General features: G+C 38.6%; 2 protein-coding genes and 1 non-coding gene across 4 annotated transcripts in view; 2 read left to right on the top strand and 1 right to left on the bottom strand.

The window, feature by feature from the left end:
- The window catches only part of NDUFA5 (NADH:ubiquinone oxidoreductase subunit A5), a 15426-nt gene extending 3121 nt beyond the window's left edge, over positions 1-12305 (top strand). For both annotated transcript variants that reach the window (XM_068973104.1, XM_068973105.1), the window contains 3 exons: positions 48-164; positions 7096-7161; positions 11493-12305. In XM_068973104.1, coding sequence (XP_068829205.1) covers positions 48-164; positions 7096-7161; positions 11493-11594 — 285 coding nt within the window. In that variant the 3' untranslated portion in view covers positions 11595-12305. The remainder of the gene's footprint in view (positions 1-47; positions 165-7095; positions 7162-11492) is intronic.
- Positions 12306-25734: 13429 nt separating this feature from the next.
- On the top strand, positions 25735-98438 carry IQUB (IQ motif and ubiquitin domain containing). Its single transcript, XM_068973455.1, has 12 exons — positions 25735-26134; positions 28409-28543; positions 32870-33031; positions 33118-33290; positions 33493-33648; positions 47186-47396; positions 65225-65400; positions 78803-78973; positions 83695-83871; positions 90713-90961; positions 92232-92417; positions 98256-98438. The coding sequence occupies exons 1-12, from the start codon at positions 25735-25737 to the stop codon at positions 98436-98438; spliced, it is 2379 nt and encodes a 792-aa protein (XP_068829556.1).
- On the bottom strand, positions 44216-44278 carry LOC138080531 (U7 small nuclear RNA). The gene has a single exon (XR_011144988.1). It is a non-coding gene; the product is annotated as a U7 small nuclear RNA (small nuclear RNA).
- Positions 98439-144179: the final 45741 nt, after the last annotated feature.

Below are 144179 nucleotides of genomic sequence, written 5' to 3'. Positions count from 1 at the left end.
ATCTTTGGTGATATTTTAAACTGGAAATATGTATGTTGTCTTTTCAGAGGCTAAAAATATTGTATACAAAAATTCTTGATGTTCTTGGACACATCCCTAAAAATGCAGCGTATAGAAAGTATACAGAACAGATTACAAATGAGAAGCTGAGTATTGTTAAAGCGGTAAGTAGCTAACTTGGTTTGTCTTTCTAGGATTTTTGGTATGCAGTGCAACATTTAACAAAGCAAATTAACTTGATTAGTTTTTGCATATTCTGGACACTTTCCTCTCTCATTTCTATTCTCCTTCCTTTCATGTGTTTCTTCCATTGTTTCTCCCTTTCATTCATCAGACTCCTGTCTATCTGAATACTTTTTATATCACAAGCGCTACTAAACACAGGATTGAAAGAATAAGATCGAGTCCCTTCCTTACATTAACATTATAACTTTCTTTTACCTCTGTTACCTGTCGAGTCCTTTATTGATCTTTACCTCTTATCTATCGATACGTCAATCTTTATTTCATTTTTTTAGTTTTAGAGTAGAGAAGAATGAAAGCAAAACGGAAAAAAAATATGTATGTTGTGTTTAACACCTGTCAAGACTAGCTATTTTAAAAAGGGCTTCGTTACCAAAAAAAAAAGGACCAAGTTAGTTTCTTAACTGCTAGAAATTATATTGAGCATTGTTATGGACTGAGTATGTCCTCCCAGATTCATATTTTGAAACCCCAACCACCAGTGCGGAGTAACTAAGATTAACGAGAGCATAAGAGTGGTACCTGATCCAATAGGATTAGTGTCCTTATAAGAAGAGACACCAGAGTTGGCATTCTTTGCCATGTAAGGACACAGCAAGAAGGTCAATGTGTATAAGCCAGGAAGAGAGCTCCCACCAGAAACTGACTCTCTTGTACCTTGGCCTTGGACTCCAGTCTCCAGAATTGTGAGAAAATAAATCTTCTCGTTTGAGCCATCCAGTCTGTGTGTGGTATTTTGTTATGGCAGCCCAGGTAGACTAATAGAAACATTTTGTAGCTTCTGAATCATAGACCCTAGACAGGCACACAATAGACTGCTGCCACTTCTTTTATACCAAACTGTATTGCACTCTTGGTAAATTTCCACACTAGCAGTTATTTCATGGACTTTTGTTATTATCCCAAGTAGTGTCCATAAACCCCCAAAGTAATTTACATGCATATAGTAAGTGGCCCTAATAAAGTTTTCTTATTATTAGATCACCAACCTCTGTAGTCCAGAGGAAATTCTTATATTTTCTGCAGGTATATGGCAAAACGGTGGAATTTGATTTGGAATTTCTGTTCTTATCTTGGCAGATCTGGAAGTAATTTGCAGATTTTATATATCTAAGGGAGATATTAACATTTCTTTTCAATTCTTTTTAAGGAAAATGGGCTGATGTATTTTCTTCCATCTCTAAATAAGAAATTTCACTTTTTTATTTCATGAGGTGAACCTCTTCATCTGTGTATTCTCCTCTTTCTTTGCCTTTCCTTCTTGATAACCTTCAGTTCAGTTGCTCAGTCGTGTCTGACTCTTTGCGACCCTATGACCTGCAGCACGTCAGGCCTCCCTGTCAATCACCAACTTCCGGAATTTACTCAAACTCATGTTCATTGAGTTGCTGATGCCATCCAACCATCTCATCCTCTGTCTCCCCCTCTCTTCCCACCTTCAGTCTTTCCCATCATCAGGGTCTTTTTCAATGAGTCAGTTCTTTGCATCAGGTGGCAAAGTATTGGAGTTTCAGCTTCAGCATCAGTCCTTCCAATGAGTATTCAGGACTGATTTCCTTCAGAATGGACTGGTTGGATTATCTTGCAGTCCAAGTGATTCTCAAGAGTCTTCTCCAACACCACAGTTCAAAAGCATAAATTCTTGGCCCTCAGCTTTCTTTATGGTCCAACTCTCACATCTGTACATGACTACTGGAAAAACCATACCTTTGGCTAGATGGACCTTTGCTGGCAAAGTAATGTCTCTGCTTTTTAATATGCTGTCTAGGTTAGTCATAGCTTTTCTTCCAAGGAGCAAGCATCTTTTAATTTCATGGCTGCAGTCATCATCTGCAGTGATTTTGGAGCCAATAAAAATAAAGTCAGTCACTTTTTCCATTGTTTGCCCATCTGTTTGCCATGAAGTGATGGGACCAGATGCCAAGATCTTAGTTTTCTGAATGTTGACTTTTAAGCCAACTTTTTCATTCTCCTCTTTCACTTTCATTGAGAAGCTCTTTAGTTCTTCTTTGCTTTCTGCTATAAGAGTGGTGTCATATCTGAGGTTACTGTTATTTCTCCCAGCAGTCTTGATTCCAACTTGTGCTTCCTCCAGCCCAGCATTTCTCATGATGTACTCTGCATATAAGTTAAGTAAACAGGGTGACCGTATACAGCCTTGACATACTCCTTTTTCTGTTTGGAACCAGTCTATTGTTCCATGTCCAGTTCTAACTATTGCTTCTTGACCTGCATATAGATTTTTCAGGAGGCAGGTAAGGTGGCCTGGTATTCCCTTCTCTTTCAGAATTTTCCACAGTTTATTGTGATCCACAAAGTCAAAGGCTTTGGCATAGTCAATAAAGCAGAAGTAGATGTTTTTCTGGAACTCTCTTGCTTTTTCCATGATCCAACGGATGTTGACAATTTGATCTCTGGTTCCTCTGCCTTTTCTAAATCCAGCTTGAACATCTGGGAAGTTCACGGTTCACGTACTGTTGAAGCCTGGCTTGGATAATTTTGAGCATTACTTTGGTAGCATATGAGATGATGTAATTGTGCGGTAGTTAGCATTCTTTGGCATTGCCTTTCTCTGGGATTGGAATGGAAACTGACCTTTTCCAGTCCTATGGCCACTGCTGAGTTTTCCAAATTTGCTGGCGATTGAGTGCAGCACTTTCACAGCATCATCTTTCAGGATTTGAATAGCTCAACTGGAATTTCATCATGTCCACTAGCTTTGTTCGTAGTGATACTTCCTAAGGCCCACTTGACTTGGTATTCCAGGATGTCTGGTTCTAGGTGAGTGATCACACCATCGTGATTATCTGGGTCATGAAGATCTTTTTTGTATAGTTCTTCTGTATATTCTTGCCACCTCTTCTTAATACCTTCTGCTTCTATTAGGTCCATACCATTTCTGTCCTTTATTGAGCCCATCTTTGCATGAAATATTCCCTTGTATCTCTAATTTTCTTAAAGAGATCTCTAGTCTTTCCCATTCTATTGTTTTCCTCTATTTCTTTGCATTGATTGCTGAGGAAGGCTTTCTTATCTCTCCTTGCTATTCTCTCGAACTCTACATTCAGATGAGTATATCTTTCTTTTTCTCCTTTGCCTTTCACTTCTCTTCTTTTCTCAGCTATTTGTAAGGCCTCCTCAAACAACCATTTTGCCTTTTTGCATTTCTTTTTCTTGGGGATGGTTTTGATCACTGCTTCCTGTACAGTGTCAGAAACCTCCATCCATAGTTCTTCAGGCACTCTGTCTATCAGATCTGATCCCTTGAATCTATTTGTCATTTCCACTGTATAATCATAAGGGGTTTGACTTAGGTCATACCTGAATGGTCTAGTGGTTTTCCTGACTTTCTTCAATTTCAGTCTGAATTTGGCAATAAGGAGTTCATGATCTGAGCCACAGTCAACTCACAGTCTTGTTTTTGCTGACTGTACAGAGCTTCTCCATCTTTGGCTGCAAAGAATATAATCGATCTGATTTCGGTATTGACCATCTGGTGACATCCATGTGTAGAGTCTTCTCTTTTGTTCTTCTCTGTAACGTTTTTCCCCTTTAATTATTTCTTTGTTTTTCTTTTAGTCTCCCATTTTATCATTATCTTTCAATTAACCTCAAAATGTATTTAGCTTTTTCTTACCTTAGAGAAAACCTATCCTTATGTTTTCTTTACTTTTGCCAATGTTAGGCAAAGAATAGTTCAGTGTTACTGCTTTCACTTAGTTCTAAAATTCTTTTCTCTGACCTGTTGTCTTATTTCAGTTGTCTTACAACTAAATTGACTGTGTATAGTTCCATCATATTTTATTTTGGTTTACTCTGGTTTCCTGTTTGGTGTTTTCTCAAAGGCTGAGTTTAAGAATTTATGCTTGGCTGGTTTAACCATCCAGCTACCTTTATCTGCATGATGTTGCTGTACAGCCAGGTTTGGGAACCAATGGCGTAGAGGATAAAGCCCTTATCATCATTTGGAAGCCCCCTAAGATCTGGCTCTCAGTTATCTTCTCAGTCTTACTTTGTCATTTCCTGTTTTGTACACTATGCTTCACTAACACAAGACTGTTGACCGTTACATGAATTCCATTGATTTTATCTTTGTATTTTCTGTTCCTCTTTCCTGTAATACCCTTACTTTCTCTGCCAGGCAGTTCTTACTCAGCTCTCCAGATCTGTCGCTTCCTCTGGGAATCCTTTATAACGTCTCTAGTAGTCTGTAAGGTACTTGTAGATTGCATTTTTCTTTTTATCTCAAAAATCTAGTTTAGTGCCTGACATTTAATAAGTTCCTTAGAAATGTTTGTTTATCCAAAGTGCCTATTACAAATAGTTTTTAAGAACATCAAGCACTGTGTATTAATAATATCTGTATTGCTGAATCCTGTTTGATAAAATCAGCGCAGATTTTACACTCTCCCAATAGAGCCATAGAATCTTCACTGACTTGTTGTAATGTTGATAAAGTTTATATTTACTAAATTTAAAATGGAAATTACAATAATTTTTTTTCCCCCAGATTTTACTAGGGAGATAGTAATAGCATAGTGGTGAAAAGGTTTGTGGCCTTTGCAAAATTTTCATCTCAGGTCTAATACTTACTTGTTGAGTTGGCATATGGCCCATTTTCTGTCTCAATTTCATCTATAACGTGTGTAATAATACCTTCATTCATCAGTTGTTAGCACTGAATGGGTCATACATGTACAGTTGCTTAACACAGTTGCAAGCATATAGGGAGCATTCAGTCCATGTTACCTTATTAAGCTTGATGGCATTACACTGTTAGTAAATAAAAATCACAGTATTGACTCAAGTAAGACAAATTTTGAATTGTTTTTCCAACACAGGTTTTTCCTGAGTTGAAAATAATGTTGAATATTCCTTGCCTTCTTTATATTCTTCCCTTTAGATCTTTACAATAATGACCAGCTTCCCTGTTTAGGATTCATAGCTCAGTCATTTTGAGTTAAACAGTCTATCAAATCTATTCATCTGCTTTCTTTTTCCGTTTCTATTTTGTATGTATTCAGGAGACACTTACTGCATGTCTGTCATATACCACATATGGTTCTGGGCATGGAAGCTAGTGCCTACATGGCAATGAACAAAACATAAAAATTCCTGCCTTGGAGATTATACACTAATGATGGGAGGCAAATAAATAAATAAAAAGTGAACAAAGAACTGCATTGCATCGTATGTTAGAATATAGTATAAAGCGAAGGAAATTAAAGAAGGAAGAATAATGTATAGGAGGTACTCGGGTGATGAGGGATGTTACAGTATGTATTAGTTTCCTATGACTGCTATAACAAATTACAACAACCTTGGTGAGTTAAAACAACAGAAATTTATTGTCTGGAAACCAGAAGTCTAAAATGAGTAATATCGGGGCCCAAGTCAAGGTGTCAGCAGGCCTGCACTCCCTTTCGAGGTTCTAGGATAGAATTCATTCCTTGCCTCTTTAAGGAATGGTGGACTTTTGGTTCCTTGGCTTATGACGAAGTCATTCCAGTCTTTGCCTTTGTGGCTACAGTACTTTCTTCTCTGCCTCTATCTTACAAGGACACATATGATTGTATTCATATTTAGGGCCCACTCAGATAATCTAGGATAATCTCCCTATTCCAAGATCTGTACTCACATCTGCAAAGTATTTGCCATATAAGGTAACATTCACAGATTCCAGGGACTAGTTCATGTGCATTTTGTGTGGCATTGTTCCAGCCTACCACTGTATACATTATCAGAGTACTCCCCATAAGAAGATGTATGAGTGAAGACTTTGATGAAAGTGGAGGAACATGGCATACAGATACCTTGGGTCAGCCAGCAGATGCCCTAATACAGATGCCAATCCTATAGAAAATAACTTTTTTTCCCCTCCCTCTTTTCATTCTATTTATTAAGCCAAGAAAATAGCGTGTTTACATTTGCACATGTATATATAGGACGTGGTTTCTGACTCTCAAAAGTGTAGTCTACTAGAAAATAAATATATGTTATTGGATGTTCTAGTTACTATATTAACATCTCTCTTTACAAAACCTTTTATTGAATAATATACAGAAATAAATGTGCAGAAGTCATAAGTATAGAACTTGATGTATTTTCACAAAGCAATTCATGTATCAACACCAAATCAAAAAAGAGAACAATTCCAGAATGCCCAAACCCCCTCTTTCCCCTCAAGGTTATTACCCTCCTAAAGATAGCTACTCTTCTTACCTCTGATACCACAGATTCATTTTGCCTGGTTTGAACTTTTTATTAGTGGAATCATCAATATGTATTTGGTTTCTTTTGCTTAATATTATGTTTGAGAGAATTATCTGTGTTGTGTAGTTTTAGTTTGTTCCTCCTCATTGCTCTATGGTATTATATTCAAATATTATAATTCTATTATTTATGGTCATTTGGATTGTTTTTAGTTTGGAGCTGTTATTTGTGCTACTTTGAACATTCTTGAACCTGTCATTTGGTTAACGTACTATGCATTTCTGTTTGATATCTATCTAGGAGTAGAATTCTGGGTCATAGGGTAGCATTTATTTGTAGCTAATGTTTAAAGGATAGGAAATACTCAGAGAATAAAGCATTATTTAAAATCTGTATTTCAGAAAAACTGAATTAACATCATATTCTTACCCTTGATAAGCATATCATTAAATGCTTAACCTTTTTAATATTAAGACAGAAAAGCAATAAAATAGTAGAGAGACAAAATGGCTCTTCACCAGATATTTGGTAAAAAGTAGCAGCAGTACAGTGAAAGAAAAGTTAATTACGTCTGTCACATTAATTGCTTTTGTGCTGCTTTGTTTAAATATGTTTTTCTCTTTTCTCCTTAAATTATAGGAACCAGATGTTAAAAAACTAGAAGAGCAACTGCAGGGTGGCCAAATAGAAGAGGTGATTCTTCAGGTAAAGAAAAAATTGAGCGTTCAGATATTTGGCTTCAAGTGTTCAAAGGCACAATATATAGAGGTATAAAACTGACTTTCCAGAAAGAAAGGAAACCTAAAATTTTTAATTTATATCAACTCATCAAATATAAGACTAGTCACACAAGAAAATACATACTTCTGACATGCTTGTCAGTTAAATATTTATTATCATTTTATCTCTTGAAGGTTAAATTTTTATAGCACATTGTCTTTCTTTTGTATTTCATATTTTGTAAATTATATCTTTAATGTTTTTACTGTGTTTCTCTTTATGTTTTCTTTTTGAGTTTTTTTTGACTGTGTTGCATGGCATGAAGGTATCTTAATTCCCCAACCAGGGATCACACCTGCACCCCATGCAGTGTCTGTCTTTGCCTTTTGACTTCAGTTGAATATTTTCGCCCATATGTAGAGATTTTTAAATTTTTTATTTGGTAAAATCACCTTCCCCTTTCTCACCTCCCCTACAATCTGCCCTCCTTCCCAATATTATAGGTTTAGAATGTCTTCCCCTTATAAGAATCTAATAAACATTCAACTATGTTTCATTAAATTTTTTTTATATTAAAAAAAAACTGTAACCATTTCTTATTTTTTCTTCCTTTGTATCAAAGTGTATTACCAATGATATACAATCATATATAATTGTACAGTGATATACAGTGATATACCAATGATACACAAATTCAAAAGAATTGTTGGAGGTGGCTCCTAAAAGAGGAATGGAGCATTCAGATAGTTTTCTATGAATGTAGACTGTTTCAGTCACTCAAAAGCCTGTTTTCTTGGCCTTTCTGTTCCTTTGCTGGGTGGGATATGGTACTCTAGATATAGTATTGTGGGAACTTGCTGCACGCTTATTATTTTCCTCCTATTCCTCTTTTATACCTGATTTCACTTGGATCTTGACTTTAGTTGATACATTAATTTATCATGCAATTAAAGTCTTAGGGTACACTAAATATTTTTAAGTTAGCTGTGTAATTCTCACATCTTCATGGGCATTATTAGGGTCAAATTAATTTTAATAATGTTTTATTTAATCTAAGAGATCTAAAATATTGAAACATATCAGCAATCTAGAAAGTAAGACACTGAAAAACGTTTTTTGAATACTAAGTGTTTAAAATCTGGGGTGTATTTTATACTCTCAGCCCATCTGAATTTGAACTAGCTTTATTTTTAGTGCTCTCTCAATAGTCATAGGTAGGAAGTGGCTACGTTATTGGACAGCCCATTTCTAGAGGGACAGTATGAGAGAAATAAGGAAAGGATGGTGTGTTGAAGGCTGGAGAAGAGGGAGGGAGTAGAGCTCCATGTAGCTGAGTTGAGCTCTGTGAGATAGGGCTGACCTCAGTGATGTTCAAGGATATGGACTTTCCCCAGCCTGGGCTTCCCAGGTGGCTCAGTGGCAAAGAAACCACTTGCCAATGTAGGAAACAGAGATTCGATCCCTGGCTTGGAAAGGTCCCCTGAAGAAGGAAATGGCAACCCACTCCATATTCTTGCTTGGAAAATCCCATGGACAGAGGAGCATGGTGGGCCACAGCTCGTGGGGTTGCAAAAGAATTGGAGACAACTTCTCTACTAAACAACAACAACCCTTTGCAGCCTGCTGTCACTTGGGGAAATAGAGAAAGATGAGTGTTTGAGAGAAACAGGCCACAGGGCAGTCAGAAAAAGAGTACTCCTTAGGGATATCTTTAATCAATATTTTCCCAATTTCAGCAATAAATACCTCTGACCCCAGATAACTCTGGAGTTCTATGAAGACCTATAAGACTTTCTAGAACTAATACCCAAAAAAAGATGTCCTTTTCATCATAGGGGACTGGAATGCAGAAGGAGGAACTCAAGAGATACCTGGAGTAATGGACACATTTGGCCTTGGAATACAAAATAAAGCAGGGCAAAGGCTAACAGAGTTTTGCCAAGAGAACGCACTGGTCATAGCAAACACCCTTTTCCAACAACACAAGAGAAAACTACACATGAACATCACCAGATGGTTAATACCCAAATCAGATTGATTATGGTCTTTGTGGCCAAAGATGGAGAAACTCTATACAGTCAGCAAAAACAAGACTGAGCTGACTGTGGCTCAGATCATGAACTCCTTATTGCCAAATTCAGACTGAAATTGAAGAAAGTCAGGAAAACCACTAGACCATTCAGGTATGACCTAAATCAAACCCCTTATGATTATACAGTGGAAATGACAAATAGATTCAAGGGATCAGATCTGATAGACAGAGTGCCTGAAGAACTATGGATGGAGGTTTCTGACACTGTACAGGAAGCAGTGATCAAAACCATCCCCAAGAAAAAGAAATGCAAAAAGGCAAAATGGTTGTTTGAGGAGGCCTTACAAATAGCTGAGAAAAGAAGAGAAGTGAAAGGCAAAGGAGAAAAGGAAAGTTATACCCATTTGAATGTAGAGTTCGAGAGAATAGCAAGGAGAGATAAGAAAGCCTTCCTCAGCAATCAATGCAAAGAAATAGAGGAAAACAATAGAATGGGAAAGACTAGAGATCTCTTCAAGAAAATCAGAGATACTAAGGAAACATCTTGAGAAACCTATATGCAGATCAGGAAGCAACAGTTAGAACCGGACATGGAATAACAGACTGGTTCCAAATAGGAAAAGGAGTACCTCAAGGCTGTATATTGTCACCCTGGTTATTTAACTTATATGCAGAGTACATCATGTGTAATGTCGGGCTGGATGAAGTGCAAGCTGGAATCAAGATTGCCAGGAGAAATATCAATAACCTCAGATATGCAGATAATACCACTCTTATGGCAGAAAGTGAAGAGGAACTAAAGAGCCTCTTGAAAGTGAAAGAGGGGAGTGAAAAAGCTGGCTTAAAACTCAACATTCAAAAAAAAAGATAATTGCATCCAGTCCCATTACTTCTTGGAAAATAGAGGGGAAACAATGGAAACAGTGAGAGAATTTATTTTTTTGCTGGGGGAGGCGCTCCAAAATCACACAGATGGTGACTGCAGTCATGAAATTAAAAGATGCTTGCTCCTTGGAAGAAAAGCTATGACAAACCTAGACTGTATATTAAAAAGCAGAGACGTTACCTTGCCAAGAAAGGTCTGTCTAGTCAAAGCTATGATTTTTCCACCAGTCTTGTATGGATATGAGAGTTGGACTATAAAGAAAGCTGAGCGCTGAAGAATTGATGCATTTGAACTTTGGTATTGGGGAAGACTCCTTGGACTCCAAGGAGATTCAACTATCCATCCTAAAGGAAATCAATCCCTGAATATTCATTGGAAGGACTGATGCTGAAGCTGAAACTCCAGTACTTTGGCCACCTGATGCAAAGAGCTGACTCATTTGAAAAGACCCTGATGCTGGGAAAGATTGAAGGCAGGAGGAGAAGGGGATGATAGAGGATGAGATGGTTGGATGGCATCACCGACTTGATGGACATGAGTTTGAGTAAACCTTGGGAGTTGGTGATGGACAGGGAGGGCTGGCGTGCTGCACCCCATGGGGTCGCAAAGATTCAGACACGACTGAGTGACTGAGCTGAACTGATTCTTTAACTCATTGTTTGTATACATTTTAGACTGTTACCACTAAATGTATTTGCCTGTTCTGCATCACTGACATAGAAACTAAGCACTCGTTCTGTGTTTGAATTCCTTCTCTGATGTTCTGACAAATGCTCAGCAGTGTTCTTCTAGTGGCCAGAGTTGTCATAGGTTTTTTGCTATAGAAAATAATGCGAAGCAAAAAGATAGCTAAAATATATTTGTTAAATATGTTATAAATTGTGTTTAAAAGGACAATAAATGTAGCATAATCTGATTAAGGAAACTGATTCAATTGATCAATAAAAATATACCTGTTGTATTCTATTATTATATTCCGTAGATCTCTGCTTTACAAATTGTTGGTCTAAAGTTATTATGGATCATGAAATCAATTAGGTAGACTGTGACTAGTTTTTCTTTTTTAACATTCATCAGAAAATTGAGTATGACAGCTAGTAAAGGTAATGATATTTTTAGTTTTGTTTTAGTTATATGTGTATGTCATGAATCCTTTATTCACCAACTAAATTTTGAACACTAAAAGCAAATTTTAGTCAAATAGAAAAATCAAAAGCCATCCTTTCTCACTCATGATGATGAAGGTAATTTGTTTAAGTATGTTCCACATTTGATGATGAAACAGCTTATCAGGTATTAACATGTATGAAGTAGTTCTAATAGTTATATTTTAGTTATTCGCTATGATAAATACCTACTAAACAATCAAATGATCTTTTAAAAATCTTTTATTAACAGGCTGAAAACGAACTAAGTCTGGCAAGAAAAATGATCCAGTGGAAACCATGGGAGCCTTTAGTGGAAGAGCCTCCAGCCAGCCAATGGAAATGGCCAATATAAACAGCATTAACTAACTTATCCGTTGATAGGAGACTGATGTAATTAAATATTCTGTTATATATTAAAAAATGTTTCCATATTATCTATCATCAAGAAAACTGATACAGAACACATTTAAGCGACTTGTTAAAGTTGATGATGATGGTAATTTGTGAATTCAGTTTTTGATTTGTAGAGCATTCATTCAAATTATTTCAAAGGTAATTTACAAAAAAAGGTTGTGGGAAGATTGAAACTTAATTGGAAAAATTCCTATAGATCTTCAGTGTAGGGGCCATATTCGAAAGGTGAAGTATTTTTAGTAGTATCTTCAACAGATGATTTAATTTTTTTATTCTGGTAAAACAGAAAAGATAATTATTATTGTTTAAACAAATTAATAGGTCACTGTTTAAAGTGAAGTAGTAAGGAAAAAACCATCAAATTAGAATTGATCATGCACTTGGAAAAATTGATTTGGTATTTGAAAGAAAGGTTATATTTATAGTAGTAGTTGGAAAATCTGTTCCTTTTGTCTCATTTAAGGAAATTAGTTTTCTGGCCCTTAGTCCTTAGCTTTTTTGATAACCAAAGTATATCAGGATAGAGAGAGAATTTCTGTAAAAGAAGAGACACTAAGAGTTCCTAACGTTTATCTGACATACAGATAGGCTTATATTCAGAACATCTTAGTTGTATGCTTATAACTTCAAAGTGGAATCGTTAAATAGTTTTCACTAATTTTCAGTATAAGTGCAGTTGGATATCAAACAAGATAACTGCTGTTCAAAGAAAGAAGCAGTTTGGTAAGTTTAAGGTTAAACAAAAATAAAATTACTTTTCATTTGTCCTCACCTTTTGTTTTTGCTAATAGCTGCCTCTCATGTCTAATACTTAAATTTGGTAGTTCTTACTTCAAAGGTAGTATTTTTATTTTTTTCACCATCGAAGGCAACTAACATTATTCTGTGATGCTGGTGGGGCCAAGAGTGAGCAACCTGTTGGCCTCCATGTCTGAGCTGGCTTCCCTGAGGGCTCCCTGGTCCATATTTGCAAAGCGGGGCACAAGCGGGTCAACAAGAAGTTGACTGTCTTCTCTGTGGTCAACCCAGCTGTGGGCCTGCCTCTCACTTGCTCCAGGCTGCTCCCTCAGGTCCACCTTGGTCTTGTCACCAGATTCTTCCCGTAGCAGATCTGGGGACCTATACTATAACGGGAAGACTTGTTAGGTTGCCTTCAGATGTTAAGTTCCTTTACCTGATGCTTCAGCAGGCTTTTCAAATGAGCCTTCCCACAGGACCAGCTCTTCTAATGCCTTCTGACAAGCAAGATGGTATTCTGGAGAGTCTGTGTCCTGTTTCATAAAGTTCTCTTCCATAAATTGAAAATCATTTTCATTATTCTCAAGAAGCCAAAATCTTTAGGTCTTACAGGACTTAATGTTTAACTGCAGAAAGAGGACTTTAGATCTTGAACCCTTGACAATTCTCCAGTTATCTATTAATATATCAGATCTCAATCACTGGAAGGTAGTTGCTAATTTTTTTTTTTTTTCTTCTTCTTCTAAGGGAGAAAATCAACACTGCTCCATAGAAGAAAATTCCCACATGTAGGCTAATTAGGCTGATATTAATCAGCCTTTTCTTTTTCTTCCAGCTTCTATGGTTATATCAACAAATAGAAGTTAAAGAAACCACCAGTGCAAGCGTGTTCTGGGGTCTAGGGTAGAACAGCAAATCATTGAACATACCATGAGTATTTTGCATTTGAGGGCAGAATTTCCTTTGAAGCTCATTACTTAGTGGGATTACAGCCTAAAATACAATTACAGTAATTTTATGAGACAAAAGTAAATTGAGAAGGTAAGAGTTGGTTTAAAGGAGGATGAAGAGTGTTTATTTTAAATAGAAGTCACAAATTGTAGAGGAGTAAAACATGCTGCCCCACTAAGTCTCTTTGGTATGCTGATTATTTTTGAGCTGAAAACAAGGCATAAAGACTCAAGAAGAAATTTTGAAGGAGGCTCTCCCCATACATAACTGTAATACGAACTAGGTGTGCAGACAGGGAGGAACCTAGCAAAGTCTTAAAATTCCGGTGTCCTACTCTGCATGGCCTAACAAACATTTCCCAAACATTTGTTTTTCTATATACTTGTGCAATGCTTTCTTCCCCATGAAGTCCCAACCCACACCTTCAGTATCCTCTTTGTCTTTCAGTTCAGTTCAGTTGCTCAGTTGTGTCCAACGCTTTGCAATCCCATGAATCGCAGCACGCCAGGCCTCCCTGTCTATCACCAACTACTGGAGTTCACTCAAACTCAGTTCCATTGAGTTGGTGATGCCATCCAGCCATCACATCCTCTGTCGTCCCCTTCTCCTCCTGCCCCCAATCCCTCCCAGCATCAGAGTCTTTTCCAATGAGTCAACTCTTCGCATGAGGTGGCCAAAGTAATGGAGTTTCAGCTTTAGTATCATTCCTTCAAAAGAACAGCCAGGGCTGATCTTTAGAATGGACTGATTTGATCTCTTTGCAGTCCAAGGGACTCAAAAGTCTTCTCCAACACCACAGTTCAAAAGCGTCAATTCTTCAGTGCTCAGCTTTCTTCACAGTCCAACTCACATCCATACATGACCACTGGAAAACCATAGCCTTGACTAGACAGACCTTTGTTGGCAAAGTAATGTCTCTGCTTTTGAATATGCTATTTAGGTTGGTCATAACTTTCCTTCCAAGGAGTAAGTGGTGAAGATGGTATGCAATGTGAAGTTTTTAGCCATTTTGGTTGAGTTACTTGGGTGTTTCTGGGTCACTCCCATGAATACATATTAAAATGTGTCTGATTTTTCTCTTGTGTCTTCAGTCAGTTCAGTAGCTCAGTTATGTCTGACTCTTTGCAAGCCCATGGACTGCAGCAGGCCAGGCTTCCCTGTCCATCACCAACTCCCAGAGCCTGCTCAGACTCATGTCCATTGAGTCAGTGATGCCGTCCGACCATCTCACCCTCTGTTGTCCCTTTCTTCTCCTGCCTTCAATCTTTCCCAGCATCAGGGTCTTTTCCAGTGAGTCAGTTCTTTGCATCAGTTGGCCAAAGTATTGGAGCTTCATTTTCAGCATCAGTCCTTCCAATGAATATTCAGGACTGATTTCCTTTGGGATTGACTGGTTTGATCTTGCTGTCTAAGGGACTCTGAAGAGTATTCTCCAACACCACAGTTCAAAAGCATCAATTCTTTGGCACTCAGCTTTCTTTATAGTCCAGCTCTCACATCCATACATGACTACTGGAAAAACCATAGCTTTGACTAGATGGACCTTTGTTGGCAAAGTAATGTCTCTGCTTTTTAATATGCTGTCTGGGTTTGTCATAGCTTTTCTTCCAAGGAGCAAGCATCTTTTAATTTCATGGCTGCAGTTACCATCTGCAGTTATTTTGGAGCCCAAGAAAATAAAGTCTGACACTGCTTCCATTGCTTTCCCATCTATTTGCCGTGAAGTGATAGGACTGGATTCCGTGATCTTTGTTTTTTGAATGTTTTAAGCCAGCCATGTTCCCGTTCTCCTGCCTCTGTTTATAAAAGCACGTGTTGAAATGTCACTGTTTTCAGCCTGAATCCCTTGTGTGTGTCTTGAGCACTGCCACCCCATAAGAAAACAAACTTGTATTAAGACAGTTAGGATTTAAGGAAAGCCTATTCCAATTCACTATTTTTCTCATAATTTCCTTCACTAAGAAGTGGCTGCTGCTGCTGCTGCTAAGTCGCTTCAGTAGTGTCCGACTCTGTGTGACCCCCTAGATGACAGCCCACCAGGCTCCCCCTGTCCCTGGGATTCTCCAGGCAAGAACACTGGAGTGGGTTGCCATTTCCTTCTCCAATAAGAAGTGGCTAATAACTTCTAAATAAAAACATACAAATAAATTTCTCCAGTCCCCATCAATAATTCCTGTTTTACATTCCCACTTTGACTTTGTCAAGGAGGAAGACATTTTCCTCTAGTCTTCTAGGTTCTTCTGACTGGTCTAAGACTTAAAATGACATGACATGGAATGGTAGTGCTCAAGAGTCACACAAGGGACCAGGCTGAAAATAAGGACATTTCAACACATGCTTTTTATAAACACAGAGGGAGGGGAATGGGAATATGCAAAGCACATATAGAAACATGAAACAGAAAAGCAAAATTAAAAAAATTTGGTATATACTATAAAGCTCAAATTTAGCTTGCTATGTACTGCTAATGAATTTTCCAAATGGTCTTTAAGCTTACATTAGCTGCTCAACTATTGTGGTGTGCTTACATGAAATGTATAGTGGATTAGCTTCCTTCTATACATAACTAGCTGAAAAGTATCCTAGGGATTTCTCATAATCTTCGAATATGTTGGTTTCTTTTTCAAGTGAATATTTTAGCCATTTTTAAAGATAAGAATTACTGTTTTATGATAGAATATTTCACTTCTTCAAAAAGAAAAGGAGGCTTAATTCATTTTCTTAGAGTAAATTCCCTATCTAAATTATAAACTTCAAAAAATTTTTAAAAATGGAAAGTTTTTTCATAACTCATTTGCAAGTAAAACCTGATTGCATTGATATGAGGCTGTTTATGGTCTTTATCCCACTTTAATGTGATTATGAATATATTTTGCCACGGAAGTATTAATATATTTGATTCTGGGGTATTTCCCCAGACCCACTGAATGTTTTACAGAACATACAGTATATATCCGTGTGTGTTTTAGTCACTCAGTCGTGTCTGATTCTTTGCTACCCTGTGGACTGTAGCCTGCCACCAGGCTCCTCTGCCCATGAAATATTTCAGTCAAGAATACTGGAGTGTGTTGCCATTCCCTTCTCCAGAGGATCTTCCCGACCCAGGGATCGAATCTGGGTATCCTGCATGGCAGGCAGATTCTTTTCAATCTGAGCCACCAGGGAAGCCCAGTATATATTCATATTGCCATTCAAAATAGTGTAGGAAATGGAACCCCACTCCAGTATTCTTGCCTGGAAAATTCCATTGGCAGAGGAGCCTGGCGGGCTGCAGTCCATAGGGCCCCAAAGAATCAGACACAACTGAGCACACCAAAAAATCTGAAAGAACCTAGATTTCAAACACATCTGTCCCTTATGGTTTCAGAAAAGGGACTATGTATTTCTAGCCTCTTAAGCTCATAAAGGTATTATGATCCAAATTCAGTTCATATGAAAATTTCCAAAGAAGAATTTTCAGGTCCTTGGCTTAAATTCTTCTAATGCTTTTTTTCTCTCATTCAATCATTTACATCAAAATATATTTTAGCCTGAGGTAACAATGGGAATATTTTGAAATGCTTGATTTCATAAAGCCACTAGATGGCATCTTTATAAAAATAAATGTTCATTGAATAAATAAAGGCTGAGATAAAAGTGGATTCCTATTTCATGAGAAACAGTGGTAAGTTATTTTGGGCAATAAATCCTGAGAAAACTGCATTGATTTATTGTGAAAAGTAAAATGGAAAATGGTATTTTGAATTACCTTTCCATCTCCAGACTTGAGGGTCTGATTGGTTGTTTTCAGCTGGCATTTACATCTATTTTGTATAACCAAACAATCATATACTTGTGTATGTATGTATGTGTGTATATATACATGTGAAAGTGAAGTTGCTCAGTCATGTTCGACTCTTTGTGATCCCATGGACTGTAGCCTACCAGGCTCCTCAGTCCATGGAATTTTCTAGGCAAGAGTACTGGAGTGGGTTGCCATTTCCTTCTTCAGGGGATCTTCCCAACCCAGGGATCAAACCCGGGTGTATGTGTGTGATTTTGATGTGCTTTGCAACCTAAGTAGACACCAATTAAGTTAAGGCTTATATTGTAAAACTGAGTTGTATAACATTGCCTCCATCAGTTCAGTTCAGATGCTCAGTCATGTCCGACTCTTTGTGACCCCATGAACCACAGCTCGCCAGGCCCCCCTGTCCATCACAAACTCCCGGAGTCCATCCAAACCCATGTCCATTGAGTCGGTGATGCCATCCAATCATCTCATCCTCTGTCGTCCACTTCTCCTCCTGCCCTCAATTCCTCCCAGAATCAGGGTCTTTTCAAATGAGTTAGATCTTCACATCAGGCGGCCAAAGTACTGGAATTTCAGCTTCAACATCAGTCCTTCCAAATAACACCCAGGACTGATCTCCTTTAGCATGGACTGGTTGGATTTCCTTGCAGTCCAAGAGACTCTCAAGAGTCTTCTCCAACACCACAGTTCAAAAGCATCAATTCTTTGGTGCTCACCTTTCTTCACAGTCCAACTCTCACATCCATACATGACCACTGAAAAAACCATAGCCTTGACTAGATGGATCTTTGTTGGCAAAGAAATGTCTCTGCCTTTTAATATTCTGTCTAGGTTGGTCATAACTTTCTTTCCAAGGAGTAAGCATCTTTTAATTTCATGGCTGCAATCAACCATCTGCAGTGATTTTGGAGCCCAGAAAAATAAAGTCAGCCACTGTTTCCTGTTTATTTGGCATGAAGTGATGGGACCAGATGCCATGACCTTAGTTTTCTGAATGTTGAGTTTTAAGCCAACTTTTTCACTCTCCTCTTTCACTTTCATTAAGAGGCTCTTTAGTTCTTCTTTTTCTGCCATAAGGGTGGTGTCATCTGCATATCTGAGGTTATTGATATTTCTCCTGGCAATCTTGATTCCAGCTTGTGTTTCATCCAACCCAGCATTTCTCATGATGTACTCTGCATATAAATTAAATAAGCAGGGTAACAATATACAGCCTTGATGTACTCCTTTTTCTATTTGGAACCAGTCTGTTGTTCCATGTTCAGTTCTAACTGTTGCTTCCTGACCTGCATACAGGTTTCTCAAGAGGCAGATCAGGTGGTGTGGTATTCCCATCTCTTTCAGAATTTTCCACAGTTTATTGTGATCCACAGTCAAAAGCTTTAGCATAGTCAATAAACCAGAAATAGATGTTTTTCTGGAACTCTCTTGCCTTTTCCATGATCCATTGGATGTTGTCAATTTGATCTCTGGTTCCTCTGCCTTTTCTAAAACCAGCTTGAACGTCTGAAAGTTCACGGTTCATGTATTGCTGAAGCCTGGCTTGGAGAATTTTAAACATGATTTTACTAGGGTGTGAGATGAGTGCAATTGTGCGGTAGTTTAAGCATTCTTTGGCATTGCCTTTCTTTGGGATTGGAATGAAAACTGACCTTTTCCAATCCTGTGGTCACTGCTGATGTTCCAAATTTGCTGGCATATTGAATGCAGCACTTTCACAGCATCATCATTTAGGATTTGAAACAGCTCAACTGGAATTCCATCACCTCCACTAGCTTTGTTCGTAGTGATGCTTCCTAAGGCCCACTTGACTTCACAAACCAAGATGTCTGGCTCTGGGTGAGTGATCACACCATTGTGATTATCTGGGTCGCATGTAATCTTACATCCTTTTAAAATATCAAACAGTGTTAGGTCAAAGGCAGCATAGAATAGTGGTTTAAAATGGAGGATGTGCTGTCAGACTGCTTGGGTTTATTTCTGGCTTCCCTACCAAACATGTCTGGGTTTCAGTTTCCTTCTTAGAAAAAGGAAGCTGATCACAGTTCTTCCTTAGTAAAATCTTTGTAAAAATTAAATTAGAAGTATAGGTAAAGTTCTTAGCAACAAATAACACAATAAATGCTACCTATTATGAAGCACATGAGGTATTTTTTGCTAAATTTACATTAGAAATAAAATTGATCTTTTCCCTCAATGATATGTGCTTCTTTAAAAATCTATAAATTCAATTGAAGGAATTTATAGTGATAGAGAATAATTCTTTTATAATCCAATGATTAACAATAGCTTTGCTTCTTCAGACTTAAAAGAGGAATTATTTAATAGCACCTATCTCCCTTTTGTCTTTGGCTGCCAGGGAAGCAAGAGCCAAGTTCTTAGTTTAACAAAAGCAAGTAGGCACCTGCTTTGTACCTGCCTAGGTCTTCACTCTCATTTCATAGTTACATTTCCTCTAACCTTGATTTTTCATAAAGGGCAGATTGATGTCAGTATTTGTTTTGGAGAACCGTTCCATTTCACAAGTATGAAAAGACATCTTAGAGAGTGGTTACTGTCAGAACGACTTTAGTATCTAGGTAATGAGTAGATTAGTTTGCCAAGAAAGGTCCGCCTAGTCAAGGCTATGGTATTTCCTGTGGTCATGTATGGACGTGTGAGTTGGACTGTGAAGAAAGCTGAGCGCCGAAGAATTGATGCTTTTGAACCGTGGTGTTGGAGAAGACTCTTGAGAGTCCCTTGGACTGCAAGGAGATCCAACCAGTCCATTCTAAAGGAGATCAGTCCTGGGTGTTCTTTGGAAGGAATGATGCTAAAGCTGAAACTCCAGTACTGTGGCCACCTCATGCGAAGAGCTGACTCATTGGAAAAGACTCTGATCCTGGGAGGGATTGGGTGCAGGAGGAGAAGGGGACAAAAGAGGATGAGATGGCTGGATGGCATCACCGACTCAATGGACGTGAGTTTGAGTGAACTCCGGGAGTTGGTGATGGACAGGGAGGCCTGGCGTGCTGCCACTCATGGGGTCGCAAAGAGTCGGACACGACTGAGCGACTGAACTGAAGCGAATGAGTAGGTAACAAACCCCTTCGCTCCCTCGCCCCGCCCCTCCCCCGGCCTCATTCCCTCTCTCCGCCCCTTCTCTCCCTGGCTCCGCCCCTCCTCTCTGTCTTCCCCCAACCCCCCCACCCTTCCAGCGCGGGCACCCTCTTCTCGCGCGAACTGTGTCCTAGTGGGAGGGGGTGGTACCAGGGCCGTTGCTAGGAAACGGCCGGTAACAAAATTCGGCAAGTGTGGACTCCGGTTTTTAGGAGCCGGGAAACCGCTTCCACTGGACTAACTGCGTTTCTTGGTCAGGTAGGAGGATAGGTTCTGGCTGCCCTCTACTGGCCCGATCCTAGACCAACTCTGAGCGGGTGGCTAAGGCGCGGACTCTGAGGGCTCTGTGAGGGGTGCTGAAGCCGACTGGGCCCTGGGGACTGGCCAGTCCGGAATGTTCCACCTTTGCCTAAACAACTGTGCAAAGCATCCATCTCTTGGTTCCTTTTCTGGCTCCGGATCTATAATTTGGGAATGGAAGTAGCAGCATCAATCTAGGAGGTTACCTCCCCTCCAACCCCAAGTGCTTATCATGGTTAATAACAGAGAAGTAAGACGTGTGTGCAACCCAGGTTTCCTATTAGAAACTGTTTGTTTAGCCATCTTTGTGGCCATTTACAGCTTTTAGTAAGTAGAGCGCTTCCAGACTCTCCTCTTTCACTTCTCTCCACCTAAGGTCTTTGCTGCACTTCTTAAACAACTTAAAAATTCAACAGGCTATTTCGTAGAAGGCAAAGCTGGATCTTTGTCTTACTACTTAAGCTTAGATATATCAACGAAATATACATTGTAGGTGAAAGGGGAACGTTTTTGTATGCAGTGAGAGTATTTTTTCTTTATAAACAGTTTTTGAAATTAGATAACATTTACGCTTGAATACATAATAATACAGTAAATTTCAAACAGTAAAGAGAATGAATAGTGAAAATCTGCCTTCCACGCATGTTCCCCAACTCCTGGTCCTCCAGTTCACCTTCCAGAGTATTCTGAGCATATGCAAATATGTAGTTGTGTCTGTAACGTTGCATATAGTGGCATGTGCTTTTGTTGGGAGTCATTGAAAGGACACGACCGCGGGTTTACTCACTACCCAAGTGGGCAGTTGGAGACTCTCTCCCCCTCCAGTCCTTGGAATGTACCTTCCCCCATTGTTCCTGAAGGAGAGATGTGTTACTGAGACCAGTGAAACTATACTATGACTGAATCCAGTTAAGGTCTCATAAACTCTTAGAATTTTGGTGGTGGATTTTGAGATTTACTTTCTTTAGGCTGTCCAAGTCAATCCTGTTTGTAAGTTTCCTTGCCACTTAACAGCCTGAAGTGGTCTGCCTCTTTCTTCAGTTATCCTTATCCGGTGTGTACCAGGCTCACTTTCTTCTTTACCCAGAGAATTCAAGAGGTTTCGAACCAAGAGCTTTGTTTTTTTCCACTTAAGGGAACCATACAGTAAGTAGTAAGTTAGAACTGGCTTCTTCATTTAGCATAATTCATTGGAGAGTCACCCATGTTGTTGTGTTTATCAGTGGTTTATTCCTTTTTATTGATGGGTGATATTCCATTTTATGAATGCATTATAGTATGTTTATTCATTCCTTAGCTAAGGAATGTTTGTGTTGTTTCCTGTCTCTGGTGATTAAAAATAAAAACTTTAATAACTTTTGTGTTGGGGCTTCCTTGGTGTCTCAGGGGTAAAGAATTGGCCTCAATGCAGGAGCTGCTGGAGATCAGAGTTCAGCTGATCCCGGGGTGGAGAAGATCCTCTGGAGGAGGGCATGGCAACCCACTCCAGTACTTTTGCCTGGAGAATCCCATGGACAGAGGAGCCTGGCAGGCTACAGTCCGTGGGGTCGCAAAGAATTGGACATGACTAAGCACGCACGCATGTGGAGGTTTTGAGTGATTGTAGTTTTTTATTCCACCTGAGTAAAGGACACAGAATTGCTGGGTCATATGATTAATATGTGTTTAATTTTACAAGAAGCTGACAGTTACCTCAAATGCTATATCCATTTTCATTTTCACTATCAAGATACAAGAGTTTTCCACTCATATTTATACTCACTGGTTATTGTTGGGCTGAAATTATTTTTGGACTAATTTGGAATCTCATTGTGCTTTGAAGTTTCATTTCTCCACTGACTAATGATATGGAGCATCTTTTCATGTGATTGTCCTTGAGGTCAGGATTAGACACAGGAAACTGAGGCAATTAGATTGAAAATTTTAGGTGGCATTTATTCTCAGGCACAGAAATACAAATGGGGCAGAGCAGATGCCTCATTTGTCTCAGTCTTGTCCTGGCCCTGCTTATTTGTGTTTTTGTATATATTCTTTGGTGATGGATCTGCTTAAATCTTTTACTCATTTTATTTCACTGTTTTCTTTTTCCTTACTATTGAGTTTTGAGAATTTTGTATTTATTCTGGATCATGCTTGTTGTTAGTCGCTTAGTCATGTCCGACTCTTTGTAACTCCATGGACTGTATCTCCTCTGTCCATGACATTTCCCAGGCAAGAATGCTAGAGTGGGTAGCCATTCCCTTCTCCAGGGGATCTTCCTGAGCCAGTGCATGTCTCCTGAACTGCAGGTGGATTCTTTACCATCTGAGCCACGAGAGATGCCCCCATATATTCTGGATATGAGTTTTTTTATGAAATATGAGTTTTGCAAAAAATTACATCCGAGTGTATGGTTTGACTTGATTCTTCTAGTTGTCTTTTTAAGTTCTTGATTTGTTACTATTGCCATTTAGAAGACGCCATTGTGGCCATTTTTTATAGGGAGAATGATCCACCGGATAGAAAGCATTACCTCAGATTCTCCAAAAAGGGCAGATAATTATGTTACTAGGAGTTAAGCCTTCTTTATGCTGCTTTCTATTTATCTTGTTAGGTATATTTTTAAATTTTTCTCTATAGGAGAAAAAAAATCCAAAGGAAGATTTGTGGGTGACAGCCTAAAGAGGTTTCTTGAACTTCTTAAAAACTTGTTCAACTTTGTCTCATTTCATTTTTTTTCCCTCCTTTTCTGGAATTTTAAAACTTTATTTCAGTTCTTTTATTGGTTCTTGAAATTTAACTATGCATATTTAATTTAACAGTATCTAGGATTAAAACTATCATATGTCAATTTTGTAAATAGTATAAGGAATTGATAATAGTTTATTCTCATCTTTCCCTTCCCAGGTACCTGTTTTTATTGTCTCATATTTTAATTTTCTGCTGTTTTTATTTTGTGTTGACAGTATTTACTTGGGTTTACCCATAGGTTTATGGTTTATTTGTTTGCCTTTCCTTCTTGCACTTCAGACTTATACTTGGCCCATTTTACTCCTCAAGCATATCCTTTAAAAGTTCCTTTACAGCCGATATTTTGGTGATAACTTGCTTGTAAATGTTTCTGTTTTTCTCCTTTAAAGGTAGTTTTGCTTGGTGTACAATTCTGGGTTGATAGTTGCTTTCTTTTAATTAGCTCATTATTGCTTTGACTTCTATTTTTCTAATGAGAATTTTGTAATGATTTCATTTTTCTTTCCTTTTCATTAATGCCACCAGATTAATATGACTCAAAAGAGAAGATGATATGTCCTTTATCACTGTTTGTTTTTCAGATCTTGTCTTTGTTATTCTGTAATTTAGTTATAATATATAACTATATACATAATTATAGCAATGTTATATAACATTACTATAAGTTATAGATATGAATTATTTCTATTTATCTGGTTAGGTATATTTTTATATTGTGCTTCCTGGACCTGTAGATTCATATTTTTAATTAGTTTAAAAATTTTTCAGTCTTTAGCTTTTAAAATATTTTCTTTCTTTGTTTTCTTCTAGGACTCCAATTTGCCATATGCCAGATCAGGGGCTGGCAGACTTTTTCTGAAAAGGGCTTCACAGGCCACAGGCAGTCTCTGTTTTACACTTTTTTTTGTTTTTTATTTTAATAGTACAAAGCTATTCTTAGCTCAAAGCAAGATATTAATAAATGCTTAGAAATATATGCTAGACTTTTGTTTCTTTCTTTTTTTCATGGCCCTTAATCTCTTATATTTTTCATATCCTCTCTCTTTGCAACATTCTACATAAAATCTTTTCATTTATCTTCCAGTTTACTGCTTCTCTCTTCAGCTTTAATGCTGTATTCATTCAATTCAACAAGTATACATTTTTATTCTAAATATTCTTTTGCTTTATTAATTTTTCATTAAAAAATTTTTTTCTCTATATAAGGATCTATGTTTAAAGTAGAAGTTCCAAACACAGCTTTCCCATCTCACTACCGTTTCAAGTTTTAATCTTCCCTGTGGTGCTGCCACAGCAATCAGCCTCAAGTCCACCTTCCCATCCCCTCTTCCTGGCAGTGTCTATAGGCAGGCTCCTGGCCACCCTGGGTCCTCAGTGCTCTGATCCAGCTCCTGGCTCTGAAGCCTGGCTCTGGGAGGCTCTGGTCCACCCTGGCCCAACCTTCTGTTTACTGTCACACTGATTCCCAAGCCAAAGCCCTTGGTGGCTGTGGTTAAGGCCTTAGTGAGCTCCAAGATCAACCCACATTTGTTTGTTGATGTGTGTGTTTTGTGGGCAGAGGTCACTGGACACCTCTGCTAGAGTTTGTGAGAGCAAAGCTGTATAGAGGGTGTGTGTGTATGTGTTAGTCGCTCAGTTGTGTCCAATTCTTTGTGACCCCATGGTCTGTCCATGGAATTCACTAGGCAGGAACACTGGAGTGGGTTGCCATTCCCTTCTCCAGGGGTCTTCCCAACCCAGGGATCCAACCCAGGTCTCTTGCATTGCAGGCAGATTCTTTACCATATGAGCTACCAGGGAAGCCCAGTGTATACTTTCCAGCATATAGTTGCTATGGAGATAACAGGTTTCTTGATGCTTCTATTCAGTTGTAACACAGAAGCATAAATCCTGTGTTAGTTTTGTATTTAAAAAAAAAAAAAAAGGTTATTGAGACCTCCCTGGTGATCCATTGGCGGAGACTCTATGCCCCAGTGCACAGGGCCTGGGTCTGATGCCTGGTCAGGGACCTAGATCCTGCATGCTATAGCTAAGAGTTCGCATGCCACAAGTGAAAGATCCCACATGCCACAACTAAGACCCAGTGCTGCCAGATAAATAAACAAATATTTTAGAAAAAGTTATTGAAAAAATTTTTCACAAGAAGAATTGGTTGGTCATTGAATAAGAAATGACAGTATATTTTAGAATGTTTTAAAATTACTTTCTTCACAGAAGATTTCTCTCAAATTTATTGTTTTGAGATTCTCTTTTTTAGGTATACATTTTTACTTTCTGTGGTGTTTTAATTAAAAATTCACCACTGTGTTTTTTTACCTAATGCCATTACTAAGAGAATATTTAAATATATAATGAGCCACATTATAGTATATTATAAGCATTACTGTGTACCAGCAATTAATTTTATATTTGGTATAGAAGTTTTGTGTGTAGTGAATATACTTATTTATTTTTTCAATTCAGGACAATGTCTGAGCAGGAGGAAGAAGCTGATTCTCAGAATGCTGTTGACTCATCAAAACAAACAGAGGATGCTCTGGGGTCTATCAATATTCCAGTTCCCTCAGAGTCAGATCAAACTGAAGGCTATGAATCTGAACTAGATCCATCTGGTGGAGGCCGTGAAAAACGCGTTGAGGACCTGAGTGACCAGAGCGTTTCAAGCCTGGAACTGAACGATGTCGAGCAACTCATGGACGGCGTTATGATAGCTGAACGAGCTGAAGATGGTGGAGGCTCTCTAGCGAAATCTGGGAGTGCAGTGCAGTCAGCCAGACCATATTCAAAAGCGTCTCTGACATTTATGGAAAAAGTAAAGGCTGTGAAGGAATCTCTGAGAATACCAACGAAAGATTCTTTAGCAACAGGTATTACCTAGGCAAGACAGACTAATTGTTTTTTTTTTTTTTGGCTTGATTTTTGTTTTTGTTTTTTGCTTGTCGATTTATTTTATACTTGATATTACTTTCCCACTCTCTTATCCTATTCTGTGGCTGAGCCACATGAATCTTTTAATTTTGTGTGAAGCTTCTCCTCTATGCTGCAGTATTTTCTTTCCCTAAATAAAGGAAAATCAATAAATCCTAAAGTGATAGTTAATCTGTGTTTCCCAAATAAAATAGATTCTTTAAATGTTTAGGGAGAAATTTTTGAGTATAATTGTAATTCTTTTGTGTGCCATCTTGGAATTCATTCTACACAGCTAGCAACAGGTGGGATGGGAACTTGACACTGTATTTTTCTAGTTTCTTCTCTAGTGCTCATTCCATAGATCTTGTTGCTGTTATGTATTTCAATATTTCTTAGTGTTAACTTTATATTCAGCTTCAGAAAAGTCATTGTTGTCTTTCATTATGGATTAATATTAAAGACATAATGTTGATGGCATGGCATTTACAAGTTATTACTTTTTTGCTGGTAGCAAAGCAGAAGGGGAGCAGCAAGAAGGTGGTTACACAGATAATTCTACTTGGGTGGTAAAACTGACATCTCCTTCTCCTCGTTGTTCATAAGTTTTGAGAAAGTTTCCATCCACAGAGTGGAGAACATGGGCCATCATTTAACAATAACAGCAGCTTAGTCTGGCTGGTAAAATGTGGCTTCCAGGGAAGTATTAGCTCTTGCATGGTGTATCCCTCAAGTAAAGAATATAAAGGAGATGGAGGAGAAAGTAATCAAGCTCATTTATACCTAATTGAAGCTGTTATCCTCCAGTTTCATTATTTGGTGTAAATTTGGGCATCATTTTTTGGTATTTATTCAATTATGATTATAGCTTATAACAAACACGTGGTGATTTAAAGAAGTGGTCTTGGTCCTGTACTTTCTGAGACTCATAGATTCCTGAACACTGTTTCCCTTCCCAAAGCTTAGGAAATCACTGCCATGAAAAGTTTAACATATATTACTTGTAGAACTTTGAACCCAGGAAACAATTAAAATAGCCTTCTGATAATTTAACATCTGTAAGAGTGTTCTTCTTGAGAAAGAGCTGTGAAAATAAGCTTAAAGAACCTTAGCATCAACAATACCTTGTTACCTTTCATGCTAGGATTACTGATAAATGTCTCATAGACCTTTATGAAAACTGTCATGTCAGACATCTAGAAATATACAAAACTGTTTTGGTTTGAAATGTGAACTCTTCATTCCATCTTACTTATGACATCTTCTCCATTAACATATAAAGTTTGTAGATATAAAAGTAAACAGTTTACCTCATAATAATTTTTGTACTTTATTTCCTTCCTACAATTTGTGAACAGATAATCATTTTATAGTAATAGTTTTTCTCAATTTTTGACATGTAAGTGGCTTGATTTTTTATTTTAGAGTCAGAAGTAAACTACACAATATCTATTTTTTGTGGCAAGTAGATTTGTGCATAGTTATTCCAGATATTTATAATAAACAGTGATTTTCTGTTTAACATTCTGCCAGTTGCAGACACAGATCAATTATGGAAAGAAGAATGGACTTAGATGATCTTTTGTCATTGCAAGGTCAAAGAAAATTTTCTCTGAAAATTTCCCTATTGGTTTTTCTTAACTTCATGAATACGCATTGATTTCCTAATGCCTGTTATCAATATGTAATCAAAACACGTACATTTCTAAGTTCAGGTCTCAGGTTCTCCCTTTGTAATGCCACACAAAAACGCTTGATTTTTCTGAGATATTCCCTATGTTGATATCTGAATAGTATCTACCAGATATTGGGAATCTTTAAAAATTTAAATGATTTTAAAAGAATCTTTAAAAGCATTTTAGTCTCATTTCCTATTTCTAATGGTATTCTGGGTGAGGAGGTAATCTCGAACATGCACAGATCCTCATAGCAGGCAGTGGAAGAGAGAGCTGAACTTCGAGCTGGAGCTGGGGGAGCAGGCGTTGACCATTGATGCTGTTTCTTGAGATTATGGATTGATTTGCAAAGCAAAAATGTTGCAAATAAATGTTTGTCACTTCTCCTCCTAGAAAATGAAAACTAACTCTTATCGTGGAGGCATGATGGGAGACATGTGGAAGCAACTTGCATTCCTTTGATCACAAATTGTCCCATAATTCTCTATCTGCGTGTATACTATATGATGCTGACCCTTGCATTTAACTATGGCTCTTTCTTTCTCTTTTTATCTACAGTAAAAGTCGTACTTCTTCCTGTGGGCCAGGAAATTGTAATTCCCTTTAAAGTTGACACTGTTGTAAATTGCCTGAAGGAACATTTTTCATCCCTGTTAGGTGTCCCAGCTTTTGTCCTGCAGATAAGATGTGCAGGTAAGCTTGGAGGCTAATAAAACTTATAAAGACTTCTTTAGTCTTAACATGTAAATAAGCAAGATCTTTGATTTGTAAAACTAAATATCTTGATGTTTACTGTTTGAACATTATATTGCTGTTATATACATTCTTTCATTCAACGAATTATTACTGAGGACAAAGTTCTGAATACTTTGCCAAGAACCAAAGATAGAAAGAAACATGAAATAAAATCCCTATTTTCAAGTTGCTCATAGACTAGGAAGGAAGAAGGCATATGCAGTGGTTACTACACATTGTGTAAATGTTTTAATGGAGATGTGCTCAAAAAAAAACTGTGAGAACAAGGAGGAAGAAAACTGGGAGATTCTAGAAAGCTTCATCTAATTAAAGTGATAATACTTGTGTTAAGTCCGAAAGAGGTGAGAAAACCTGGGTCTTTGGGGAAATGGTAAGAAGTTTAGAGGTACTAGAAGTAAATTATTTATGGAGAGTAGGAGGAAATGAGGTTAAAAAAATAAATGATGAATGAGCATGTATAGAAAGAGAAGAGGGCTAAAAATGATTTATCTGTCTTCTATACATTAAGGTCAATTCAGGTTCTGATGATGTTCAAATTTATTTATATTTCGTGGGCAGTATGGAGTACCATGTCTTATATTAGCCTTATATCATGACAGGTTGTAGTCATAATAACTGTGATAGAATTAAACAGATTGGCATAGCTCAATAAATGTTTCTGTAGACTATGCCTACACAGATCATGACATTTTGTTTTTTAAAAGTTTTCATATCAACTTAAAAAGATGCCACAAAGTTTCTAGGGCAATAATAAGAACATTTTTTGGGGGGAAATTCTAGGTGCTAAATAGGAAGAAGCCATAACTATTAGGTTCTTCCTCCTTGTCAAATCAGAGAAATTTCAAGATTATTTTTAGAAAACTATTATAATGAATGTACCCCAATAGTAAGATGTCAGTGTATTCAAACAACTGGTTATTAAAGTTTGATGGAGGGAAAAAAAAAAGTTTGATGGAGGAAACAAAGCTAAAATTTAAATAGTTATTATAACAATGATGATACTGATGAAGATGATATTGATGATGATGATGGCTAATTTAATGAGCTTTGGATCACAATAAACTGTGGAAAATTCTGAAAGAGGTGGGAATACCAGACCACCTGACCTGCCTCTTGAGAAACCTGTATGCAGGTCAGGAAGCAACAGTTAGAACTGGATGTGGAAAAACAGACTGGTTCCAAATAGGAAAAGGAGTACATCAAGGCTGTATATTGTCACCCTGCTTATTTAAGTGATATGCAGAGTACATCATGAGAAACTCTGGGATGGAGGAAGCACAAGCTGGAATCAAGATTGCCAGGAGAAATATCAATAACCTCAGATATGCAGATGACACCACCCTTATGGCAGAAAATGAAGAACTAAAGAGCCTCTTGATGAAAGTGAAAGTGGAGAGTGAAAAAGTTGGCTTAAAACTCAACATTCAGAAAACTAAGTTCATGGCATCCGGTCCCATCACTTCATGGAAATAGATGGGGAAACAGTGGAAACAGTGGCTGACTTTATTTTTCTGAGCTCCAAAATTACTGCAGATGGTTGATTGCAGCCATGAAATTAAAAGACGCTTACGCCTTGGAAGGAAAGTTATGACCAACCTAGACAGCATATTAAAAAGCAGAGACATTACTTTGCCAACAAAGGTCCATCTAGTCAAGGCTATGGTTTTTCCAGTGGTCATGTATGAATGTGAAAGTTGGACTGTGAAGAAAGGTGAGCACCAAAGAATTGATGCTTTTGAACTGTGGTGTTGGAGAAGACTCTTGAGAGTCCCTTGGACTGCAAGGAGATCCAGCCATTCCATCCTAAAGGAAATCAGTCCTGAATATTCACTGGAAGGACTGATGCTGAAGCTGAAACTCCAATACGTTGGCCACTCATTTGAAAAGACCGTGATGCTGGAAAAGATTGAGGGCAGGAGAAAAAGGGAACGACAGAGGATGAGATGGTTGGATGGCATCATCAATGGACATAGGTTTGGATGGACTCTGGGAGTTGATGATGGACAGGGAGGCCTGGTGTGCTGTGTTTCATGGGGTCGCGAAGAGTGGGGCACGACTGAGCGACTTCACTTCCACTTTTCACTCTCATGCATTGGAGAAGGAAATGGCAACGCACTCCAGTGTTCTTGCCTGGAGAATCCCTGGGATGGTGGAGCCTGGTGGGCTGCCATCTGTGGGGTCGCACAGAGTTGGACACGACTGAAGCGACTCAGCAGCAGCAGCAGCAGCATGTGCTAGTCCTTTTACAAAATGTCCTGTCTACGTTATCACACTATCGTTCAGTCTACACAGCAATCCCTTGAGCTAGATATTACTGTTACCTTTTTGAAGGGCGATGGAAGCTAAAGCTTAAGAAACTTGTGCAAATTCCCACAGCTTATGAATGTCAGAGTCTGAACTGAACTGTAGGCATGATTCCAAAAAGGGAATTTGGAACTGCTTGGCATTAACTATAAGGTGAAGTTCAAAACTGGAGAAGAAGAGTGTTTTGAGACTGGAGTAGCTAGCCAGTGGTACCTAAGAATCTTTCTTTGCATTTCATGACCTTTCATCTTTATGTGTAAGTACCATGCATCACTGGGCTTTCCTGGTGGCTTAGATGGTAAAGAATCTGCCTACAATGCGGAACACCAGGCTTCGATCCCTGGGTTGGGAAAATCCCTTGGAGGAGGTCATGACAACCCACTCTAGTATTCTAGCCTGAAGAATCCTCATAGACAGAGCAGTCTGGTGGGCTACAGTCCATTGGGTCGCAAAGAGTAGGACATGACTGAGCGATTAAGCTCAGCACAGCACTGCACATCGCCACTGGATAACAGACTTATGTCAGCAGCAATAATAAAAGCTTGATTCTGTGCCAACCGTACTCTAAGATAGGTACTTTCTTCTAGTACTATAACTGAAGTTCAGGTTTGGTGGGGCTAAGCCTATTCTAGAAACAATTAGAAGAATGAAGAGAGCTCTGTGTTTGTTTGGAGAGGATTCTCTATTAGTTTTCTATGGCTGTTGTAGCAATTGACAAAATTATTGACTTAAAGCAACACATTAATTTTGGTTACAGTTCTGGGGTCCAAATATCCTAAATCAGTTTCACTTGGATAAAGTCAAGGTGTCAGCAGTGCTTTTTGCTCTCTGGAGGTTCTGGGGAGAGTCTGTTTCCTTGCCTTTTGCATCTTCTAGAGTTGCACTTCTTGCATTCTTGAGTTTCCTCATTTTCAAAGCCGGCAGCATAGCATATTTAAATCTCTACTTGTCATATCATCATCTCAGGATAATCTACCCTTCATAGATTCTGGGAATTAGTACATGGATATATTTTAGGGCCATTATTCAACCTATCACAAAATCCCTATAATGTTAATTTTTTAAAATTAAGAATTTAAGGTGAAATTGAAACTCAAAAATTTTTGAATGTGCTTTCTTGAACATAGCTAAAATAGACTAGTGGTATCTGACATATTTCTAAGAATGAGTAAAACAAACCTCTGCTATGTTAAATTCCTAATTGTAATTTAGGATGAACATACATTGGAAAGATTGATATAGATTCTGTCAGTATACAAAGCAGCAGACAGTAACATTGTATGTATTTCTGTATCCCTTAAAATATAGAAATAAATTTACAGTGAATTTATGAACTAAACCAGTGGATTGAAGGTGTAAGTTCAAGCAATAAACATAAAAATAAAGTGATCATGTACCTCTTTTTTTCAGCAAGAAACAGGCTTTGCTCCACCTTGGCATGAATTAATTTATATGAATTTCTGATAATAGAAACAGAAAGGAAGGGATTCTTTAGAATCTGAGTATATGCTTTTCTGCATTCAAGAGAAGGTATGTTAAACTAGTCAGGCTTTCCCAGATAAGGATATGATCTATGCTTAATGTATAACACATTGTGATTCTTTTTAGAGAATCATTGCTTAGAATATGATTTTGCTCATATTATAGAATGTGTTTTTAATTTTTAAATGTTTATAGTTGCATGGTTATTGTATATTTGTATTTCTGATGAGTTGAGAGTTGTATTTTTACTTTCCTTTTAATGCTGAATTCTTGGTCAGGAATACCACCTTAATTTTTTCCATTGCGGAGTTTTCCATACTAACAATACAGCAAGAGATGGACATCATCAATATTTTTATTTGGTAATTAAACAATATACATTCATATAGGCACCTTTGATGTTTAACATTCCTTAAAATGAGTACATATAATCGTTTCTTTATCATAATATTTCTTATAATTTTATCTCATTTTTAGGAACAGTTCTTAAAAATCATGAGACGCTACTACAACATGGAATTAAGCCCCAGGATGTTGTGCAAGTGGAAATGTTTTCTTCACATCCAGATCTATACCCAGTCAGAAGAATAGCTAGATCAGCTGAAGCCTCTCAGATCATAACAGTCAGAGTACAAACTGGTTTGTTATTTGATATCTTTTAGATAAATAATTCTAGAGTCTGTTTGTAGTTGAACTTTCATTTAAACTTGGTTTTATCTCCTCAGGCATTGATCAGTACCAGGAAGTAGCTGTTGAGATGATAAAATCTGATTTTCACAAACCATTTCTTGGTGGATTCAGACATAAAATAACAGGAATAGAATATCACAATGCTGGAACACAAACTATACCTAAAAAGATTCCTGAAAAACTGAGTGTGTTTTGTAGGGATACGCAGGTAATATTTTTATTTTTTCATATAGATTTTTGAAGCTGCAGAATCAGCACAGGTTATATTGTGTAGCTCTCTAAAATTAAAATCTTCTAAGGAATTATGTGGTGATTAAAATAATGAAAAATACTACATTAAATATGTACAAAATGTGCTCTTTACTCAATTTATGTGTAGTGTGTACTTAATTTTTTTGTTTTTATTTTAGACAGTTTTTCAGAAAGGAAAGCTCCAGCAAACTACAAATACCACGTCCACACAGATGACTAAAATTGGTGTGTATGTATCAAATATTACTGACAAACTGGTAAAACCAGGAAAATATTTTTCAGCAGCAGAATACCATGCTAAGAGATTACAGGCGGTAAGATAACTTATTAAAAGGGAAATATCAAAAAGTAAATTTATAAGCCAATTGTTTTTTGTGTATCTCTGTGTGTATTTCCCTAAGCACACTTGCTTATGGAACTCACATGAGTGTTGTTGTTGTTCAAGAAAAAATTATTCTTAACACTTGTTAACGATGGTAAGCAGATAATTCAAAAGGGAATATAACAATGGAGTTTTGAAATAGGGAAGAGAGATTAGGCTCAACTTTGAATGCAATAAGGAAAAGGGGGAAAATACAATCAAGGAACAGTGTAGGAGGGGGTCAATGAATGGACAATTACAAAGAGAAAACATCTGGGGTATGGGGGAATCCTGGTTAAACCAGTCTAATAGGCCAGAGTGATTAGTCAACTAAGGGTGATCAGATGTCAAAGGTGGGATTTCTGGTTAAGCTGATTTAGTTGGTACGTGTGTGCATACTAAGTCGCTTCATTGTGTCTGACTCTTTTGAGACCCTGTGGACTGTAGCTTGCCAGGCTCTTCTGTCCAACGGATTCTTCAGGCAAGAATTCTGGAGTGGGTTGCCATGCCCTCCTCCAGGGGAATCTTCCTGACCTAGGGATCGAACTCACATATTTTATGTGTCCTGCATTGGCAGCTGGGTTCTTTACCACTAGCGCCACCTGGGAAGCCCAATTTAGCTGGGCTCTTTCTAAAACTGGACAATTCATTGGTGAACAGAGAAGCCCAAAAGTCAAGGCCTCGTTGGAAAAAAAGCTGAAGGGAACTTAATTAGAATGAGATCAAGAAGAGAAAGTTGTCAGTGTGTGTGTGTGTGTGTACGTGCACACTAAGTTGCTTCAGTCGTGTCCAACTCTTTACGACCCTATGGACTATAGCCTGCCAGGCTTCTCTGTCCATGGGATTCTCCAGGCAAGAATCCTGGAGCAGGTTGATCCAGAATACTGGCTCCTCCTGTCTTCCCAACCCAGGGATTGAACTCACGACTCTTAGAACCACCTGTGTTGGAGAGTTTTTTTTTTTTTTCTTACCACTAGCACCACCTGGAAAGCCCAGTGTGAGTCAAGTTTTAATGCTACTAAAAAGCAGTCACTGTATCCAGTCACACCCCGGGATAAGGAACCAGAATCCTAAATGTTCCTAATCCTTCCCTTTCCTTTAATAAATCCCTTTCCTTTTTATTAGCTTTGTCCTCTCTATCCCTTGGCTTCAATCTTCTGTCCTTTGGCCTGAACCCTCTGACATTTGAATCACCTATATGGAACTTTATAAACTAATAGATCATTTGGATATTAGAATTATTTTATCTGATATTAAGAAAGTCACTCCATCACTTTTATATTATTGTTTACATGATCTGTTTTTCTTTTTTTATCCTTTTGCTTTCAATCTATTTGAGTCTTTGAATCTAGAGTATATTTCTTTTAGAGAGCATATAATTGGATCATGTCTCTTTATCCAATCTGATAATCTCTGCCTTTTGATTGGAATGTTTCATAAATTTATATTTATAATGTGACTATTGATAAGACGAGTATATCAGCCATTTTGCTATTTGTTTTCTATATGCTGTGTGGCTCTCTGGTTCCCCTATTCATTTAGTGCCTCCTTTTATGTTAAATAAGTGTTTTCTAGTACCATCTTAATTCTTTTTTTTTTAATTAAAACTTTTATTTTCCATACAGTGTGTACTTTTTAAAAAAGTGTACAATTCAGTAATTAAAAATTTTTTTTTACTATGTAACTGGAGTTATGCAACCATTACCACATCAATTTTAGAATATTCTCATCATTCTAGAGAGCTTCCCTGGTGAGTCATTGGTAAAGAATCCACCTGCCAATGCAGGAGACGCGACTTTGATCCATGGGTTGGGAACATCCCCAGGAGAAGGAAATGGCAACCCACTCCAGTATTCTTGCCTGGAGAATCCCACGGACAGAGGAGACTGGCGGGCTATAGTCCATGGGATTGCAAAAGAGTCAGACACAACTTACTGACTAAACAACATCATCATCCCAGAAAGAAAGACCACATCTAACAGTAGCCAGACCCTGTTTCTCCAGTCCTTTCTGCTTTAGACAACCACTCATATACTCTCTGCCTCTGTTGATTTGCCCATTCTGGATATTTCATATGCATGTAATCATACAATGTATAGTCTCTGTGTTGCAACATGAGGAGCTCAGATGGTAAAGAATCTGCCTGCAATACAGGAGACCCAGGTTCGATCCTGGGTCCGGAAGATCCCCTGGAGAAGGAAATGGCAATCCACTCCTGTATTCTTGACATGGATAGAGGAGCCTTGTGAGCTACAGTCCATGGGGTCGCAAAGATTCAGACATGACTAGTGACTAACACACGCACATTGTATATACCCAATTGTATATACCTACTGTAGGTAGGTCAATATATATACACCACATTTGGTTTATCCATTTTTCAGTTGATGGACATTTGATTTTTTTCCCACCTGTTGGCTATTAGGAATAAAACTGCTATAATCATTCACATAAAAATTTTTATACAGGTATGTATTTTCATTTCTCTTGAGTATATGCCTAGGAATGTATCTGCTAGATCAAATGGTAATGCCCTGTAACTTTTTGAGGAACCGCCAGGCTGTTTTCCAAGGCAGTTTCACCATATTTATATCACACCATCAGTGTGTAAGGATTCTAATTTCTCCATATCCTTATCAACACTTTTGGATTATTCCCATCCTAGTGAGTGTGAAGTGGTATCTCATTGTGGTTTTGATTTGCATACCCTGTGGCTAATGAAACAGAATATTTTCCATGTATTTATAAACAACTTGCATATATACTTTTAGGAGAAATGTATATTCAGATACTTGGCCCAATTTTAATGAAGTTTTTTTATTACTGCTTTATTGTTTAAGAATTTAAAAAAATTATTTGCTAAGTGGTTGCTCCAAGTATAATTTAGGCCTTTGAATATATATCTCATTTTATAGCAACATACTTCATATTAATACTAAATGAAATTCAATAAAAATTGAAACTTTGCTTCAATAGAACTCTGTTTATCCCTTCTTTGTGCTAGCTGTGCTATTATCATACGAACATGTATATTCTTTGTATGTTCTAAGTCTTATAATTCCTTTTATAATTATTGTTTCTATGCAGTTGACTTTTATTTTTTAAGTTTTAAATGTATATATTTGTTTAAACATGCTTATTAAAAATAAGAAAAGCAAATAGCAATCACCTACATCTCACTTGAGTTAAAATTAACACTTCATATCATTTTCTTTCAGTTTGAAGACTTTTCTCTATATTTAAGTACACTGGTTTAGTTGATGGTATCCTAAAGGTCTCGGAGTCTCTTTTACTTTATCTTTTTCTCCTTTTCCTCAGAGTGGATAGTTTCTAATGATTTATCTTCAAGTTCATTCTTTTGCCAGTTAAAATCTGCTGTTGAGCCTGTTTTTTTGTATTTTCATTTCAGTTTTTTACTGTCAAACCCCAAATTTCTACTTGTTTTTTTTTTTAAATTTCTGTGTCTTTATTGATATTCCCTGACAATATATTTTAAACAAAAATTTATTTAATTTTTGTTTAACTCTAACTCTAACCCTGAACATAGTCAGTATGGTGTTTCCCTTCTGTTTTTCCAAATAGCATTGCATTTGGAATGCTAAGTTGTGTCTGACTCTTTGCAGCCCTATGAACTGTAGCCTGCCAGGCTCCTTTATCCATGGGATTCTCCAGGCAAGAATATTCCTGACCCAGGGGTCAAACCTGCATCTCATGTCTCCTGCGATGGCAGGTGGGTTCTTTACCACTTGCGCCACCTGGGAAGCCCTGCAAATGACATTAAAAAAAAAAAAAGTCGAAAATTTCTCACTCAGATTTTTCTTTTTCTTACTTTCCATTGGGAGATAATTATGCACGGAATTTTAAAGAAGTTTCTTGTACACATAGCATTATATCATAAACATTTCTCTACCTTTTATTATAAATGATTTAATGGCATTATATTATGCCACAGTATAAACAGTGTAATTTAATTACTTTTGTAGGACATGTAGACATGTTTTAATGCTCTATAAATTGTAGTGTGCATTTAAAAAATACTTAGAGATGTTAGAAGTTGAATTACTAGGAGAAAAATGACTTTTTTTTAAGTCTTAAGATATTTCCAGTGTTTTTTAGAAATATTGTACCAAATTATATGCCCAGAAACCATTTATAAGAGCCCATTCCATGCCGACTTCATAGTGAAGTGAAGTGAAGTTGCTTAGTTGTGTCTGACTCTTTGTGACCCCATGGACTGTAGTCTACCACACTCCTCCGTCCCTGGGATTTTCCAGGCAAGGGTACTGAAGTACCCTTCATAGTAGCACATAACATTTAAAAATTTTTGTCTCCTTATAGATATTACATATATTTTTATATTTTCTCTCAACCTATCAATCATACTTATTTTATGATGTCTTTATTGTAAAATTTATTATTAATAATATTCCCTGTTATGGTTTTTGCATTTTATATATTGTTATAGAAGGCTGTATCACCCAATAGTCATAAATATAACTTTGTTTTAAAGTTTGTGTGTATTTGTATACACACAAATTTGTGTATCTGTATTTTTAAAAATTGACATCTTTACCCTATTAAACATTTGGAATTTCAGTTAAACATGACATATGAAGCAGATACATTTATCTGTGTTACCTCCTAGCATCATTTTGCTTCAGTAAAAAGAACTGAAAGCAGTGATTTTGTTTTTTGTGTGACAAGAAACCTGGATCTAAACTGCTGTTCTAGCCCAATTAGCCCATAACCTTGAGAGATGACTCATGGTACTGAGCGAGACTGCTCTCCAGGGGGACCACAGGACTAACTTTATAGCTGACTTTATCAACGCCTGAAGTTATTTCAACCTAAATAATTTTTATTTTTTCAGTCGAAACTAATTTTCACAAAAGGAGAAGATGGAGCTATTACAGAGTTTTGGGGAGGAGTGACGTTTTGGTGAAATTTAAGTGATACAGTATTTTGATATACTGTTTTGGTATAAAACAGGTTGTGTGTAGATGGATCAACGTCAGGTCTGGACTAAGACATGGAGCAGAGTCCTGTTCCTTTCATAACAAAGTTAGGAGGGAGATATGGAATGTCGTTTCTTCTCTGAAGTTCCGCACGTTGGTTGTGAATCAAGGCTGCTTCTCTCTGTCAAAATAATGTAGATCCTCCAGGCAAGAGTGGGATGTTTCACCCTTAGTGATCTAATTTCAGACAGCAAAGTTTGTGATAGATTATGATTTTAGGAAACAAAGTTTCTCAGAGTAAGAAAATCATGACTCAAAGAAGGGGTTTGTTATGACATTTTATAGCTGCAGTGTCCTTGGGAGAAATATTATTTCCTATTAACTTTGTAGCTGACTTTATTCATGCCTGGTATTTGAGCTCGATAGATTCTTATTTTCTCAGTCCAAACTAATTATTAATTTTTGTGGCTGGTGGCTCTGTGATGTCATTAGGAACCTGAACTCTTATTACCTTCCAATCCATTAATCTTATCATTGCTTCCCAGGCAGCACAGTGGTGAAAAATCTGCCTGCCAGTGTAGGAGATGCAAGAGACATGGGTTTGATCCCTGGGTTGGGAAGGTCCTCTGGAGTAGGAAATGGCAACCCGTTCAAGTATTCTTGCCTGGAAGATTCCATGGACAGAGGAGCTTGGTGGCCCCAGTCCATGGGGTCACAGAGTCAGACACAATGGAATGCATGTGCACGTGCGCGTGCGCACACACACACACACACACAGACACACCCCTTATTATCGTGAGCTTGGTACTATTGTGATGATAAAATGGTTTAACAACCTTCAGCATAATGTCTGCATCTGCAAGAAGAAGGAAAAAGTCATGGAGCATGTCTCATGGAGGCCATTCAGCAATTTCCCCTGAAAGCCAGTGATTCAGGTTACAGCTCATTGGCCTGAACTGGGTCATGTGATTGTCCATGTTGGGAGTATGTGATAATTACATTTTTAAAGATTTATGTTGTTGCTCCTGAGCAAGATTGAAGTTTATATGGAAATAGGAGAGAAAAGCTGTTAGGTTTTCTCTACCGGTTTTCACTACAACACTTTTCAGACTCCAATAAAGTGATATTAAAGGAATAAGAAAATTATAAACATACAGGAACAAAGAATATATGATAAGAGAGAACAGTAAATGTCAGTCGATTTTTTAAAGTTCTATAAAGCAGATGGAGAAGTGTTAACTTGACTTACTTGAGCTGAGAAAGTGAAAATCTAAATGCCTGCCAAGGGGGATGGCATCAAAAACCAAATTAGTTTGCCCCATAGAATCTTGAAAGTGAATTGGAGGTTCTGTGGAAGACAGAAGTGAGATGTGAGCTGTAGACAGAGGGATTGGTTAAAATAAGGAGTAAATTTCCATTTAATAAATTCTTCTATCTTGATTGATTCCTTTCTATATTTTGTTATGTTTATTTTATTCTTGAACTTCTAATACTAAGCTCAATGCTTAGTATTTAGTTTAAATCTTTCTTGTTGTGAATAAGATTATAGTGTGTTTGACTACTGGTATTTTTCTAGTCATTCTTTCCATTCATATAATTTTGCTTTTTATTTATTTATTCTTGTTTGTTTATTACCTTTTTTGATTTGACTTAGTGACTTAGTTTACTTTTTTGATTTGACTAAACTTTTCATTTTTTTGTTCTTTCATAGTTTAGAAGTAGGTACTTTGTTTCTATTTTTTAGTGGCTACTCATAAAGTTTTTTAAAGCACCTAAAATTTTTGTGAAAAGTGAAAGTGTCAGTTGATCAGTCGTGTCCAACTCTTTGTGACCCCATGGACCATAGCCTGCCTGGGTCCTCTGTCCATGAAATTCTCCAGGCAAGAGTACTGGAGTGGGTAGCCATTCTCTTCTCCAGGGCATCTTCCCAACACAGGATCAAACCCAGGTCTCCTGTATTACAGGCAGATTCTTTACCATCTGAGCTACCAGGGAAGCCCCAATTTTTTATACCAGATGCATATTTAATCAGGCTGTATATTTTTTTCCATGAATAAGTCAAGGACCCTAGCTGGCTTTTTTTCATTTCTTTATCCTCCTCCTTCACTCTTCCATTCAGTGAGGATTTGATATTGGAATTACAATTGTATATATATCATTATAATTTACAATATAATTATGACTTCAGATTATTCTTATATATTTACATTGATATTATATGTGATTTTTTCAAATAATAAAGGTTATAGCCTAAAACCTTTTTTGAAAGTTTTTGTTCACTTCTTTAAATTTTCATCTTCAATTTGTTGTTCTTAGTGCATATTTTCTAGTAATTGTTTCAGAGATTATTATGCATTTGAGGTGAACCATGTAAGTCCTATTGAATTAACCTCATTTTGGGTTTTAGTTTGAGTGGGTATAGTAGGTTAGATTCAAACTTATTTTCAGAATTATTTTCTTTTATACCTTTTTAGCAGTTTTTTATTAAAACAGGTACAAAGATAGTGTATCTGATGTAAATGGGATTCTCAGTTATTTGTTTCCTCTTTGAGGAAGCTTTTAGGATTTTAATCTGTAGACCTCCCCAGTGGCTCAGTGGGTAAAGTATTCGCCTATGATGCAGGAGACACAGGTTTGATTCCTGGGTTAGGAAGAACCCCTGGAAAAGGAAATGGCAACCCATTCAAGTATTCTTGCCTGAAGAATCCCACGGACAGAGGAGCTTGGCGGGCTACAGTCCATGGGGTTGCAAAGAGTTGGATGGATATGACTGAATGAGCACGAACTAATCTTATTGTGATGTGCTTTAGATGGGGTGATGGTTCCTTTCTTTCTGAGTCTCTCTTTAGTTTGGTGAAATGTTCTTCCATTATATTTTGAACTATTTCTCTAATCCAACTTTCCTCGTTCTGTCTGAAACCTGTATCAGACATATTTTGGTGTGTCTGCATTTATCTTCCATGTTTCCTCCATTCTTTCTAATTTTTACAACCTTTCACCCTGTGTTCTAAAAGATTTTCTTGCCTAAGTTTCTTGCTTACTGATTCCCTCTTTAGTTTAGTTCAGTTCAGTCGCTCAGTCGTGTCCAACTCTTTGAGACCCCATGAATTGCAGCACGCCAGGCCTCCCTGTCCATCACCAACTCCTGGAGTTCATTCAAACTCACGTCCATTGAGCCGATGATGCCATCCGGCCATCTCATCCTCTGTCGTCCCCTTCTCCTCCTGCCCCCAATCCCTCCCAGCATCAGAGTCTTTTCCAATGAGTCAACTCTTCGCATGAGGTGGCCACAGTACTGGAGTTTCAGCTTTAGCATCATTCGTTCCAAAGAACACCCAGGGCTTATCTCCTTTAGGATGGACTGGTTGGACCTCCTTGCAGTCCAAGGGACTCTGAAGAGCCTTCTCCAATACCACAGTTCAAAAGCATCAATTCTTCGGTGCTTAGCTTTCTTCACAGTCTAACTCTCACATCCATACATGACCACTGGAAAAACCATAGCCTTGACTAGACAGACCTTTGTTGGCAAAGTAATGTCTCTGCTTTTCAATATGCTATCTAGGTTGGTCATAACTTTCCTTCCAAGGAATAAGTGTCTTTTAATTTCATGGCTGCAATCACCATCTGCAGTGATTTTGGAGCCCCCAAAATAAAGTCTGACACTGTTTCCACTGTTTCCCCATCTATTTCCTATGAAGTGATGGACCAGATGCCATGATCTTTGTTTTCTGAATGTTGAGCTTTAAGCCAACTTTTTCACTCTCCTCTTTCACTTTCATCAAAAGGCTTCCCTCTTAGACTCCACATATTCTGCAGATTAGCAGAATAAACTTCTATTAATAATTATTGGCTGATACTTATTCCTCTCATTGTAGTAAATCTTTAGCTGGGCATGAAACTAGAACAGGCTTCCCATGTGACGCTAGTGATAAAGAATCCACCTGCCAGTGTCGGAGACACAAGATACGCAGATTCGGTTGCTGGGTTGGGAAGATCCTCTGGAGGAGGAAATGGCAACCTACTCCAGTATTCTTTCCTGGAGACTGCCATGGACAGAGGAGCCTGGCAGGCTGTAGTCCATGGGGTCACAAAGAATTGGACGCGACTGAGCACAGCACAGCACAGAAGAGGCTATAACGTTGGAAACTACACTTTACAACCTCTTTTCTATGTTGGTGAGGCCTGGGGAAAGAAGTGGGAGTGGAAATGACGTGTGCCCACTCTGGATACTGCTCTTGAAGTGATTGGGTTGCAGTTCTTTTGTCTTTTTTCCCTTTCGACAGGCTAGAAGGTGATGATAAATTGACCAACCCCTAAGATATGCAAGGAGGAAGCCACCTGTAATATTAACATAGAGCTTCCTACTAGCCCTAAGCTGATTGCCAATCCAGGCCCAATCCCTAGATTATCACATGAGAAGGGAAAAACTGTTGTTTAAACAACTGGGTCTTAGTATTTTTAATGAGTTCAATAAGTTTAATGGCCCCCAAGCTAAACCCACTATACTGATTTTTTTTTTTTAAATTTCAAAAAGTAAACTTTGGTCACAGTCTTTTGTTGCTTCCTTTGTGTTGATTCAGTGGCTTTTTCTTTTCCTCTGAAAATGTTAACTCTGTCTAGTTTGGTCTTGTTTTTTTGTTTCATTTTTCTCTTTAAGAATGGTTCTAAGCCTTTGGCAGGCATCAGGACATCTGGAAAATGTGTGAATATACAGAATCCATGCCTACCCCAGAGTTTCCAATTAAGTAACTCTGGAGTAAGGCCTGAGAATTTTCGTTTCTAACAATTTTCCAGTTGCTGCTGCTGCTGGTACTCTGATCACCATACTTTGAGAATCTTCGTTTTAGTGATTCCCTTCCACACAAATGTAATTTCTTCTACATTAAATGAAGAACCTTTTATATTGTTTCCTCTCAAATCTTTGTCTATTCTTGGAGGTGTACTCCAGAGTATTTGAAATTCCTGATGTCCAGTGTGTTATAACATATTTCTTTACTGTAGCCTAACTAACCCCAGTGGCTTTAGGGGATGGGCAAGGCTTAATTCTGGATGGCATCTAGTTTTCTGGAGAGGAGGCTTGTATTCATCCTGGCTGTGCCAGGCCTTCTGGGACCCTAACCACTCTTGTGTGTGCTAGTCACTTGGTCGTGTTCAACTCTTGCAACCCCATGGACTGTAGCCCACCAGGCTCCTCTGTCCATGGGATTCTCAAGAATACTGGAGTGGGTAGCCATTCCCTTCACCAGGCGATCTTCCAGACTCAGGGACTGAACTCACGTCTCCTTCATTGAAGGTAGAGTCTTTACCGTCCAAAGCACCAGGAAAGCCCACTCTTACCTAACTTAGAGGCAGATACCTCTGGTAATCTCTGTCTGAGTTGCTTTAGAGGAGCCTGTCTCTTTTGCATTTATCAAGCAGTCATCTTTTTAGTTACCCTAAGGCCCCTTCTCCTCACAGGATCCACCAATTCTGGGACTGAAACATCTTAGGGACACTCCTGTGTTTTCTAGCTAGCCTTTCTGGTACATAATTAGGCTGTAGATTCCTTCAGTGTTTTCTCTCCATGGCGGATTTTCCAGTACAGAGTCGAAATCCTGCTAGAAAAATTCTGAAAGAGCCGTAACACTAATTCCTTCTTCAATTTATTCCACTTGTCTCCTTTCTTAAAGGGATTTTTTCACAGTTTCTGTTCTGTTGGAGGACTCCTTCAGTATGATCCAGTGTCTTTACTTATTTCTGCTCCTATAATTTTTATGTAATTATTAGGGATTAGGATGAGGGGAAAGGATGTGTCAGCCTATTCTCTACCCTCAATCTTGATCTAACCTCTCTACATTTTACCTTTTTTAAAATGAGTTTCAGTTCAGTTCAGTCGCTGTCCAACTCTTTGTGACCTCATGAATCTCAGCATGCCAGGCCTCCCTGTCCATCACCATCTCCCGGAGTTCACTCAGACTCACATCCATCGAGTCGGTGATGCCATCCAGCCATCTCATCCTCTGTCGTCCCCTTCTTCTCCTGCCCCCAATCCCTCCCAGCATCAGAGTCTTTTCCAATGAGTCAACTCTTCGCATGAGGTGGTCAAAGTACTGGAGTTTCAGCTTTAGCATCATTCCTTCCAAAGAAATCCCAGGGCTGATCTCCTTCAGAATGGACTGGTTGGATCTCCTTGCAGTCCAAGGGACTCTCAAAAGTCTTCTCCAACACCACAGTTCAAAAGCATCAATTCTTCGGTGCTCAGCCTTCTTCACAGTCCAACTCTCACATCCATACATGACCATAGGAAAAACCATAGCCTTGACTAGATGGACCTTAGTTGGCAAACTTAGTAAGTAAAAAACAAAAACTCTCTCACTTATGTCACAAGCTTTTTTAGACTCTAGTACTATACTGTATCTCCAGACATATATATTTTTCTCACAATTTAATAAATACATGTTTGCTTTGGTGTTTCCACCAAGTGTAACTTATGTGCTGTGTGGCTGTGTGCTAAGTCACTTCGGTTGTGTCTGACTCTTTGCAACCGCATGGACTGTAGCTCGCCAGGCTCTTCTGTCTATGGGATTCTGCAGGCAAGAATACTGGAGTGGGTTGTCCTGCCCTCCCCAGGGGATCTTTCTGACCCAGGGATTGAATGCATGTCTCCCATGTCTCCTGTACTGACAGGTGGTTTCCTTACCACTAGCGCCACCTAGGAAGCCCTGCTATGTGCTTGCTGTTCAGTTGCTCAGTCATGTCTGACTCTGTGACCCCATGGACTGTGGCACACCAGGTCTTCCTGTCCTTCACCATCTTCCAGAGCTTGCTCAAACTCATGTCCATTGAGTTGGTGATGCCATCCAATGATCTTGTCCTCTGTCATCCCCTTCTCCTCCTGCCTTCAATCTTTCCCAGCATCAGGGTCTTTTCCAATGAGTCAGTTCTTTGCATCAGGTGGCCAAAGTATTCAGCATCAGTCCTTCCAGTGAAGATTCAGAATTGATTTCCTTTAAGATTGCACCATTTTTAAAAGATATGAGCCTAAGCTAATGACAAGAAAAACCAGAGATAAATTAATATTCATAACAAGAGTAGTATTTATTGAGGACCTGTGGTGTACCAGGCTTGAGCTAAGCACTTATGTGCACAATACTGTTATTATCACTCTTTTGCAGATGAGGGTACTAAATCCGAGATGGCAGGTAACTTACCAAAAATTAACTAACTAGTGAGTAGTAGGAAGCGGGAAGATTTAAACTAATTTTTATTCCGGAGTCTGTGCTCTTAACATCATACTAACTGTCTCCTATGAAGGTATATAAACTGGAAAATTCTGAAAGAGATGGGAATACCAGACCACCTAACCTGCCTCTTGAGAAACCTATATGCAGGTCCGGAAGCAACAGTTAGAACTGGACATGGAACAACAGACTGGTTCCAAATAGGAAAAGGAGTACGTCAAGGCTGTATATTGTCACCCTGCTTATTTAACTTCTATGCAGAGTACATCATGAGAAACGCTGGACTGGAAGAAACACAAGCTGGAATCAAGATTGCTGGGAGAAATATCAATAACCTCAGATATGCAGATGACACCACCCTTATGGCAGAAAGTGAAGAGGAGCTAAAAAGCCTCTTGATGAAAGTGAAAGAGGAGAGCGAAAAAGTTGGCTTAAAATTCAACATTCAGAAAACGAAGATCATGGCATCCGGTCCCATCACTTCATGGGAAATAGATGGGGAAACAGTGTCAGACTTTATTTTTTGGGGCTCCAAAATCACTGCAGATGGTGATTGCAGCCATGAAATTAAAAGACGCTTACTCCTTGGAAGAAAAGTTATGACCAACCTAGATAGCATATTCAAAAGCAGAGACATTACTTTGCCGACTAAGGTCCATCTAGTCAAGGCTATGGTTTTTCCTGTGGTCATGTATGGATGTGAGAGTTGAACTGTGAAGAAGGCTGAGCGCTGAAGAATTGATGCTTTTGAACTGTGGTGTTGGAGAAGACTCTTGAGAGTCCCTTGGACTGCAAGGAGATCCAACCAGTCCATTCTGAAGGAGATCAACCCTGGGATTTCTTTGGAAGGAATGATGCTAAAGCTGAAACTCCAGTACTTTGGGCACCTCATGCGAAGAGTTGACTCATTGGAACAGACTCTGATGCTGGGAGGGATTGGGGGCAGGAGGAGAAGGGGACGACAAAGGATGAGATGGCTGGATGGCATCACCAACTCAATGGAACTGAGTTTGAGTGAACTCCAGTAGTTGGTGATAGACAGGGAGGCCTGGCGTGCTTCTATTCATGGGGTCGCAAAGAGTCGGACACGACTGAGCAACTGAACTGAACTGATGAAGGTATACTTGCTACTAGATTTCAAAGTCAGATAGCTGTTGTATTTCTGTTAGAATGTATGTGAGAATTTATGGCATAGAGCTAAAGATGGACACTCAGTATTTTTTAGTACTTGTTGAATTGCAATAGAAATAATCATTGTTTCTTTTCCTTGTCTAATAAGGTTGACCATATTTTATTTTCTTTAATTTAACTGTAGATAATTGTGATACAGACTTACTACAGACGATGGCATGCTAAAGTTGTGGTAGAGGATTTAAGAAGACAGAAAATGTTCAGGTTGCAGTGGGAAGCAGAGGAAGAACACAGGAAGATAAGAGAAAAAAAAGAGTGGATGAAACTGGACTATTACCGGAGGCATAATCCTCAAACAAAAGAAGATTTTGAACTTCTTTATAATGCACTAGAACGTAAGTTTGAAATAGTCTTTGCATAAAATATTAATTTTTCATTAGTAGGAAAAACAAGTTTACTAAAGACAAAAGGAAGACCTTGTTATTTTAAGAAGTTGTCTGGGGAATCTGGACTAGAAAATTTTAAAATATGAATAGTGTCTTAGATTTGGGACAGGAATTAAGGCCGGAGTAAAATTGAAAATGCTTTTATATTAACAACAGGTAAATAAACTATTCAGTTTAGATAAATAAACTATTCAGTTTTAGTGTATTATCTCATTTGATCCTTATCCCTGTGAGATAAAAAGAGAAAGTATTGTCCAGTCTGATTGTCTTAATGGTCTTAGAAATCTGTGAACTCAGAGTTGGACTCTCTTGAACCCCTCAGTCCAGCATCCTGCCTCTGATTCTCCTGTTTAGAAGAGATACCTTTTCTATTCCCCTCTACAATGATTATAAATAGTAATATATGTGTGTGTATACACATACATAGGACTTCCTAGGTGGCAGTAACAGTAAGGAAACTACCTGCAATGAAGGAGATGTAAGAGACACGGGTTTGATTCCTGTGATGTGAAGAAGTCCTGGAGGAGGGCATGACAACCCACTCCAGTATTCTTGCCTGGAGAATCCCATGGACTGAGGAGCCTGGCAGGTAATAGTCCATAAGGTCGCAGAGAGTCGGACACAACCGAAGCGACTCAGCACACACACACACACACACACACACACACACATACATATGTATTCTCTGCACGTTAGATTTTAATGGCTTGTTTCTTCCACAGGATGTGTGCTAGTCATTGACACAGTTAAAAAGCCTCAGTTATTTGTACAAGCCAATCACTCCTTACTTTGGGCAGGATACACTATTTTTCTTGAAGCCTTTTCTCAGTGCCCAGCTTCTAATCTTAACTTAAATGTCACCTACACAAAGGCTTCTGTGACAGACAAATGCATCTTGGATATCCAAATTATTATATCATGGTTCTCACTGCACCCCCAATTTTACTTTATAATACCACAATTAATAACAATACATTTTTAATGTTAATTTTTACCACTGGATTGTCAGCTCCATAAGCAAATGACTCATTTATTTTTTGGATGATCTCTTTTTTTGTACTTACCTCAACAAATATTGGTAGAATGATTAAATGAATGAACGGGGAGGAACACAAGGATGTAGCAATTCAGCTGTCTCTAGCTTCTCCTTTCCCAGCAGTACCTCTAAAGTGGAAGTAACCAGAAGAGTTATTTATTACCTTAGATACTAGAAAGTAAAGTTGCGCTCTTGGGATAACAGATAAGAATTTAAAAGATTAAAAATAGCCACAGGTTTTTTTTTTTTTTTAGTTGAACGCAACCTTTTTATCCAAAGAAATAATAGTCTTTGACATCTCTGTAATTGCTCATAACACTAACTTCAAGCAGCTTTTCATACTGTCACTTTGTTTCTTTGTATACTGTGTGCTTGTGGATGTCATTTCGTGTTCTGTTACTCATGTCATCCTTTCCTTTCTAATCGAATACAATTTTAGGTGTCAGATGTTGAGTCTATTTAAGTAGCTCTACGATACTGTGCTGTTTCCTGAAGATGAAACAATTAACAAAGCAATAGTATTAATACATCTGTCTCTTTTATAACATGCAGAATTGAATGGCTTTGGGAATGTGGCGGTATTTGGAGGTAACAGTTAAACTTGCTCCTGAGGTTTCTGTGTCTGCTTTCCCTTTCTCCTAATCACTGACCTCTGCAAATACTGTTTTATTTTAAATGTCACTTCTATTTCCATCTTCTCTCAGATGAAAGCAAAGTTTGTTTCTTAGTGTTAATAGTTAAATAGTGAGCACTGCTTGCAAGTCGTCTGTGAAAGGTCTTATTGACAAGTATAAAAGTAAAGTTGTATTATAGCAGGGCTCTATTTAAATAATATTCTAAATTTATAAGGATAGACCAAAAGGTATCATTGTTATCTTGTTTGGTTAACCGGCAACTGTGTAAACTAGTGGAAAATATGCTTAATGACATTCTACCATTCCCACTTATTAATGGTATTTACTTGGACAAGTTACTCATTTCTACTAAGCCTCAGTTTCTTTATCTATAAAAGGACTTAATAATTTCTGGCATATCTACTTCAGAGGGCTTTATAAGTGAAAAATGCAAAATATTACATTTATGAGAGTACTTAAAAAATACCAAGATATATGCATCTGTAAGTTACTGTTATACAGTAAATAATCTTATATAAATTTTCTAAATTAAAGAAGAACAGAGATATTTTATATGGCTAAAATTGCAACCCTCTCCAGCATTCTTGCCTGGAGAATCCCATGGATAGAGGAGCCTGGCGGGCTGTAGTTGATGGGGTTGCAAGAGTTGGACACGACTTAGATGATTTATATGGAAGAAAATGAAAATGGAATTTCTTACACAAAAAGAGACATCTTTTAGTTTTCTTCTAGGCCTAAAATTCTGATAAGAACTTCAAGAATGATAATGTTAAAGTTCTGCTTTTGGGGGGAATTAAAATTCTGGTTCATAAACTAATTTATAATAATAATTTTCATTCTATATTCTTTACTCTGGTCTTTGAAACTGTTGCCCTCTTGTGGTTCATAGTAACAATTGCATAGTTTTGTAAAACTGATATCAAAGTTTAACTTTTCTCCATATAACCTGTTCCTCAGTAATAAAAGCAAAATAAGTCAATTTAGGAGAATGATTTTAACTATGTAAGTTAATATGCTATATCAAAGACAAGACTATCTTCGGGCAACGTTTGATTTTTATGTCTTTTTTTTTTATACATATATAGCAGTATGTTGAGGGTGACTTCTTTTGTTATCTAAACTGTTACTGTTATCTCAGTAACAGTAGATGACTTGTAGATATCAGCCTGAGGAAATTAACAGCATGGCTTGTGCTCAGAGATCTTTCCCTTGCCCTGTGACTCTGTACATACTGTTCTCTTAACTGTCCATGTCCGTACTTTAGGGCACCAGATAGGACCTTGCTCATTAGGTCTAGGCAATGTTTGTTGAATTGACTCTTCTACCTTTTGGTGATAGAAGCAAGGTCCGATGCTGTAAAGAGCAATATTGCATAGGAAACTGGATGTTAGGTCCATGAATCAACACAAATTGGAAGTGGTCAAACAGAAGATGGCAAGAGTGAACATCAACATTCTATGAATCCGCGAACTAAAATGGACTGGAATGGGTGAATTAACTCAGATGACCATTGTATTTACTACTGTGGGCAGAAATCCCTTAGAAGAAATGGAGTAGCCATCATAGTCAACAGAAGAGTCTGAAATGCAGTACTTGGATGCAATCTCAAAACGACAGAATGCTCTCTGTTCATTTCCAAGGCAAACCATTCAGTATCAGGGTAATCCAAGTCTATACCCCAACCAGTAATGCTGAAGAAGCTGAAGTTGAATGGTACTATTAAGACCTACCAGGCCTTTTAGAATTAACACCCCCAAAAGATGTCCTTTTCATTACAGGGGACTGGAATGCAAAAGTAGGAGTCAAGAAACACCTGGAGTAACAGGCAGATTTGGCCTTGGAATGCGGAATGAAGCAGGGAAAAGGCTAATAGAGTTTTGCCAAGAGAACACACTGGTCATAGCAGACACCCTCTTCCAACAACACAAGAGAAAACTCTACACATGGACATCACCAGATGGCCAGCACCGAAATCAGATTGATGATATTATTTGCAACCAGAGATGAAGAAGCTCTATACAGTCAGCGAAAACAAGACCGCGAACTGACTGTGGCCCAGATCATGAACTCTTTATTACCAAATTCAGACTGAAATAGAAGAAAGTGGGGAAAACCACTAGACCATTCAGGTATGACCTAAATCAAATCCCTTATGATTATACAATGGAAGTGAGAAATAGATCTAAGGGACTAGATCTGATAGATAGAGTGCCTGATGAACTATGGACGGAGGTTCATGACATTGTACAGGAGACAGGGATCAAGACCATCCCCATGGAACAGAAATGGAAAAAAGCAAAATGGCTGTCTGAGGAGGACTTACAAATAGCTGTGAAAAGAAGAGAAGCAAAAAGCAAAGGAAAATGGAAAGATATAAGCATCTGAATGCAGAGTTCCAAAGAATAGCAAGGAGAGAGAAGAAAACCTTCCTCAGTGATCAATGCAAAGAAAAAGAGGAAAACAACAGAATGGGAAAGGCTAGAGATCTGTTCAAGAAAATTAGAGATACCAAGGGAACATTTCATGCAAGGATGGGCTCAATAAAGGACAGAAATGGTATGGACTTAACAGAAGCAGAAGATGTTAAGAGGTGGCAAGAATACACAGAAGAACTGTACAAAAAAGATCTTCACGACCCAGATAATCATGATGGTGTGATCACTCACCTAGAACCAGACATCCTGGAATGTGAAGTCAAGTGGACCTTAGAAAGCATCACTATGAGCAAAGCTAGTGGAGGTGATGGCATTCCATTTGAACTATTTCAAATCCTGAAAGATGATGCTGTGAAAGTGCTGGACTCAACACGCCAGCAAATTTGGAAAATTTGGCCTCAGCAGTGGCCACAGGACTGGAAAAGGTCAGTTTTCATTCCAGTCCCAAAGAAAGGCAATGATGCCAAAGAATGCTCAAACTACTGCACAATTGCACTCATCTCACATGCTAGTAAAGTAATGCTCAAAATTCTCCAAGCCAGGCTTCAGCAATAGGTGAACTGTGAACTTCCAGATGTTCTAGCTGGTTTTAGAAAAGGCACAGGAACCAGAGATCAAATTGCCAGCATCCACTGGATCATCAAAAAAGCAAGAGAGTTCCAGGAAAACATCTATTTCTGCTTTATTGACTATGCTAAAGCCTTTGACTGTGTGGATCACAACAAACTGTGGAAAATTCTTCAAGAGATGGGACTACCAGACCACCTGACCTGCCTCTTGAAAAATCTGTATACAGGTCAGGTAACAACAGTTAGAACTGGACCTTGAAAAACAGACTGGTTCCAAATAGGGAGAGCAGTACGTCAAGGCTGTATGTTGTCACCGTGCTTATTTAACTTATATGCAGAGTACGTCATGAGAAACATTGGGCTGGATGTAGCACAAGCTGGAATCAAGATTGCTGGGAAAAATATCCATTACCTGAGATATGCAGATGACTCCACGCTTATGGCAGAAAGTGAAGAACTAAAGGGCCTTTTGATGAAAGTGAAAGAGGAGAGTGAAAAAGTTGGCATAAAGCTCAACATTCAGAAAACGAAGATCGTGGCATCTGGTCCCATCACTTCATGGCAAATAGATAGGGAAACAGTGGAAATAGTGGATGACTTCATTTTTGGGGGCTCCAAAATCACTGCAGATGGTGATTGCAGCCATGAAATTAAAAGACAGTTACTCCTTGGAAGAAAAGTTATGATCAACCTAGACAGCATATTAAGAAGCCAGAGACATTACTTTGCCAACAAAGGTCCATCTAGTCAAGGCTATGGTTTTTCCAGTAGTCATGTATGGATGTGAGAGTTGGACTATGAAGAAAGTTGAGCGCAGAAGAATTGATGCTTTTGAACTGTGGTGTTAGAGAAGACTCTTGAGAGTCCCTTGGACTGCAAGGGATCCACCCAGTCCATCTTAAAGGAGATCAGTCCTGATTGTTCATTGGAAGGACTGATGTTGAAACTGAAATTCCAATACCTTGGCCACCTGCTGCGAAGAGCTGACTCATTTGAAAAGACCATGATGCTGGGAAAGATTGAGGGCAGGAGGAGAAGGGGACAACAGAGGATGAGATGGCTAGATGGCATTACCGATTCAATGGACGTGAGTTTGGGTAAAGTCCAGGAGTTGGTGATGGACAGGGAGGCCTGGTGTGCTGCAGTCAATGGGGTTGCAAAGAGTTGGACACAGCTGAGTGACTGAACTGAACTGAAGTGACCCTTTGTTTTGTTTGAACTTGTGCTAATGGTGTTCTCTTTTTAAATTATTACCTCTTAATCTCAAGGTCCCTTGACTTCTAGCCTCTGGCGACTCCATGGGCTCCATCCATTGACAGATCTGACCCTGGGATTCAATATGACTCTCTCTTGGTTCTTTCCATTCAGGGTTCCAGTTTGTCATGAGAAATTTAAAAGCAAATGCATAGAAATTGCCAGTGATGGGGACAATATTGTATATTCTGCTGTTTCTTGCTTGAAAATAGCAAGTTAATTCTATATCAGAAATTTTAGAATGTGTATGGACTTTATATTTTATTACTGCCCTTTCATTTTATAGCTGAACTTGAGACCGGGGAAGATAATTGCATTCTTTCAAATGAACCAGTTGCTTTAATATCTTTTTCTTTGAGAATACTGGAGGTTACTGACATCTGTTATGGGCTGCATTGTGTTGTCCTCAAATTCAAATGTTGAAGCTCTATCTTCAGTCCTCAGAATGTGACAATATTTGGAACTAGGTTCTTTAAAGAACTAATGAAGAAAAAGCGGGGTCGTATGGGACCCGGATCCAGTATGACTTTAAGAAGAGGCCGTAAGGACACGTTTGCACAGAGGGATGACCGTGTGGAGACACTGGAGGAAGGTGCCCGTTTATGAACCCGGGAGCGAGGCCCTCAGGAGAGACTGATTTAGCCATCACCTTGATCTTGAACTCCTATCCCTCAGAACTGTGAAAATAAATTTCTGTTCTTTAAGCCACCCAGACTGTGGTACTTTGTTATGACAGCCCTAGCAAACTAATGCAGGATTCCAATTTTTTTGTTTGTTTGCTTTTCTTATCATTCCCAGGGAACAAATATTTTATAAGACTAGGAAGACTCTCTCATCTTTCTCATTGTCTTCTGTGTGTAGTTCTAGAAACTGTCAAATCAGTTATAAAATCAGCTTTTTATAGCTGTTCCTGGTTCCTGTGTTTTTCTGTTCCTTATTGGTAGTTGAGTTATAGTATTTTTCTGACGCCATGTTTTAACCTTTACATGGAGGTTGTTCATCTAATAGAGAATTTTATTGGAAATAAGATCCATTATTTTCATAGTTCTAATTAGCCTCATTGGGTTGTTTCTTTTTTTAAAACCATACTAATAATTTAAACAAAATGTAAAATCTGAATATATATGGATATAAAAGTATTTGAAAACATATATATATAGGTATAGATTCACCTAGTTAATCTAACTGACCAGCATATTGCTTTTTGAGGTTGGCAAAATAGTTTAAATAATATTCTAGTGGCTTAAATTTATTACCAGTACCAAAAATTTCTAATGTAAAACTAGGAAGTAAAATATGCTTACTAATATCATTCAATTTTTATTTGCTTTCTGGGAACATCCATATAATCCCATGAGGTAAATATTCTCAGTTATTTCCACAAGCAAGCAATTTTCATCTTTATTCATATACTGCCTTTTAGCATATAGATATTGTCAAATTTTAAAATTTTTTGGTTGGTAAAATTACTCTTAAAAACTACTGGTAAAAACTACTCATCAATCATGGATTTTCTGGACTTCATAACATAATTTAGTTCTTAAATTTACAACCCTTTTGCTGAATACAATTTAGCTTTTAAATTCACAAATAGACCAAGCTGTACAGTATCTGAATAATGTATTCCTGGTAAAGGACAGAATGGATTCTTATGAAGAGCATGACTAACAAGTCTTTGACCTTAGCAGGATGATTTCAAATTGAAATTTGAGAGGAGGCAAGAAATAATCTGACAAAACTGTAAACTGGATATCATGAAAGTTAGTGGTTTTAACAGAAGAGGGCCAGAAACACTTACGGCTTCAGATACTTAACCTTTCGATGCAGAGACTAGTGTTAAAAGTAAACCTAAACTTTTAATGAAAGGAAAGTGTAAATTCTAATTATGTAAGTTATATATAAATGTAATGTATTCTGAAATAACCTTGCAATGCAACGTGAGTAATAATCATGCTTGGAATGTAACAACTGAGAGTACACTGTACTTAATTGAATTATATGTAATAGAACGTAAGAGGAAGTAACCTTATGTCAAAGAATATTTACCCAAAGGAAGTCTTTAAACCTAATGATGAAAAATGATAGGCTTTTGGGTAAAGATAACTGAAATGAAAAGCAAAAATTCTGTCCCAGTAGAAGGATTTTATGGTCTTTCCAATGAGCGACAGGCAAAGAGACATGTTCACTTCTTTGAGAAGGCATTATACCTTTCTCACTTTTGTATGTACCATCAAACCTTATAAGGTTCCTTTCAAATAATAACTGTTCAAAAATTACTGTTGAGTATTTTGAATTGGCAAGGAAGTGATAGGATTTTGGCAAGTATAATACCTGATCAGGGAACTAGGCTTTTGAAGTTCAGAGAAAAAAATAGGTTTGAATCTATGGCCAGAGTGCAGTTCATGAGATTCTGAAGCTTCATCATTCTGACAATAAAGTAATAAATCATCTCTATGTAAATAGAATTGCATGTTAGCAAGGAGATTATATACTTTTTAAATTAGTTATTACAATAAATCAAAAGAATGTCTGGAGGTGTAAAGATCTTACTAGACCCACTCCCATAATTTACATTTTAAGATAACAGGATTAGCCAGAAGGTTTTCAGGAAGGAGAAACTGTCCTCAAGCAGGATACATTGTTGTTATATAATCCTTCAGCTCAGTACAGTCTCTCAGTCATGTCCAACTCTTTGCGACCCCATGAATCGCAGCACGCCGGGCCTCCCTGTCCATCACCAGCTCCCAGAACTTAACCAAACTCATGTCCATCGAGTCGGTAATGCCATCCAGCCATCTCATCCTCTGTCGTCCCCTTCTCCTCCTGCCCCCAATCCCTCCCAGCATCAGGGTCTTTTCCAATGAGTCAACTCTTTGCTTGAGATGGCCAAAGTATTGGAGTTTCAGCTTCAGCATCAGTCCTTCCAAAGAACACCCAAGACTGATCTCCTTTAGGACGGACTGGTAGGGTCGCCTTGCAGTCCAAGGGACTCTCAAGAGTCTTCTCCAATGCCACAGTTCAAAAGCATCAATTCTTCAGCCCTCAGCCTTCTTCACAGTCCAACTCTCACATCCATACATGACCACAGGAAAAACCATAGCCTTGACTAGACGGACCTTTGTTGGCAAAGTAATGTCTCTGCTTTTGAATATTCTGTCTAGGTTGGTCATATTTTTCCTTCTAAAGAGTAAGTATCTTTTAATTTCATGGCTGCAATCATCATCTGCAATGATTTTGAAGCCCCCCAAAATAAAGTCTGACACTGTTTCCACTGTTTCCCCATCTATTTCCCATGAAGTGATGGGACCAGATGCCATGATCTTCGTTTTCTGAATGTTGAGCTTTAAGGCAACTTTTTCACTCTCCTCTTTCACTTTCATCAAGAGGCTCTTTAGTTCTTCTTCACTTTCTGCCATAAGCGTGGTGTCATCTGCATATCTGAGGTTATTGATATTTCTCCCAGCAATCTTGATTCCAGCTTGTGCTACATCCAGCCCAGTGTTTCTCATGATGTACTCTGCATAGAAGTTAAATAAGCAGGGTGACAATATACAGCCTTGACGTACTCCTTTTCCTATTTGGAACCAGTCTGTTGTTCCATGTCCAGTTCTAACTGTTGCTTCCTGACCTGCATATAGGTTTCTCAAGAGGCAGGTCAGGTAGTCTTATATTCCCATCTCTTGAAGAATTTTCCACAGTTTATTGTGATCCACACAATCAAAGGCTTTGGCTCAGTCAATAAAGCAAAAATAAATGTTTTTCTGAAACTCTCTTGCTTTTTCGATGATCCAGCAGATGCTGGCAATTTGATCTCTGGTTCCTCTGCCTTTTCTAAAACCAGCTTGAACATCTGGAAGTTCACGGTTCACGTATTGCTAAAGCCTGGCTTGGAGAATTTTGAGCGTGACTTTACTAGCGTGTGAGATGAGTGCAATTGTGCGGTAGTTTGAGCATTCTATGGCATTGCCTTTCTTTGGGATTGGAATGAAAAGTGACCTTTTCCAGTCCTGTGGCCACTGCCGAGTTTTCCAAATATGCTGGCATATTGAGAGCAGCACTTTCACAGCATCATCTTTCAGGATTTGAAATAGTTCAAATGGAATGCCATCACCTCCACTAGCTTTGTTTGTAATGATGCTTTCTAAGGCCCACTTGACTTCACATTCCAGGATGTCTGGCTCTAGGTGAGTGATCACACCATTGTTATTATTTTGGTCATGAAGATCTTTTTTGTACAGTTCTATGTATTCCTGCCACCTCTCCTTAATATCTTCTGCTTCTGTTAGGTCCATACCATTTCTGTCCTTTATCGAGCCTATCTTTGCATGAAATGTTCCCTTGGTATCTATAATTTTCTTGAAGAGATTGCTAGTCTTTCCCATTCTGTTGTTTTCCTCTATTTCTTTGCATTGATTGCTGAGGAAGGTTTTCTTATCTCTCCTTGCTATTCTTTGGAACTCTGCATTTAGATGCTTATATCTCTCCTTTCCTCCTTTGCTTTTTGCTTCTCTTCTTTTCACAGCTATTTGTAAGGCCTCCCCCGACAGCCATTTTACTTTTTTGCATTTCTGTTCCACGGGGATGGTCTTGATCCCTGTCTCCTATAAAATGTCACGAACCTCCGTCCATAGTTCATCAGGCACTCTGTGTATCAGATCTAGTCCCTTAAATCTATTTCTCACTTCCACTGTATAATCATAAGGGATTTGATTTAGGTCATACCTGAACCTACTTTCTTCAATTTTAGTCTGAATTTGGTAATAAGGAGTTCATGATCTGAGTCACAGTCAGTGCCCGGTCTTCTTTTTGCTGACTGTATAGTGCTTCTCCATCTTTGGCTGCAAAGAATAGAATCAATCTGATTTCGGTGTTGACCGTCTGGTGATGTCCATGAATGTGTAGAGTCTTCTCTTGTGTTGTTGGAAGAGAGTGTTTGCTATGACCAGTGCATTCTCTTGGCAAAACTCTATTAACCTTTGCTCCGCTTCATTCTGTACTCCAAGGCCTAATTTGCCTATTACTCCAGGTGTTTCTTGACTTCCTACTTTTGCATTCCAGTCCCCTATAATGAAAAGGACATCTTTTTTGGGTGTTAGTTCTAAAAGATCTTATAGGTCTTCATAGAACCTTTCAACTTCAGCTTCTTCAGTGTTACTGGTTGGGGCATAGGCTTGGAAAGTAAAAGTGAAGTAGCTCAGTCATGTCCGACTTTTTGTGACCCCATGGACTGTAGCCTACCAGGCTTGTCCCTCCATGGGATTCTCCACGCAAGAATACTGGAGTGGGTTGCCATTTCCTTCTCCAGAGGATCTTCCCAACCCAGGGATCAAACCTGGATCTCCTGCATTGCAGGCAGACACTTTAACCTCTGAGCCACTCAGGTGGGTAGCCTTTCCCTTCTCCAGGGGATCTTCCCATCTCAGGGATCGAACCCAGGTCTCCCACATTGCAGGCGGATTCTTTACCAGCTGAGCCACCAGGGAGGCCCATAGACTTGGATTACCGTGACATTGAATAGTTTGCCTTGGAAATGAACAGAGACATTCTGTGTCGTTTTTGAGATTGCATCCACCTACTGCATTTTGGACTCTCTTGTTGACTATGATGGCTACTCCATTTCTTCTAAGGGATTCCTGCCCACAGTAGTAGATATAATGGTCATCTGAGTTCAATTAAACCATTCCAGTTTATTTTAGTTTGCGGATTCATAGAATGTCGACGTTCACTCTTGCCATCTCCTGTTTGATCACTTCAAATATGCCTTGATTCATGGACCTAACATTCATGGGCCTAACATGGACCTAACATATAATCCTTAGTACAGAGTTTAAACTGAGTTGTTTGTTGTGTAATCATCAGTTCAGGGTTTAAAGGAAAAAGTTTCATGTGACTAAGACTAAGAAATGTAGAGATAAAAAAAGTTTGTACTTTCTTCCTGCTTGTGAATTCCAGACCCCTATCTTCTCCTTGAGAACCCCAGACCCCTCTCTCCTTGGGGACCCCCAGACTTCTTATCAGCCTGGCTAGGAATTGACTCCCTCACCATCCTCCCTGCCCCAATACACAATGTTCAGGTGCCTGATTTAAATTTGTGCTGTGCTGTGCTTAGTTGCTCAGTCATGTCCAACTCTTTGAAACCCCATGGACTGTAGCCCACCAGGTACTTCTGTCCATGGGATTCTCCAGGCAAGAACACTGCAGTGGGTTGCCATGCCCTCCTCCAGGGGATCTTCCACATTGCAGGTGGATTCTTTATCGTCTGAACCACTGGGGAAGCCCGATTTAAATTTGAGGCTTAATTATATAAAATCCTCCCAAATTGACCTTTTGCAATTTTTATTTCACCCCATGCATTGTGATACATAGTGCTTTTTTTTTTTTTTAATTATTGCCTTAGAGTTCTCCAGGCAAGAATACTGAAATGCGTAGCAATCCCTTCTCCAGGGAATCTTCCTGACCCAAGGATCCAACCTGGGTCTCCTGTTTTGTAGGCAGATTTTACTGGCTAAGCCACCAGAGAAGCCCCTTTGTTTCCATAATGGTTGATAATCATACCTTTTTTTGATTAAGTATTATTTTTGATAGAATTTCTTACATTTCTAAGCAGATAGGAATACATTTCTTTTTTAAACTTTGTTATTAATTGTAGTTGAATTGCACTGTGTCCAAAAACATGCAGTGTTTGTCATTTCTAATTCTGGGGGTTTATGTTTTCTTCCATTCCTACTCCTAGAATTTATTTCTTCTTGTTGTTCAGAGTCGTGTCTGACTCTTTGTGACCCTTTGGACTGCAGCGCACCAGGCTTCCTTGTCCTTCACTATCTCCTGGAGTTTGCTCAAACTCATATCCATTGTGTTGATGATGTCATCCAACCACCTCATCCTCTGTTGCCCCTTCTCCTCCTGACATCAGTCTTTTCCAGCATCAGGGTCTTTTCCAGTGAGTTGGCTCTTTATATCAGGTGGCCAAAGTATTGGAGCTTCAGCATTAGTCCTTCCAATGAATATTCAAGGTTGATTTTCTTTAAATTTAGTTAAATTTTTAGAATTTACTTAAATTTATATAAATGCTTCATAGAGCTTTGAAAATAAGATATGCTTTCATCTTTGATGTTTAGAGCTTGATGTATATTAATTTCAACTTGTTAATCATACTGTGGCAATTTGATTTTTAACTCTTTATTTGACTCTCATAGATTAACTCATTTATATTCTGTTTATATAAAATAAAATATACTCACCACAGTAGTGTTTATAACTGATAGAAGTTTTGCTTTATATGGCTTGATGGGCTGTGATTTTCAGTATAAATATTCATGACGGTCATCATAAAATTGATGAAAGTCATACCTTTCATCATAAAATTATCATCTCCAAGGTTTGAATTTTTAGTCTTTTCCCTCCTATTTTCAAAATATTAGTATAGCTGCATCTGTTTTTTTGTTGTTGTTCATATTTATCATCCTTTTGTGCTTAACTGTAGTCTTTGGCATCACTTTAAGTGTACCTTTGGAAAATATTATGTCATTGGATTTAAAAAAAATATATAACATTTTATTTTCAGTCAAAAATTGAGCCATTTCATAGTTTTAAATGTAACCATTATGCCTGATTTTGCTTCTCTCATCTTGCTTTATGCATTTTGTTTCTAATTTTTGGGTCTTTTTCTGCACAGACATTTATGGTTGTTAATATTTTCTGCAATGATTTGAAATGTAAGCATTCTTTTTTTATTTCTTCTTAAAGTTTGTCAAAGATGTTCTTAAAAGAGGTAAACGCTCAGATGGATTTATAGCCCACCCTTTTCTCTAGTTCTGAGTCCTTGAATTAAGGTTTGCTACCTTCTGCTAGAGCGTTCACTTTCTGAGATGAGACAGCAGCTGTTTGAGGGACGACACTTGTGCCTCCTTGAGTGTCTTCCAGTGGTAGCTGCAACTATGTCTTAAAGAACTTCCCTGAAAGTTTCTACCACATGGATCACACCTCTCTTTGATTTCTAGTATTGCTTCCAGTCTCTCCTTCTCCTCCCCCTATTTCATATTTCTTGTATCATTTCTAGAAGAACATAGGCGAGGGCAGCTAGCAGCCTGTATAAAAGCCTTCATCTTGTCAGAAACTTGGCATGTCATATATTAAAAAGGAACTAGACGTGGATGGGACATGAAATTATGTCAAATTATATACAGTTTGAGAAAGGGAAGTGTTTTTTTCTGGAAAAGAGAAAATCTAAGTGGTCTGTGACAGTTATCTTTGGTGCCATGTTGTGCAGAGTAGACTGACTATGTTTTGCCTCACAAGCTAGGACTAGGACCTGGGTGAGCAAATTAAATCTGTCCACACTGCTAGGAGGAGAATCCATCTTATATGGGGACGAATGTTGAACTGTTTAATTTCTAAAGTTCTTTCCAACACTGTTTTTCCTTTAATGTAGCTTTGACATTTTTTGCAATGTTGGATATAAAACAGTTTTCTTCCCCAGATTTAGCATGTATAAGAAATGAATGTAGTGCTTGTTAAAATAAGTATATCTGAGCCCAGAAATTTTGATTTGTTTAAGTTTGGGGTAGGATCTTGTACTCTGTATTTTCTCAGGTTAATTTTAAGTCTATAGCATCATCTTTAGGTAAATTAAGTCTATAAAAATGCTATTATTTGGCATTTTATGATTTACTTTTAGAGTGTATTTCATGTAACACATTCTTTAAAAACATTCTTTTATATTGGAGTATAGTTGATTCACAATGTTGTGTGAAAGTCGCTCAGTCGTGTCTGAGTGGGTAGCCTTTCCCTTCTCCAGGGGATCTTCCCAATCCAGGGATTGAAACCAGGTCTCTCAAATTGCAGACATATTCTTTACCAGCTGAGCCACAAGGGAAGCCCAAGAATACTGGAGTGGGCAGCTTCCTCCTTCTCCAGGGGATCTTCCCAACCTAGGAATCAAACCAGGGTCTCCTGCATTGCAGGCGGATTCTTTACCAACTGAGCTATCAGGGAAGCAATGTTGTGTGAGTTTCAGGTATACAGCAAAGTGATTTATACACACACACACGCATATATATATATATTCTTTTTCAGATTCTTTTCCCTCTCCCCTATAGGTTATTATAGAGTACTGAGTTCAATTACCTCTGCTATGCAGTAGGTCCTTGTTGATTATCTATTTTATATATTATAGTGTGCAACACATTCTTTGTTGATAATAACTAACACTTTGTAGTGTGCAACACATTTTTTATTGATAGTAACCATCATTATGCACAAAGCTGGTGGAAGTTATGGAATTCTAGTTGAGCTATTTTAAATTTGAAAAGATGATGCTGTTAAAGTGCTGCACTCAATATGCCAGCAAATTTGGAAAACTGAGCAGTGGCCATAGGACTAGAAAAGGTCAGTTTTCATTCCAATCCCAAAGAAAGGCAATGCCAAGCAATGTTCAAACTACTTTATAATTGCACTCTTTTCACATGCTAGCAAGGTAATGCTCAAAATCCTTCAAGCTAGGGTTCAACAGTATGTGCACCAAGAACTTCCCGATGTACAAGCTGGATTTAGACAAGGCAGAGGAACCAGAGATCAAATTGCCAACGTCCACTGGATCATAGAGAAAGCAAGAGAATTATGGAAAAACATCTACTTCTGCTTCACTGACTAAGCTAAAGACTTTGAATGTGTGGATCATAACAAACTGTGGAAAATTCTTAAAGAGATGGGAATACCAGACCACCTTACCTGCCTCCTGAGAAACCTGTATGCAGGTCAAAAAACAACAGTTAGAACCAGACGTGGAACAACAGACTGGTTGCAAATTGGGAAAGAAATATGTCAAGGCTGTATATTGTCACCCTACTAATTTAACTTCTGTGAAGAGTACATCACGTGAAATGCTTGGTTGGATGAAGCACAAGCTGGAATTAAGATTGTGGGGAGAAATATTAATAACCTCAGATATGCAGATGACACCATCCTTTGGCAGAAAGCAAAAAGGAACTAAAGAGCCTCTTGATGAAGATGAAAGGAGAGTGAAGAAGCTGGCTTAAAACTCCACATTCAGAAAACTAATATCATGGCATCTGGTCCCATCACTTCATGGCAAATAGATGGGGAAACGATAGAAACAGTGAGAGACTTTATTTTGGGGGGCTCCAAAATCACTGTAGATGGTGACTGCAGCCATGAAATTAAAACACACTTGCTCCTTGGAAGAAAAGCTATGACAAACCTAGACAGTGTATTAAAAAGTAGAGACATTATTTTGCCAACAAAGTATAGTCAAAGCTATGGTTTTTCCATTAGTCACGTATGGATATGATAGGTGGACCATAAAGAAGCAGAAAGCTGAAGAATTGATGCCTTTGAACTGTGGTATTGGAGAAGACACTTGGAGTCCCTTGGACTGCAAGGAGATCAAACCAGTCAATCCTAAAGGAAACCAACTCTGAATATTCATTGGAAGGACATGCTGAAGCTGAAGCTCCAGTACTTTGGTCACCTGATGTGAAGAGCTGACTCATTTGAAAAGATCCTGATGCTGGGAAAGATTGAAGGCAGGAGGAGAAGGGGACGACAGAGGATGAGATGATTGGATGGTATCACCAACTCAATGAACATGAGTTTGAGCAAACTCTGGGAGATGGTAAAGGACAGGGAAGCCTGGCATGCTGCAGTCCATGTGGTTGCAAAGAATTGTACACAACTGAGGGACTGGATAATAGCAACAACATTTTGGTGGTGTCCAACACTAAGTCATGTCCAACTCTTGTGTCCCCATGAAATGTAGCCCACCAAGGTATCTGTCCATGGGATTTCCCAGGCAAGAATACTGCAGTGGGTTGCCATTTCCTTCTGCAGGGGATCTTTCTAACCCAGGGATCAAACCCTGCTTTGCAGATTTGCTTTTTACTGAGTGAGCCACTGGAGAAGTCCTCAAACCCGCACTTTAAAATGTTGTAAATATTATTTTAACTTAATTCATTGGTTTGAGTTAAGTGTAAATGTAATTTAACATTTGCTGATACAATTAGGATTTTGTAAAGAGACGGAAAATGGTACTAAAAGTGCTAGTAATGAAGAAAACAATTGAAGTCAACAATTCTACATAAAACTGTCAATTTGGGTACTGGCAGAAGCAGACACCAGGATGGAGTTTGAAGTAAAGATAAAGGGAAGAGAGCAGGGAAAGACAGAGAGTCTTCAGATTGAGATAGGAGTTGACACCTGTGAAAGTTGAGAGAGGGAACGAAAAGGATGGGGGATGGAGATCCTCAGACAGACAGAACTCTGAGGCAATCTCAGCCGGCCAGATGGTCAGCTCTGATATAATAACTGGCCACAGAAGATGCCACTGTTGGGCAGCCATGGCCAGGCCCTTCTCCCATGGTTCTTACTTTTTTGACTGACAGTTTAGTGAGAAGAGTATGGCCTCTGCTCCAACATGGTGCAGATCTGAAATGCTGTAGCTGGTACTGTCAGCCACCTGCCTCCTAGCTACAATCACTCTCTTAGAGGGAATCTGAGCAAGACACATTCGTGGCTGCTTTAAATCCAGGCTGTATTTTTCCCAATACTGGGGGTGTGTGTATGCTTACCTGGAGGCATAATTTGACATCATCTGTACTGATGTCTTATGACTTGTGTTTGCTTGACTCTATTCTATTGCTGTGTCTCAGCTTCCATTTCATCCTGTTTTTTTCATGTATCAGGTGTACAATATGAGTGATGCTATTCATGTATAATTTTATTTAAATTGATATAAAAATAAAATACTGCTTGTGAGGATGTGATAGTAAAAAATGCTCTGTAAAGATGTGGGTGTTCAAAAACTCAAGAGTCTTTCATGTTATTCCTCTAGTCTGGCGGCAAGAAGAACTCACACGCATTAACCAATTTTTGACTGGAGCTGAAAGGAAAGCTGCTTTGTGTGAACTTCTGGAAAAAGAGACGCAGTTAATTGCTTCCATTGGGAGACATAGATATATCACTTACACAGAGAACCAGGAAGCAGAGATACAAAGTTTTTTGGATAAGGTTAGTGAAGTAACATTATTTACATATGAATGTGTCCTGAGTTTAAAAATATAGAGGAATGAACTAAAGAAGACAATTACATTGTAAGAATTTTCATGAGTTTTGTTTAGTATTTTTGGTGACATAATTTTTGAAATTTTGTGTAATTTTGAAATTATTGAAATTTTGTATAATTTTTCTTCTTATACAGCTTTAGATTTTCACTGCAGCCTAGAATAATGATTGATAAGTAACATGAAATTAACATGTTCTTAACAAACAAGCTTTGGCCATGAAGGAAAACATGGAGACACCATCCTTGTGACTCTGTTCATTTAGACTTAGGCTGCCTATAGAAATTAGGTGAATTGCACACCCCACTGAAATGTAGACTATAGCAGTCACAGAATGTATGGATCTGTGGTGCCCATAGTAAGCAACCTGGACAAAGAGCTATGGATTAGTGTTTCTGCTTTTGCTTATCAGGTCATTAACTGACTGAAAATTTCTAACCAAAAAGATATGTGATTATTGAAAACCATGAAAACATACAATTAAGCGAAAAACTAAAGTAATTACCCTTTTGTGGTAAAACTGCCTGTTTGATATTGGATAGCCTGTTTCCATAGTGACCAATTTCCTTTTATAAACTTGATCTCTCCAAACAATTAAAAGCCTATCCAGCCACAAGAAGAAAAGGGATGGAGTTCTTTAAAATATTTGCCGGTAATGATTCTAATAGTTATGTGATTCTTGTTATTTGAGAACATTTATTTAAAAAACCATAATTTTTGATATTATAAATGCCTCCTACTCATCTCGTATGCTCTCCTGTTTGATCTCAGTTTTTCTTTTGGCTTTAACTCCTACCTGCATCCTGGAGCTCCCTACAGTTGCAGGCCAGAACTCTTCAGTTCAGTTCAGTTCAGTCACTCAGTCATGTCTGACTCTTTGCAACCCCATGAATCGCAGCACGCCAGGCCTCCCTGTCTATCACCAACTCCTGGAGTTTACTCAAACTCATGTCCATTGAGTCGGTGATGCCATCCAGCCATCTCATCCTCTGTGTCCCGTTCTCCTCCTGCCCCCAATCCCTCCCAGCATCAGGGTCTTTTCCAATGAGTCAACTCTTCGCATGAGGTGGCCAAAGTACTGGAGTTTCAGCTTTAGCATCAGTCCTTCCAATGAACACCCAGGACTGATCTCCTTTAGGATGGACTGATTGGATCTTGCAGTCCAAGGGACTCAGAAGAGTCTTCTCTAACACCACAGTTCAAAAGCATCAATTCTTCGGCACTCAGCCTTCTTCACAGTCCAACTCTCACATCCATACATGACCACTGGAGAAACCATAGCCTTGACTAGACGGACCCTTTGTTGGCAAAGTAATGTCTCTGCTTTTTAATATGCTATCTAGGTTGGTCATAACTTTCCTTCCAAGGAGTAAGTGTCCTTTTTAGGAGCTTGCAAATCATGTACTGAATTGCCTACTCTCTTGCTCCTTGGTTGTCCCACAGCACAACTCAAGCTGACATGTCAACCCCTGCTTCATCTCGTCTTACCATTCCTTGTCCCCTCACCTCCAAACTGAGGCTCCTATTCTGTAGCACTCACATAGTTTATCTCCATGAAGGTTTCATCATGCACTTAAGCTGCTTCAGGCAGAAACCCGGGCATTATTCTTGATGTCCTACTTAGTCACCATCTTCTCTGTTCTATTAGTTTAATCATTGCCTCAATTCTTTACTTCTTCCTTACTAATGGCCTACCACTGCCTGCAGGGAGGTGGCTCTGCCATGCCACATTGATGACCTTGCATGTCTCCAAACAGGCCATATAGGCAGAGACTTGAACTGCAGCTAATGTGAGTCTTGGTGGAATGCCTTGTTCTCCTGCTGGAACTCGAGAGGGTGGGAAGCTTCTGAGATGTTATGGAGCACCTCGGCTTTCCTGCTTCCTGCTCTCTCCCTGGGAGGGTTTCATGGGAAGGTTTCACCTTGGCTGTGAGAGCTGGATACTGATTTACTTGGATCTGGGTTTCCTTCCCATCTGGATTCCTTTATGTCCGCAAATGAGGCTTTCAACCTCCAGGTTCACTTCTTTATTCCCTCCCCCATCCTCCATATTGCTGCCATAGGGACTTCATCCCATACAGCTCCTCCCTTGCCCTCTGGGAACAAGGACTTTTATTGTCGATTCTTGGCACACTTGACCCATCCCATCATCCCTGCTCATGCACCACAGCCAGACTGTTCCAATTTCACTCAGTTGCACATTCACAGGAAAACCACATGCTCTCAGGGCTTTTGCTTCTTCTGTGGCCTCTGCATGTAGCATCCTTTCTTTCCTTCCTCGGTAACCAGCTACTCACCCTTCAAAACAAGCCCAGAGACCCCTTCTTCCAAAAAGGGCTACTGACCCTCCTGCTTTAGCCTGTACTGTATACCTTCATGGTCTTCCCTGGTGGCGCTAGTGGTGACGAATCCATCTGCCAGTGCAGGAGACATAAGAGACACATGTTCTTTCCTGGGGTTGGGAAGATGCCCTGGAGAAGGAAATGACAACCCACTCCAGTATTCTTGCCTGGAGAATCCCATGGACAGGGGAGCCTGGCAGGCTACAGTCCATAGTGTTGCAAAGAGTCAGGTATGACTGAAGCGACTTAGCACACTTGCGTGCATGCACCTTCATAAGACTTCCTTTCACTTCTGTCTTAGTGCATAGTGCTCAGTTTTATCGTCAGGATTATGTCTGAATCCTCCTGGATCTGAGCTTCTTAAGGCAAGAGCTATCTTTTTGTCTCCATATCCTCAGATCCTAGCTCAGTACTCATCACAGAGTATCAATAAGTGCTTGTGGAGGAAGGTAGGGAGGAAAAATAAGGAACAGAAATAATCCTTTTGTAGTTTTATATTTCAAGTACTATAGGAAAATATGCAATGTAGATGCTATCGTTTCAAATGCTTAAATATCTTCATTCTAGAAACGATGAGTCCTACTGTATGGAAGCCATAATATTCACACTTCTCCTGAGTCATATTTTGAACTAAACATAATTCCTTTTAGCATGTTGCTTTTTGTTGAATCCAACATCATCACTGGGTACTGTGTTCCTTATGTATCTGATTCTTAACTGTAAGAGGACAGCATGAACCCAGGGCTCAAGAAGGAGCTGGAGGCCTCTGAAGTGCCAGTGGACTGGGAAGAAGGTGACACTTACCTGCCTTGTTTAAGACTGAACCTTGTGCAGGGTTTCCTGCTTGTGCTTTATCTGCTGCTTTATTTCCTTTCAGTTCAGTTCAGTGCCATCACGCAGTGGTGTCCGAACCTTTGCGACCCCATGAATCGCAGCACGCCAGGCCTCCCTGTCCATCACCAACTCCCAGAGTTCACTCAAACTCACGTCCATCGAGTCGGTGATGCCATCCAGCCATCTCATCCTCTGTCATCCCCTTCTCCTCCTGCCCCCAATCCCTCCCAGCATTAGGGTCTTTTCCAATGAGTCAACTCGTTTCATGAGGTGGCCAAAGTACTGGAGTTTCAGCTTTAGCATCATCGCTTCCAAAGAAATCCCAGGGTTGATCTCCTTCAGAATGGATTGGTTGGAACTCCTTGCAGTCCAAGGGACTCTCAAGAGTCTTCTCCAACACCACAGTTCAAAAGCATCAAATCTTCGGTGTTCAGCCTTCTTCACAGTCCAACTCTCACATCCATACATGACTACTGAAAAAACCATAGCCTTGATGAGATGAACCTTTGTCAGCAAAGTAATGTCTCTGCTTTTTAATATGCTATCTAGGTTGGTCATAACTTTCCTTCCAAGGAGTAAACGTCTTTTAATTTCATGGCTGCAGTCACCATCTGCAGTGATTTTGGAGCCCTCCCAAAAAATAAAGTCTGACACTGTTTCCACTATTTCCCCATCTGTTTCCATGAAGTGATGGAACCAGATGCCATGATCTTTGTTTTCTGAATGTTGAGCTTTAAGCCAATTTTTTCACTCTCCTCTTTCACTTTCATCAAGAGGCTTTTTAGCTCCTCTTCACTTTCTGCCATAAGGGTGGTATCATCTGTATATCTGAGGTTATTGATATTTCTCCCAGCAATCTTGATTCCAGCTTGTGCTTCCTCCAGCCCAGCATTTCTCATGATGTACTCTGCATATAAGTTAAATAAGCAGGATGAAAATATACAGCCTTGACGTACTCCTTTTCTTATTTGGAAACAGGCTGTTGTTCCATGTCCAGTTCTAACTGTTGCTTCCTGACCTGCATATAGGTTTGTCAAGAGGCAGGTCAGGTGGTCTGGTATTCCCATCTCTTTCAGATTTTTCCACAGTTTATTGTGATCCACACAGGCAAAGGCTTTGGCATAGTCAATAAAGCAGAAATAGATGTTTTTCTGGAACTCTCTTGCTGTTTCAATGATCCAGCGGATGTTGGCAGTTTGATCTCTGGTTCCTCTGCCTTTTCTAAGACCAGCTCGAACATCCTGAAGTTCACAGTTCACATATTGCTGAAGCCTGGTTTGGAGAATTTTGAGCATGGGTTTACTAGCGTGTGAGATGAGTGCAATTGTGCGGTAATTTGAGCATTCTATGGCATTGCCTTTCTTTGGGACTGGAATGAAAAGTGACCTTTTCCAGTCCTGTGGCCACTGCTGAGTTTTCCAAATTTGCTGGCATACTGAGTGCAGCACTTTCACAGCATCATCTTTCAGGATTTGAAATAGTTCAAATGGAATGCCATCACCTCCACTAGCTTTGTTTGTAGTGATACTTTCTAAGGCCCACTTCACTTCACATTCCAGGATGTCTGGCTCTAGGTGAGTGATCACACCATCGTGATTATCTTGGTCGTGAAGATCTTTTTTGTACAGTTCTTCTGTGTATTCTTGCCACCTCTTCTTAATATCTTCTGCTTCTGTTAGGTCCCTACCATTTCTGTCCTTTATCGAGCCCATCTTTGCATGAAATGTTCCCTTGGTATCTCTAATTTTCTTGAAGAGATAGCTAGTGTTTCCCATTCTGTTGTTTTCCTCTATTTCTTTGCATTGATTGCAAAGCTTTCTCAGCTTTCTTATCTCTCCTTGCTATTTTTTGGAACTCTGCATTCAAATGGGAATATCTTTCCTTTTCTCCTTTGCTTTTCACTTCTCTTCTTTTCACAGCTATTTGTAAGTCCTCCTCAGACAGCCATTTTGCTTTTTTGCATTTCTTTTCCATGGGGATGGTCTTGATCCCTGTCTCCTGTACAATATCACAAACCTTATTCCATAGTTCATCAGGCACTCTATCTATCAGATCTAGGCCCTTAAATCTATTTCTCACTTCCACTGTATAATCGTAAGGGATTTGATTTAGGTCATACCTGAATGGTCTAGCAGTTTTCCCTACTTTCTTCAATTTAAGTCTGAATTTGGCAATAAAGAGCTCATGATCTGAGCTTCTGGAGCCAGTTGATGATGGTTACTCCTGTTGTCAAGTATAGCTAAGAAGTTCTTTAAATTTCTCCAAGAAAGATGAGATGGGGACATTTTGTTCATGAGAATTCCCGTGAAGAAGATGTTATTTTGTTGTTATTTGTTTTGTTTTTGTTGGGTAAATATGTTGATTAGTTTAGGGGTAAAATCTGAGACCCTGAATGATCCTGAGTATAGGAAGAATTGCCATGTAATTGTGCCAGAAACATGGAGGTCTTTGAGTGTTGCTGGAGAGATAGGAAGGGCAGAACACAGTTAGAAGTCAGTGGAGCACAGTGTGGCTTCTGTAATTTCATTAATTATATCACTAACTAATAGAAGTATTTTGTGCAAGAGGATCCTTTTTTTTTTTTTTTTAGTGTAAGAGGGAAAGGAACAAGAGAAATGACTAGGCCTTAACATCCAGACTGATTCAGGGCAACATACAAAGATGCAAGATCAGAAGATTGCAAAAAGGATGAAAAAGTTGGCCACAAGAACTTGTAGAAATCACGAAAAAGGGTTTTTTTGGGTTGGAGGTTTTAGAATTGGGGTTCTGAACCTATGGTTACCCCAGCTGATAAACCACTTAATCTCACCAATCTCCAGGCTAAGACTCAGAAGAAATGGACGTTTTAGCTGAAAAAAGAGAACTTTGCCTCAGTTTTGACCAAAATGTTATATAGGGCAAGAAGAACACACCATGGACTGGAACAACTACACCTGAAGTCAATCCTCATTCTATGAGATAACATAATTCATCCATTCTCTAAACATATTGACTAATGGTGGCTTTTGGCCTGCTTTTAACCTCCTATAGTAAATTGTGAAATCTTTGTTATTCTAACACAAAATTAATTTAAATTACCTTTTTGTATATGGTGCCATAATGAACATCGTAGAAAACAGTTAAGGTAGATTTTACACTTAGTCCTTTGTTATAAATTCTGATACCAGTTCTCCTCCTTTTCATGCCTGTCTGCCTCTTCCCACCCAACCCCACCCATGCCTGGCAATGACTCTAATAAGCATTCAGGAGGAGTCAGCACTGATTTCATAAAACTTGAAGTAACTTATTCTATAGGTTTTTTTGATTGCTAAGAAAAAAATAGCTTGAATTAATCCTCAAGGCTAGACCATTTTGAAATGTAAATACTAGCAACCAGGGTCATGATGTAGATTTTAAGATTCACATTTAGTGCCATAACATATGGATATGTAAAGAGAATATTTACTTTCCTATAATTTGAAAATAACTTTGGAAAATAAAATTTCATGGTTTGGTTTTAGTTTAATTTCAATGTGTCTAAGTATTATATAGTATATTGAATTAATAGTTACATTTTATCAAGGACACAGAATTTCTCTTGAGTAATGAATGATTATTGTTTTGAATTAGTCCAGTAAAAGCACTGAACTAATCAGTTATTAGGGGTTCTATACTAAGCCTATATTCTCCATAAAAGGGTTAATCTATTTAACCCTGTAAGATTTTTGAAGCATTATTTAAACAGTCTAATTTTATCCTATCAAACATTGACAGCCATAAGTTGTCAAATGTTAAAAACTCACAAATTGACAGAGGTGAAGAAATTCAGGTCAAGAAATTTTAAAGAAAAATCATCAACCAGTTTCTAATATATCTTGGGTGCTGCTTATCCAAAATGTGGAAAGAGACAATTTGAATTTGAATTTCTGCAAGAGGTTTTCCCTGGGGTCAAGGCCATTTATTTCTTTGAATCTCTTTGATTCACATGCCGTGTCTCTGAATCACAAGCTAAAAAACTGCAGTCTGTTAACTGTGTCATTTAGTTTTGTTTTTCTCCTCACTCAGGTGGCCAGCAGCTAACGGGATGGGAAAACGCAACCAGCTCTTGGCTCTCTCTCAGCACCACAGTACACAGGGGTGTCCTCTGTGGATGAACAAAATCCCTTGGCTGTGTAAAAGAAAAGTTGATCACTACCCAGTAGCTCTGGGGGTTAGTGTTATTCTTAATTTGTGCCCTGAGGGACTAGAGTATTAATTTAGGGAAAAGGAAAGACCTCCTCTCATAGTGTAGCCATTTCTTCTCTTTGGTGGAAGCTTGCTGCTCTCAAGGTTTTTGTTATCTCACCACCCTCCCGTCCTCAAAGTGTGTTTTCCTGCTGTTCTTCTGTTTCTCTCCTCCAGAATCTATGCTGTCTCATTTGTTGGCACCTAAATGGAATTTATTATGCTCTTGTTTTCTGAAGCAATTTAAGAACATGACTATTGTACATCTGTTATTACAGCCACACCATTCAAAGGAAAAAAAAGAGAAAAGAGAAGTAAGGAAAGTTGACACTTTCCTGCATCAGAGTAATTAAAAAAAATACCTTAAAGATTGAAATCAAAAAAGCTTAGACTTGAAGACCACGTTATCTGTGTTGACAGTAATATATCCAAGTATCAAAACAACTTTGCCAAAGATTTTTTTAAAAATATCTTTTCAGTGTTGACAGTAGGGAACTCAAACTTTGAATCTAGGACTCTTTGATTGTATCACTCAGTTTACTTTTAATCTGGCTAATTCTTGATTATTCTTCTGTTTTATTTTAGATATTATTTTCTTTTCTCCAGTTAAGTGCTTCATATCAACTTGAAGTTACCTGTTTACCAGCATCAGAAGCATAATCAACTTTTAATTCAATTATTTTTAAATTTTTCTATGCCCTTAGACTGGAGTTCATGAAATTGAAATTTATCTACTTGCTACCTAGTACATAGAACAATATACAGTGAACACAGTAAATATTTCTTGAATGAATGAGTGAATATTTTAGGCCCTGTGAAATACATAAAACTGCATAAGAAATTTATTTCTTATACTCTGCAAGGAGAAATAGAATTAGCAAACAAAATAATTATAGAACTATTTGGACCCAAATTGCATTGCCTTGAGTTATTGAAATATAGATACTGCATATTCTGTGTGTGTGTTTCTGTGTTTGTTTTTAACGAATACAGTAGAACTTTGGATAATAGTAATTTCAGTGGTTTCATACCACAGTAGTTAAGAATCTTTACAAAAAAGTTAGGATTTAAGTTAAAAATTGAACGGTAGGAAGGATTTGATGTTGAATATATTTGGAAACAAAGATCATTCTGTTGTTTTTGAGATTGCATCCAAGTACTATATTTCGGACTCTTGTTGACCATGATGGCTACTCCATTTCTTCTAAGGGATTCCTGCCCGCAGTAGTAGATACAATGGCCATCTGACTTAAATTCACCCATTCAGTCCATTTTAGTTCGCTGATTCCTAGAATGTCGACGTTCACCCTTGCCATCTCCTGTTTGACACTTCCAATTTGCCTTGATTTATGGACCTGACATTCCAGGTTCCTATTCAGTGTTGCTCTGTACAGCATCGGACCTTGCTTCTATCACCAGTCACATCCACAACTGGGTATTGTTTTTGCTTTGGTTCCATCCCTTCATTCTTTCTGGAGTAATTTCTCCACTGTTCACCAGTTGCATATTGGGCCCCTACTGACCAAGGGAGTTCCTCTTTCAGTATCCTATCATTTTCTCTTTTCATACTGTTCATGGGGTTCTCAAGGCAAGAGTACTGAAGTGGTTTGCCATTCCCTTCTCCAGTGGACCACATTCTGTCAGACCTCTCCACCATGACCCGTCCGTCTTGGGTGGCCCCATGGCATGGCTTAGTTCCATTGAGTTAGACAAGGCTGTGGTCCTAGTGTGATTAGATTGACTAGTTTTCTGTGAGTATGGTTTCAGTGTGCCTGCCCTCTGATACCCTCTTGCAACACCTATCGTCTTGGGTTTCTCTTACCTTGGGCGTGGGTTATCTCTTCACGGCTGCTCCAGCAAAGTGCAGCTTCTGCTCCTTACCTTGGATGAGGGGTATCTCCTTACCACCGCGCCCCCACCCCCGACCTTGAACGTGGAATAGCTCCTCTAGAAAGAAGAAATAAGAAAGCCTTCCTTAGCGATCAATGCAAAGAAATAGAGGAAAACAACAGAATGGAAAAGACTAGAGATCTGTTCAAGAAAATTAGAGATACCAAGGGAACATTTCATGCAAAGATGGGCTCGATAAAGGACAGAAATGGTAGGGACCTAACAGAAGCAGAAGATATTAAGAAGAGGTGGCAAGAATACACAGAAGAACTGTACAAAAAAGATCTTCACGACCAAGATAATCACGATGGTGTGATCACTCACCTAGAGCCAGACATCCTGGAATGTGAAGTCAAGTGGGCCTTAGAAAGCATCCCTACGAACAAAGCTAGAGGAGATGATGGCATTCCAGTTGAACTATTTCAAATCCTGAAAGATGATGCTGTGAAAGTGCTGCACTCAGTATGTCAGCAAATTTGGAAAACTCAGCAGTGGCCACAGGACTGGAAAAGGTCAGTTTTCATTCCAGTCCCAAAGAAAGGCAATGCCATAGAATGCTCAAACTACCGCACAATTGCACTCATCTCACACGCTAGTAAAGTAATGCCCAAAATTCTCCAAGCCAGGCTTTAGCAATACATGAACAGTGAACTTCCAGATGTTCAAGCTCGTTTTAGAAAAGGTAGAGGAACCAGAGATCAAACTGCCAACATCTGCTATATCATGGAGAAAGCAAGAGAGTTCCAGAAAAACATCTATTTCTGCTTTATGGACTATACCAAAGCCTTTGATTGTGTGGATCACAATAAACTGTGGAAAATTCTGAAAGAGGTGGGAATACCAGACCACTTGACCTGCCTCTTGAGAAACCTATATGCAGGTCAGGAAGCAACAGTTAGAACTGGACATGGAACAACAGACTGGTTCCAAATAGGAAAAGGAGTACGTCAAGGCTGTATATTGTCACCCTACTCATTTAACTTCTATGCAGAGTACATAAAAGAAACGCTGGGCTGGAAGAAGCACAAGCTGGAATCAAGACTGCTGGGAGAAATATCAATAACCTCAGATATGCAGATGATACCACCTTTATGGCAGAACGTGAAGAGGAACTAACAAGCCTCTTGATGAAAGAGGAGAGTGAAAAAGCGGGCTTAAAGCTCAACATTCAGAAAACGAAGATCATGGCATCTGGTTCCATCACTTCATGGCAAATAGAGGGGGAAATAGTGGAAACAGTGTCAGACTTTATTTTGGGGGGCTCCAAAATCACTGCAGATGGTGATTGCAGCCATGAAATTAAAAGACGCTTACTCCTTGGAAGGAAAGTTATGACCAACCTCGATAGTATATTCAAAAGCAGAGACATTACTTTGCCAACAAAGGTCTGTCTAGTCAAGGCTATGGTTTTTCCTCTGGTCATGTATGGATGTGAGAGTTGCACTGTAAAGAAAGCTGAGTGCCAAAGATTTGATGCTTTTGAACTGTGGTGTTGGAGAAGACTCTTGAGAGTCCCTTAGACTGCAAGAGATCCAACCAGTCCATTCTGAAGATCAGCCCTGGGATTTCTTTGGAGGGAATGATGCTGAAGCTGAAACTCCAGTACTTTGGCCACCTCATGCTAGGAAGGACTGGGGACAGGAGGAGAATGGGGCGACAGAGGATGAGATGGCTGGATGGCATCACTGACTGGATGGACGTGAGTCTGAGTGAACTCTGGGAGTTGGTGATGGACAGGGAGGCCTGGCGTGCTGTGATTCACGGGGTTGCAAAGCGTCGGACACGACTGAGTCACTGAACTGAACTGAAGTGAACTGATATTTGGAAAAAATACAGAGTATTACTATATTGTAATATCTTAAATGGGACCAAAAAGTTGGAGGAAAGGTAAAATTAAATCAACAGCACAGCTGAAAAGAACCAGAATAGAGTAGATGAACTAAGCATTTCATTAAAAGGTTATTGTACTTGGATTATTACAAATGAAATAACTTATCAGCCTGCAGAGCTGAAGGTATTGTTCACATTACTGCAAGAAAAGAAAAGAAATTACATTTAATAGCATTTCCCTGAGTAAAACTCTGCAGATTAAGGCTTTAGACTTTAAAAGATTGCTATATGAAATGTAGCCTAAGATTGCTTATTCCTTAGAAGTTTCAAAAAGAGCTTTGCAATAAATATTATATTTCAATAACACTCTGAGATCTACCCCAAACAAGAGTATATCCATGGAAACAATATATTTAAAAAATTTCCAAGTGATAATATTTAAATCATAAAATATTTTTTATTGAGCTATTTCCCTCTTATAATCTTAATAAATCTTATTAATTCTATCGGTCTGATAATTAACTTTACATTATTTAATATTAGATTTGTGTTCTAAAAATAGAAATTAATCAGAGAGCTGCAGCTTTTCATTTGCTAGATTGAAACTAGAACTGAGGATCTAAAGTTTCTAATGAAGATTCCTAGCTCTGCACAACATCCACTTTACCTTTGATCAGAAAATGATGCCATTACTTTGAAAACATATCAAATACATTTCTTGTTAAATAGTAGTTTGGTAGTTTTCAATGTAATTGAGCTAATATGAAATGTAAAAAAAAGGTAAATTGAGGCTGTAACTAACAATTCCTCATACTGTTGTCATACTAAATAAATACAGGCTTGTAGAGTTTCTCTATCTGGCTATTCTATATTCCTGATGATTTGTTCCAATAGGTGGGCTTCTCTTTAAGCTTTAAACTGAATCAGATTTGAGACTGAAATGCTTGCAAGTATGACATAAATTAAACTACAGGTCTCCCAAGCCTCAAATTATCAGTCTACAAAAAATAGAGCATTGAATGGTTAGAAGTCCTGATCAACATAGTCACCTTTTTTGATAAATTATAATCAGGGAAAGAAACTCAGCACCTTTATACCTTAAAGTAGAAGAGTCTCTGAGTTTTCACTATGCTCTTTCTAGGTCAACAAATCTTCCCTTAAAGTTGTGGTAGTCTTGGCAGGAGGGAACAATAGCACTGGCAAACATAGTCTTTAAATATTCTGCGGTGTCCTGAGTCAGCTAGGACTCACTATTTCCTGTCTCTGAATTTTTAGAGTGGGACTCCCTATACGAGCTTCAGGAAAAATTAACTCCGTCTTTGACCTTCAGTTCAGGAGGTGGGCTAGGTTGAGATGCACCAAGCCAGATCTGGAAATAGAAAGTGAGAATCTTACCGATCACCAGGGAGGCAGGGGCCAAAGCACTGCTAAGATAGCTAAATACAGATGTTTTACTGTGGACATCTGCTTTGTAAAGAACTGTGAACTTGTTATGGATTTATTTTTATGGGAAACGGAACTATAACTGAGTTCCATTTCACTATAGTTGTAGGTCTGACACATTGAGGATTGTAACAATTGTTCCACAAAGGTTTTTCTCAATTGTCAAGGCACATTCATCCAATTCAATATAATTGAACCAAGTACACTATCTTTTTAGCATTCTAAATAGCATGTGTTTCCCAAGGAGGTAATGAGTTATTTCACAAATCCATCAAGCTAACCATCCTACTTCGTTGTTTAGTCACTCACTTGTGTCCAACCCTTTTGCAACCCTATGGACTGTAGTAGTGCACCAGGCTGCTCTGTCTATGGCATTTCCTTGGCATGAGTACTAGTGTGAGTTGCCATTTCCTCCTTCAGGGCATCTTCTGGACCCAGGGATCAAACCTGAGCCTCCTGCGTCTCCTACACTAGCAGACGGATTCTTTACCACTGAGCCACCAGGGAAACCCAACAATCATGCTAGTTAGTACAAATTAGTAGCAAATTCTGAATCTTGAGAAAATATTTACACTTCTGTAGACTGAAGCTCTCTGATATTTTTTCTCCTAAATTGTTTTACTTTCCCGTGGTCTACCAATTATTTAATTAATTTCTAGTTAGAGCTGACTTAGTGACTGAACAACAAAGTTTTAGTGATATTTTTATTCATAAATCACCTGATAATAAGGTTAACTTACAGTAGACAGAATAAGATTATTTTTGAAGCTTTAATTAACTGATAGTTATAATATTATTTTTTTTAAGTGTTCAGCTCCAAAGACGTGGAGGAGATTTGATGGCAAAATAATTGAGATGGATACACAATTTACCATCAGAGCCAGAGAGCTGCAAAACATCTATAGCTGCATCATGCTGAAGAATGTCTCCCAAGATGAGAGGCTGGACGTACTCTTAACGCTTAAACATACAGTGAAGGTACATTAACCTTCTCTTAGGTTTTGGGTGTCATATCACCAGTAAAAATATTGAATACTAAAATAAATGAGATGCTTTCTATTAAGTAATTATAAAGATAATAAATTATTAATTTTATTTTGTCAATATATCGTTTGGGTACAATTTGGGGAGGATATGGTTTATGCATTAGTATTTATCTAAAAGTTCTTAAACTATGTATTATGATACATACTAATGTAAATATCACACAGTGAATAGTCTAAATATAAATGTCTCTCTAATGAATGCAGATATATATAACATGAGATTAATACTCAATAAAACAGCAATTATTGTCTAGATATTTTGACATTTGTGATGAAAATTTTATTTTTATCCATTTTAAAGCAGCATTTGTATATAAGTATTTTTATTTCTTTTTCCTTATCAGTTTTTGACTTAAGGCACATTAAGTAGTTGAGTAAATGGGTCTGATTGAAAGGTCAGTCTCCATAGTTCTTTCACATTACTGCCCATCTTGAAAGCAAAGGCATGAACTCAATTAAGTTTTGGCTGCCTTTTCAGAAATGTGTGTCTCGTAACCATATCTTTGAAGTTAAAGATGGTTAGGAGGAAAGGGAGAAGCAGTAGGTTCAGAGGTAGGAAATAAACATGATATCTCTAGAGGGCAATAAAATGACCAAACTGGAAAAAAGAGAGTTCCGGTAGGGAGTACAGTAGAAATCCTCTTACCTGATGTAATTAGGACCATTAGCTGGTTAATTAAAAGAGTCAGAGGATAGACTCATAAAAGATAAGTTGTGTATATCTTAATACATTTAACCTAACATAACCACATACACATTTACTGAATGATATTTGATAAAGGATTTGAGAAAGTCTTAAAGCATAATTCGAATTCTGATTCTATTTATTGTGGCTGTACAACCTTCGATAAGTTATTGAATATTTCTGAAACTATTGTTATCTGTAAAATTAGTTGCTTTGAGGATATAAATATATACCTGTGTATATACTTATACATACATCTGTATATACAATATAAATAAAATATATAATTTGTATGTCTCAATATTTACAAATAGGGAGCCCTCAATAAATAAGAAGTATTATTTTGATGACAATTACTCATACAGACCAGTGAATCTTGAACTTGAATATACATTAGAATCATCTGGACAGCTTGAAAGAGAGAAAGAGTTAAATAGAGAAATTGGGAGAGAGAATATGAGAATAAATTAATAGGAATGATATCTAGACCCCATTTCAGAACAGGTCAATCAGATACTCAAGTGTGATAGCAATGTTAAGATTTTTTAAAATCATTCCAGGTCATTGTAATGTGCTCTCAAAGACTACCGATGCAGATCCTTTTATTAGCCATACTAAGTATGCATTAAAAAAAAAAAGAACATTTTATAATTACTGACTTTACCTTCTGATTCCTTCATTCAAACTATGTTTCTTGTAGTCCCTCTTGGGAAGTTGGAGCAACTTAATTCTATTTTATTAATTCTAAATACTTCTACTTTAATCACTTAACTCTTATTTAGCCTTTCTTATTCAATCATTTCAAGTATTTTATTTAAAATGATTGTGAATTATATAAATATACAGAAATAAACATATCAAGTATATATCTGCAAATGTAAAACTACCAACCCTGTTGCCATCTCCCTGGGCCCAAAACAGGACTTTGTCAGCATCTTCCTTTCTCTTCATATTTTCAATTTACTTTTTCATCCTCTAAAAATAATTACCATGCTTTCTTTTTCTTTTTTTTTTAAATGTTGTTTATTTATTTATTTATATTGCTCTGGATCTTTGTTGCTACATGTAGGCTTTCTCTAGTTGTGGCAAGTGGGGGATACTCTCAAGTTGAGGTGTGCAGGCTTCTCATTACGGTGACTTCTTTTGTTGAGGAACACAGGCTCTAAGTGTGTGGGCGTACTTGCCCTGCAATTTGTGGAATCTGTCTGGACCAAGGATCAAGCCAGTGTCCCCTGCACTGGCAGGCAGATTCTCAACTACTGGACGACCAGAGAAGTCCCATACTTACTTTTCATGGTAGCCATTTCCTTGATTTTTCTTCCTATTTACCAAACAGTAGAATGGGAAAGACTAGTGATCTCTTTGAGAAGATTAGAGATAACAAGAGAACATTTCATGCAAAGATGGGCTCAATAAAGGACAGAAATAGTATGGACTTAACAGAAGCAGAAGATATTAAGAAGAGGTGGCAAGAATACACAGAAGAACTGTACAAAAAAGGTCTTCATGACCCAGATAATTACAATGGTGTGATCACTAACCTAGAGTCAGACATCCTGGAATGTGAAGTCAAGTGGGCCTTAGAAAGCATCACTACAAACAAAGCTAGTGGAGGGGATGGCATTCCAGTTGAACTATTTCAAATCCTGAAAGATGATGCTGTGAAAGTGCTGCACTCAATATGCCAGCAAATTTGGAAAACTCAGCAGTGGCCACAGGACTGGAAAAGGTCAGTTTTCATTCCAGTCCCAAAGAAAGGCAATGCCAGAGAATGCTCAAACTACCACACAATTGCACTCATCTCACATGCTAATAAAGTAATGCTCAAAATTCTCCAAGCCAGGCTTCAGCAGTACGTGAAATGTGAACTTCCAGATGTTCAAGCTGGTTTTAGAAAAGGCAGAACCAGAGATCAAATTGCCAACATCCACTGGATCATTGAAAAAGCAAGAAAGTTCCAGAAAAAAACATCTATTTTGGCTTTATGGACTATGCCAAAGCTTTTGCCTGTGTGGATCACAATAAACTGTGGAAAATTTTGAAAGAGATGGGAATACCAGAGCACCTGACCTGCCTCTTGAGAAACCTATATGCAGGTCAGGAAGCAACAGTTAGAACTGGACATGGAACAACAGCCTGTTTCCAAATAGGAAAAGGAGTACGTCAAGGCTGTATATTTTCATCCTGCTTATTTAACTTATATGCGGAGTACATCATGAGAAACGCTGGGCTGGAAGAAGCACAAGCTGGAATCAAGATTGCCGGGAGAAATATCAATAACCTCAGATATGCAGATGACACCACCCTTATGGCAGAAAGTGAAGAACTAAAGAGCCTCCTGATGAAAGTGAAAGAGGAGAGTGGAAAAGTGGGCTTAAAGCTCAACATTCAGAAAACTAAGATCATGGCATCCAGTCCCATCACTGCATGGCAAATAGATGGGGAAACAGCAGCTGACTTTATTTTTTGGGAGGGCTCCAAAATCACTACAGATGGTGATTGCAGCCATGAAATTTAAAGACGCTTACTCCTTGGAAGAAAAGCTATGACCAACCTAGACAGCATATTAAGAAGTAGAGACATTACTTTGTCAACAAAGGTCCATCTAGTCAAAGCTATGGTTTTTCCAGTGGTCACGTATGGATGTGAGAGTTGGACTATAAAGAAAGCTGAGCGACAAATAATTGATGCTTTTGAACTGTGGTGTTGGAGAAGACTCTTGAGAGTCCCTTGGACTGCAAGGAGATCCAGTCAGTCCATCCTAAAGGAGATCAGTCCTGGGTGTTCATTGGAAGGACTGATGTTGAAACTGAAACTCCAATACTTTGGCCACCTAATGCGAAGAGCTGACTCATTGGAAAAGACCCTGATGCTGGGAAAGGATGAGGGCAGGAGGAGAAGGGAACGACAGAGGATGAGATGGCTAGATGGCATTACCGATTCAATGGACGTGAGTTTGGGTAAAGTCCGGGAGTTGGTGATGGACAGGGAGGCCTGGGGTGCTGTGGTTCATGGAATCGCAAAGAGTCAGACACAACTGAGCTACTAAATTGAACTGATACATCTCTAATATACTGTAGTTTTGCTTATTTTTGAATTTTATTTAAATGGAGTGAGACAGTAAGTATTATTTTGTGCCTTGCTTCATTTGCTAAACATTAATTTGTAAGATTTAAATTTGTTATTGTATATAGCTCTAGTTAATTCATTTCTGTATATTAGATAATACTTTATTGTATGAACCAAAAGTGTTAATCGCTCACAGTCAGTTGTGTCTCTTTGCAAACCCATGGACTGTAGCCCACCAGGCTTCTCTGTTCATGGCATTCTCCATGCAGAAAAACTGGAATGGGTAGCCATTCCCTTCTATGGGATCTTCCTGACCCAGGGATTGAACCTGGGTCTTCTGTGTTGTAGTGGATTCTTTACCATCTGAGCCACCTACTTTTTCACTTATTTATGCAATCAGTTTATTTATGGATATTTGGTTATTTCTGATTTTGAACTGGTTTGAACAATGACTCCGTGAACATTTCTTTAAAGCACTTTAGTAGAATTGCTGGGTTGTAGAATATGGATATCTTAAATTCCAGTAGATAATGTCAATTTCTTTTCCAAATTAGTGGTCTCCATCTATACTTATGGGATTTCCTGGTGGTTCAGCTGATAAAGAATCCACCTGCAATGCGAGAGACTTGGGTTCAATCCTTGGGTTGGAAAGATCCCCTGGAGAAGGGAACAGCTACCCACTCCAGTATTTTGGTCTGGAGAATTTCATGGACTATTCATGGGGTCGCAAAGAGTTGGACATGATTGAGCGACTTTCACTTTCACTTTCATCTATACTTATGTTAGCAATGGTTCATTACTTTTGGAATCTAGTTTTAGCTTGTTTGGGTGATAACTTTAGAAACTAACTTGATGATGTTTAATGTTCTATACAAAATATGTGTGTGTATTTTACACAGGAACATGAATGTAAACTGACTCAGGAAATCCTGGAATTGATTGACAGGGAGGTGGACCTTATGATGAGAGGAGTCAGACATCAGAATCTTGAAGGACTCAGAAAAAGGATCGCAACACTCTTTTTTCATTACATCAAAACACCTCTGTTTAATCCAGAAGTTGCAAGATTCCTTAAGGTACTCTACCCTTTCCCTGCCCTGTATTCCTTTATTAGAACACTGTGCTCAGAGGAGCCTGGTGCAGGCTCCTGTCCATGGGGTAGCGAAGAGTTGGACACAACTAAGCGACTTCACTTTTCATGCTATAGTAAAATGAGGTATATTCAAATTTTGCTTTAGTACTTTACTAGGGGTCCATGTGGAAGATCATCTTATTGATGAAATTTCTTTGAATGATATTTTTTCTGTTGATAAATGAACCATTTAACATTTTCTGTTTGTGTTTCCAACCTTGAATTCTCTCCTACTCTCTGGATCAAGTGTCCAGTTGAATATTATACTATATTGAATACCTCACAGTCTCTCACACCTTCCAGCTTTTGCATATTCTGGTGCTTCCACCTGGAATGTTGTCCCTGACTTTACACAGCCAGCTCCTCTTTATTTTTTAGGACTCAGTTCACACGTACTCTTCTTCATTAGGCCTCAGAGAGAGTTAATCTCTTCATTTCTGAGATTCTACATGCACCTTTGTGTTCCTTTATAATACTTACCACATAGTTATAATTATTACTGAGCTGATTCACATAGATATCCTGCAAGAACTTCAAATGTAATATGTATTTGAATTAAATTGCTTTTTCCAACTCCAATATGCTTAGCCGTCTTTGGAGATTTTTCTTTCTAAAAACTTTGCCATCTTACTTTGCAAGACTATTTAAAACACGACGCAGGATACAGCATGCTTGGGGCTGGTGCATGGGGATGACCCAGAGGGATGTTGTGGGGAGGGAGGTGGGAGGGGGGGGTTCATGTTTGGGATTGCATGTACACCCGTGGTGGATTCATGTCAATGTATTGCAGAATCAATACAGTATTGTAAAGTAAAATGAAGTAAAAATAAAAATTTAAAAAAAAAAGAAAAAAAACACGTTTAGTAAATTTTTGAGGCGCTTGTTAAAGAGTTTGAAATATTAATAGTGTTGTTCCAATGATTATTTTTAGAGTAATAATCTCTAATAATTTAAGAAGCTGACCAAACATCTATTTTGCTTTTAGAAACTTTTAGAAAAAGTAAAAGTGTTTGATTTTTATAATCTCTTTTAATGAATTTTTGAAACTTAATTATATTGCAGGAGAACTTTAAAATGTAACAAAATTTCAAGAGAAAAGTTGACCATCAAAATATTTATCATTGTTCTGTGTTTCCAAACTACTTTTTAGTCTTCTATGGACTTACACAATTTTCATATGCTTGTGGTAGTATAATAGAATTCAGTGTTCTATACATTCACATAACATTATACCATTTTATTCACTTTTTAAATTTACCTTTGGTAAAATCCAATGTTTTTGATAAGTTTTGACAAATGCAGTGTTGTGTAATCAACAGCCAATAGCACAATCAAGATAAAATAGTCTTTTCACCTCCTTGAAATTCCCTCATTATGCTACTTTATAATCAGTCCTTCCCCTGGATGCCTAACCCTTGGCAAACACTGTTCAGCATTTTATTTCTGTAGTTATACCTAACCCTGTCCTATAAATGGAATCATATGATATGTACAAGCATACCATGTTTTATTGCACTTTGCTTTATTGAACTTTGCAGATGCTGTTTTTCTTTCTTTCTTTCTTTTAAATAAATTGAAGATTGTGGCAACCCTTCATTGAGCAAATCTATTGGCACAATTTTTCCAACAGCTTTTGCTCACTTTGTGTCTCTGTGTCACAGTTTGGTAAATTCTTAGAATGTTTCAGACTTTCTCATGTTTATTACGTTTGTTACAGTGATTTGTGGTCATTGATCTTTGATGTTGCTATTATAATTGTTTTGGGACATCATAAACCTTGCCCATATAAGACAGCAAATTTAATTGCTGTGTGTATTCTGACTGCTCTACCAACTGGTGGTGCTTCCTTCTCTCTTCCTCTCCTCAGTTCAGTTCAGTTCAGTCACTCAGTCGTGTCCGACTCTGCAACCACATGAATTGCAGCACACCAGACCTTCTCCTCAGACAACCCTTATTCCTTCAGACACAACATTATTGAAATTAGGCAAGTTAATAACCTTACAAAAGCCTCTAAGGATTTAAGTGAAAAGAAGTGTTGCACACCTCTCCCTTTAAATCAAAAGCTGGAAATGATTAAACTTAATGAGAATAGGCCAAAAGCTAAGCCTCTTGCACCAGTTAGCCAACTTGTGAATGCAAAGGACAAGTTCTTGAAGGAAATTAAAAGTGCTACTCCAGTGAACACATGAGTGATAAGAAATTGAAACAGCCCTATTGCTGGTATGTAGAGAGTTTGAGTCGTCTGGATAGAGGATCAGACTTACCATAACATTTCCATAAGCCAAAGCTTGGTCCAGAGCAAGGCCCTAATGGTCTTCATTTTCTTGAAGGCTGAGAGAGGTAAGAAAGCTGCAGTAGAAAAGTTTGAAGCTCACAGTGGTTGGTTCATGAGATTTAGGGAAAAGAGCTCTCCATAACATAAACGTAGAAGCAACAAGTTATCCAGAAGATCTTGCCAAGATAATTAATGAAGATGGCTACACTACACAGTAGATTTTTAGTATAGATGAAATGGCCTTATACTGGAAGAAGATGATATCTAGGACTTTCATAGCTAGAGAGAAGTCAAATTCCTAGCTTCAAAGCCTTAAAGGACAGACTGACTCTCTCAGCTAATGTACCTGGTGACTTTTAAGTTTAAGCTAGTGCTCATTTACTATTCTGAAAATACTAGGGGCCCTTAAGATTTATTACCAAGCTGTTCTGCTTGTGCTCTGTAAATGGAACAACAGAGTTTATATAACAGCACATCTTTTTCTAACCATGGTTTAGTTAATGTTAATATTTTAAGCACACTGTTGAGACTTACTGCTGAAAAAAAAAAAAAAGATTCCATTCAAAAGAAAAAGAGAAAAGCAACTAGTAGTATGCAAGGAAACTCTTAGACTATCAGCTGACTTTTCAACAGAAACTTTGCAGGCCGGAAAGAATTGGCATAATACAGTCAAAGTGAGAAAAGGGGGGGAAAAAAAACTACCATCAAGACTATTCTACCTGGCAAGGCTATCATTCAGATTGGAAAGAGAGATAGAGTTTTACTAACAACCAAAGCTTAAATAATTCAGCCTCACTAAACCACCTGTACAAGAATTTTAAAGGACTACTCTAAGCAGAAAAGACTACAGCTAGAAAGAAGAAAATTATGAAAGCAAAGATCTTATTAGTAAAGGCAAACATACAGTAAAGGTAGTAGATCAGCCACTTAGACAGCTAGTAGGGAGGTTAAAAGACAAAAGTAGAAAATCATCTATCCACAATAAGTAATTAAAGGATACAAAAAACAAAAGATGTAAAATATAATGTCAGAAATATTAACAATGGCAGTGGTGGCTGGTGGGATAAAAATACAGGGATATTAGAACATGTTTGAACTTAAGGGAACATCAACTTAAAAATAATACATATTGTTGTATATTAACCTCATGGTAACCACAAGCCAAAAACCTGTAATAGATAAACACACAAAAGAGAAAATCCAAACATAACACTAAAGAAAGTCATCAAATCATAAGAGGAAGAGAACAAAAGAAGAAAAGAGCAACAAAAATAGTAATAAAAACCATAAACCAACCAGAAGATAATAAACAAAATGGTTATAAGTACATCCCTATCAATAATTTCTTTAAATGGACTAAATGCTCCAAATAAAAGATATAGAATGGCTGAATGGATAAAAAAATACAAGAGCCATGTATATGTTGCCTACAGGAGACTTTCTTCAGATCTAAAGAAACAGACAGACTGAGAGTGAAGGGATGGAAAAGGGTATTCCATGCAAATGAAAGCAAAAAGAAAACTGGAGTGCATGCTTAGTTGTGCTTATTTGCTCAGTCACGTCTGACTCTTTGTGACTCCATGGACTGTAGCCCTCCAGGCTCCTCTGTCCATGGGGATTCTCCAGGCAAGAATACTGGAGTGGGTTGCCATGCCCTCCTCCAGGGGATCTTCCCAAACCAGGGATCAAACCCAGGTCTCCTCCATTGCAGATGGATTCTTTAAGGTCTGAGCCACCAGGGACAAGATAGACTTTAAAACAAAGATTGTGCTAAGACAAAGAAGGACATTACATAATTATAAAGTGATCAATCCAACAAGAAGATAACAATTGTAAATATATATGTATCAAACCAGGATTAGCTAAATATATAAAGGAAATGCAACAAACATAAAGGAAAAAATTGACAGTAACAATCATAGTAGGGAATTTTAACACCCCACTTCCATCAGTGGACAGATCATTGAAACAGAAAATCGATAAGGAAACAGTGGCCTTAAATGACATTTTAGACCAAATGACTTAATAGATATATGTATATGAAACATTCCCTCCAAAAGCAGTGAAATACACAATCCTTTCAAGAGCTCATGGAACATTCTCCAGTATAGAGCTCATGCTAGGCCAAAAAACAAGTCTCAACAAATTTAAGAAGACTGAAATCTATCAATCATCTTTTCAAACCACAATGGTATGAGAATAGAAATCAGCTACAAGAAAAAAAAAACTGCAAAAAACACAAACATTGGGAGGTTAAGCAGTGTGAACTAAATGACCAATGGTTCACTGAATAAATCAAACAGAAAATTCAAAAAATACCTGGTGACAAATAAAAATGAAGAGACAATGATCCAAAATTAATGAGATGCAGTAAAAGCAGTTCTAAGAGGAAAGTTGATAGTGATACAAACCTACTTCAGGAAATAAGAAAAGAATAAGCCACCTAACATTACACCTATGCAAACTAGAAAAAGAAGAACAAACAAAACACAAAATTAGTAGAAGGAAAGAAATAATACAAATCAGAGCAGAAATAAATAAAATAGAGATTAATAATAAATCTAAGAGCTGGTTCTTTGAAAAGATAAACAAAATTGATTAACCTTTAGACAGACTCATCAAGAAAAATAGAGGTACCAAGTCAATAAAATCAGAAATAAAAAAGGAAATAAAGTTACAACCAACACTACAGAAATACAGAGGATTGTAAGAGACTTTACTATGAACAGTTTATATACCAATAAAGTGGACAAACTACAAGAGATAGAGAAAATCTTACAAATATACAGTCTCCCAAGAAAGAATCTGGAAGAAATAGAAATAGTGAACAGACCAATTACCAGTAATGAAATTGAATCAATAATCAACAAACAAAAGCTCATGACCAGACTGCTTCACAGGAAATGGTACTAAACATTTAAAGAAGAATTAGCATTTATCCTTCCCAAACTGCTCCAGAAAGCTGAAGGGGAAAGAATATTTCCAAATTCACTCTTTGAGGCCAGCATCACCATGATACTGAAACCAGGCAAAGACATCACAGAAAATTACACACAGATATCACTCATGAACATACATGCTTAAGTCCTCAACGAAAGATTAGCAAACTGAATTCAACAGCACACTAAGAGGATCATGCACCGTGATCAAGAGAGCTATCTCTGGGATGCAGGAATGTTTCAACAGTGTAAATCAGTATCATATACCACATTAACAAATTGAAGAATGAAAATTATATGATCATTTCAATAGATGCAGGAAGAGTTTTGACAGTCTTCAGTGTTTATTTGTGATTAAAATTTATCAACAAAGTGGATATAGGGGGAACACACCAACATAATAAAGGCCATATATGACAAACCTACAGCCAACATAATACTCAATAGTAGAAAGCTGAAAGCATTTCCTCTGTGATCAGGAACAAGAAAAGGATGCCCACTCTTGCCATTTTTATTCACCATGGTATTGGCAGTTCTCACCAAATCATTTTGTCAAATCATTGTGTAGAACATCTGAAACTAACATAATATTGTACATCAACTATATATTTCAATACTTAAAAAATATAATAAATACAAGACCTTCCACCAGAAAAAAATAAGACTCAGATGATAGCATCTTTGAGTAAGAGTACTTTTAATTAATGTATCAGATGAGGTAATATCCAAAACAACTTGTACAACTCAATAGCAAAATAATTTTAATCCAATTTAAAAGTGGGCAAAGGAGCTGAACAAACATTTTCCTGAAGAAAGCATACAAATAGTTAACATATATATGAAGAATTGTCACTCATTATCACTAATCATCAGAGAAATGCAAATCAAAACCACAATGAAATATCACCCCCTCAATGTTAAAATGTCTATTATTAAAATAACAGAAGATAACAAGTATTGGCAAGGATGTGAAAAAAAGGGAATCCTTGTGTATTGTTAGTGGAAATGTAAATTGGTACTGCCATTATGGAGGTTCTTCAAATAGTTCTAGAAATAGAACTACTATATAATGCAGAATTTCAAAGTTTGAACACTGATGAATGAGCCAGCCCAAATTTAGTGTGAAGTTGGAATGAAATGAGAACACTTGTTTTAGTGGGCTTTTATTTATATATGAATTTATCTATTGCCTGTAAGAAAAATTAATACAGAATACCACCAAAACTCTAAATTCTTCTATAAATAAGTATCAAAGGACTTTTTTCCTGTTCTTTCTGGAAGGTTTTCTTACTATTGCAACTCAAAGCCTCTAACTCCTCATTTTTTTCAGCCAGTTAATTTTCTAGGTGATTTTACCACATGTATCTAAAAGTTGATGAACAATAGAGTTTTAACATTTTGACAGAGTGAATGAATATGACTTGAAATTTAAATTTTTCATAGAGTAGAAAGGGAAAAATATAACTTTAAAATTAACCAACTATTTATCTCATTCTAAGATAAGTTAGCCCTTAACATTTGGCCTGGCTATTAAACTTTTCTCTCTTTGTTTCTTTTTTTTTATTGTTTAGGTCCCTCAGGACCCATTGAAGTTCTATAGGAAAATTTACTTTTGCCACAGTTGCCAGCTCTATTTGCCTTCTGCAGAGTTTCCTGTATCATCCACCTCACACCGCATTTACCAATGTCGTCAGTGCATTAACCTAGACAATGAGAGTCGAAAACGAGAATCATATTTGAAGTACAAATGTTTACTTCAACGGCTCTACTGTTCAGAAGCTGATTATGAAGATGGTTCTGAAATTGCTTTCCTGATACAGGTATGATGAGTAAATGTTGCCAATCATGGATGAAACCTGTTCATTGATTTTACAGAAAAGATTTCTGCTTTCCCATCCAAACCTTTTAAAATAATGGTTCTTCTTCCTGTGTTTATTCTTTCTGAAGCTTGCCCCTCTGGCAGTCCTAAGTTTATATATGCAGTCCTCTTGATAAAAAGTCATTTCAAGAGCTGTAGCTAATATGGTTTAGATTTTTAAAAAGTTTATAAGCAGTTATTTCATTTCCCCCCTTGTTCTTTTTTTTTTCCACTGAAACAATGATGTTTTTAATAACACTAAATGAATTGCTTATTCTTTTTCACATCTTAATTTCCTAATTTCTAAAATGGGAATAAAATGATCTGCAAGTAACCCTGAGGATAAGCTGAAAGTTACTAATGAATTTTAGAAAGTGCTTAATACCAAATAAATATAAGGTAAAATTAGCATGTTGGAAGAAATACACACTGCTTTCTCTGGATGCAGTCATGACTGTGAGACTGGTAACATAGTTTGGGCAGAGTGAGCAGAGATTGGGCTTCCCTGGTAGCTCAGCTGGTAAAGAATCCACCTGTATTGCAAGAGACCCTGGTTTGATTCTCTGCTTGGGAAGATCCCCTGGGGAAAAGATAGGCTACCCTCTCTAGTATTCTTGGGCTTCCTTGGTGACTCAGCTGGTAAGGAATCCACCTGCAATGCGGGAGGCCTGGGTTCGATCCCTGGGTTGGGAAGATCCCCTGGAGGAGGGCATGGCAACCTACTCCAGTATTCTTGCCTTGAGAATCCCCATGGACAGAGGATCCTGGTGGGCTACAGTCCGTGAAGTCACAAAGAGTCAGACACAACTGAGCGACTAAGCACAGCACACACACATGGACACTGAAAGGCTTCCCTGGTGGCTCAGTTGGTAAAGAACCTGCCTACAGTGCAGATCTCCTGCAATGCAGCAGACCCAGGTTTGATCCCTGGATCAGGAAGATCCCCTGGAGAAGGAGATGGTGACCCACTCCAGTACTGTTGCCTGAAAATTTCCATGGACAGAGGGGCCTGGCGGGCTAAGTCCATGGCGTCCCAAGAGTCGGACACGACTTAGTGACTAAACCACCAGCACCACCGTGTGTGCTGAAAACCTCATGAATAATGTTTCCCTTTAAAAAATACACTGAATTTGTTTTCTCAAGGAATATAATAGTCTTAAAGAAATTTTATGGTTAGAATAAAATTTTATGTTTAGAATATTTTTATTTTAAAAATATGTTTTGACATGCAGCTACAAGATATTCAGTACCTGACAGAGAATATCTGGGCATCCCAGTCTGTGCTCAGTGCTTGGAAGGATCTCAATGATCTGGTCATGGTCAGATGGGATAAGTCTGTGGAATGGTCTCCCTGGAACTGCATTCTTCTTACCAAAGATGAAGGCGCTAGTCATCTCAAACTAAAGAGTATTGAAGAGGTAAGAAAGTCAATCTGTGACCTTAGTTTGATCACTGGAATTATTAGAAGTACCTTGATTGCCTTTTAGGGCTTCCCTGATAGCTTAACTGTTAAAGAATCCACCCACAATGCAGGAGATCTGGGTTTGATCCCTGGGTTGGGAAGATCCCCTGGAGAAGGGAAAGGCTACCCACTCCAGTATTCTGGCCTGGAGAATTTCATAGACTCTATAGTCCATGGGGTCGCAAAGAGTTGGACATGACTGAGCAACTTTCACTTTCACTTGACTGCCTTTTACTACATTCCATGCATAATTTGAATAGTTTTCATTGGATTAAGCAACAGAGAACCCATGGATAACAGCAACAAATACCTGGATGGTATGTATGGCAGAAATTGAAATTTAAAGGAGGTTAAGGCACATAAGGGAAAAGGCAATGGCACCCCACTCCAGTGCTCTTGCCTGGAGAATCCCACGGATGGGGGAGCCTGGTGGGCTGCAGTCCATGGGGTTGCTGGGAGTGGGACATGATTTAGAGATTTCACTTTCACTTTTCACTTTCAGGCATTGGAGAAGGAAATGGCAACCCACTCTAGTATTCTTGCCTGGAGAATCCCAGGGACAGGGGAGCCTGGTGGGCTGCCGTCTATGGGGTCGCACAGAGTCGGACACTACTGAAGTGACTTGGCAGCAGCTTGGCAGCAAGGCACATAAGAGATAAAGATAAGACATCTGGAAGTCTTACAAGTACCTAATATGAAACCACTCCCTCCTAATAATAGCAAGTTCAAGCACATTAGTACCACAGTAAATTTCACAAGAGCCAGGGACACTGTTTAGTTTTTTTGTGTCTATATCTCTAATACTTACAACAGTGTCACAGAGTAGATAATTAATATGTATTTGTTGAATGAATAAATGAATACTATCACCAGATAGGTATTACGGAACCTAAAATCTGTCCTTTGATTATTCTTCACAGGTCTGCCTAAAAGCACACTAACTTCTCAGATAAATTTTGTTCATAATTTTGTGTCCTAAATGGCAGTCCTACCAATGGAGTGTAGTTCTGAGGCTAAATTTTTCATTTGCTTCCAGCTAGCTAGAAGTGGGGAAAGTGCTATAAAGATTAAACACCATTTAATTTCAGTAACTTACAAGATGCAATCTGTAAAACATTTTGATGAACAGAATTGAGGGGTCCCTGATGAATTCTCAGGAAGCTCCATTTGCACTAAGTAAACCTATGATCCCAACAGCTGATACTGAATCTCTGCTTCCCACTGATTAAATTGCTGTACTTACTCGATGCAAGATGTCAGCTAAGGGAAAATAAAGAAATGACTTCAAACATAATAGTCATTTTGAATCATGCTCTTCCCTGTATGTGTTTTTATTGGGGAGGAGGAAGGTGTAAAGAGGAGGAAGTAATTAAATTGTTCGCTTTTTTTGAATAATTTTCCAGTAGATGCCAGGATAAGAAAAATTTCACCCTAGGGACTGGAGGAAAGGGTAACAAACTGAAGCCGTGTTAAATATTATATTTAGTGAACTAAGCTGCCCCATAAATATTCAATCACTGGAAGCCTAGCCAATACTAGCAGAATCATTTCATATAGGAACCACAGTGGAATTGAAATTCATTCCCAAAGGTGATATTCCGCTGCTTCTTCAATTAATGCGCAAACTCCCTTTGTGTATTTAATCAAGTTACTGCAGTATCAAATTAAATGTTTTATTCACATGCATTTCTAATTTCAGGATCTTACTGAATTTCTGTAAATAGAGCTCCATTTACACTAAGTAAGCCTAGTGTAAATAAAGAAGTGACTTCAAACATAATTGTTATTTCAGACAAACTAAATTGCTGTTTTATGGTTTGGGGCTGGTGTAATCTTTTAAGTATTAATATTCATCCTAGTTAAAGAACAGTTTATGTCTTGTGGCAAAGTAAAACATTTCCAGAATTTCCTAAATACACAGAGCTATTTGCTATCAGAGGGCTTCCCAGGTGGCACTAGTGGTAGAGAACCCGCCTGCCAGTCCAAGAGACATAGGAGAGGCAGGTTTAATCCCTGGGTTGGGAAAATCCTCTGCAGAAGAAAATGGCAACCCACTCCAGTAATCCTGCCTGGAGAATCCCATGAACAGAGCCTGGTGAGCTACAGTCCATAGGGTCGCAAAGAGTCGGACACTACTGAAGCAACTTAAGACACATTTGCTATCTCATTGAGAAAAAAAATTACTTAACAGTTAAAATAATCTTGACTCCTACAGTCAGTCATGACACAAATTGTAGGAAAAGCATGGAAAAAGGTTTCTGTTCTCCGAACTGTATCTGAGGTAGTTCAGTTTCTCACAGTGTGTACATTGGCCAAAGCAGGAAAATGGTGGATTTAAAGTCAGAAGATCTGACCTAGTATTTCCCCATCTGTCACTGAGGATCCACAGGACATTAGGACCTGCCTTCTTTGCTTTGTAAAATTTTATAAAAGTTAGCTAAAAACATGAATCTGGTATAGAAGATTAGAGTGCTATGCTTAATCACTCAGTCGGATCTGACTCTTTGTGACCCCATGGTCTGTAGCCTGCCAGGTTCCTCTATCCTTGGGATTCTCCAGGCAAGAATGCTGGAGTGGATTGCCATTTCCTCCTCCAGGGGCTTTTCCTAACCCAGGTCTTCCTCACTGCAGGTGGACTCTTTACTGTCTAAGCCATCAGGCAAGTCACAGAGGGTAAGAGTAGCCTTAGCTTTAATTCTGACTCTATCACTTATGAGTTGCAAGAAGCTGGGCAAGTTTGTTGCTGATTCAATACCCCAGTTTTTTCATATATAACGTGGGGATGATGAATATTGGATATTTTTCCATATTATATTATTCTTTAAGAGTTACTTATTGTTCTTTTTATTGTTTGTAACATAATGTGATATTCTCTTTAATGATTGATTTGGCTTTGTTTATGCACTTTGAAAATCTATAAGGTTCTCTACGTGTATTGTTTAATGTTGTATTAATATTAATATAACATAAATGTGTCAGTACTCCTTGAATGAAATATGGGCTAAGAAGTGTTGGGAGGAGGTTAGATGAGGGTTTTTTTTCTTTTTTTTTGTCACACTATGCATTGTGAGATCTTAGTTTCCTCATCAGGGATTGAACCCGGGCCCCCTGCTTTGGGAGCATGGAGTGATAACCATTGGCATGCCAGTGAACTCCCTAGGTGAATTTGTCTGTAGAGAAGAATTTTTTTTTAATTAAAGTATAGTTAATTTATAACATTATAGTTAGTTTCAAGTATAAAACATGTTTCAATAGTTTTATAGATTATATTCTATTTAAAGTCATTATAAAACAATGGCTATATTTACCTATGCTGTACAATATATTCTTGTTGCGTATCTATTTATACAAAATAGTTTGTGTTTCTTAATCCTGTCTTGCCCCACACCTTCCTTTTTCCCACTGGTAGTCACTAGTTTGTTCTTTGTATCTATGACTTGTTTCTGTTTTGTTTTGGTATGTATATTTGCTTTATTTTTTAGATTGCACATGTAAGTGATAATATAAAGTATTTGTCTTTCTCTTTCTGACTTCTTTCTCTAAGCATAATGCTTTCTAGGTCCATCTGTGTTGTTAATGGCAGCTTTTCTTTCTTTTTTAATTGCATATTATTCCATTGTGTATATATGTATATATACCCTGGAGAGGAAACCTTAAAATAAGCCCAGGATACTTCTATGTAATGCTTTCTGTAAGAATGCCATGTCCTCTGGCTCCTTTTCTCCAGGGCTTTCTTTACCTTGACACTGTGGAAGCATCTTTAGGAAGGAGATATCTGGCCTTTCAGAAAACAAATTTTAGGAGGAGGCACAGATAGTCTTTGTGATTTGGTTGAAAAGAAGAGTCAGGTAAAATTAATAAAGAAAATAAATGGTGTTTGTTAATTCAACCAGAATTTGCTTTTGAATCTGAGGGTTACTGTGATGAGTGCTTGGGGAAAAACAGAGAAATCTAATGGACACAATTCTTGATCATCTCAGTTGCATTTGAGCTTAGCTGTAAATAACAAATTGAGCAATTTGCAAGCAAGTTAATTTAACAAATTAACCAAATATGGGGCTGCTTTTCTTATATAAAAGGAATCTAGAGTCTGGCAATGACAGGGTGGTTGTATGGTAGCTCTACAATGTTCTCAAAAATTCAGGCCCTCTAACTTCTTCCACAGCCATATTTAAACTGGCTTTAATCCTAATGATTGTGTACTCTTAGAGATAGATAGCTACTTTATCTCCTGCATTATACCCACCTCCTAGATACAGCAAAATCCTAAAGGTACTTGACAGGTGAGGCTTCCCACTCCCAAAGAGCTTCCCTGTAAGCTTTATCCAGTGACTTCTTTTTAAAAAATGTACACATATACATATGTGTGTGTATATATATTCACTTATATATATATTTCTGCCATGTATATATATGTGTGTATGTGTATATATGTGCATATATATATATATATATACACACATGTACATGAAAGTGAAAGTCTCTCAGCCATGTCCGACTTTTTGCAACCCCATGGGCTACACAGTCCATGGAATTCTCTCGGCCAGAATACTGGAGTGGGTAGCCTTTCCCTTCTCCAGGAGATCTTCCCAACCCAGGGATCAAACCTAGGTCTCCCGCATTGCAGGCAGATTCTTTACCAGCTGAGTCACCAGGGAAGCCCAAGAATACTGGAGTGGGTAGCCTCTCCTTTCTCCAGGGGCTCTTCCCGACCCAGGAATCCAACCTGGGTCTCCTGCATTGCAAGCAGATTCTTTACCAACTGAGCTCTCAAGGAATGTCAGAAACTTGTCATATGATCAACCCTAGCTATAATAAAGGCTAAGAAAGCTAAGCATGTCACAGAATACACAATCGAGCCCATGTGTAAAATCAGGCCTCTAAATATGAATGGAAGAGAGAATGAATATTGGGTTGGCAACTTGCAGTGTGCCCCTTTTATTAGAAAACAGATGTTTTCTTTGTCTGTAGTGTGGCAAAGCTACCTAACAGAGAAAGTTCAAAGTGCTGTTACTGCTGTGGAGAGACAGGAAGTGTAAATATTAGTTAATAACAAAGAAAAATGGAAACGCTCAAAAATTTGTTAAAGTCAGGAAGATTATTTTCTGTTTAGAAGACAGAAGAGAAATAGTTCAGACACATCTGTGGTAGTAAAAAGAGTGACAAACAAGAAGTTTACATGGTCACAGCACCAGTTTATTTATTTAATTTTTATTTTATTATTGGAGAATAATTGCTTTACAATGTTGAATTAGTTTCTGCTGTACATTGTGATCTTTATTTTGAACTCTGGAGAAATAGGGAGAAGGACTAATTTTAGAAAAAACTTCAAGTTGGTAGTTGTATCAGTATTGAAATAGATTTAAAGAGAACCAAGGTGACAAGAGCATTCACACAAAAATATTGATTGACTGTTTACCTAAGGTGCCCAGAGACACATGTATGAAAAAGACCCAGTTTGAATCTCTAAGGAGTCTTCTTTGTTATCATGGAAGAGACTTGCAAGTAGATAGTGAAGTCCAAGGCAGAATGCATTAAAAATTACATTAAAAAATACATGAAAGTGCTTGCAGGTATGGAAGAAGGAGGGGTTTGTTTGGACTCAGGTCAGAGAGAAAATCTAGAAAGACTTCCAGGTTTAAGTATCAAAAGCTGAGCCCTGTAAAATGATGGACAAAGTGAGGGGAAAAAAAGTTTAAGAACTGACAAGCAAAGGCACTGAGGCATAAAAGTGTTTCTGTTTGGCAAGATTTATCTATGACATTTAATACAATCTGACTTTTTGTCTTTTCAGGGATATGAACCCTTGTTTATTCACAAGATCAAACACAAACACTTCCTGGCTAAGAACTATTTTTCTCAAATTCCGCTACTGGCTTCATTTTTACTTGATGATGGTGAAGTAGAGGAAATCAGAAAGAAGCATCAGTCAGAACCAACAACTAAGATTTTAGAAGTCCACAGGCCTGGTCCTTAGAAGATCCAGGACTCTGTTTGATGATCAGAATTTTTGTCCACGGCTAATAGAGTAATACAGAGGTCACACACTACAGAAGTAGAATTTTATCCTTTTACTGATTTTAATTGTTATACTGTCGTAAGTTTTATGGAGAAAACATCCCCATTGCTTTATTGTTAGATAGTGTGAAATTTAAATATAATTTTGTTACTGAAATTAACATTTTAAAGAAAACATTTTATTTTTACTTTTTCTACATTAATTTATTTAAAATTTCATATACATCATATTAGAGGTAAAATCAATATGCAAACAATCAGAGAAGGGCAAGTAGAGGACTGTGAGCATTCCTCTGTTGCCCTGGAGTAAGGCATCTGACTATATAGCACTTACTCACAGTGATGGGAGAATGAATGGTGGAGTACAACTGAGGTGAGGGAGCAACCAGAGCTGTTGGATCATACATGAAAAAGGGCAGCACCTCAATTTAGGGCTAGGAAAATAACCACAAAGAGTGAAAAAGATAGGCTCAACAGCAGAGAGACTTTCCTTAATAAAGTCAGGTCTTCTGGTAAATTCTTTTCCATCTCGCTGAAACTACAGCTCTCTTTTTATATAAATGTCCAAATATCCATAGCAGAAGGGGCAGGAGATGGTGTCAGGCTGGAGGGCAGTCAACAGGGAAGAAGTTCAGTTGTGGCCTGCTATTACAGAACCCTGGCCTCAGGATACCTGAAAGCAACTAGCTAAGAAGTTAATTCCCCTGCCTTTGAAGTAAAGTATCTGCATTCTATCTGCCTTCCTCTAGTTTATTACCTGATGAGCATGCCTCCCCTAGCCCACTAACAAATGAAAACCCACAGAAGGGGTTTTCTTCCTTCTCCTTACACGACTGAACCGACTTAGCAGCAGCAGCAGCAGCAGCAGGAAGACTGTATTATATGGATAAAGGCCTAAACAACAGAACAGAACAAAGTGTTATATCCCAGTGTCACAAAAACAAGCTGATAGAGAAAGGAGAGTCACCATATACACAAAGATTCAAAAATCAAAGAGATCCTTTTGAGGAGTGAAAATACGTATTTATTTAACAAATCTCTTAACTGTGTTAAGGACATTTAATAGCATTTTTCATCCTTTGGAAAAATACTAGGAAAAATTACTATTACTTAAATAATTAAAATAAATAAATAGATACAATAAAATAGTTGCTGAATCACAAAAACACACAGATGGCAATGAAGAACAGATCTGGTACTTGAAAGCTAAAACTAACACGGAGATTGGGTGATTTAGCATAAGATAGTCCCCTGGAATTCAGAGGAAAATTCCGAGAAATGAGGTAAATGAGCAAAACAATAAGTTTAACAGATTTCTTTTTTTGTCCACCCTAGAAATAGCATAAGCCTAAAATGGAGTATAGAAGGAGAAACAATTAACGAAGATTTAAAACCGATTTCCCTAACTAAAAAGACATATATCCTTAACGGTATAAAGTGTCTACCAAGAACTGGGAAAATTAATATAGAGACACAGATAGACACAACTTCATGACATTTCTGGATTTCAAATATTTTGGACAAATTCTATACACATTCAAGTTGGAGAAGAAAAACCATAGACACACACACAAAGTCAGTAACAATAACATTAGATTTATCTTCCCCAGTGCTAAATGCCAGAAGGTAAAGGAGGAACATTTCTATTGAAGAATTTTGAATTTTGAGCGTAAAAAAATGAATTGAGAGTTTTACTTTCAGGCAATTTTTTTTTTTTTTTTTTTGGAGTGGGGGATGAAAACAACAGGAAGACATTGTTAGGCGAGAGGCATGTCATCACTCTGTGTGGACTCATTCTGTACTCCAGCTGACCTCGACACTGTGGAGGAATGACTTGGGCATGATAGTCTGTATGAGAAATGGCAGTGAGCACCAAAATTTCAGGATTCTTTCTAAAGGATCATCACTTGAATGGTTATGGAACAATGTAATGAACACAAATAATTTTTCAAAAAAGTCTCCACTGCAAAAAACAAAAATCTGAATCAGAAACACAAAAATAACCTGAGTGTTCTAACTAAATTCTGTTGTAGGAAGATCCAGGGGGGTAAAGTGTTCCAGATGTTTTCAAGGGGAGATGAGCAAATGGATAAGTATGTAGGAAAGAAGATACTCAAATATGTCGTTAAAAAATTTAAAGGCAACTCCTATCAGAATGAAGATGGAATTATAAACCCCACATTCCTAGAGAAACAAGGGAACAGCAGCAAACAGGAGAACTATTGTGAAATAAAGAGGTTTTGTGTGTATGCTTGTCTTTTAGGTTAAGAGGAAGGAGGTATACATGAGAGAAAAACAAGATTAAAAATATCACAGTGCACACATTTGAGTGGGTTAAAATTCTAGTAAAGGACAGTTATTCTCATGTGGCTTCAAAGGAGTGAATTATGTGTGCCAGATATTTATCCCCAATAAAATGACATTTAAGGATATTTAGCAACACTATTCTAAAGGAGATCAGCCCTGGGTGTTCTTTGGAAGGAATGATGCTAAAGCTGAAACTCCAGTACTTTGGCCACCTCATGCGAAGAGCTGACTCATTGGAAAAGACTCTGATGCTGGGAGGGATTGGGGGCAGGAGGAGAAGGGGACAACAGAGGATGAGATGGCTGGATGACATCACTGACTCGATGGACGTGAGTCTGAGTGAACTCTGGGAGTTGGTGATGGACAGGGAGGCCTGGCGTGCTGCAGTTCACGGGGTCACAAAGAGTCGGACTCAACTGAGCGACTGAACTCAACTAAACTGAGCAACACTATATCAGTCATATGCAAATAGACACCTCCTATAACTCCAAAATAATTGGCAATATTCATTTCAAGGATGAAATTGAGAACAAAAATCACAGAGCAAAAGAAGTTACTTAATTTTGGTAAATTGTTTTTCAGAATATAAATTAATAATCTGTACATTAGGTATGAAAGTAGGTTTAAAACAAAAAGTCAATTGGGAAACAATTCTCCACAGGTTTTTAATGTTTCTGCATGTCTTTTGAGTAGAAGTACTTAGTTCTTTTTTTCCAAGGATATTTGTAAAACAAGCAGTCTTAAAAGACAGAGCTAGTGTTTACTGTTCACTATAAAAGACTCAGCATCTCTTAGCCCTCATTCTCAGCCTGTAAAGCAGCTCACTGTGTGCTGCTGAGGGGATGTGTCACCCTGAGGGAATTAGGGCAAAATGCTGATATTCTGGCTGCTATTGTTTCTGTGAACAATAAATTGTGCTTTATCTCTGACCCAGGAGTTTCATGTCTTCTCCTATCGTTTATGAACTTGCAGCACCAAACTTGTTAGCTTGCAGTTAGTGTAACATTTCAGATACTTCACAGTTCTTGACTCAGAAAACCTTCAAAATGAAAAAAGAGAGAAATGAGTCATTTCCTTCTCCAATGCATGAAAGTGAAAAGTGAACGTGAAGTTGCTCAGTCGTGTTCAACTCTTAGCGACACATGGACTGCGGCCCACCAGGCTCCTCCATCCATGGGATTTTCCAGGCAACAGTGCTGGAGTGGGGTGTCATTGCCTTCTCTGGAAATGAGTCAAGAAATAGAAAATACTGTTTTTCTTGTCTTTCCAGGAACACTGGGTGGATGATGGCAATTCTTTAACCATTTGAAGTGAGGCAGGATTATGTAACAATGCTTTTGCTTTATGTAATTTAGGTAGATTATCTCATGTCACTTTTGAGCAATGAAGGAATGAAAGATTCTGATTCTACGAGATATTCTTCTTCTAATATATATAAAAATAATGAATACTCCCCACCTCATGAGACCAGCGTATCCCTGATATCAAAATTGGACAAGGATAATACAAGAAAGAAAACGATAGGCCAATTTCACTTTGCATATAGATGCAAAAATCCTAAACAAAACATTAACAAACCAAATCCAAAAATGCATTAGAAGGTAATAGTATTTGGTTTCCCTGGATAGTCTTCATGTGCCTCTTCAGCTCTTCCCTCCTTCCTTCCCTTCTCAGTTTTGTGCCCTCGGAGGCTGATCTTTACACACTGCCTCAATGAGTGCATAATATCACTTAGTAGGATTTGGTCAATAGGAAGCATCAGAAGGAAGTTTGGGGTCTGAGAGAAAGAGGTTGGGATATTTATTTCCCCTGGTTTTTGGTCAGTTGTTGGCAAGTGACTTCTTTTATCGGCCCAAGATGCCAGCTCTAGTTGGATGGCCATCCCTCCTATTCTGCAACTCTCTTTGAGTTCTGGGGATCATTCCTTCTTTTTACTTATTCAGCTTATGGATCATAATGATGTTCTTTTGTAGCTAGGTTAAGGTGCTTCACTTTTTTAATTTCCTTAAACCATGTCATCTTTGTAAATAGTCCTTATATTAAGTACTTCTTCAATTAGCCAGTTTCAGTCTGCCAACAGGTTCCTTCTAGACCCTGAACAAAACAGTAATTGGTACCAGTTGTAGTCCCAGCAAATGGATTTTAAAATGTACTCCTAGGCGTGGGCCGCTCACAGGTTTGAGGAGTAGGAAGGTACCCTCGATCCAGGAAATGGTACACTAGTAACATGTGGAATATATAGAATATGCAGACTATAAAGCTGAGCACCAAAAAGTTGGTGCTTTTAAACTGTGGTGTTGGAGAAGACTCTTAAGAGTCCCTTGGACTGCAAGGAGATCCAACCAGTCCTGAATATTCATTGGAAGGACTGAGGCTGAAGCCGAAACTCCATTACTTTGGCCACCTGATGCAAAGGACTAACTCATTTGAAAAGACCCTGATGCTGGGAAAGATTGAAGGTGGGAGAATAAGGGGATGACAGAGGATGAGATGGTTGGATGGCATCACTGACTCAATGGACATGGAGTTTGAGTAAACTCCAGAAGTTGGTGATGGACAGGGAGGCCTGGAATGCTGCAGTCCATGGGGTCGCAAATAGTTGGACACGACTGAGCGACTGAATTGAACTGAATATGCGGAGTGCAGTAACATCATGATTTCTCAGTGCATCACCAGTGGAGGAATGGAATGGGGTGACGATGGAAGATAAGCTTAGGGGGGTCAAAGGGCTGAGGCAATTAGTTTGATGACAAAGATTGTGTCATAAGATGGTCTTTCTTACACTAGAGAGAATCCATAAAGAAAAAGATATATTGAACATCTTCAATGTCCAACACAGACCCAGACAGAAATTTGGAAAGCCCTTAAGAAAACTCTAAAGAAATTATCTCCTGTATATAGAGGGAAGAAATGGCTAAGGATTAAGTCTGGAACCTGATTGTAAGGTGTGTAGAGTTGTCAGAGATGTGCACCTAGGTTAGATTTCCTGCTAAGGTAAGTATACTAGTGAGGAAGAAAAAGGTATGGTCTGGTATGAGTTAGCCTGTACTGTATACCGAAAGAGTTGCAGGATTATGTCAATTCTTACTTAGAGCCAGGGGAGTCCATACAAGAATTTTTGTAAGGGTATGAGCCTGAAAAGGGTAAAACACAAGATTGTATCAAGCCAAATTGAAGTTCTTGCCTAGAATTCAGGATTTAATGTGTTGGCTTGAAGCCATGAGAATTGCTGGATATGTTACCTGGAGGCTAAACGCAAAAGTAGCCTATATCAGTGAGTTTGAAATGCCTGAACTTCACTGGAAAACATTACTCAGGAAGATGAGTTGTCGCAGGGTTATGTGCAGCTTTCTTAGACACTTCTTAAAGGTGTCTACACTGCACAAAAAGAGGATCTTCAAGGCTTTAAGAAATAACAAGCATAAATGGATTACTAGCATCCTTGAAAAATTTGTGGTGGCTGTTCCATGAGAGATGACTGTGGTGGCTGCAGTGATATCTGACAGCCTGATTTAAAGGGAATAATGCAATCCTCAGTGCTAGAAGCCAGGTTGAAACTTAACCATCAGGAAACTAGTGGGCAGAGTTATAATAAGAACCCTAGGGGCAGAGTCCCTGCAAGGATTTATAACAATGGTTAATTGGTAATCAGATCCACAGGCATGAAATGGACAGCTGTATTATTGAATAGTTTCTTAGGGAGTCTGTAACAAATTACCATAAATTAGGTGGTTTAAAGCAACAGGGATTTCTTCTCTCATAGTTCTGGAGGCCAGAGGCCTGAAATCAAGGTGTGAGCTGAGCCTCTTTCTCCCTCTGTGTCCTATGGGAGAATTCCTCTGGCTTCTGCTGGCTCCAGGCGTTCTTTCCAGGCTGTTTTGACCACATCACTCCAGTTTATACCTCTGTTGTCACCTCGTCTTCTCCTCTTTGTGTGTCTGTGTCTTCTCTTCTGTCCCTTATCAGGACGCCTGTCATTGGATTAAGATCCTACCTGGCTAATCTGGGATGACCTCATCTCAAGATCCTTCACATCAGCACATGATCACATCTGGAAATATTCTTTGCTCAAATAAAGTCACATTTACTTGGTTTTAGGAACCACCATTCAATCCACTATAGCACTATGGTTCATTTGACATATATGAGCAGAAAAATTCTAGTTCTGAAGGGCAGAAAAATTTTATTTAAGGTACAGTAGTGAGGGATCATGGACTCTTACAGAGTTCTCAGACTTAAACTATTTCACAGTTAAAGAGGTATATTAAAAATTTTAAGAGTTTAGCAAAAAAAAAAAAAAGAACAAAAGAAAATAATGTAAATGCTCTTGGCTTGAGAAAAATGTATATCCTGTTGGAGAATATCGTCTGTAGATATCCATTATATTCAGGTGATTGAGGGTGTTGTTGAATTCAATTATGTCCTTACTGAATTGCTGCCTACTGGATCTATTTATAATAGAGGGGTATTGAAGTCTCCAACTGTGAGAGTGGATTCATCTATTTCTTGCAGTTCTATCAGTTTTTGACTCATGCAATTTGAGGCTCTGTTGTTAGGTGCATACACGTTAAGGACTGTTATGTCCTCTTGGATAATTGACCCCTTTATCACTATGTAATGCCACTCCTTATGGGGCTTCCCAGGTGGTGCAGTGGTAAAGAATCTGCCTGCAACGCAGGAGCCTCAGGCAGACAAGGGTTCCATCCTTGGGTTGGGAAGATCCCTTGAAGTAGGAAGTGGCAACCCGCTCCAGTATTCTTGCCTGAATCCCATGGACAGAAGAGCCTGAAAGTCTGCAGTCCATATGGTCGCAAAGAGTCAGACACAACTGAGCATACACGTATGCATGCACACACACACAATGCCGCTCTCTATCCCTGAGCTTTCCTTGTTCTGATGTCTGCTTGATCTGAAATTAATGTAGCTACTCATGCTCTCTTTTGATTAGTATTAGCACAGAGTAGCTTTTTCCACTCATTTACTTTTCATCTGTATTAAAATTGTCTTTGTATTTAAAGTGAGTTTTATGGAGATGAGTTTTATGAATCCACCTGCAATGCAGGAGACCTGCAATCCCTGTGTTGGGAAGATCCTCTGGAGAAGGGAATGGCTACCAACTCCAGTATGCTGGACTGGAGAATTCCATGGACAGAGGAGCCAGTCCATGGGGTCGCAAAAAGTCAGTCATAACTGAGCGGCTTTCACTTTCACTTTATGGAGGCAACATATAGGTGGGTATTGTTTGATGATACACCTTGACAATCTCTGTGTTTTAATTGGTGCATTTAAACCAGTGACTTTCAAAGTGATGGTTAATGTAGCTGGAGTAATTTTAATATCTTTCATGTTTTTTACTACCTTCTTTCTGTTATATAAGTTCTAGGTTCTTACTCTGTTTTCTGTTCTTTTTCTGCTGTTTTTGGTTTTAACTTAGTATTTTATATGGATCTATTGTCTCTCCTTTCTTAGTTATATTTACTCTAATATTCTTATGGTCTCATCAGATACATTTGTTGTTTAAATTTTCTCATAGTTCCCATATTATTTAGTGGTTGACTTCCCTGGTGGTTCAGGTGGCAAAGATTCTGCCTTCAATGCAGGAAACCCAGGTTCGATCCCTGGGTTGGGAAGATCCCCTGGAGAAGGCAATAGCTACCCACTCCAGTACTCCTGCCTGGAAAATTTCATGTACAAGAGGAGCTGGATGGGCTACACTCCATGCGATTGCAAAGAGTCAGACATGACTGAGTAACTAATCTTTTCACACTTCAGTGATTATCCTAGAGTTGGCCATATACCTTTACAACTAATTTGAGGCCACTTTCAAATACCACTGTACCACTTCACAGGTAGTTGTAGTGACCTATAATAACAAAATAATGCTAATTCCTCCCTTTCATCCATTGTATTATGGCTGTCATTTGTTTCCCTTATGTAAGTATCAGTTCAGTTCAGTTGAGTCGCTCAGTCGTGTCCAGCTCTTTGCGACCCCATGAATCGCAGCACGCCAGGCCTCCCTGTCCATCACCGACTCCTGGAGTTTACTCAAACTCATATCCATCGAGTCAGTGATGCCATCCAGCCATCACATCCTCTGTCGTGTCCTTTTCCTCCTGCCCCCAATCCCTCCCAGCATCAGGGTCTTTTCCAGTGAGTCAACTCTTTGCATGAGGTTGCCAAAGTATTGGAGTTTCAGCTTTAGCATCAGTCCTTCCAATGAACCCCCAGGACTGACCTCCTTCAGAATGGACTGGTTGGATCTCCTTGCAGTCCAAGGGACTCTCAAAAGTCTTCTCCAACACCACAGTTCAAAAGCATCAGTTCTTCGGTGCTCAGCTTTCTTCACAGTCCAACTCTCACATCCATACATGACCCCTGGAAATACCATAGCCTTGATTAGACAGACCTTTGTTGGCAAAGTAATGACTCTGCTTTTGAATATGCTATCTAGGTTGGTCATAACTTTCCTTCCAAGGAGTAAGCATCTTTTAATTTCATGGCTGAACAAAACCAAAGAAGGTCTCTTGGAGAAAATTTTAAAGAGTAACAAATCTCTAAAAGTAATGTTCATGAAAAGAAGGTATTAAATAAAGAATATTAGAAAGGAAAATGGATACATAGAAATTAGAAGTAATACTCAGCCATTAAAAAGAATACATTTGAATCAGTTCTAATGAGATGGATGAAACTGGAGCCGATTATACATAGTGAAGTAAGCCAGAAAGAAAAACACCAATACAGTATACTAACACATATATATGGAATTTATAAGCATCTTTTAATTTCATGGCTGCAATCACCATCTGCAGTGATTTTGGAGCCCCCCAAAATAAAGTCTGACACTGTTTTCATTGTTTCCCCATCTATTTGCCATGAAGTGATGGGACCAGATGCCATGATCTTCATTTTCTGAATGTTGAGCTTTAGGCCAACTTTTTCACTCTCCACTTTCACTTTCATCAAGAGGCTTTTTAGTTCCTCTTCACTTTCTGCCATAAGGGTGGTGTCATCTGCATATCTGAGGTTATTGATATTTCTCCCAGCAATCTTGATTCCAGCTTGTGCTTCTTCCAGCCCAGCTTTTCTCATGATGTAATCTGCATATCAGTTAAATAAGCAGGGTGACAATATACAGCTTTGATGTACTCCTTTTCCTATTTGGAATCAGTCTGTTGTTCCATGTCCAGTTCTAACTGTTGCTTCCTGACCTGCCTACAGATTTCTCAAGAGGCAGGTCAGGTGGTCTGGTATTCCCATCTCTTTCAGAATTTTCCACAGTTTATTGTGATCCACACAGTCAAAGGCTTTGGCATAGTCATTAAAGCAGAAATAGATGTTTTTCTGGAACTCTCTTGCTTTTTCCATGATCCAGTGGATGTTGACAATTTGATCTCTTGTTCCTCTGCCTTTTCTAAAACCAACTTGAATATCTGGAAGTTCACGGTTCACGTATTGCTGAAGCCTGGCTTGGAGAATTTGGAGCATGACTTTACTAGCATGTGAGATGAGTGCAATTGTGGGGTAGTTTGAACATTCTTTGGCATTGCCTTTCACTGGGACTGGAATGAAAACTGACCTTTTCCAGTCCTGTGGCCACTGCTGAGTTTTCCAAATTTGCTGGCATATTGAGTGCAGCACTTTCACAGCATCATCTTTCAGGATTTGAAATAGCTCAACTGGATTTTCATGGAACTGTTCAAATTCAGCTTCTTCAGCGTTACTGGTTGGGGCATAGACTTGGATTACTGTGATATTGAATGGTTTGCCTTGGAAACGAACAGAGATCATTCTGTTGTTTTTGAGATTGCTTCTAAGTACTGTATTTTGGACTCTTTTGTTGACCATGATGGCTACTCCATTTTTTCTAAGGGATTCCTGCCCTAGGTAGTAGATATAATGTATCTCAGTTCAGTTCAGTCATTCAGTCGTGTCCAACTCTTTGTGACCCCATGAATCACAGCACTCTAGGCCTCCCTGCCCATCACCATCTCCCGGAGTTCACTCAAACTCACGTTCATCAGGTCAGTGATCCCATTCAGCGATCTCATCCTCTATCGTTCCCTCTTCCTCCTGCCCCCAATCCCTCCCAGCATCAGAGTCTTTTCCAGTGAGTCAACTCTCCGCATGAGGTGGCCAAAGTACTGGAGTTTTGCTTTAGCATCAGTCCTTCCAAAGAACACCCAGGGCTGATCTCCTTTAGAATGGACTGGTTGGATCTCTTTGCAGTCCAAGGGACTCTCAAGAGTCTTCTCCAACACCACGTTCAAAAACATCAATTCTTAAGCACTCAGCTTTCTTCACTGTCCAACTCTCACATCCATACATGACCACAGGAAAAACCATAGCCTTGACTAGACGGACCTTAGTCAGCAAAGTAACGTCCCTGCTTTTTAATATGCTACCTAGAATGTATCTAGATATTATGTATATAAGTAGTAGATAAGGACTTCCCTGATGGCTCAAAGGGTAAAGCGTCTGTCTGCAATGCAGGAGAACTGGGTTTGATCCTTGGGTTGGGAAGATCCTCTGGAGAATGAAATGGCAACCCACTCCAGTACTAATGCCTGGAAAATCCCATGGATGGAGGAGCCTGGTAGGCTAGTCCATGGAGCCTCAAAGAGTCAGACACAACTGAGCGACTTCACTTTCCCTGTCATACATAAGCATATATATGTGTGTATAGTCAATACATTTTGCTAATTAATTATTCTTAATTAATCTAAGAAATTTATCTGTTAGATTAAGAATAAGAATAACAAAAGTTTTAATTTTATCTGCAATTATTATAGTGTTTTTACCTCTAGCATTTTGTTTTGTTTCTCTCTTAGGATTTCCATCCCTCTCCTTACATTGCCCATCTATTCATGCATATTGTCTACATTATCCACTAGAGCCCTTAGCATATTAATTAGAGCTGTGCTAGTTTCCTGATCTCATAATTCCAATATCCCTGCCATATCTGGGTCTGGTTTTGATTCTTGCTTTATCTCTTCAAACTGTGTTTTTTGTCTTTTAGTGTGTGTTGTAATTTTTTTTTTAAAATTAGTAATGGGGCACTAATTGGGTAAAAAGAACTGCTGTAATGTAGGACTTCAGTAATGTGGTGGTAAGGTGTTGGGGAGGGGAAGTATTCTCTAGTTGCATGATTGAGTGTCAGTCTTTTAGTGAGTCTGCTTTGTGACTTCACAGGTACTCACTGGTTTCTGTTTTTCTTTCTCACTTAGTGGGACAGGATGGACTAGAGTGAGACAAAATTGGGCATTTCCCTTCTCCCAGGTCAGTTAGGCTCCGATAAAGTCCTAGTAGATTTGTCTCTGGTTAGTTTCTCCAGAGGGCAGACTATGTTCAGAAGAAAAGAATAATCTGGCATATTTTGAAATGATTCATTTCCCTATGCAGCTTTCTAGAAGAATGAGGGGATTTTTCTCTCGTGTTCACTGTGAGAATCTTGTAAAGCTCCAGGAAATAAAACTTACAAATATGTGGATATCTCTGATGATTTGGTCCCATGGATTTTCTTTCTTTTTTTTCTTTACTTCACAGTATTGGTTTTGCCATACATTGACATGAATCCACCACAGGTGTACATGTGTTCCCTATCCTGAACCCTCCTCCCACCTCCCTCCCCATCCCATCCCTCTGGGTCATCCCAGTGCACCAGCCCCGAGCACCCTGTATCATGCATTGAACCTGGACTGGTGATTCGTTTCACATATGATAATATACATGTTTCAATGCCATTCTCCCAAATCATCCCACCCCTGCCCTCTCCCACAGAGTCCAAAAGACCATTCTATACATCTGTGTCTCTTTTGCTGTCTCGCATACAGGGTTATCGTTACCATCTTTCTAAATTCCATATGTATGTGTTAGTATACTGTATCGGTGTTTTTCTTTCTGGCCTACTTCACTCTGTATAATAGGCTCCAGTTTCACCTACCTCATTAGAACTGATTCAAATATATTTTTAATGGGTGAGTAATACTCCATTGTGTATATGTACCATGGCTTTCTTATCCATTCATCTGCTGATGGACATCTAGGTGCTTCCATGTCCTGGCTATTATAAACAGTGCTGCGATGAACATTGGGGTACACGTGTCTCTCTCACTTCTGGTTTCCTCAGTGTGTATGCCCAGAAGTGGGATTGCTGGGTCATATGGCAGTTCTATTTCCAGTTTTTAAAGGAATCTCCACACTGTTCTCCATAGTGGCTGTACTAGTTTGCATTCCCACCAACAGTGTAAGAGGGTTCCCTTTTCTCCACACCCTCTCCAGCATTTATTGCTTGTAGAATTTTGTATAGCAGCCATTCTGACTGGTGTGAAATGGTACCTCATTGTGGTGTTGATTTGCATTTCTCTGATAATGAGTGATGTTGAGCATCTTTTCATGTGTTTGTTAGCCATCTGTATGTCTTCTTTGGAGAAACGTCTGTTTAGTTCTTTGGCCCACTTTTTGACTGGGTCGTTTATTTTTCTGGAATTGAGCTTCAGGAGTTGCTTGTATATTTTTGAGATTAATTCTTTGTCAGTTGCTTCATTTGCTATTATTTTCTCCCATTCTGAAGGCTGTCTTTTCACCTTGCTTATAGTTTCCTTTGTTGTGCAGAAGCTTTTAATTTTAGTTAGGTCCCATTTGTTTATTTTTGCTTTTATTTCCAATATTCTAGGAGGTGGATCATAGAGGATCCTGCTGTGATTTATGTTGGAGAGTGTTTTGCCTATGCTCTCCTCTATAAGCTTTACAGTTTCTGGTCTACATTTAGATCTTTAATCCATTTTGAGCTTACTTTTGTGTATGGTGTTAGAAAGTGTTCTAGTTTCATTCTTTTACAAGTGGTTGACCAGGTTTTCCAGCACCACTTGTTAAAAAGATTGTCTTTTCTCCATTGTATATTCTTGGCTCCTTTGTCAAAGATAAGGTGTCCATAGGTGCGTGGATTTATCTCTGGGCTTTCTATTTTGTTCCATTGATCTATATTTCTGTCTTTGTGCCAGTACCATACTGTCTTGATGACTGTGGCTTTGTAGTAGAGCCTGAAGTCAGGCAGGTTGATTCCTCCAGTTCCATTCTTCTTTCTCAAGGGTGCTTTGGCTATTCAAGGTTTTTTGTATTTCCATACAAATTGTGAAATTATTTGTTCTAGCTCTGTGAAAAATACCGTTGGTAGCTTGATAGGGATTGCATTGAATCTATACATTGCTTTGGGTAGTATACTCATTTTCACGATATTGAGTCTTCTGATCCATGAACACTGTATATCTCTCCATCTATTAGTGTCCTCTTTGATTTCTTTCATCAGTGTTTTATAGTTTTCTATATATAGGTCTTTAGTTTCTTTAGGTAGATATATTCCTAAGTATTTTATTCTTTTCATTGCAATGGTGAATGGAATTGTTTCCATAATTTCTCTTTCTGTTTTCTCATTGTTAGTGTATAGGAATGCAAGAGATTTCTGTGTGTTGATTTTATATCTTGCAACTTTACTAAGTCTTTAGGGTTTTCTATGTAGAGGATCATGTCATCTGCAAACAGTGAGAGTTTTACTTCTTCCTTTCCAACTTGGATTCGTTTTATTTCTTTTTCTGCTCTGATTGCTGTGGCCAAAACTTCCAAAACCATGTTGAATAGTAGCGGTGAGAGTGGGCACCCTTGTCTTGTTCCTGACTTTAGGGGAAATGCTTTCAATTTTTCACCATTGAGGATAATGTTTGCTGTGGGTTTGTCATATATAGCTTTTATTATGTTGAGGTATGCTCCTTCTATTCCTGCTTTCTGGAGGATTTTTTTTTTTTAATCATAAATGGATGTTGAATTTTGTCAAAGGCTTTCTCTCCATCTATTGAGATAATCATATGGCTTTTATTTTTCAATTTATTAATGTGGTGTATTACATTGATTGATTTGCAGATATTGAAGAATCCTTGCTTCCCTGGGATAAAGCCCACTTGGTCATGATGTATGATCTTTTTAATGTATTGTTGGATTCTGATTGCTAGAATTTTGTTAAGGAGTTTTGCCATCTATGTTCATCAGTGATACTGCCCTGTAGTTTTCTTTTTTTGTGGCATTTTTGTCACGCTTTGGTATTAGGGTGATGGTGGCCTCATAGAATGAGTTTGGAAGTTTACCTTCCTCTGCAATTTTCTGGAAGAGTTTGAGTAGGATAGCTGTTAGCTCTTCTCTCAATTTTTGGTAGAATTCAGCTGTGAAGCCGTCTGGACCTGGGCTTTTATTTGCTGGAAGATTTTTGATTACAGTTTCAATTTCCATGCTTGTGATGGATCTGTTAAGATTTTCTATTTCTTTCTGGTTCAGTTTTGGAAGGTTGTACTTTTCTAAGAATTTGTCCATTTCTTCCAAGTTGTCCATTTTATTGGCATATAATTGCTGATAGTAGTCTCTTATGATCCTTTGTATTTCTGTGTTGTCTGTTGTGATCTCTCCATTTTCATTTCTAATTTTATTGATTTGATTCTTCTCCCTTTGTTTCTTGATGAGTCTCTCTAATGGTTTGTCAGTTTTATTTATCCTCTCAAAGAACCAACTTTTCACTTTGTTGATTTTTGCTATGGTCTCTATTTTGTTTCTTTTGCATTTATTTCTTCCCTAATTTTTAAGATTTCTTTCCTTCTACTAACTCTGGGGTTCTCCATTTCTTCCTTTTCTAGTTGCTTTAGGTGTGTAGAGTTAGGTCATTTCTTTGATTTTTTTCTTGTTTCTTGAGGTATGCCTGTATTGCTATGAACTTTCCCCTTAGCACTGCTTTTACAGTGTCCCACAGATGTTAGGTTGTTGTGTTTTTGTTTTCATTCATTTCTATGCATATTTTGATTTCTTTTTTGATTTCTTCTGTGATTTGTTGGTTATTCAGCAGCGAGTCGTTCAGCCTCCATATGCCAGAATTTTTAGTAGTTTTTCTCCCGTAACTGAGATCTAATCTTACTGCATTGTGATCAGAAAAGATGCTTGGAATGATTTCAATTTTTTTAAATTTACCAAGGCTAGATTTATGGCCCAGGATATGATCTATCCTGGAGAAGGTTCCGTGAGCACTTGAGAAAAAAGGTGAAATTCATTGTTTTGGGGTGAAATGTCCTATAGCTATCAATTAGGTCTAACTGGTCTATTGTATCATTTACAGTTTGTGTTTCCTTGTTAATTTTCTGTTTAGTTGATCTATTCATAGGTGTGAGTGGGGTATTAAAGTCTCCCACTATTATTGTGTTACTGTTAATTTCCCCTTTAATACTTGTTAGCATTTGTCTTACATATTGTGGTGCTCCTATGTTGGGTGCATATATATTTATAATTGTTATATCTTCTTCTTGGATTGATCCTTTGATCACTATGTAGTGTCCTTCTTTGTCTTTTATCACAGCCTTTGTTTTAAAGTCTATTTTATCTGATATGAGTATTGCTACTCCTGCTTTCTTTTGGTCTCTATTTGCGTGGAATATCTTTTTCCAGCCCTTCACTTTCAGTCTGTATGTGTCCCTTGTTTCAAGGTGGGTCTCTTGTAGACAACATATACGGGGGTCTTGTTTTTGTATCCATTCAGCCAGTCTTTGTCTTTGTGTTGGGGCATTTAACCCATTTACATTTAAGGTAATTATTGATAAGTATGATCCCACTGTCATTTACTTTATTGTTTTGGGTTCAAGTTTATACACCCTTTCTGTGTTTCTTGTCTAGAGAAGATCCCTGAGCATTTGTTGGAGAGCTGGTTTGGTGGTGCTGAACTCTCTCAGCTTTTGCTTGTCTGTAAAGCTTTTGATTTCTCCTTCATATTTGAATGAGATCCTTGCTGGGTACAGCAATCTGGACTGTAGGTTATTTTCTTTCATCACGTTAAGTATGTCCTGCCATTCTCTCCTGGAGAAGGCAATGGCACCCCACTCCAGCACTCTTGCCTGGAAAATCCCATGGACGGAGGAGCCTGGTAGGCTGCAGTCCATGGGGTCGTGAAGAGTCAGACACGGCTGAGTGACTTCCCTTTCACTTTTCACTCTCATGCATTGGAGAAGGAAATGGCAATCCACTCCGATGTTCTTGCCTGGAGAATCCCAGGGACGGGGGAGCCTGGTGGGCTGCCATCAGTGGGGTTGCACAGAGTTGGACATGACTGAACTGTCTTAGCAGCAGCAGCCATTCCCTCCTGGCCTGAAGAGTTTCTATTGAAAGATCAGCTGTTATCCTTACGGGAATCCCCTTGTGTGTTATTTGTTGTTTTTCCCTTGCTGGTTTTAATATTTGTTCTTTGTGTTTGACCTTTGTTAATTTGATTAATATGTGTCTTGGGGTGTTTCGCCTTAGGTTGATCCTGTTTGGGACTCTCTGGGTTTCTTGGACTTGGGTGATTATTTCCTTCCCCATTTTAGGGAAGTTTTCAACTATTATCTCCTCAAGTATTTTTTCATGGTCTTTCTTTTTGTCTTCTTCTAGTGGGATGCTTATGATTCGAATGTTGGGGCGTTTAACATTGTCCCAGAGGTCTCTGAGATTGTCCTCATTTCTTTTAATTCCTTTTTCTTTTTTTCCTCTCTGTTTCATTTATTTCTACCATTCTATCTTCTACCTCAGTTATCCTATCTTCTGCCTCCGTTATTCTACTGTTGGTTCCCTGCAGAGTGTTTTTGATCTCATTTATTGCACTATTCATTATATATTGACTCTTTTTCTTATCTTCTAAGTGAAAGTGAAGTAGCTCAGTCGTGTCTGACTCTTTGCGACCCTGTGGATTGTAGCCTACCAGCCTCCTCCCTCCATGGGATTCTCCAGGCAAGAATACTGGAGTGGGTTGCTGTTTCTTTCTCCATTATTTCTTTTAGGTGCTTGTTAAAACTTTCTTGCATCTTCTCAATCCTTGTCTCCAGGCTATTTATCTGTAACTCCATTTTATTTTCAAGATTTTGGATCATTTTCACTATCATTATTTGGAATTCTTTATCAGGTAGATTTCCTATCTCTTCCTTTATTGTTTGGTTTGGTGGGCATTTATCCTGTTCCTTTACCTGCTGGGTATTTCTCTGCCTCTTCATCTTGTTTATATTGCTGTGTTTGGGGTGGCCTTTCTGTATTCTGGCAGTTTGTGGAGTTCTCTTTATTGTGGAGTTTCCTCACTGTGGGTGGTGTTGGATGGGTGGCTTGTCAAGGTTTCCTGGTTAGGGAAGCTTGTGTCGGTGTTCTTTTGGGTGGAGATGGATTTCTTCTCTCTGGAGTGCAATGAAGTGTCCAATACTGAGTTATGAGATGTCAGTGGGTTTGGAGTGACTTTGGGGAGCCTGTATATTGAAGCTCAGGGCTATGTTCCTGTGTTGCTGGAGAATTTGTGTGGTATGTCTTGCTCTGGAACTTGTTGGCCCTTGGGTGGTGCTTGGTTTCAGTGTAGGTATGGAGGTGTCTGATGAGCTCCTATCAATTAATGTTGCCTGGAGTCAGGAGTTCTCTGGTGTTCTCAGGATTTGGACTTAAGCCTCCTGCCTCTGGTTTTCAGTCTTATTCTTACAGTAGCCTCAAGATTTCTCCATCTGTCACTTCCAAGGCGGCTCCCTCTGTTTTAGCTTCTTCTGTTTGCTGGTCTCTTTGGTGTCTAATTTCTGCCCTGACACAAGGGGGCGGTGGTGGACACTTTTTTAGGCTCACTTGTTCAGTTGTGCTATGGGGAGGGAGGAACACTGCAAACAAGTAACACTAGCGTGTATGGGGAGTGCTCGCAGAGTCTCGGCCACACTGGGTTTGCCCCCGCTCACAGTGTGTGTGCTTTCCCTGTCTACACTGCTTAGGCTCTAGGTTGCTCTGCCGGGAACTGTCTGAGGCCAGCCCTGGGTTGCATGCACTTCCCAGGTCTAAGCTGCTCAGGTTCAGGTACTCAGGTACTCCTGAAAGGCTCAGACAGTTGGGCCTGCGTTTTGTGCCCTTCCCAGGTCCGAGCAGCTCAGGTGACCAGGTGTTTGGTGAGCGTGGTCGCTGTGACTTGTCGCCTCCCCTGTCCCTGCCACTCGGTTTTCTGGGTGTACAACCGGCGCACATTCTCAGGCAGATGTCGACCATCCAGAACCCCAAAAAGTCTTGGTTAGCAACAAAGCCTGCTTGCAGTTTGATAAATGATGCCTCTCTGGGGCCGTGATTTCCCCCCCTCCGCCCCCCCAGCTCTGGCTGCCCTTGCCTGCCTGTCTCCGGCAGGGGGTGGGCCGGGCCACAGCTGGCTAGCTCTGCTCACTCCTTTGTTCTGTGAGCAGTCCTTACGGTGTCTTAGGGTAGGGCTTTTTGCAGGGTAGCTATCTCACAGTCTGGTTTGCTATCTCAAGTTAGTTCCCTCAGATTGCCCTGGGGCATTCAGGCCCGGTCCTTACCTTACTCTAAGCAATGCAGCTCTCGCCTCCCTGCCCAGCCCCCGCTTGCTAGTGGCGGATGCGGGCGTCTGCGCTGCTTCTCCACTGGGAGTTACCGTTGGGCACGTAATCTGTGGATTTTAATTATTTACTTATTTTTCCTCCCGGTTATGTTGCCCTCTGAGGTTCCAAGGCTTGCCACAGACTCACCAGTGAGAGTGTTTCCTGGTGTTTGGAAACCTCTCTTTTTTGAAGACTCCCTTCCCGTGACGGATCTCTGTCCCTACCTCTTTTGTCTCTCTTTTATATTTTTTCCTACCTCCTTTCGAAGACAATGGGCTGCTTTTCTGGGTACCTGATGTCCTCTGCCAGCATTCAGAAGTTGTTTTGTGGAATTTACTCAGTGTTCAAATGTTCTTTTGATGAATTTGTTGGGGAGAAAGTGGTCTCCCTGTCCTATTCCTCTGCCATCTTAGGACCGCCCCCTGGATTTTCTGTCTCTCAGACGGGGTCCACACTGAGCCTGTAGCAATTCATCAATTATAATTCAGGGTCCCTGTCCAGGCACTGGTTCCCATAGAGGCTTCTGCTCCAATAGGTTGTAATTTTCTGTATTTGTCTGTCATTCTCTCCATTATTGGGGGTGGGGGTTCATCCTGTGACCTTACTTTTCTTACAGATATAAGAAGACCTGTTGATTTTTCAGTTTGTTTAGCTTTTTACTTGTTAGGGCAGAATGCTGACTTCTAGACTTTTACATGCTGCGCTGGAAATTAGAATACCCCTGGATGCTCTTGACTTGGACAGAATTCTGATAATCCTTTTACCAACTTAAATTTAATGCACTGTCAATATTTCAAAACATTTCTTATACAACATCTGATGCACATAAAATAGATTAAAATATTATCAATGAATGTTAACTTAAAAAATATATACTTGTACTCAACTTTCAATCTTAATGGTTCAAAGGAAATATTTTCATCTTTTTAAATATTTTCATTCATAAATATGTATTTATATAATCAGGAAAGGAAAATATATGAATTATGAACCTCTTAAACATGAACAGTTTGTGATAATTACAAAGCCTCAAAATCTGCTTTTCATAGGATCTTGTAGACAGCTGTTGCAAGATGTTTGTGAAATGTAAACTGAATTTGAATTTCTTCTCTCCCACATACAATTCAGAATTAAATTATAATCTTAACAAATACATGCAAAGAGTGATTGTTCTCAGATTCTAGAGAGTTGACGTTTTTACATCATGTCAAAGCTGAAGTAAGAGCATATCAAAACTGAATTCAGCAATGTTTAATCACTGCTGATTCAAGTTACTTGATGTGAAGATGAATATAGGGGATGCAGACACAAATCAACTTGAACAGAATATAAGTTTTGTACAACTCAGAAGTCCTTGTTTTTTCTGACTCTCCAGCAAAACAATATACTGGAATTTGGCATTTCACATCAGTATTGGATTTGTGAATTGAATTAGGTATAAGAACAAGTAATGGAAAGAAGGAAATTGGGTTATTTTTTCCTAAGAGCTCTTCAAATTGTTCTCATCTCTACTTATAAGCCTGTCTCTCTTTGATAGAATGCCTTTTCACGTGCTAGGTATTCACCAGTTATCTTTTCTACCTTCACTTCCCTGCTTCTGCTTATTCCAATCCTATGTTATCTTTCAAGGTCAGCCCAACTGTACTTCATTCATTTATTTACTCATTTATTCAACATATATTTCTTGAGTTTAATATGGGCTAGTTATTATGCCTTGGGGCCATATGTCAAGTAAAACAATATGCTGATAGGAGACACACGATATTAGGTTTACCCTTCAATGACTGGTCATTTTCTTAGCACGCTACCTGGTTATTAATGTACAATAGTGACATGGTGCAGTGGGCATTTGTCCAAAGCCGTTGTATCCTAGTTCGGCCCAAGTGTCATCCCTTGTCCTCACTGTTTCCTTTTAATGTACATGAAAGTGATTCAAGAGAATTGAACTCTACCTTCTGGAGGTGAAGTTTTCAGGTGTAGAAAATGTGAATAGCTACCGCTGAGATCTTGCAGCTATAAACTGTACAAGTGTTCAAAAAGTTATTATGAACTCTCAGTGGCACTTACTCAGAAAAAACTTCCCCAACTTCACAGGGGCCTTATCTGCAGATGGATTGCTCTGTCTCCTCCCACTCAGCTTGGCTTCCTGCTAATGCTTCTGTTTGGCAGCTCCCAATGGTCTTCCTAACCTGCATTTATCTTTCCCAAATTAGAGGCAGCTGGGCAATTTTAGGAAGACAACAACTCGCTAATTCTCTCTTTTCTAATTTGTAAAGCCGGTAATTCTCTCAAACTTCAGGAGGCTCTAAAACAAAGCAGTGCATGTGGTCTTAAAGTTTTTAGGCTTTATTAGTTTGCAAATATTCTCTGACAATGTAAAAGTTTTTAAAATATCGATTATTAGAATAAAATGTTATATATGGTGATAGCTCTATTCTTCTTACTAGTTTTTAAATTGATATGAATAAAACCGACTAGAGTTGGTTTCCCAGTGTAAGAAACTATTTAATTTCTGTCAACAAAGGTCCGTCTAGTCAAGGCTATGTTTTTTCCAGTAGTCATGTATGGATGTGAGAGTTGGACTATAATGCAGTGCAGAAGAATTGATGCTTTTGAACTGTGGTGTTGGAGAAGACTCTTGAGAGTCCCTTGGACTGCAAGGAAATCCACCAAGTCCATCCTAAAGGAGATCAGTCCTGGGTGTTCATTAGAAGGACTGATGTTGAAGCTGAAACTCCAATACTTTGGCCACCTGATGCAGAGAGCTGACTCATTTAAAAAGACCCTGATGCTAGGAAAGATTGAGGGCAAGAGGAGAAGGGGACAACAGAGGATGAGATGGTTGGATGGCATCACTGACTCAATGGACATGGGTTTGAGTGGACTGTGGGAGTTGGTGATGGACAGGGAGGCCTGCTGTGCTGTGGTTCATGGGGTCACAAAGAGTCGGACATGACTGAGTGACTGAAGTGAACTGAACTGAACTGATGCACAGCAAGTAGCCAGAAAAAGACCTTTGAATTGAAAAAAAAAAAAAGTTGCTTTCTAATAAAGAATTTAAAAAATGCTTATTTGCTTACAAAGTCCTCACCCTTTTTATATTAACAATATATTTTTGTAATTGTTTTCTTTGGACAAAATTCCAAAGATACTACCTTTAGCACAGTTTAATGTCTGCTATTTTTTTCCAGCTTTTAAATGACATTATTATTTGACTTAACTCATTTTGATCTGCCATTTAAACCATCTTTTCCTTGTGACTAACTCTTAAGGATAAACTTTCTTAGGCCAAAATGCCACATACCCTTCAGTCTTCCTCCATGAGTTACAGAAGTGCAGAAAATGAAAGTGACCTGGGGTATTTGACACATCATAACAGTACTTTGTTTTAAAAACATCAACATGCTAATAAAACTGCTATGATAAAAGCTAGCAAAAAACTGTTCTTTTTTTAAAGTAAAAACTGTATTTTAAAAGACATAAACCTGGCAACCTCTGGCTCATGAAAAGGATCCCAAATCCCCCAATAATACCTATAGTAACAATTTTTATTTTCAATGACTTAACTGTGTACATAAATTAATTTTACTGCCTCATTTTATTGTTGAGGTAAAATTTGCAAGCAGTGAAATGTGTGGATCCCAAATGTATTATTCAGTGGATTTTAAAAAATATGTACACCTGTGTATACAATAAGACCGTCAAGTTATAAAACATTTATGTTACCTCAGAAAGTAGTTTTGTGACTTTATAACTAGTTCCTACCCACCATAGACTATCACTTGTCTGATTTCAATCATCCAATAATAGCATTGCCAATTCTTAGGTTTTATAAAAGATTCTTGTGCTTAGTTTCTTGTTGCTCAATATAACATTTCCAAGATTCACTAATGAATGTCTCAGCAGCTTGTTCATATTTATTGTTGAGTGATATTTTATTTGGATTATTTCCAGTGTTTTTTTTTTTTTGGCTGTTATAAATAAGCTTCTGTGAACTTTCTTTTCACTTCATTTCAGTCATTCAGTCGTGTCTGACTCTGTGATCCCATGAACCGCAGCATGCCAGGCCTCCCTGTCCATCACCAACTCCCGGAGTCCACCCAAACCCATGTCCATCGAGTTGGTGATGCCATCCAACCATCTCATCCTCTGTCGTCCCCTTCACTTCCTGCCTTCAATCTTTCCTAGCATCAGGGTCTTTTCAAATGAGTCAGCTCTCTGCATCAGGTGGCCAAAGTATTGGAGTTTCAACTTCAACATCAGTCCTTCCAATGAACACCCAGGACTGATCTCCTTTCTTTTATCAAGCCTTTTAAGAGACATATGCTCTCATTTCTGTTGACTAAATATAAAGAATTGAAATTGTTAGGTTGTCGGCTACGTGTATCTTTGACTTTAGTAGAAAATGCTAATTGATTTTCCAAATTGGTTGTATTATTTTATACCCCCACTAACAACATACATGAATTTTCTTTGCTCGGCATCCTCACCAGCAATTGGTGGTGTTGGCCTTTTTGTCTTGTTGCTGGAGATAGGTGACATCTCTTTGTAATTTTAATTTGCATTTCCTTGATGGCTAATGAGTGTTGAACAGTTCTCAGGTTCATATTGATCATTCTTATGCGTTCTATTGTAATACGTATTTTCAAGTGTTTTGCCCACTCTTTAATTGAATTGTTTTTCTTATTATTTAGGTGTAAATGTTTTTTATAAATTCTGGATACAGGCCCTTTGTTAGATACATGTATTTTGGATATTTTCTCCTAGTTTATGGCTCTCTGTTTAATCTTATTAATGATGTCTTTTCACAAGTAACAGTTTGTAACTTGTTAAAATCCAACTGATCAGCTGTTCCTCTGGCAGTTTATACTTCTTGTTTCCACTCTAAGAAGTTTTCCTTCCTCAAAGTTGAGCAGATATTATTTCTTTCTACTTTCTAGTGTAAGCTTTACAGTTAGGTCCTTGATCCATCTTGAATTAATTTCTGTACATTATGTGAGATAAGGATTGATTAAAATTTCTTTTTTACATTTTTTATTTTTTTGGTTTTCAATTTCTTCTTTTGAACTTATAAAGGAAATTTATTTTATATAAAGTTAACTCATGCCTGTGATGAAAAATATTCAAATAATAATACAGATTAAATATTTATAATAATTTCTATTGGATACTGTTTATACATGCAATACTTTTCTCTCTTCCTTCACTTTCTCTGTCCTTCATCTTACACCCCCTTTCCTAGAATGTTAACACTCTTGAATAACACATGGTAAAACTCTCAATGAATTGGTGTTTTCTGCATATCCTCTTTTCAAACTCTATTTAAAATGCTTGTAAATCATATATAAAAATCAATGATCCTGTGCATAATATCAAAGTTTGAATGATGTAACTCAAATGTAATAGGCTAATAACTGGAAATTACTCTAGTTCTAAAGTTTTCTGTCTTTTTTTATTAATATGGAAGATATCCAGTTGTTCTTATATCATTTATTGAAAAGATTTTTCTCCCTTCTTTTATTGGTAACTTAATTGAATTTCTCTATTGTTTGCTGTATATTTCATTGGCACTTGCTCTTTTATTGATTCATTGTTTCTAGTTTTGAGGGGTTAATTTACTTATTTTTTCCTAATCTTCAAGTGAAATTTAGTAAATTGATGTAAAATCTCTTTTCTCATAGATTAGTTTCATCTTATAAATTTCCCTCTAGGCAGTGCTTTAGCTGTATTCAACAAATGTAATATGTTGTAAATGCAATATAGTTTTATTTTATAAAAATGCAAAACAGCCAAGTGCTGCTCTTTGAATAAAATCATTATTTTCCAAGATGAAGATTCAGTCATATATCTTTTATATATTTGACTCTGTACATAATATTACCCAGATTCATATAACCTAAAGGCACATTTCTAAGAAGAAAAGTTTGAGGCAGGTTCTTATTCACATGCAATTATGTATACAATGCATGATTTGACTTTGGGCATAAAATTACATCCTCTGAAATAATGTATGAGTATATTAGACTGACTGAATTTATTAGGTTTTTAAAATTATTCAATCTAAGAAAGGAATGTTCACTCAAACAAAATTTATTTTAGTAGTTTATTCATCTATGAAATCTAGATGTTGAATGTTTTAAACTGTTAATGTCAAATCATTCCAAGTTTTCTGTCTTTTCTCTCTCACTTTCTCTTCCTGTTCTCTGAATTGTTCTGATGAGATATTATGAGCAAAACTAAATATGCCTCTGAAAAGTTCATATTTATTGAAAGAGATTGACCATATCTCTGGGAAGGGGTGCCATTCAGGAAACCAAATAATGAACATTGTGCAACGGTCTGTATATTTATCTGTCAGCAATGCTCAGGTAGAGAAATGCCTGAGAAAAATGCCTAGAGAAATCACCTGTCCAAAGTAGAAATGCCAGTTAGCATCACGTGTGGCTCTAAAACACACAAATTAGCTAGAATAATGTGATTGATTCTGAAGGTTTAATAGCATATCCCACTTACAATTTTATAGTGTCTCCATATATGTTGTTTAGGCTTGAATGTATATTCATAAAGAAGCTAGAGAATGAGAAGGTGTTGTTGAAAGGATCCGTGGCACACTTGAAGAGACTAGGGCTTTAGTACTGATGCTGCATTGTGCTATGTGTTTAACTTTGGATAAGCAACTTAATTTCTCTGTCTTTGCAATGAAACATTTGACCCAGACAAATGTCTGTGGTGCTTACATTTCCAGAATTTTAAGTCTATAAGAAACACAAACCAGACCCAAATTTGGATAGACTCAGGGGAAGGGTAACATCTGAAATGGTTCTTCAGAGTTCTGTGGCCGTTGCTGATCCTCTCCCAAACTAAACCACGAGGGAACTTTCCCTAGATTCTTCCCCATCAGTTCAGTGTGTGCCTTGTGGGATTTATGGAGGAAAGCATGCAAGAGACTTCAAGACCTTTTATCTGTGGGTTTCTGGCCTTCAAGAGCGTCACCTTGTCACACTAGCCTACGCTCATCCCTTTGTAACTTATCAAATTTTTTCAGCTGGCTCTCTACTGGTGTCTGTGGTATCTGACAGCATCCACCACAGTTAAGCAACTACTTCTTCCTGTAGGCATCTGTCATCAGATTTCTGTCCTTTGTTTGCCTTGTGCCCCCAGTGATCTTATTGGTTAAAGGAAACTTGTTAATTTGACATTTTTTTTCAGGTTTTTCTTTGTTGCAAAAGTGGGAATAATGCTTTTTCTGTTTTCCAAGGTGAAACTAATACTATAGCAATTGGATATTCCTCATAGTCCATGTAACCACCTTTTCAAGGATGACATGTACATTATATTTTAACAATTCTACTTCCCTCACAGATCTTTATCTTGATGAAATCAGTATATATTAGTGCTTGAAAGTCTTTTATTGATCGCAGTCACACTTCTCTGTAACAAAAAGTCATATAAACTGGAATTCCAATTTTTTGGCGATGTCATTAAATCACTTAAATTCATGAATTGTATGCTGGAATGCATGTCTTCCCAGGTGGTTCTAGTGGTAAACAACCTGCCTGCCAGTGCAGGAGATATAAGAGACACAGGTTCAGTCCTTGGGTCAGGAAGATCCCCTGGAAGAAGAAATAGCAACCCACTCCAGTATTCTTGCCTGGAGAATCCCATGGACAGAGGAGTCTGGTGGACTAGGGTCACAGAGTTAGACATGACTGAGCAACTGAGCTTACATATATATCCTCAAAGACAGTCAAATTAGATTTCAAAATAGCATGTCAAATTAGCAGTCAGTCAAATTAGATTTCATTTCTGTCAGAAATTCTGGCTCTCTTTTGCAGTTTACATAAATAATTACCTAAATATGAACTTATAGGATATTATAAAACTGAGATAAATTATGGAATAAACCTCATTAAAGATTATGAAAAGTAGTCAATTCAAGGTTAAAATTATATAAAAACTAATGTAATGAATACTACTGTAGCTAATCTAACTACTGTAATTAAGTTCTTAGAGAATTTTAAAGACTAATAAATTATACACTATTATTCACTACTTAATTTTACTAATGCATTGGGTGACTAGCTAATATTATTTATGAAGCAAAGAAGATGCTAAAAGGCATAGTATTGCTTGAATAAATGGGTATACATTCATATATTAGACTAATGTTCAGCTTTAGGGAATAATTTAAAAAGAATTATGTATGAAATGTCAAAAGTAGGTCCATTAATTTCTTTAGATTTTAAGATTAAACTTTTCTGATGTATTGATACTAATAAAAGAAGGAAGTCTACACTACTAAAAACTAATTGACCCAGTAGTTACTGTGTATTTTTATGTACTATAGACTATGCTAAATATTAAACATTTTATGAAGTAAATTAAAAGGTGGTAGTGAAAACTTTATTATATATACTATATATAATGTATACATATATTATGAGACATGTGTGTATATCTATATACATTTTACTGTACTAGGTTTTTAATTTTATTACTTCATTGTATGCTTTAATTTTTCTGAGTTTAGATGATATAACTTTAAATTTGCATCTGCAGATCTTATTGTAATTAGAATGAGGTGATACTTCTTCGGTTATTTACAGGAACTTTTTATTCCACCTAATCTCTCATTCTGTGGGTGAATACTGAAAAAAATGGAAATGCTCACACTTAAGTTTAAAAAAAAAATCCATGTTCAGCATTTATATTTTCTTTCACATTGCTAAGAGATGAGATATTGTGAAAAGGGAGATGGAAAGTAGAGTCTTCTTGATGTTAGGAAAGAATGCAAATGAATGATGGAGGTATGTGAAGTTAATTCCTTTAAAACTATAGGAAGTTTTAAAAGTTGTCCATGTGCCCTCATAGTTGTCCATGTGCCCTCCTTGTCCCGGGGCCATGCATTATAGGTTGAAAATTGCTGAATTTGCCTTCCTTTCTCACATTATTGCTGGCTTTTAACTCTCCTGGTGCAGAATTTCTGGGGCCGTCACTGGCCTAACTTCTGTAGACATTTGAGCATGTAAATCTATAGTATGGCAAAGGAGGTAAGAGGGAAAAAAAAAAAGTAGGAAAAGGGATTAAAGTAGAGGGAAAGTAGAAAAAGGAAAGAAGCAAATATCAATCTATCTATAGAGAGAATGAAATTATAACATGCACATACACACAAACACCTACAGACATAAGGATGAGAGCCTGCTGCAACTTGAAAACAGATATAGTACTTAGTACTTTTATAAGTACTTGATCAAGATAACTGTTTCTCATTTTGGTGTAAATGTTAGGGTGAGTTATAACTTCCCTTTGAAATATCTATTGATCACTTGTTCCCAAGTAGAGAGTCCATTGCAATCACCAAAGCATCTTTAAAAAAATCTGAACTTAGTGAGTCAGAATTTCTGGGGTAGAATCCTGGAGTGTCTGGAGACACATGCACAACCTATGGTTTACATGTATTATTGCATCTTCACAAGACACTGTCAATATCTAGGAAACTTAAAACACAATATGAGGATATTTAGGAAGGATGACAGAGAAGGGAAGAAAAAAATCCTCAGGAGTTACAAAATAAGAAAACAAAGATACAGCTTGCATTTGTGGGCATATATAAGGAAAAGAACAAGAAGAGGTCCACAGGCATGAACACCTCCCTTGATTTCTGAGTTTTGGAGGCTAGAGAAGAGAAAGGATTAACCCCATGTGTTAGGACGCTAAAGGAACTGGCTGACAAGGAGGCAGGGTGCAGGGTCTGAAAACATAAGAATGAGAGGAAACTGGGAGGCGAACTGTGCTAACATCAGCCTTTGTCCACTTTATAAACAAGCCCCTTTTCACCTCAGACTTTTTTCCAATAATATTCACCATCTATGTTTTCTTAGCTTTCTATTTCTATGATGAATGAGTGAGTGAAGTCGCTCAGTCATGTCCGACTCTTTGCAACCCCATAGACTGTAGCATACCAGGCTGTTCTGTCCATGGGATTTTCCAGGCAAGGGTACTGGAGTGGGTTGCCATTTCCTTCCCAGAGGATCTTCCCAACCCAGGGATCGAACCCTGGTCTCCCACATTGCAGGCAGACGTGAGTCTTGTTCTTTTCATAATCAGTGGGAGGTGAACTCTTCTAGTGATCCAGCGCATTTTCCTGCCACCCTCCCTCCCCAAAAAGGAGGCAACAAATGTAAGAGTGAATATGGATTCCAAAATGCTTTCACTAATGAAAACACCTTCACTTGTTGGCCATTCCACAGTCTACAAGTCCTCCCAGCTGGGAAATTCCTATTACTTAAGCAATCATTTTTCATGTCACAGTCTATGCTTATGCTTTCTGTTCCATTGCAAGAGAAGATGGAGAAGCATTTTTAAAATGACAGTTTCTCATTTGATACCTGAAATATTACACTTAATTTTGTACCCAATATTTATTCTTTATTTCCATGTATGTGTGCTCAGTCACTCAGTCATGTCTGACTCTTTGCAACCCCATGAACTGCCACTTGCCAGGCTCCTCAGTCCGTGGAATTTTCCAGGCCAGAATACTGGAGTGGGTTGCCATTTCTTTCTCCACGTCATCTTCCCTACCCAGGGACTGAACCCAGGTCTCCTGCTTAGCAGGCAGATTCTTTACCACTGAGCCACCTGGGAAGCCTTTTATTTTCATAGATATTATCATAAATTTTGACATTCTGTATATAGGGATACAGTATAGAAATCTTATTTCACCTCGTTCTCTTTAACTCCAGCTTTACTGTCTGAGAGGTGCCACAAGGCACTTTTCCTCAAGGCCATTCTTGATTTCAGGTGACAAAAAACAGGCTACCCTCTGTAGGTGTATTGACTCATGCCTCCTATTTTTTCTGGAGTCCAAGTCTGTAATCGGTTTCTCTGTAAATCTCCCTCTTTGAAACTAAATGTTCAGAAAGGAAACCTAAACTGATGTGAGGCTAAGGTTTTTCAGCACAAGTAATCTCTCAAACCTCTATTTCACTATTCTTCGCTCCAGCTATTAAAATTCATAGCAGCAAACTCTGTGAACACTGGATCTATGTGGGCTGGAGGTAAATTTAGGCCTTAATGGAGGATGTCACTCACAAGGCAAGATAATTTCAGGATGGTCTCTTTGCATTTGAATTTTAAAGCACTACAGCAGGAAGAAAGGACTCTTGCCAGTGTAAATTTATGTATGGATTTGGCTTTTGAAAAGTATCTTTAGAATCAACATATGGATTCCTGAGATCCTATAATAAGCCTGGATAATGAAAGATCACTTATTTTTATTTCATTTTATTTTTAAAGATGAATTTATGCATTTTAATATCCACAAGAGCCAAAACTATATTTCTGTAGGAGAAAGAAATATATGATAGTCCAAAAGCCTGAAGCCAGTTATCTCCTACCACACAATGTTATAGGATGATCTCATTTGGCCTTTAGAAAAACAATGTGAAGTAGATGAAGTCTAAACAGTGACCATGATCTGGAAAACTAGGCTTTTCATTCTAGTGGTGTACTCCATCCCAGATAAGATGGAAGTAATACTATAAAGTTAATTTTGACTTAAATAGAAAAAAATTAATAAACAGCAAAATGTTAAGATCATGGTATTAGATATAGGACTGTGTAAAAATTCACAGAACAGTCCACCGCCAAGAGAGAATTTTGCTGTATGTAAATAAAAAGAAAAAATTAACTATGATGTGAAAGGAACTAAAGATGGAAGATCAGTTCAGTTCAGTTCAGTCCCTCAGTTGTGTCTGACTCTTTGTGATCCCAGAGACTGCAGCACGCCAGGCCTCCCTGTCCATCACCAACTCCCAGAGTTTACCCAAACTCATGTCCACTGAGTAGGTGATGCCATCCAGCCATCCAGCCATCTCATCCTCTGTCGTCTCCATCTCCTCCTGCCTTCAATCTTTCCCAGCATCAGGGTCTTTTCCAGTGAGTCAGTTCTTTGTATCAGGTGGCCAAAGTATCAACTTCAGCATCAGTCCTTCCAATGAATATTCAGGACTGATTTCCTTTAGGATGAACTGGTTGGATCCCCTTGCAGTCCAAGGGACTCTCAAGAGTCTTCTCCAACACCACAGTTCAAAAGCATCAATTCTTTGGCACTCAGCTGTCTTTATAGTTCAACTCTCACATCCATACATGACCACTGAAATCAAGATTGCTGGGAGAAATATCAATAACCTTAGGAAACCACTGGGAAAGCCATAGCCTTGACTAGACGAACCTTTGTTGGCAAAGTAATGTCTTTGCTTTTTAATATGCTATCTAGGTTGGTCATAACTTTTCTTCCAAGGAGTAAGTGTCTTTTTATTTCATCGCTGCAATCACCATCTGCAGTGATTTTGGAGCCCCCCAAAATAAAGTCTGTCACTGTTTCCACTGTTTCTCCATCTATTTGCCATGAAGTGATGGGACCAGATGCCATGATCTTAGTTTTCTGAATGTTGAGCTTTAAGCCAACTTTTCCACTCTCCTCTTTCACTTTCATCAAGAGGCTCTTTAGTTCTTCACTTTCTGCCATAAGGGTGGTGTCATCTGCATATCTGAGGTTATTGATATTTCTCCCAGCAATCTTGATTCCAGCTTGTGCTTCATCCAATAGACTGTGGAAACTGATTTTAACTAGTTCAAAGGAATGTCATAACCACATCGAAGGAAGTGGGAATGAAAGGAAATGACTTAAGTAGCTTTGAAAAGCAGAGTTTTGACTGGATAATGTAAGACCAAATTACTAAACATGATCATTGAACACTGGTTGGTAAATTTGTTTCCTACAAGGGTATGGATTAGCAATACTGAAACTATATGTAAGCTAAAAGTAAACAAAAAATATGTTGTACATAACGTTAGCAAAGGTTTTTAACTATTGAAGAAAGACATTACAAATTAGAAAATAGGGAAGGCTAGAACTGTGGCACTAAATTGGAGTCAGAGGTATCAATGTAAACTCATGTTTTAAAATATTCCAAGAGATAGATACAGAAATAAACATGTATTTGTTCATATATGTAGCTGAGTGTACATAAACATTTTTCATAACTCTGCCCACAAAGAGGTCCTACTAGCTTTGATACCCCAGTAGCAGTAAGCACACCTAGTGTCTCAATCTTTATTTCTAAATAGCCTTCTCCATACAAAGAACAAGCTTCCTTGGAGAAGTGATTGGTTCTAGGGCTGGGTCAGGTACAATATTAATACAAAATGAGCCTGGACTATTTCATAATTTCAGGAACTATAAAAGTACAAAAGGAAAGACACTTGTCAAGAGACCATAGGAGCCCACCTGAAGGAACTCCTAATAGATAAAGGGAAATATTTGAGAAACCAAATAAATAATAGCTGCAAGATTATAACCAGTGATGGTTAATTTCGTGTGTCAACTTGGCTCCACCATGGTGCCCACATATTTGATCAAACATTAGTCTATACGTTTATGTGAAGGTGTTGTGTTTTTTTTTAAAGATGAGATTAAGCAGATTACTTTCCATAATGTGGATGGACTTCATCCAATCAGTTGTCCTGAATATAAAACAAAAACTGATTTCCCTTGAGCAAAAAGAAATTATGCAAACTGACTGCTTTGGGATTCATACTACAACTCTTTGCTGGAACTCCAACCTATTGACCTCCTCTGTAGACATCCTGGAATGTGAAGTCAAGTGGGCCTTAGGAAGCATCACTATGAACAAAGCTAGTGGAGGTGATGCAATTCCAGCTGAGCTATTTCAAATCCTAAAAGACGATGCTGTGAAAATGCTACACTCTATAAGCCAGCAAAATTTGGAAAACTCAGCAGTGGCCATAGGACTGGAAAAGATCCGCTTTCATTTCAATCCCAAAGAAAAGCAATGCCAAAGAATGCTCAAACTACTGCATAATTGCACTCATCTCTCACACTAGCAAGGTAATACTCAAAATTCTTCAAGTTAGGTTTCAACAGTATGTGAATCATGAACTTTCAGATGTTCAAGCTGAATTTTGAAAAGGAAGAGGAACCAGAGATCAAATTGCCAACATCCAATGGATCAAAAAAGCAAGAGAGTTCCAGAAAAACATCTACTACTGCTCTATTGACTAAGCAAAAGGCTTTGTGTGGATCACAATAACATGTGGAAAATTCTGAAAGAGATGGAAATACCAGACCACTTGACCTGCCTCCTGAGAAATCTGTGTGCAAGTTAAGAAACAACAATTAGAATTGGACATGGAACAACAGACTGGTTCCAAATCAGGAAAGGAGTATATCAAGGCTGTATGTTGTCATCCTGCTTATCTAACTTATATGCAGAATACATCGTGAAAAAAGCTGGGCTGGAAGAAGTACAAGCTTAAATCAAGATTGCCAGGAGAAATATCAATAACCTCAGATACGTAGAGGACACCACCCTTATGGCAGAAAGTGAAGAAGAACTAAAGAGTCTCTTGATGACAGTGAAAGAGGAGAGTGAAAAGGTTGGCTTAAAACTCAACATTCAGAAAATTAAGATCATGGCATCCAGTCCTACCACTTCACGGGAAACAGATGGGAAAACAATGAGAGATTTTATTTTTGGGGGCTCCAAAATCGCTTCAGATAGTGATTGCAGCCATGAAATTAAAAGATACTTACTCCTTGAAAGGAAAGTTGTGACCAACACAGACGGCATATTAAAAATCAGAGACGTTACTTTGCCAACAAAGGTCTGCCTAGTCAAAGCTATGGTTTTTGCGGTATGTTTTTCCAGGTATAGATGTGAGAGTTGGACTATAAAGAAAGCTGAGCATCGAAGAACTGATACTTTTGACCTTGGTGTTGGGGAAGACTCTTGAGAGTCCCTTGGACTTCAAGGAGATCCAACCATCACTCCTAAAGGAATTCAGTCCTGAATATTCACTGGAAGGACTGATGCTGAAGCTGAAACTCCAATATTTTGGCCACCTGATGTGAAGAACTAACTCATTGGAAAAGACTCTGATGCTGGGAAAGACTGACGGCAGGAGGAGAAGGGGACAACAGAAGATGAGATGGCTGGATGGCATCACTGACTCGATGGACATAAGTTTGAGCAAGCTCTAGGAGTTGGTGATGGACAGGGAAGCCTGGCATGCTAGAGTCCATGGGGTTGCAAAGAGTCGACACGACTGAGTGACTGAACTGAACTGTAGATTTTAGACCTGCTCCTCTGCATTAGTGTGAGTTAATTCCTTGAAACTCTTCTCTCAGTTTTTCTTCAAGCACACACACACACACACACACACACACACACACACACACCCCAGATATGTGTATATACATGTATATGTATATATACACGTATATGTATATATACACACATGTCCTGTTCATTCTGTCTTTCTGGAGAACCCTTGATAACCCAAAGAATAAGATAAATATCCATGAGTCCATGCTAATATAAATAAGTAAATAAATAACTGGGAAAACTCTTCATTACAGAAGAATTCCACTTAATAAGTGAAGAAGGGAAAAGGGGAACACAAAAATCACTTTAGAACACCAGAATGATTGTCATGGGCAAGACCCATCCATGGATACTCAACGGGTAAAATAGGATATTTAAGTAGTCTCAAAGTGTCTACCTCAAAGTATATATTAATTACAATGAAAGTGTAGTAACTAAGCAGACAGCCAACAGATACCACCTTAACCAAGTGATGAAGGAAAATATCACCAGTGATAGGGCATATTCAGTTCAGTTCAGTTCAGTCACTCAGTCGTGTCCAACTCTTTGCGACCCCATGAATTGCAGCACGCCAGGCCTCCCTGTCCATCACCATCTCCTGGAGTTCACTCAGACTCACGTCCATCAAGTCAGTGATGCCATCCAGCCTTCTCATCCTCGGTCGTCCCCTTCTCCTCCTGCCCCCAATCCCTCCCAGCATCAGAGTCTTTTCCAATGAGTCAGCTCTTCGCATGAGGTGGCCAAAGTACTGGAGTTTCAGCTTTAGCATTATTTCTTCCAAAGAAATCCCAGGGCTGATCTCCTTCAGAATGGACTGGTTGGATCTCCTTGCAGTCCAAGGGACTCTCAAGAGTCTTACCCAACACCACAGTTCAGAAGCATCAATTCTTTGGTGCTCAGCCTTCTTCACAGTCCGACTCTCACATTCATACATGACCACAGGAAAAACCACAGCCTTGACTAGATGGACCTTAGTCGGCAAAGTAATGTCTCTGCTTTTGAATATACTATCTAGGTTGGTCATAACTTTTCTTCCAAGGAGTAGACATCTTTAATTTCATGGCTGCAGTCACCATCTGCAGTGATTTTGGAACCCCCAAAAATAAAGTCTGACACTGTTTCCACGGTTTCCCCATCTATTTCCCATGAAGTGATGGGACCGGATGCCATGATCTTCATTTTCTGAATGTTGAGCTTTAAGCCAACTTTTTCACTCTCCTCTTTCACTTTCATCAAGAAGCTTTTTAGCTTCTCTTCACTTTCTGCCATAAGGGTGGTGTCATCTTCATATCTGAGGTTTTGATATTTCTCCCGGCAATCTTGATTCCAGCTTGTGTTTCTTCCAGTCCAGCGTTTCTCATGATGTACTCTGCATAGAAGTTAAATAAGCAGGGTGACAATATACAGCCTTGACATACTCCTTTTCCTATTCGGAACCAGTCTGTTGTTCCATGCCCACTTCTAACTGTTGCTTCCTGACCTGCATACAGATTTCTCAAGAGGCAGGTTAGGTGATCTGGTATATTATTACATATTAAAATCAGTAAGTTGTTCATAGCACGGGGAGCTGCAGTGGCGCACATAGCGTGGCCGAGAGGAGCTCCCCATGTCAGAGGTCAGGGGCAGAAGCCAGGAGGACCCCATGCCCGAGGGGCAGTGGCCAAGAGGAGTTACCCTACATCCAAGGAGCAGTGGCTGCGCTGGCGCAGGAGGGCCTAGAGGAGCTATACCAAGTTCAAGGTCAGGAGGGGCAGCAGTGAGGAGATACCCCTCATCCACAGTAAGGAGCAATGACTGCACTTTGCTCGAGCAGCTGTGAGGAGATACCCCACGTCCAAGGTAAGAGAAACCCAAGTAGGACAAGAGGTATTGCAAGAGGGCATCAGAGGGCAGACACACTGAAACCATAATCACAGAAAACTGGTCAATCTAATCACACCAGGACCACAGCCTTGTCTAACTAAGCCATGCCCACAGGGCCACCTAAGATGGGTGGGTCATGGTGGAGAGGTCTGACAGAATGTGGTCCACTGGAGAAGGGAATGGCAAACCACTTCAGTATTCTTGCCTTGAGAACCCCATGAACAGTATGAAAAGGCAAAATGATAGGATACTGAAAGAGGAACTCCCCTGGTCAGTAGGTGCCCGATATGCAACTGGTGAACAGTGGAGAAATAACTCCGGGAAAGAAGGAAGGGATGGAACCAAAGCAAAAACAATACCCAGTTGTGGATGCGACTGGTGATAGAAGCAAGATCCGATGCTGTAAAGAGCAATATTGCATAGGAACCTGGAATGTCAGGTCCATGAATCAAGGCAAATTGGAAGTGGTCAAACCAGAGATGGCAAGAGTGAATGTTGACATTCTAGGAATCAGCGAACTAAAGTGGACTGGAATGGGTGAATTTAAGTCAGATGACCATTATATCTACTACTGCAGGCAGGAATCCCTTAGAAGAAATGGAGTAGCCATGATGGTCAACAAAAGAGTCCAAAATACAGTACTTGGATGCAGTCTCAAAAACAACAGAATGATCTCTGTTCGTTTCCAAGGCAAACAAACCATTCAATATCACAGTAATCCAAATCTATGCCCCAACCACTAATGTTGAAGAAGATGAAGTTGAACGGTTCTATGAAGACCTACAAGACCTTTTAGAACTTACACCCAAAAAAGATGTCCTTTTAGGGGACTGGAATGCAAAAGTAGGAAGTCAAGAAACACCTGGAGTAACAGGCAAATTTGGCCTTGGAATACGGAATGAAGCAGGGCAAAGACTAATAGAGTTTTGCCAAGAAAATGCACTGGTCATAGCAAACACCCTTTTCCAACAACACAAGAGAAGACTCTACACATGGACATCACCAGATGGGCAACACTGATATCAGTTTGTTTATATTCTTTGCAGCCAAAGATGGAGAAGCTCTATACGGTCAACATAAACAAGACCAGGAACTGACTGTGGCTCAGATCATGAACTCCTTATTACCAAATTCAGACTTTTATTGAAGAAAGTAGGGAAAACCACTAGGCCATTCAGGTATGACCTAAATCAAATCCCTTATGATTATACAGTGAAAGTGAGAAATAGATGCAAGGCACTAGATCTGATAGATAGAGTGCCTGATGAACTATGGACTGAGATTCGTGATATCGTACAGGAGACAGGGATTAAGACCATCCCCATGGAAAAGAAATGCAAAAAAGCAAAATGGCTGTCGGGGGAGGCCTTACAAATAGCTGTGAAAAGAAGAGAAGTGAAAAGCAAAGGAGAAAAGGAAAGATATTCTCATTTGAATGTAGAGTTCCAGAGAATAGCAAGGAGAGATAAGAAAGCCTTCTTCAGCAATCAATGCAAAGAAATAGAGGAAAACAACAGAATGGGAAAGACTAGAGATCTGTCCAAGAAAATCAGAGATACTAAGGGAACATTTCATGCAAAGATGGCTCGATAAAGGACAGAAATGTTATGGACTTAACAGAAGCAGAAGATATTAAGAAGTGGCAAGAATACACAGAAGAACTGTACAAAAAAGAGCTTCATGACCCAGATAATCACGATGGTGTGATCACTTACCTAGAGCCAGACATCCTGGAATGTGAAGTCAAGAGGGCCTTAGAAAGCATAACTATGAACAAAGCTACTGGAGGTGATGGAATTCCAGTTGAGCTATTTCAAATCCTGAAAGATGATGTTGTGAAAGTGCTGCACTCAATATGCCAGCAAATTTGGAAAACTCAGCAGTGGCCACAGGACTGGAAAAGGTCCGTTTTCATTCCAATCCCAAAGGAAGGCAATGCCAAAGAATGCTCAAACTACAGCACAATTGCACTCATCTCACATGCTAGTAAAGTCATGCTCAAAATTCTCCAAGCCAGGCTTCAGCAGTATGTGAACTGCGAACTCCCTGATGTTCATACTGCTTTTAGAAAAGGCAGATGAACCAGAGATCAAATTGCCAACATCCGCTGGATCATCGAAAAAGCAAGAGAGTTCCAGAAAAACATCTATTTCTGCTTTATTGACTATGTCAAAGCCTTTGATTGTGTGGATCACAATAAACTGTGGAAAATTCTGAAAGAGATGGGAATACCAGACCACCTAACCTGCCTCTTGAGAAACGTATATGCAGGTCAGGAAGCAACAATTAGAACTGAACATGGAACAACAGACTGGTTCCAAATAGGAAAAGGAGTACGTCAGGGCTGTATATTGTCACCCTACTTATTTAACTTCTATGCAGAGTACATCATGAGAAACGCTGGGCTGGAAGAAGCACAGGCTGGAATCAAGATTGCTGGGAGAAATATCAATAACCTCAGATATGCAGATGACACCACCCTTATGGCAGAAAGTGAAGAGGAATTAAAGAGCCTCTTGATGAAAATGAAAGAGGAGTGTGAAAAAGTTGGCTTAAAGCTCAACATTGAGAAAATGAAGATCATGGCATCCGGTCCCATCACTTCATGGGAAATAGATGGGGAAACCGTGGAAACAGTGTCAGACTTTATTTTTTGGGGTTCCAAAATCACTGCAGATGGTGACTGCAGCCATGAAATTAAAGATGTCTACTCCTTGGAAGAAAAGTTATGACCAACCTAGATAGCATATTGAAAAGCAGAGACATTACTTTACCAACAAAGGTCCATCTAGTCCAGGCTATGGTTTTTCCAGTGGTCATGTATGAATGTGAGAGTCGGACTGTGAAGAAGGCTGAGCACCAAAGAATTGATGCTTCTGAACTGTGGTGTTGGAAAAGACTCTTGAGAGTCCCTTGGACTGCAAGGAGATCCAACCAGTCCATTCTGAAGGAGATCAGCCCTGGGATTTCTTTGGAAGAAATAATGCTGAAACTGAAACTCCAGTACTTTGGCCACCTCATGCGAAGAGTTGACTCATTGGAAAAGACTTTGATGCTGGGAGGGATTGGGGGCAGGAGGAGAAAGGACGACAGAGGATGAGATGGCTGGATGGCATCACTGAGACTCAATGGACGTGAGTCTGAGTGAACTCCTGGAGTTGATGGACAAGGAGGCTTGGCGTGCTTTGATTCATGGGGTCTCAAAGAGTTGGACACAACTGAGCGACTGAACTGAACTGAACTGAATAAGGCATATTGATATATCATGTAATTTCTGATGTGCTGCAGTGAGAAGGGAACATCATCTCTGTGGAATTCTCCCACAAATCCATGACCTTGTCTTAACATGAGAAAATATGAGACCAACCCAAATTGAGGGACATTTTATAAAATACCTGATGAGTACTCCCCAAAAGTGTCAAGATACTGAAAGCTAGTAAGGAAAGACCAAAGACCTATCACAGATTGGAGGAGCTAAGGGTACATGACAATTAAACTCAATGTGGTAGCCTGAATGGGCTTCCCTGGTGGCTTAGTGGTAAAGAATCCGTCTGCCAATGCAGGAGATACAAGAGACACAGGTTTGATCCCTGGGTTGGGAACATACCTTGGAATAGGAAATGGAAACCTGCTCCAATATTTTTTCCTGGAAAATTCCATGGACAGAGGAGCCTGGTTGGCTATAGTCCTTGATGTTGCAGATTCAGATATGACTGAGCGACTGAACATACATACACACCCCGGATTGAACCCTAGACTAAAAAAGGGATATTGGTGGGAAAGCTAGGGCAGTCTAATCTAGCCTTTCATCGTTAGTGTTGGTTAATACTTTTTTAAAGCAATGTTAATTTTTTAGTTTTGATAATTATACCAAAATTATGTAAGATATGAACATTAGAAAAATTTGGGGGAAGGGCTCAGAGAGCGTTCTATACTATCTTTGAATTTTAAAATCTAAAATTTCAATATAAAATGCTGAAAATATGCAATCCTATTTAGAGTCCATCAGATGCCTTTAAAGGAATGATATGAGTTCTATTTAAAACAGTACTTACATTATGCTAGAAATTATATCATTTCAACTGTTAAACCATATGACAGCATTTTTTTAAATCTCAACATAAAAATGTACAAGAGGTACAAAGGTTTCAAAATTCCTCTAGGAGGTAATTAAGCAAAGATATAAAGTCTGTTGGTCTTGGTGATTTGTCTTAAGTCAATTTATCTCATCAAGCCCACCAGTTCTTTGCTTGCATGTTTCATTTATTTGGGTGGCTTGGAGTTGTGTTAGAGATTATTTTGTAGGTTTAATGCAATCAGAAACCACACCTGGACCCCCCTGTTGTGCCAAGCAGGTAACATAAATCAGTGAAGCTGACGAGGTCTAAGAATGAAAACAGACGAGGTCTAAGAATGAAAACAGTACCAAGTACAATGAGTGATGGCAACTGAGAAACTAAGCCTGAGTCTGGTGGATAGTAGGGGCTGAACTGGAATGCACATGCTTCATTTAATAAGGGCAAACCCAGAGGGATGGTACGGTGAGGGAGGAGGGAGCGGGGTTCAGGTTGGGGAACACGTGTATACCTGTGGCAGATTCATGTCAATGTATGGAATGGCATTCTATCATTATACTATCATGTAAGAATTGAATCGCCAGTCTATGTCTGACGCAGGATACAGCATGATTGGGGCTGGTGCATGGGGATCACCCACAGAGATGTTATGGGGAGGGAGGTGGGAGGGGGTTTCATGTTTGGGTACACATGTAAGAATTAAAGATTTTAAAATTTAATAAAAAAAAAATTATAAAAAAAAAAAAAATAATAAAAATAAAATAAAATAAAAAAAAAAAAAAAAAAAAAAAAAAAAAAAAAAAAAAAACCAATACAATATTGTAAAGTAAAACAAATAAACAAACAAAAAAGATAAAAAAAAAAAAATAAGGGCAACTCAAGGACTGGGGGTCTGACTTGTCCAGAGGAGCCAGAACTGTGTATATTTATGTGAACTCTCCCAGTCTTTAAGTGCTGGAAAACAACCTGAAAGTCTTGGGTTGTAAAATAACTTTTAAGATACCATGCAGTCCAAACCAAGCACATCTGCTTGCTTTTGTCTTTGTTTATTTCATCATCCCCTGTTCCGTTCCCTTCCCCATTCCTCCCAGGTAGCCAATATAGAAATTAAAAGCTGATATTTTTAATATTTATGTAATAATTTTATATACTCTTTGTTCTTAGTTTCAAGAACAATTCCTAAAGTTAAAAACACAACAAAACAAAATAAAAATATGGAAACTTGCTTGAATTTTTACTTATATATAATCCTCTGTAAATTAATTTCATTAACTGCTTAAAAATTTATCATCCCTTGATAATAATGATGGTGCTGATGATAAAAAATTGAGCATTTTCTATGAGTAAAACACATTCTGAATTATTTAATTCTCAAAATAATTCTATGAGGTATATTTTAAGTAATTATTCTGAATATGAAGGAGCAAAAATTTGATGAGGTTAAACTATCTACTAAGGTAACAGAGCTGTATGTCTCTAAGCCATGCTTTTGATCGTGACACTGAATAAGACAAACGCCTCATGGGGCGGAGTTGCCAGATAACACACAAAATAGCCAGTTAAATCTGAATGTTTATTTGCTGTATTTTTGTTAAATCTAGCAAGTCTACTGTAGTGGTAATTCTCTGCATTTATGTATCCCAATTCATTTGAAAAAAGGCAGAGAATTGAAGAGAACTTTCATTAAATCAGAAAAGTGATTAATTAGGCATCTCTTCTAGTACACTTTCTTCATCTTCATCAACATGCCATTTCATTCTCAAAAGCTTTAAAGTGCATCAGAACAGAACAAAACAGAGCATGGTGATATTCATTAATGGCATTTTAATTTCACTTTTATCTGTGCTTATCTATATAAGTAATTTACATCATTATAATGATTATAACAAGGTAAGCTGCTTGTATTGTGTTTCAACCATCTTACAAAGCCCTACTGGGGCTCAGAAGGTATCCTGCTTCCCCATCTAGATTCCCTGATGTCTACTGTTAAGTGTCTTACATTTTGAATAAATTGAGAAAAATCTATGTGCTAGTGCTCCAGTTAAGTAAGCAGCCAGGTTGTTGTTCAGTCACTCAGTCATGTCTGACTCTTTGCAACCCCATGGATTGCAGCATGCCAGACTTCCCTGTCCTTCACTACATTCTAGAATTTGCTCAAACTCATTCATGTCCATTGAGTCAGTGATGCCATCCAACCATCTCATCCTCTGTGGTCCCCTTCTCATGCCTTCAATCTTTCCCAACATCAGGGTCTTTTTTCATGAGTTAGGTCTTCACATCAGGTGGCCAAAGTATTGGAGCCTCAGCTTCAATATCAGTCCTTCCAATGAATATTCAGCCAGGAAATACAATTTATTAGACCAAGGAGGGGCTTCATGGTCCTGTTTCACATTTATGTGGAATTTACATCTTTTTCTTGGCAAGGCACCAAGGAAAACAAGCCTGGATTCAAAGTCAGGGAGACAGAGGCAAGGAATGAGAGTGTCTGGTGAGGGTTTGGGGAGTGGGAATACCCAGGGTGGTTAATGGGGAGACGTTCTTTGGGAAAGAGAAAGGCAGAACTTTCTCCAATCTTACCAGTACATCTGGGGAATAGATGTGTGAGTGGTACTGTTGCTTGTTGCTTGTCAGGCTGACTTGGATTTCAAGCCTTTTTCCCTTTCTGGTGTTAATTTTACTTGCCATGTCATCATTCTAATTTTAATCCCACAGCTCCTTTTTTTTTCTTTAGAACTGATTGCTTCCACTACATGTATCTCCAAGAGATTTCCCTGCAATTATTGTGGGAGACAATGATTGGTGAGGGAGGATGGGCAGGGGATTTACAACCAGAGTTCTGTGATATTTTTATCCTTTGCATAATTTATTCTGGCTACAATGTTTAGAAGCAAATATCTCCCTTTTTTTAGGCTGAAGTTTGAAGTAACACTAGGTAGAGTTTCTCCCTTGCAAGTCTCCTAAGTACAGCAAAAGCATTTCTTTTTGAATCGAAAAGCCACAATGATTTGCCAAAGGGCCAATGCTAAGCAAAATTCGGAACCTGGAAAAATGGATGGGGGCTCCCTCTTACCCTCCCATGTAGTCATTCATTCTGGTGGCACTTCTTTGATCTCAAATATAAGGTTCTGATTCCTTCATATTACATTCTGTTTTCCTACCAGATATACAGGTCTTCACTCTTTCTGCTGCTTGTCAGTTCTTTTGCTTATTTGGTTATGTATTAATTCATTTTGCAAGTGATTGTTAAGTATCTGCTGAGTACTTGGCTGTTCTAGGTGCTGAGATACAGCACAACAGTATATGAATGAAGCAATGTCCTTGAACCCATATGTGTGTCTAGAGGAGGAGACAAATAATGGATAAATAACACGTAGTGTGAGTGGATATGTATATAATGTACAAATACATAAGTATGTGTAAGTACAGTTGTCCTTTAGTATAACATCAGGGAATAATTCCAAACCCCTGCAGATACCAAAATCTGCAAATGCTTCTGCTGTGATGTGCTTAGTTGCTCAGTCATGTCCAACTCTTTGCAACCCCATAGACCATAGCCTGCCAGGCTCCTCTGTCTATGGCTTTCTCCTGGGAAGAATACTGGAGTGGGTTGCCATACCTTCCTCCAGGGGATCTTCCCAACCTAGAGATCAAACCCAGGTCTCCAGCATTGCATATGGATTCTTTACTGTCTGAGCCACCAGGGAATGCTTAAATCTCTTATATTGAATATAAAATAGCTAGTATGGTCGGCCCTCCATGCCTCTGGATGTGGAACTCATGGATACGGAGGGCTGACTATATTGAAAGATAAAAGTATAAATATATAGTGTCAGCTGGAGATAAATGCCATTAAGAAAAGTTAAGGTTAGAAGAGAGAAGTTCTACTAGTGACAGTGGTCAGGAAAGGCTCTTTGATGGGATGTATTTGAACAGCAACTTAATTGAAGCAAAGGAGTAAACCAGGAAAATACCTTGAGGTGGAGAGATCTGTTCAGAGGAACAGAAAGAGCCAAGACCTTGAGGCTTGAACAGCAAGAAAGCCAATGGGGCAGGAGATGAATTCCAAGTGGCAGGCAGGGGGCAAAGTGCACAGGGCCTTGTAACGACTTTTACTGTTAAGGGAGGCTGATGGAAGGTCAGAGATACAGAAAAGTAACAAGATGAAATTGATATTGGGAGACTCAATAGCACTTCCCAAAACCACCACATTTTTTTTTTTAGGCATCTGTAGCTTTGTGTGTACTATTACTCCTGCCTTCTAATGCTCTCTCTCGCTCCGTCTCTGCCTCTATTGTATTTTGTGCAAACGTCTGTTATACAACATTACAGTAGGCTGTGATTATTCATTGGGAGATTATCTCAATTGTGTGGGTATAGATGAAGCCATGGGTATTCTCATGATCTATCCACAGAATAATAGAGCCATCCCTTATCAAACTGTTGAGTGGATTAATGAATGATGTTGTGTTTTAGCTTCTTGTTTCACTGCGAAGTAAAGTTTCACATTAGAAATCTCTTTAACTGAAGATTAGCTTAATGATATACCACATAAACTTGGCTTTTACTTATTTTTTCTAGTAAGTAGAGTTTAAAAGCCAACTAGAGTCAATAGCCTGTTTTAATATGTAGTATTCTCTAAGTTATGATCAACCTAGACAGCATATTAAAAAGCAGAGACATTATTTTGCCAACAAAGGTCCATCTAGTCAAGGCTATGGTTTTTCCAGTAGTCATGTATGGATGTGAGCGTTGGACTATAAAGAAAGCTGAGCACCGAAGAATTGATGCTTTTTAACTGCGATATTGGAGAAGGAGACTGCAAGGAGATCCAACCAGTGCATCCTAAAGGAAATCAGTCCTAAATATTCACTGGAAGGACTGATGCTGAAGCTGAAACTCCAACACTTTGGCCACCTGATGCCAAGAGCTGACTCATTTGAAAAGACCCTGATGCTGGGAAAGATTGAAGGCAGGAGGAGAAGGGGATGATAGAGGATGAGATGGTTGGATGGTATCACTGACTCAAGAGACATGAGTTTGAGTGAACTCCGGGTGTTGGTGATGGACAGGGAGGCCTGACGTGCTGCAGTCCATGGGGTTGCAAAGGGTCAGACATGACTGAGTGACTCAACTGAACTGAACTGATTCTCTAAGAAAGAAGTTTTTTTGAAACTATGTGCAGTTCTTTTAACGGGCATTTTTAAAGACATGTATTAACCTGGAAGTGTTAAGATACAAGCCAGTTTAATGGTATAATTCCTTCTTCTTTATAAAATCTCCAAGTGTGCCAGGGACTGTCTGCTAGTGTGTGCGTGCTAAGTCGTTCAGTTCTGTCCTACTCAGTGTGAGTCCATGGACTGTGGCCCGCCAAGCTCCTCTGTCTGTGGGGTTCTCCAGGCAAGGATACTGGAGTGGGTTGCCATGCCCTCCTCCAGGGGATCTTCCTGACCCAGGAATGGAACCTGCATCTCTTATGCCCCCTGCCTTGGCCGGTGCGTTCTTTACCACTAGGACCCCCGGGAAGTCCTCTGTCTGCTAATACTCAGCCACAACCCCTCTCTTCCCTGCAGTCTTTGTTTGCAGGAAGACTGGAACCGTTTTCTTAGAATCCTTTGAGGGCTGGATTTCAGATAGCTGTTCCAGTCGGAGTAATGGAAGTGAAACGAAAAGGCAGGGGGAAGGTAGTGCTCCTCTGTTCCTGGCCCTGGTGGTGGCAGGACTCTTCAGTGGTGGCGGTGGATCAGCAGCCTTGGCGACAGCTGCTCTCTAGAGTTGGCACTGGAGACCCAGGACAAGCAGCTGGGACCAGTCCTTCCCCGTTGCAGTGGCTGAGTCTCCAGTAGGGTCAGCGGTGAGTCTAACCTCC

Source organism: Capricornis sumatraensis, chromosome 5 (genome assembly GCF_032405125.1).
Source record: "Capricornis sumatraensis isolate serow.1 chromosome 5, serow.2, whole genome shotgun sequence".
Lineage (NCBI taxonomy): Eukaryota > Metazoa > Chordata > Mammalia > Artiodactyla > Bovidae > Capricornis > Capricornis sumatraensis.
The sequence above is the reverse complement of the archived record's forward strand: the minus strand, read 5'-3'. Positions and strand labels throughout refer to the sequence as shown.

What these genes read in the sequence shown, in the direction of transcription:
- IQUB (XM_068973455.1), top strand. Translation starts at nt 25,735, where the DNA reads ATGTCTGAGCAGGAGGAAGAAGCTGATTCTCAGAATGCTGTTGACTCA. An exon ending in ATGCTAAGAGATTACAGGCG is followed by an intron (nt 33,649 to 47,185) that starts GTAAGATAACTT and finishes ATTTAACTGTAG; the next exon opens with ATAATTGTGATACAGACTTA. An exon ending in AAATTGCTTTCCTGATACAG is followed by an intron (nt 90,962 to 92,231) that starts GTATGATGAGTA and finishes TTTGACATGCAG; the next exon opens with CTACAAGATATTCAGTACCT.